The 135,734-nt window shown below is 37.1% G+C and overlaps 2 protein-coding genes and 3 long non-coding RNA genes across 6 annotated transcripts; 2 read left to right on the top strand and 3 right to left on the bottom strand.

Annotated features, from left to right (window-relative positions):
• Positions 1-23,431: 23,431 nt before the first annotated feature.
• On the bottom strand, positions 23,432-32,711 carry LOC140146457 (uncharacterized). Of its 2 annotated transcripts, none has more exons than XR_011858249.1 (4): positions 32,381-32,711; positions 27,644-27,841; positions 25,094-25,188; positions 23,432-24,361 (listed from the first exon to the last, which is right to left on the bottom strand). It is a non-coding gene; the product is annotated as an uncharacterized lncRNA (long non-coding RNA). The 2 variants fall into 2 exon arrangements; XR_011858248.1 differs by having other exon boundaries at positions 32,386-32,710.
• Positions 32,712-33,363: 652 nt separating this feature from the next.
• Positions 33,364-81,109, top strand: LOC140146461 (AP-1 complex subunit gamma-1-like). The gene is given in 20 exon segments (XM_072168321.1): positions 33,364-33,456; positions 39,006-39,066; positions 49,744-49,953; positions 50,427-50,551; positions 51,483-51,624; positions 52,610-52,706; positions 54,493-54,569; positions 61,845-61,940; positions 62,640-62,875; positions 64,858-64,971; positions 66,488-66,628; positions 67,219-67,396; positions 68,036-68,167; positions 68,169-68,216; positions 74,920-75,050; positions 75,687-75,791; positions 76,394-76,517; positions 77,150-77,444; positions 77,647-77,816; positions 78,685-81,109. Coding segments are annotated over 19 exon segments (2,652 nt in total). The 5' UTR covers positions 33,364-33,456; positions 39,006-39,036; the 3' UTR covers positions 78,886-81,109.
• Positions 81,110-92,473: 11,364 nt separating this feature from the next.
• LOC140146456 (epimerase family protein SDR39U1-like) lies at positions 92,474-106,711 on the bottom strand. The gene is made up of 6 exons (XM_072168316.1): positions 106,636-106,711; positions 99,710-99,816; positions 99,458-99,540; positions 98,777-98,898; positions 96,708-96,854; positions 92,474-95,977 (listed from the first exon to the last, which is right to left on the bottom strand). Exons 1-6 carry the CDS (start codon positions 106,649-106,651, stop codon positions 95,562-95,564), a joined length of 891 nt encoding a protein of 296 aa, XP_072024417.1. The 5' UTR covers positions 106,652-106,711; the 3' UTR covers positions 92,474-95,561.
• A 3,165-nt stretch (positions 106,712-109,876) lies between these two features.
• LOC140136353 (uncharacterized) lies at positions 109,877-114,333 on the top strand. Its single transcript, XR_011856652.1, has 3 exons — positions 109,877-110,099; positions 112,301-112,497; positions 113,786-114,333. It is a non-coding gene; the product is annotated as an uncharacterized lncRNA (long non-coding RNA).
• Positions 114,334-126,918: 12,585 nt separating this feature from the next.
• On the bottom strand, positions 126,919-135,521 carry LOC140146455 (uncharacterized). Its single transcript, XR_011858247.1, has 3 exons — positions 135,382-135,521; positions 130,672-130,778; positions 126,919-128,260 (listed from the first exon to the last, which is right to left on the bottom strand). It is a non-coding gene; the product is annotated as an uncharacterized lncRNA (long non-coding RNA).
• Between the last annotated feature and the right edge of the window lie 213 nt (positions 135,522-135,734).

Raw genomic sequence — 135,734 nt, 5'->3', positions numbered from 1 at the left:
ATTTTCCCTGCCTATTTCCTCATTCATAATATATATTAATGTAATAATCAATATTTATTGCTTGAGAGTCATATTATTGACTTGAATAATTTAGGTGGGGTGAAAGAAGTTTGTGTATCAACACCATCAAGGGCGGTAAATTAATTTTGTTTTTGAGATTACTAAGTAGATGGTGTGGCAGAATGGCTATATACTGTAGACAGTATAGGTTAGTTTAGACCTGGTAAAAGTTATTGGAATGGCTCCACAGTATTCCACACTTCAGTGTGCATTCATAGTTAAGAGTCACACAAAGGTATGGAAAAGTGCAGAGAAGATTTAGGAGACAGTTTCTAAGAGCAAAGCGTATCCAATGCATACATGCTATAACTTGCAATGCTTCAAAATTTGATATGGGCAGTTACAGAATGGACCCATCCCAGTTGTTAAGTTCTTTCAAGATAGAGCTTCACCTCACACTGCCAGAGTCGTAAGGCATGGACTTCAGGAACTATCTTTCTAAATGCATGTGTAAAGCAATTTTATGTTATGTATACTGAGGTGAGATATTGAAGAGTATGTATGCAATAAATGGTTCAAGCAGTGAACATATTCATCTTGTGTCAAACCATGATTACGTCGATCTTCGTTTAAATGACAATAGCTCCCAGATGCATCAACCTATCAACTTCAGATTAATAGATCAATAAGTTAACATATGCCCCGTTCTATTTATAGTACAAAAACTATATTAATTAGCAATTTTTTATTTTTTATATATTTTTGAAAATGTCACATAGCCCGGTACCAATCATTTTGATACACCCTGTAGATAGCTATTTCATTAATACTGATATCAGCAGTAGATAGCTACTTCATCAATACTGATATCAGCAGTAGATAGCTACTTCATCAATACTAATAACAGCAGTAGATAGCTACTTCATCAATACCGATGTCAGCAGTAGATAGCTACTTCATCAATACTGATATCAGCAGTAGATAGCTATTTCATTAATACTGATATCAGCTACTTCATCAATACTGATATCAGCAGTAGATAGCTACTTCATCAATACTGATATCAGCAGTAGATAGCCACTTCATCAATACAGATATCAGCAGTAGATAGCTACTGCATTAATACTGATATCAGTAGTAGCTAGCTACTTCATCAATACTGATATCAGCAGTAGATAGCTACTTCATCAATACAGATATCAGCAGTAGATAGCTACTGCATTAATACTGATATCAGTAGTAGATAGCTACTTCATCAATACTGATATCAGCAGTAGATAGCTACTTCATCAATATTGATATCAGCAGTAGATAGCTACTTTATCAATACTGATATCAGCAGTAGATAGCTACTTTTTATCAATACTGATATCAGCAGTATATAGCTATTTCATCAATACAGATATCAGCAGTAGATAGCTACTTTATAAATACTGATATCAGCAGTAGATGGCTACTTCATCCGTACTAATATCAGCAGTAGATAGCTATTTCATTAATACTGATATCAGCTACTTCATCAATACTGATATCAGCAGTAGATAGCTACTTCATCGATACTGATATCAGCAGTAGATAGCTACTTCATCAATACTGATATCAACAGTAGATAGCTACTACATTAGTACTGATATCAGCAGTAAATAGCTACTGCATCAATACTGATATCAACAGTAGATAGCTACTGCGTCAATACTGATATCAGTAGCAGATAGCTGCTTCATCAATACTGATATCAGCAGTGGATATCAACTGCATCAATACTGATATCAGCAGTAGATGGCTACTGCATCAATACACTGATATCAGCAGTAGATAGCTACTTCATCAAAACTGATACCAGCAGTAGATACCTACTTCATTATTACATTAGCAGCAGCAAATTGCTACTTCATCAATCAGCAGTAGATAGCTTCTGCATCTATACCAGTGTTGTAGGTCTCGAGACCAGGTCTCGGTCTCGAGACCATCTCGAGACCTGGCTTTGCAGTATCTCGGTCTCGGATGTCAAGGTCTCGGTCTCAGAACTCAAAAGTCTTGGTCTCGGACCTCAAAAGTCTCGGTCTCCACAACAATAGATGAACAAATAGGTGCCCTGTGCAGTGTGCATCTTCTTTTCAGCACGAAAAACGCTGTGTTTTGGGCCCAAATATGGTAAAATTGCTAAATTTTGCACACTGGCCCTTCACACACTAGCCTAATTTTGCCTCCACTATAGCTAAAGCCAAGAATTTTCCGCGTTGCGGAAATTCCGCGAAAATCGCGGAATTCGGAGGTAAAGCGGAAAACGCATTTCTGAGAAAAAAATAAAAAATATAAGCAAAAATGACCTAGAAAAATGAAAAAAAAATGAAATGGGTCTTCAAAATTCATCAAAATAAAGTAAAATCCGTCACAGATTTACCGTACAACGCCTGTCCTACCTCCCATTGCAGCCATGATACCCAATCACCCATCCCAACTTTGCAAATCGCAATGATCGTCACAAGATTCTTGTGAAAGTTTATTATGTCCGAAATGTGCTAAAATTACAAAGCGGAGAAAAGCGGAATTTAGCATTTGTAAAGCAGAAAATTCTTGGCTTTACACTATAGCCAATATTTTTTTTTTTTTTTTCAAAATTGGAGGACAAATTGTAAAAATTAAGACAAATAGTGTTAAACTGCGGGTCCAAATTTCTTGAAAGGTTGGTACAATAATGGGTACCCTATCAAATTTTCAGCGGCACACCCCTACCCAAACCAAACTTGAATATCTCCCGGGATTAAACCAAAGTCTCGGTCTCGGTCTTGGTCTCGGAACTTAGAGGTCTCGGTCTCGGAAGGGGTGGTCTTGGTCTCGGAAGGTTTGGTCTCGGTCTCGGTCTCGATCTTGGATGGGGAGGTCTTGGTCTCGGTCTGGGTCTCGGACATAGAGGTCTTGACTACGACACTGATCTATACTGATATCAGCAGTAGATATCTACTACATCAATACAGATCAGCAGTAGATGGCTACTTCATCAATACTGATATCAGCAGTAGATAGCTACTTCATCAATACTGATATCAGCAGTAGATAGCTACTTCATCAATACTGATATCAGCAGTAGATAGCTACTTTATCAATACTGATATCAGCAGTAGATAGCTACTTTTTATCAATACTGATATCAGCAGTATATAGCTATTTCATCAATACAGATATCAGCAGTAGATAGCTACTTTATAAATACTGATATCAGCAGTAGATGGCTACTTCATCAATAGGCCGTTTGATATCCGCAGTAGATATATACTTCATCAATACTAATATCAGCAGTAGATAGCTATTTCATTGATACTGATATCAGCAGTAGATAGCTACTTCATCAATACTGATATCAGCAGTAAATAGCTACTTCAGCAATACTGATATCAGCAGTAGATAGCTACTTTATCAATACTGATATCAGCAGTAGATAGCTACTTTATCAATACTGATATCAGCAGTAGATAGCTATTTCATCAATACATATATCAGCAGTAGATAGCTACTTTATCAATACTGATATCAGCAGTAGATGGCTACTTCATCAATAGGCCTTTTGATATCAGCAGTAGATAGCTACTTCATCAATACTAATATCAGCAGTAGATAGCTATTCCATTGATACTGATATCAGCAGTAGATAGCTACTTCATCAATATTGATATCAGCAGTAGATTGCTACGGTACTTCATCAATATTGATATCAGCAGTATAGCTACTATATCAATGATATCAGCAGTAGATAGCCACTCCATCAATACTGATGCCAGCAGTAGATATAGCGTCTCCATCAATACTGATATCAGTAGCAGATAGCTACTTCATCAATACTGATATCAGCAGTAAATAGCTACTTCAGCAATACTGATATCAGCAGTAGATAGCTACTTTATCAAAACTGATATCAGCAGTAGATAGCTACTTTATCAATACTGATATCAGCAGTAGATAGCTATTTCATCAATACATATATCAGCTGTAGATAGCTATTTTATCAATACTGATATCAGCAGTAGATGGCTACTTCGTCAATAGGCCTTTTGGTATCAGCAGTAGATAGCTACTTCATCAATACTAATATCAGCAGTAGATAGCTATTTCATTGATACTGATATTAGCAGTAGATAGCTACTTCATCAGTACTGATATCAGCAGTAGATAGCTACTTCATCAATACTGATATCAGCAGTAGATAGCTACTTCATCAATACTAATATCAGCAGTAGATAGCTATTTCATTGATACTGATATCAGCAGTAGATAGCTATTTCATCAATACTAATATCAGCAGTAGATTGCTACGGTACTTCATCAATACTGATATCAGCAGTATAGCTACTATATCAATGATATCAGCAGTAGATAACTACTTCATCAATACTGATATCAGTAGCAGATAGCTATTTCATTAATACTAATATCAGCAGTAGATATCTACTTCATCAATACTGATACCAGCAGTATAGCTACTTCATAAATACTGATGCCAGCAGTAGATAGCGTCTCCATCAATACTGATATCAGTAGCAGATAACTACTTCATCAATACTAATATCAGCAGTAGATAGCTATTTCATTGATACTGATATTAGCAGTAGATAGCTACTTCATCAGTACTGATATCAGCAGTAGATAGCTACTTCGTCAATACTGATATCAGCAGTAGATAGCTACTTCATCAATACTAATATCAGCAGTAGATAGCTATTTCATTGATACTGATATCAGCAGTAGATAGCTATTTCATCAATACTAATATCAGCAGTAGATTGCTACGGTACTTCATCAATACTGATATCAGCAGTATAGCTACTATATCAATGATATCAGCAGTAGATAACTACTTCATCAATACTGATATCAGTAGCAGATAGCTATTTCATTAATACTAATATCAGCAGTAGATATCTACTTCATCAATACTGATACCAGCAGTATAGCTACTTCATAAATACTGATGCCAGCAGTAGATAGCGTCTCCATCAATACTGATATCAATAGCAGATAACTACTTCATCAATACTGATATCAGTAGCAGATAGCTATTTCATTAATACTGATATCAGCAGTAGATAGCTACTTCATCAATTCTGATATCAGTAGCACCGCAGCGCAAGAGATAGCTATATCTTCGTCAATAGGCCTACCGTTATCAGCAGCGTAGTAGATGGCTTGTTCACCATGCTTGTACTTTTTACAAGTTGTATTAAAATCAGAGTTGTATAACTACTTCATCGATACTGATATCAGCAGTAGATGTACTTCATCAGCAGCTATTTAATCAATATCCTCCTCATCAACAGTAGATAACTATTTCATCAATATACTGATATACGAGGGGCAGTCAGTATGTTTTAAGAGTTGACTCGTGACGTCATATGTGGATTGTTTTCATGGCATTTCTCAATTATTACATAAACACTGTACCTTTGTCTTTCAAACAACACATGTAAAAATTATATCATACACATGATTACGTAACAGCATTAGCATAAAATCAATATACTAGGGACACTGCCAAATCACGCAAAAAGGCGGGCCTTTTAAATTACAGAAAAAACACGTATTTACAATGTCCGAAAACAGCAACAGTACAAGGTGCATATGGCTAGTTTTGGGCAGGAATAAAAACTAGGTCCTCCGTTTGCACTTGGTAAAATATGAGACTTGCCATTAAACTTTGGTGGAAATGGGACGTCTGGAAACTTCAACAACTTTAGGGCTTGAATGGAAGCAAAATTATTCTGCAAAAATGGCGAAAATGAAAACACAATTATTACAAATGACATTAATTATCTCCAAAATGAAACAGACTAAAATATAATGACTGGTCACGTGTGAGAGCTGGTACTCAGTGCGATGATAACTGGTGCAAATGAAACAACAATCTGCGCATGCGCAGGTGGGATGGCCGATACAACATGGTGGAAATGCACGAAAATTGCTAAATTCCATGTAAATAGAGCCTAAAATATTACAAAATGCTATGAAAATTTTAATTTAAATATTCATATGAATTTTTATGGATGATCTCAACCTGAAATGAACAGAAAAGTTTTAAAAATAAATTTCTCATTCAAACGATGGCCTCTCTCTTTGTACCACTACTTTTTGTATAAATGTAACAATGGTACAATAACAGTTATATTTTAATCACGGATTCAAATATTTTCTAGGGAGACTCCCGTTTAAATGTTTGGAGATTGGTCAACAGAACTGGCAAAAGAATTTAAATTTCCACGTTTGCTATTTTTGGCAATATCAAGATTTTTAAAGAAAGAAAAGCCTTGTTTTTGTCAAAAATAAGACATATTTGACCACGCATTTTAAATAAACTAAAACATTTACAGCCCAACAAACATGGTTCAATGAACTGGTAGTTTGTGTTCTATTACTGTTCCAAAAGGCAGCATTCTCCATTCTTTAATTCCCGAGAAAATATAGAAAATACAACAATACCTCATTTCAGCCTCTTATTTCCCTCAACAAAAACGCCTCAATTTCACCAGGTGACTCTAGACCATTGATTTTATGCTAATGTTGTTACGTAATCATGTGTGTGATAGGATTTTTACATGTGTTGTTTGAAAGACAAAGGTACAGTGTTTATGTAATCATTGAGAAATGCCATGAAAACGATCCACACATGACGTCACGAGTCAACTCTTAAAACATACTGACTGCCCCTCGTAAGTAGTAGATAGCTACTTCATCACTACTGATATCAGAAGTAGATAGTACCGGTAGTATAGAGTCCACTCCACCAAATCGCACCACCAAGGTAAATGGCTGGTAGGAAAATCAGTGTTTTTATTGTGAGAACCACACCAGGGTTGATTTAATGGGAAAAAAAGTTAGAAACAAGGTTGCTGTGCCTATTTTTTTGTGATAGTTGTACTTTGTGGATGGTTTTCTCATTATCTAAGCATAAAAACATTTGTCACAGTTCTGAAATTTGAGGCACGTTTTTTGTTCTTCTTCACCAGATGACGTCACTACATAGAATCAGCGTGCTGTAAGATTGACAGGATGTACATATAGTTTTCGACGCGTCACTGCGTAAAATCAAGCTGCTTACCTACTAGACTATGCCATAGTCGATTTTTGATAAATAAAAATATGTTATTAATCATGATGAACACATTCAGTTGAACTCGAAATTATACTGATATTTATTACATCAAAATACTAGTATAAAATGGTTATGAAAAAGTTTATATAATTATATTTGTGACAGTAAAAGTAAAGTATACGTAGGCTTATATTATTGAATGCAACATATCATAATGGCATAACTATAATGGCACTTCAATACTGAACAATTCTAATTTTAGAATCTGCCCGTTTATTATCCTAGTTAAAAATCACTTGGGAAGCTAACAAACAGATGTGAAAATCTATCAATTGTGCACAAATAATTGAATCAGAGTTTTAAGCTTAAATGTAATAGCCAGAGTATGCACAATTGGCAAGTGGACTACGGAGAAGTCTACTCATTACTATACCCAATATTTGTTGCGGGTTATATGGTAGAAGATATCATAAACATTAGGATAAGGTAAAATGGTGTTTTGAATGAACCAGGGAGGTTTAACAATGAGAAAACGATCAATTATACCTTTTAACACATAAATGAATAGGAACTCTACAGTGGCGTGGAACCAGTATACCTATACTTTATCAATACTGATATCAGTAGTAAGTAGATAGCTATTTCACCTTATCCCAAAACAGAAACACGAGGTTCAGTCGGTCAGTCACATTTTTGATTGACTGCATCATTAATAATTCCGATATCAATAGCAGGTAGCTAGGCCTACTTCATCAATACCATATCCCAGCAGTAGTTACTTTAGTATCTACTTCATATCAGTATTACATTGTTTATTGCTACTTCAACCAATACTATACTTATCAGCAATAGATAACTACTTCATCAATACTGCAGCAGTACAGTATAGCTACTTCACCAATACTGGTATCAGCAGTAGATAGCTACTTCATCATGATATCAGCAGTAGATAGCTACTTCACCAATTATACTGCATGGTATCAGCAGTAGATATATAGCTTCATCGTCATGATATCAGAAGCATAGCAGATAGTTATCAGCAGTAGATAACCGTTTCATCAATAGACATACTGATATCAGCAGTAGATATAGGCTATGTCCACCGGCGTGTCCAGGATCTATTCCTGCGGGGGCTTAGAGGGGCTTTCAGAGTTATGCGGGGGGCTTAATAGCTGAAATCGCCAAAATGGCTGATTTTACATGATTTTTAACAAAGTCAACACACAAAGCCCCCACCCCACCCGGACACGCCAATGACCCCGTCAGATAGGCCAATTTCATCAAAACCTTATACCAGCAGTTGATAGGTAGGCCTACTTCATCAATACTGATATCAGCAGTAGATAGCTGTTACCAGTAGCGGCACCAGGATTTTTTTTGGGGGGGCAAAGTGAATTACGGGGACGGAGCAACTTTGACGCAAAAAGTGAAAATGTTCGTAATTTTGGATTTTTACTGGGGAAACAGGGGGTGGGTACGTGGGGGTGCTAAGAGTTCTGACTGGGGAAAAGTTCCTCGTGGCGCCGCTACTGGCTGTTACATCATCATGCACCTCTACGGCGCGGCGCGGCGAATAACCATGTTTAAGTGCCATTAGGCCTATGGATAGCGGGTTCGCACGTAATAGAATAATCGCCGATTGAAACCACCCGCGACTATCGATTTCCCCCTCTCCAATATGGTAGAGGTCATGTCAGTGAGGCCACAATACCAATCACCTGTTAAAGTGATCCTTTTGTAGGCCTACTCCATGTAGGCCTATTTGCATATCTTCTGGAGGACGATTTGAACAATTTTTTTCTTTACGCCGCCTTCGGCAGCGATTTTTTTTCAATTTCAATTTCAATTTCAAATTTAATGTAACGTAGACCTATTAATAGACGAATCCAATTTCACGCATTCCTACACCTCAATGGCAGCCATTAGCCCCGGCCATTAGCTGGATCCCCGTCGGCTCTATGTGAAATGATGCGGCATTGGCCTGTATTCTATCACCCGTGTTACAGTTCACAGCACAAAAGAATCAACCATCGAATTTTACAATGTACGCGGGTTTACAACGAGTAGTTTACAACATAACGTCGATTTTTAAGCGGCTTTAATCCACCCAATTGTTTATTGGGCACTCACAACACCAGTTTGGTGCATGCGGGGACCCAATAATGGCCGACCAAATCAGAATCATTTCAAAATGAAATGGGTAATCTTATCAAATAATGAGTTGGACACCTTGTCAATTTGAAATGTTACTTGTTAAAATAAAACGGAAACTACCGGTATTCATTTTGATAAGATTGTCGGTTCAAAGTGATAATATACCTAGTAATAAAAAATGAATAGTAGGCTTATATCTCATCAAAACGAATAGTTACGGGATCAAAAATAAATAAATATAGGGATTCTATTCAAAACATTGAATAGTGTGAAATTAGAGTATAATTTAGGCCTTTATAGAGTGAAAACTTATATGATAAAAATGCGAGTATAAGACTAGACTACTCCGTAGTCCACTTGTCCATGTGCATACTCTGGTTATTGCATTTAAGCTTAAAACTCTGATTTAATTAATTTGTGCACAATTATTGATATATTTTCACAACTGATCTTTTCAGTCACCGTACCCCCTCTGTTTGTTAGCTTCCTAAGTGGACTACTGATTTTGGTTTGCGGTTTGCATGCTTAACACGGCTGTCTATGGATGAGATTGTCGGATTTCTGGCCTACTAAAATTGGCCATGATGTACCGTAAAATGGGGTAACTTTGGGCACTTTTCAGAGTTTTTAAACCACTGCTTCCAAACAAAACAAATTATATTTCTAACTATCTCTTTTTTTATGACATTAGGGTGCCCTTCTACACCTTGAAGTTGAAAAAGATTTTTGCATTATTTTTGTAAGGGTGCCCTGGGGGTTAAAAAATAGTCTGACCAAAGTTACCCGCATTTGGGGCAACTTTGGTCAGAGTATTACATACATGTACATGCGGGACTCAATAATGGCCGACCAAATCAGAATCATTTCAAAATGAAATGGGTAATCTTATCAAATAATGAGTTGGACACCTTGTCAATTTGAAATGTTACCGGTAGGGGAGAGCGGGGAGTGTTCGCCCTATTTTTTTCTGACCAGCCTAGCGATGTCAATTTTAAGGTTAGGGATGACCTGATAAGCCCATGTGAAAGCCCTATGTCTTGGCTATATACGGCCACAATCCCAGAACTATAGGCCTTACAATAGCAACAGGATAGAGCAAACAAAAAAGTTTTGCAAAGTGGCGAACTTGCCCCATGTTGGGGCAGGTTCGCCCATATGGTGGGGTAAGTTCACCCTAATCACAAAAAAGGTTTAAACATTGCATAACAATAACATTATTCAATGCAAACATTTAGCAAGATTACACAGGGCATTCATTCTCTTCTGGGGAGTCACTAAATTTGTTGCAGGGGTCGGGTCAGGGTAAAATGTAGGGGTCCAAAGTGAGCTTAAACGTATCATGTTTACAACTTTGGGGAGAAATGGATTAGGACATAAACGGTGGTATGAGTAATACCGATATCACATAACTTTAAAAAAATATGTTTTCAGTAGTTTTACCTTGTTTAATGATTTAATTATCAATATTTTGCATAATACGCTGATGGGGCAGGTCCGCCCTCCAGTTTGGGGTAAGTCCGCCCGGAGAAGATATTGGGCGAACATGCCCCATCCTCAAAAGGGCGAACGAGCCCCTTGTGCACATTTTTGTATTTTCTTCGGGGTATGCAAAACACAAATCGAATAAGGAGTTTATAACTGCATTAAATCTTTGACAAATCCCATATGTTCCCAATACAGATTTCCATTAAAACCATCTGTATTTATGTATCAATGATAATACAACATTATGAATGCAAGAAAAATTACGTTTTGGTGTAATTTTTTTGTTTTGGCTGCAGTTCGATGAACACGTCCCTATATGTCGCGTAGCTAATATGAGAAGTTTATAATGACCTATGTCACCTAATTTTGCCATCACCAAATTCCCTGACAGCCGTAGTGCTGAGAAACAAGGGGTGGGCGTACCTGCCCCTAGGGCGAACACTCCCCGCTCTCCCCTACTTGTTAAAATAAAACGGAAACTACGGTACCGGTATTCATTTTGATAAGATTGTCGGTTCAAAGTGATAATATACTCCTACCGGTACCTAGTATATCTCATCAAAACGAATAGTTACGGGATCAAAAATAAATAAATAGGGATTCTATTCAAAACATTGAATAGTGCATGTGAAATTAGAGTGTAATTTAGGCCTATATAGAGTGAAAACTTATATGATAAAAATGCGAGTATAAGACTAGACTAGTCCACTTGTCCATGTGCATACTCTGGTTATTACATTTAAGCTTAAAACTCTGATTTAATTAATTTGTGCACAATTATTGATATATTTTCACAACTGATCTTTTCAGTCACCGTACCCCCTCTGTTTGTTAGCTTCCTAAGTGGACTACTGACTTTGGATTGCGGTTTGCATGCTTAACACGCGTCTCATGGATGAGATTGTCGGATTTCTGGCCTATAAAATTGGCCATGATGCATCTTTAAATGGATCTGGCTTGTGATTGGTCGCCCATATCTCGTTATGGTTTAAATCCTCCGGGCACCTGCCATTACCATTAATAACTACATGGTAGGCCTACACACCTATGCGGCCCTTTGTGTTGGCGGGAACATTAAAATCCCAGGTGCATGAGCGCCGAGCGGTCAAGCGCGTCTTGTACCATGCTTGTACTTCCAAGCTTTGTGCGTGCGGTTAAATTGGATTGATAAACAAAGCTAAACAAGTATGCGGATTGACAGTGTGTGTGTTAGGGACTTTGCCCGATCAAAGTCCCGTTTAAAATGCAATGTCCATAGTCGATTTTTAACCCGGACTTTCGCGATTAATAAACTGCAGTGTGCATTCTAAAATCAGAATTGTTCAGTATTGAAGTGCCAATATAATTATGACATTATGATATGTTGCATTCAATAATTTACTTTTACTGTCACTAATATAATTATATAAATAACTTTTTCATAACAATTTTATACTAGTAGGCCTATTTTGATGTAGACCTAATAAATATCAGTATAATTTCGAGTTCAACTGAATCCTTTCATCATGATTAATGACATGTTTTATTTATCAAAAATCGACTAGGCCTATGGCATAGTCTAGTACGGTACCTGGTATATTAAAAGACCAACCCAAGATGTTGCTGATTAATTTTATATTAATTGATAGATAGGCCTATGTGTGCACTATTATAAGTGCCATCATTTTTCAAACAAAAGCACTAAAAACCAAAACTTGTCCATATTATTACCGTATCAAAAATAAAGAGAGGCTCAATGCGCGTGAAGCGCGGGGAAATTTTGGGTTTTACACCGGGGTTTTGCCCCCTTTTTAAGTTCCAACCACCTAAAACTTTTTGGTCCCCTGCCTCTTGCAAGGTCCAAAACTTTTTTGGCCCTCCCTTTTTACCAGCCCCCACCAAAGTAGCTCAAAGTATTTATGAACACTCCCTTAACTCCCTTAGTCCCCCACTCCAGGTAGCTAACGAGGTAGAATTCCACGATCTGAGAGTAAAAAGGAGAGCACACAAATAGGCCAAATCATTGATTTGAGAGTCTCTCAGATGCGCTAAAACGTCGATCTGAGAGTCTCTCAAATGGGCTAAATCATCGATTTGAGAGTCTCTCAAATGGGCTAAATCATCGATATGAGAGTATCGCAGATTCAATGGGTTATTGATTTTAGAGGAGTTACACGAACGGATCGTTGCTCCCGGATATGGCCCCATCAATGGTCTGTATTAATCGCGACTATATAAAACATTAAATTTCAACTAAATAATTAGGTGCAAAGTTTTCAGAACATTTTTCAGTTCAACTTTAAAATGTGTTCTTTTGTTCAATAAGACTTCTGTTGTAGTCGTTTAAAATTTCGCACGTGTGATTTGACCAAGCTTTCCTTGTGTTTACGATATAGGCTTTATCATAAAAAATGATACCCCCGATGATACCACGTAAAATTTAAAAAAATGAAATACTGATATCATTGACGGCGTGCCGCATTTATTAAAAAATAATGATATTTTTAAAGCTATTATATAGCATATATTTTTTATATTATTGCATCTAATTTCAAACATTGAATCATGTGTTGGAAGCATTGTATAGGCATATAATAGCGTGCAAAAAACAAACAAACAAAAAACAAAACAAAACGATGCACGGCTTCAAGTTCAGATCATTCCGTGTATAAATAAAATTGAAATGAAATGAAATGAAAATCATCAATAATTTTATCACTATTTTTTTCATAGACTTCCGTTGCAGTCGTTTTGGAATTCGTATGTGGTTTTTCGGTCTTTCGTCATTCCACTCTTGATGAAAATAGACCTCGAAATATTTGAATTCTGAATTTGAGAAATTTAAGAAAGGAGTTTATACAAACAAAATAATGCATCAGATCGTGCCTCTGTCCTTAATACCGAGTTGCCTAATTTGTTCATAGACTTCCGTTGCAGTCGTTTTGGAATTCGCATGTAGTTTGCAGACCGAATCAAGTTGGTATACTGGTCACTTTTGAGAAAACAAAATGGACATGATGGACGAGCAAACAATCGTTGTCAAATAAGCTAGATATTTTTCTCTTTGCACTAAATTGAATAGACACAAGGAATATCGGATCTCTTTATTTGTTTCTGTATTCGTTTCTTTCTTTTTCAGAATGTCATATTCATATTCATATTCAATTTATTTCCATCAAAAATCACAAACATAATAATAACACCAACGACTTAAGGATAAAAACAAGATGGAGGAGGTGCAATGACTAAAAGCAAAAGCCTGAGAAAATGTTGCACCACCTGACAATTAAATTAAAACACTCATTGCAATGACAAATTGCAAATATTTTAGTCCATATTGTTATGAATTAAAGTTTAACTTCAACACTACACTATTTTTCGCTCACCTAGCTCATGACACTAGCGTCTTCAGCAGATGGTGATGCTGTGATGATATATCTTGATATCAACTGAGATATCATCACATCACCATCTGCTGAAGACGCTATAGTCGGACTAGTGAAAACGTTCCCGTGGCGAAAATAAGTGTAGTGTTGAAGTTAAAACTTTAACCACTAGGCCTACGTATGATTCAGTACCAAAATAAATATAGGCCTACATCTGGCGCAACGCTTGTAGGCCTAGTTGCCTTTACTGTCATGTTACCGTATGTTTTTCAAAAGACAAAGCAAAAAAAAAGAAGCAAATCGACTTGGACCTTTCCGACAATTACCATGATAATTAAGTCAGTATAATTATGCATGTCCATTAATGGCGTAGTAGATGAGGTTCATGCAGGTAAAGTCAGAGTCTCCCACGTCAGGTTCTATGCTTCATGTCCATGATCCGGGATTGAGCATTATGCGCACCCCTAAAGACCCCCCTGTTTTTTGGTGTGTTTTTTGTGTGTGTTTTTTGTTTTTGGCCCGTTTACCCCACCGTATGAGACCTCATATTACTAGTGCCCTCCCCGACACCATTTTTAGGTAAATGCTCCTAATACATGAGATTCATGCAGTCTAGACCATATTTTCACAACCAGTGTCATTCCTCATGCATATTTTTTGCACCCAATACCCTACTGTTACAACACTCTGCTCCAAAAGACCCAATATTTAGCACCTGACCCTACTGAACCCATTTTAGGATCTTCCGTCGAAAGACGTATAGGCCTACCCTTACATCTGCCCCGAAAGACTCGATTTGTTGCCCCCCCCCCCCGAAAATCGAATAGCCTTATTTTTGGTAATTTGTGTTTGTTCGATATTATCCAATGGATAGTAAAACTTTTGCAAAGCAGGATACACAATAAAAGAGCAAAAAACGCACATGTCACTAAAAAGACCAATATGCAGCATGCAGCATGTCAAGATAGGCATATAATCCCCGGGGGTAACATTTTCTTCGGAAGAGGGGGTCCCAAATTTACAAAAAGTCGGCGTCAATAAAATTGCCCCCCCCCTATTTTTGCAACAAAACTCATATAATGACCCTTCCCCCAACTCTCTGTATAATTGGGACCCCACCCCCTTCCGAAGAAAATGATGATAGCCCTCTTTTGTGTCACAGGTGATCTGCGCATTAGTCAGACATCTTGGTCGTTTGACCATGGTCATATGGGTGAACTGAAACAAATTGACTCTGAACTACTCATTATATTCAGCTGAACATTGGAGTGGGAGAATCTCAGACTATTTTTCGAACATAGCTCCATAGACCTCCAGTCCTTTATATGCATGCGCTATGCATTATGCATATGATGCGCAATAATTAAGTCCCAAAGTTTCTTATTTGCCCACCAAAGACCATTTTGGTGTAAAGTCTTCACTGACTGCATTTTTTCTCTAAATTCCTACTATCGGAAAGGCCTACTATTTGCTGGATTTACCCTCCCCCCCCAAAAAAAATCTTTTACAAATAAGACCAAACATTTCATAGAGGGATTTTCAACTAAGCATTCCCCCACAAGACCCCTATTTTAGCGCCTATAGAGGACTTTCCATCATGGTTCATAGCCACTACCACCACTCTAATGACCATTCTGTAATGAACAGGGAGCAATCCTGCTTCGAGTATCTCCAACAGATTAATGATGCTTCTAATGCTGGTATATCACTGGTTATTTAAGTCTTATGGCCTAAATTTCATGACGGTTTATGGATGGATATGCCTCCTCTCCTATAAATCAAACGATTGAAAACATTTTGTGCAACTCGTTCTTTTCCTGTCCACACGCATAACCTTCCATATCTAGGTATATCAAACACCCAGATTTGGAAGCATAGTATAAAGTGGATCGGTTTTATGTGCATGGTCAGGCTGTATAGACCGGGGGGGGCACTCCAACTTTAGAGGTGACGCGTATGTAGGGCTGTTAAGACCCCCTTTTTCAGCATCGCTGTCACCCAAAAGCTCCCAAAGACCCCATATTTTTTACGAACACATATGCTCTGTCACCCGAAGAGCCCCTATTTTTCCATTTGATCTGTCACCCACAGACCCTTACAAGTTCAATTTGAACAGCAACTTTCATTTTTCACTGATTTTGTTACTTATTTTGAAAAAACAATGAAATTTGAAGCCATTTAGAACTAGAAATTCGATTTTCGAGGTTTTTGTGGCGCTGTTTCGGCTCTCACCCAAAGATTCCATTTAAAAAAAGGTCATGTTCTCACCCAATGACCCCATAGTTTTTACATTTTGCTCTCCCCGAATGCCAAAAATCATGCTCTCACCCAATGACCCCATATTTTTTACATTTTGCTCTCACCGAATGCCCCTTAGTGCGAAAGTGCCAGCCCTACACCTATATCCATTTCATATTGAAGTTCCCCGGGGCTGTAGACAGTAATAGCATCCATTTCTTAGATAAAGTAAGATGACTTATAAAATATATTTCTTTCTCTCTTTCATTTTGTCTTTCAGTGACTTTCTTTTAATTGTATTCCACATTTTTTAACAAAACATTGCTTTGTCTTTTTAGCGTGTTTTTTTCCCTTTTTTTCTAAACACTATCCCTCAATATACTCAAACATGTTCAGCATTCAAACATGTTTAAAAAGTGATTGCAATAATGTGTTTAGCGATTATATAGGCCTATATACATTTCATTTTAAACTTCATATAACTCGTTATTTTTCCTGCTCACGCGCGCACATCTAAGGTCTTCCATATCTGGGTATATCAAATACCCAGATTTGGAAGCATAGAAGTGGATCGGTTTTTTATCTTTGCAATCAAATTTGTGCCCATTTGTTTGCACTACATTATGTAACTCGACTATAATGCTTTCAAAATCAAAAAGAAAAATTGAAATATCTCATTTACTTTTTTAATTATGAATTTTTAAGCATTTCCGAAACTACAACTTTGGTTAATTACAATGATTTTTTTCAAACATAGTGACCCCAAAACAGTTCCTTTTGGTTATAATAGTTAAAGAACATTCAAGGCTACTATTATAGGCCCTACATCAAAAATTATTTTCCTAAAATTTTATATTCATTTTAAGTACAGATTTCCGGAAATCCCCTAAGGATTTCCCAAACGGGAAATATATGATATCACCAGAAGGGAAGGTGGTATGAAGATCAAACAACCACCAAAATGTGTATTTTTGCCCACACTATAATGTCATGCCAATAACTTAATTTCAGCCAACGGTGGATGTAAGGGCTTTTGCAACAGAGCTCTTCGTTTAATGAATTAACTATAGTATTTGGCAATATATGGCCAACCCTGAATTATAATTATTATCATATATTTCCTATCTCTATTGAAATGTTTATTTTGCCAATTTTTATATTAAACTAAATTATATATACATCACTTTCATTATTCATTATCACTTTCAAAATGCAAGTTGATTTAAAGAAATGCACCATGCCATCATGGTACTAGTTTTATGATAATTATTATATGGTGTGGGCAAAATAATTTACTGGGTGGGCACTTTTGGGCAATGGGCAAGTTGAATTTACTGGGTGGGCAAAATAATTTACTGGGTGGGCAAATGCAAAAGCCCACGCAGTTAACATATTATTTACCTCCCTGGTTTAATTTAAACTTCATAATACTAATAACTTATTTTTCCTATTCACGCGTGCTCATAGGTCTTCCATATCTGGGTATATCAAATACTCAGATTTGGAAGCATAGAAGTGAGTCGGTTTTATGCGTGTGCATGGTCAGGCTGTAGACTGTATAAATAGCATCCATTTATTAGATAATTTAAAAAGATCTTTGTAAAGGGGATGACTTTCTTTTCAAATTGAAAATAAAATATATTTCTTTCTTATTTGTTTTCTCTCTTTCAGTGACTTTCTTTTAATATTGTAATATTTTTATTTATAGTGAAATAATGTTTTGACTTTTATTGTGTAAACTCTTGTCACAAACACATCTCACAGATTAAGGAAATATAAATTTAATTAAATCTGTTTTGGATGAGTGGCATTTTTTTAAATGTGTTGAAATTATTTGATATGAAATTATGAAAATCTGTTAAAAACACGAACAAATTAACTATACGGTATTTCTAAAATATAAAGTATTGCCATACTTTTCTTCTTTTGCCCGAATTCCTTCTTTTATAAAGTAAAACCTTCCACACTTTTAGTTTTCTTCAGCCCATTTAGGGACTTTTTAAATCTAAATTTACACATTATTTCAGGCATTTTTTCCACAAACTACCTGGTTTAATTTTAAGCTTCATAATAAATACTCGTTATTTTTCCTATTCACGCGCGCACATACCGGTAGGTATATCAAATACCCAGATTTGGAAGCATAGAAAGTGGGTCGGTTTTTGCCGTGTGCCTAGTATCCATTTCATAGATAATTATTAAAGATCTTTGTAAAGAGGATGACTTTCTGCGTCAAAATTAAAAATAAAATATATTTCTTTCTTATTTGTTTCTCTCTTTCAGTGACTTTTTAATATTGTAATATTTTTATTTGGTATTATAGTGAAATAATGTTTTGACTTTTACTGTGTAAACTCTTGTCACAAACACATCTCACAGATTAAGGGATCTAAAATGAGCGTTTATTGCGTTTCGACAATATTTTTGTGGGACATGAGAGCACCTCAGACCTATCGAATTGCATTCTGAATACGAAGCATGTCTTTCTGATATCAAATAATTTTCATTTTTTGAAAATCACAATATAATACAAATTTTATGACAAATTATAAAAAATTGATATTTTTCAATTTTTTGATATATAGCAGTCCTCGAAGTAAATTATATAAATCTAATGTTATATTCTTAAAGTGTATGTAGCTGGGAGGAAAAGTCGACGGTCAATTGAAAATTTTGACCTTTCATATTGAAGATATGGATTTTTTTTCCCAAAAGACCTAATTTTTTTTTTTGGTGTTTTGGGAAAAAATCCATATCTTCAATACGAAAGGTCAAAATTTTCAATTGATCGTCGGCTTTTCATCCCACCTACATACACTTTAAGTATAAATCATCAGATTTCTAAAGTTTACTTCAAGTACTGTTAAATATCAAAAATATCAATTTTTAATGATTTGCCATAAAATGTGTATTAAATTGCGAATTTCAAAAAATCAAAATTATTTGATATCAGAATGACACTCTTCGTATTCAGAATGCAATTCGATATGTCTGATGTGCTCTGATGTCCCAAAATAAATACTGTCCAAACGTTCATACCCCAGCCCTTAAGGAAATATAAATTTAATTAAATCTGTTTTGGATGAGTGGCATTTTTTTAAATGTGTTGAAATTATTTGATATGAAATTATGAAAATCTGTCAGAAACACGAACAAATTAACTATACGGTATTTCTAAAATATAAAGTATTGCCATACTAGTAATTTCAATGTAAGTATTTCCCAGTAATTTCAAATATCAGAGATGCCACCTTTTCTTCTTTTGCCCGAATTCCTTCTTTTATAAAGTCAAACTTTCCACACTTTTAGGTATCTTCAGCCCATTTGGGGACTTTTTAAATCTAAATTTACACATTATTTCAGACATTTTTTCCACAAACTCCCTGGTTAATTTTAAGCTTCATATAAATAACTCGTTATTTTTCCTATTCACGCGCTTTTACATAGGTCTTCCATATCTAGGTATATCAAATACCCAGATTTGGAAGCATAGAAAGTGGGTCGGTTTTTGCCGTGTGCCTAGTATCCATTTCATAGATAATTATTAAAGATCTTTGTAAAGGGGATGACTTTCTGCATCAAAATTAAAAATAAAATATATTTATTTCTTATTTTGTTTTCTCTCTTTCAGTGACTTTCTTTCAATCTAATTCCACAAACCATTGCTTTGTCTATTTTAGCTTGCATTTTGGATGTTTTTGTATAATAGGCCAATATATCAAACAGCTTTGAACTGATTTTCTTTCCTTCATTTGTTTTTTCTTCCTTTCTTTTCATATAAAATCGGGCTAATTATCTGTTTGAAGGCAGAAAGAATAGGAAAACCATGTTTGTTTCTTTCTTCATTCATTCGAAGGGATATAAAAGTTATCCGTCATACTCAAACATGTTCCACATTTAAACATGTTTACAAAGTGATGACAATAGTGCGATATATAGGGGCATTGATTTCGTTTTAAACTATAGCTTTTAGCCTTTTATACATGCACATCATATTTCTATACTTCTAGCAAACACCACACCTACAATGTAAATCCAAACGTTTAGGTTTTAAACACTTATTTAAACACCCCAGATATGTAGGTGTAACACCTTTTAAACACAAATGTGTTTATTTCCTCCGGGGTGTGTTTACAACCTACACACTCTGCAAGCAATGGATAAACACATTTAGTGTTGCAGGATTAAACATGTTTAATATAATAAACACCATACTCAGACACAAATAGACACTAAACCAAACATTCTGTTTAAGTGGTCAACACTTTGTTTATTGATATAAACACACATTGCATTTATTAATTAAACACATGCAAGTGTTTATCAGGCTGTAACAATTTTTAAACACAGCAAGGTATTTACTTTACCAATACTAAACACAATGTTTAAAATACAGTTGAAATTAAACACATGTACAAAGTACATACATTGGCATATAGGCCTACTCTAAACACTTCAATAACTTCAATTTAGCTATTTCAGTGTCAACAACATTCATTGTAAAAAAAATGTTTAGGACTTAAACACTTATTTGAACACATTATTTCTTTCTATATGACTTATTAAACATTTTAATACATAAATATGTTTATTGATGGATGACATTTAAACACGCATGTTTAGCAATTTACACATTGTTTACCTTCTAAACATGTTACAGAGTGATAAATGATTATTGCTAAACAGTTTTTATAATGTTTTGGCAAGTCTACCTCTCAGAAATACCATAATTGCCAAAACTTCTTAATTATTCATACAAGCTATAGTAAACATCTCAAAAAAGTAACTAACCCCCCTTTAAATAATGGCCTAATGAATAATTTTCTCAAAAATGGGCAACTGTATTACAAATCTGTAAAATGCATTTATTTCTGCGCATTTTGACACCTCATGTAGCAGTTATCTAAATATTGATGTCACAGCGTACATTTAAATCAATGTAACCCAAGATATGATTGAAAGTTGCAGTAAATTCTATTGATTTGTATTCAATTATAATGGAAGGAAATCTGTGTAATGATATCTGAGTGTTTTTGCATTGTTGTAAGTGCAATTTTCAAATCTGGACCTCACTACATTAAATTGACTGGTGTTTTATTGTTTTCTGGGTTATCGTATCAAATGAGGTGTCAAAATGCGCAGAAATAAATTCTGCTTCCAACATATTTTACAGATTTGTAATACAATAGCCCGCTTTTGAATAATGGCCATTATTTAAGGGGGGGGCGGGTTAGTTACTTTCTTTGAGATGTTTACAATTGTTAATGTAAATGGAGAAGTAATCCAAAAAATACTAGGGGGGTAAAAACATTGATTTTGAGACCATAAATAAATCAGGCTTTTTATAGTCTATATACCAGTATAGTATATTATTTTCAGAAACACTGGAAACTCAACATTTGTTTTGGTACACTTTTTGAAATGTAGAAAATATATCTTGCATGAACAGTTAAGTTACAAAAAAAAACACCACCCAGTATTTCTTAAGGTTAACACAGCCTAAATCAGTACATGTATGTGTGCCCAACTTCAAAGATTACAACACACAATGTTTTGACATTTTAAAGTCCAAATAATTATTTAATTATTCCCTTATCCTGGACAGTTGTAATGTTTCTTTTAGCATCTTCCTGGTTCATCTATAGTGTTTTTATCATATGCCCTAAACATATATTTGAACCATGCATGTTATTCCTGGTTTATTCTCAGCGTATTCCAGCTTTAAAGACATTAATATTAAAGCCATGTGTGATTTGCTCTATAGCAACACCCTCAATTTTTTTGGAATTTCTACTTTTTGCACCATTGTAATGGCAAATTGCATGAAAAAGTTCTATGGTTGAAATCATGCACTTATTTTATATAATTTGAAAGTGAACTGTTAGTGGAGTATGACTATTTTTTATTTTGTTTTATTTTACAAATTCAGCTAAAATACATCAAAAAGCAAAGTAATTATACAATTTTACATAAGGAAACAAAATTAAATAGACCCAATGGGCTAGCCTGGAAGAGTCAGAAGCATCAAGACACTGTCACCAAGAGGTGTGACTCCTCCAACCCATTGGGGCAATTACATAAGATATATGTGACCCATCACATCGAAACAGACCACCTTGCGACAGAAATGAAAATGGAGATTTAAACACTAGGATAAACTGCTGCTTTTAGCTTGAAAATGACACCTTCCTTGTTGAAATCAGATACAGTAAAAATGTTTTATGAGGCAAAACAAGCTATGAATTCTTTTTATTTTCTTTATATTTTTCCATCTTCTTTCATTGTTATCTGCCAATGAAGCTAGCCGCGAAGTGGTCTGTTTCGATGTAATGGGTCACATATACTATTGCACTATTTAAACACAATATGTGTACATCCGCATCACAAGGATGCACCCGTCAGCCACCACACGTGCCCCCCATTCCAGTCAGGAACAAACACTAGACCCATGTTGTGCGGAGGCCACTCCAAACCATCCCCAAGCCACATGGCCTAGGAATACAGAGAACATTCCCAAACCAGGTGGCCCGGGGACTAATCAAAGAGAACCGCACCTGGGACGAGGTGGCATCTAACCCCAGCCAACACATGAGAAGAGACACATGCAACAGCTGACAAGCGCACCCTCCCGATATGGATGTACACATGACTGCTCAGTGACCTCTACCAGTCAGACATGTGAAAATTTACAACCCTCCCTCTAGCACACGCGAACACCAACACACCCTGTAACACAAATATTGGTGTATACAGAGTATTGGATATTCACACACCTCATTTAGCAGTTTTGTATCTAATCAGGTATAATTCTAGTTGATATATTCAACCTTTTAAAAATGAAAAATGTCTGGGCAATACAGTGCTAACCCACATTCACACAGAAATGTACTGACATATTTGAGTAGATTCAAAATAACACAACATTCAGGTTGTTCATGTATACATCAGCCAAATAAGATATGCAAGTTGAAACCAGACGATGGTGGCCGACAGTCATTTAATGCAGCAACAGCCAATAGCATAAACAATATGACGGCAACACTGCCTGAACGTTGGACGCCCGAGCCGAGGTGCGTTTTTAGCTCTATTGGCAAAAAAAAAAAAAAAAATGCACAAAATATATTTTCCAGTGCAATGTATACATTTTCACATGAAAATAAATAATTTTGGATTCAAAATGAATGAAAAAATTACCATTGCCACTTCTTACAACTTCAGATTTATTTATGAAGCTGATTTTCATCTGGAAAGGTATATTCAACAAAACAGGACTGTGTTCAAGTATATATATATGTAGCTCTTAATATGAAAAGAATTTGATTTTTTGGTTCATTTTAACTTTTTATAATTTATAATTTACTTAATTTACTTATTTTACCATTTTTTACCGGTAATTTAACGCCATTTTTTAATTTACCGGTAAATTAACAACACTGCTTACAATGAGATTCACTGTCAAACCTCAATAGATAAAATAGTGCTTGATAACATACATACACTTTTGGAATTATTTGAGACATTTTTGTGATTACGTGTTAAACCAATGATGACGTCAAAATTCAGTCAAAAAATGCACACAAGGCTATTCAAGTTCAATGTTGATTTTTTCAGAGGGTTATCACTCCCCTGTCCCCAGCAGTACACAACAGGTTGCAGGTACTTCTCGTACTTAGTAGACCTCTTGCCTACATACAGCTCAGGTGTAAGAAGTGTTTGGACAAGCCCTAATACTTGAGAGTAAATTTGCGATTACTCAAATTGAAACACATAATACAAGATATCAAATTGATAATTTAAATATAGTCAACTGGACTTACTATTTTTTGTCTAGATTTCCAGTTCACTAGATTTAAATTATCAATTTGATATTTACAAGGCAATTTTACATTTACAAGGCAATCAGTTGGAGAGAGGCACCTGCAGAGCTATCCGTACACTGTATGTTCACACCATCTCCTACAATGTAGTTGGTTTCGTTGAATATTACAAGATGAGGCAGCTCGCCACTCTTCAATGCAGCGTTGATATTTGACACATTCTGTCATAAAAACACAAAAGAAATCATTTTAATTCATTTGTAGCCTAAATATTTTGCAAAACCAGGTTATATGAATTAAATAAATCTCTTTTTTATTATCTTGCAACATTATATTTTAAATACATTGACTTTTAAGACTTCAGAGCAAATGATATTAAACTTGTATAGTGGAAGGATAGAGTGGGCAAAGAAAAGGGAAAGCAGAGAAGAGGGAAGAGCAGAGTAGGACACCTGATTCACAGTTTGGTCCATGTCTAAGTGATCACTTTCTGATTTGACACATGCATAGATAGTTTTTGTTTTGTTTGTTTTATTTCTTCTTTTGCCTGGATTACTCATTCAGTGGATGTTTTAAGGTATCCTCTGTCCTTCCATGAGGCCCATGGGTCACATTGAAATAGTAACACTTTATTGGAGAATTTTATAGTAACACTTTTGTGAAGAAATATTGCATAGCAAATAACTAGCTAAAAAAACCCTCAATATGGTGTTCATTTTAGGGATTTTGCCCATTGTATACTATTGTTTATATAAAAAAAATCTTGGACAAGCAGTAGTTAGCATCTTGTGTGATTATCAGAAGTTTGGGGTGCTCTGCGTGGATTCAACTTGTAAGATGCGACGCATACATGCGCATTTATTGTGCATATTTTACAGTGTATTTTGCGTGTATCACACAAAATTGCATTTAACTGTACATGCACTGTTTGAGATGTTCCCAAGTGTACTAACCTCTTTGATGATGATAATAGACTTGGTCTTGTCTCCCTTTCCCCAATCCAATGTAATGCGGAATGCTTCTCCATAGCTTGTATGGCACTGATCATCTGTCAATTAAAAAAAAAGAAATTTAGAATGTTTGCCTTTACCCTAAGTCTGCTTAAATTTATAGATATGAATACAATCATCAACCAATTCAAGACATGGGTGCAAATGCTCAATTTTGTTGCTAAATTGAGTTAGGCATGGTTTTATATAGACTATATGGCATGCATCTCTACGGCCCTACATTAGTTACCGGTACATGAAAACACAACAAATCAACAGTAAATATATGTCTAAATTGATATCCAAAAAGTTCCCACGTTTTACTGGGCACATTTAGGAGTTATTTAGGGTTAAATTGAAAGAATTTGAAAGGGCCATAGATCAAAAACTATAGCTCACAGCCATTCACCATCATTAACTTTTTTGTTCAGAATAACTAGGTTGATATAATGACATATTTTTTAAATCAATAAAATATATATTTATTTTTTAAAATGGAAAAAAATCACAAAAAACACATTTTTAACCCCAAATAACTCCTAAATGTGCCAAGTAAAACGTGGGAACTTTTTGGATATTAATTCAGACATATATTTACTCTTGATTTGTTATGTTTTCAAGTAGTGCCCAAGAGGGGACTACGGAAGTGAAAGATAAATGCTCATGCCTCATAATCTAATAAGGTTGGTGAGCTATAATACACGCATTGTGAATTGGCCCTTATAGAATGAAATAGCAATTTTCTTTGTTTTACCTCATTTGTTTGGCTCGAAACTTAAAGGGGACAATGTGATTAGTGAAAACTAACATTTAAATATGAATCTAATAAGCTTTATGCAAATCAAACATTGTTGCTTTAACTTCACCCACATGCAGACTTTAACAGCCCTTTTTTCAAATCAAGTCTGAATGAATAATTAATTCATCATAAATGTGACTTGTTTTCTGGTATTTTCGATGACAAAGCCAGCTCAAGCAGTACTTGTGTCCTTCAGTTTGTTCGTTCGTTCGTACATTCACACTTGCACTGGAAGGTAACCCTTTAGCGTTTGTGCAGGGTCTCCCTAAAATGTCTTGTGCATTTGGAATTTACACACATTATCGGTACCTAGTGAATTAAATCCAAATATTTGTGGATTAATTGAAAAATTAACATAATATCATGTTTAGTTCTGTATTACTTATTGACTGTGTAAAAGGTTTTTTCCAAAATATTGTACAATTACGAAAATATGGCTTTAAGGGCAGAGTAATGGAAGAGAATATGCCCCTTTTCCAACTTTTTGGAATGGAAACAAGTTGGGGAAGCATTATGGTAAGATCAGACTTAAACACTTTAAATGTTTAGTTTTTGACGTTCACAACATTTATTTTGAAAATGACCACATGCGTTTTGAGTTGGGCCGGTAATGCGTTACATGTTTTCGCGAGATGAAAATTGCATGTTTTTTCGTTTAGATATGAATATCTTTCACATATTATACCCAACATATATAAAAGTAACATTTTCTGGCTGCAAATGAACCAAGGAACCAAGGAATATGCAAAATTGCTTCTCAAAGCAAATTAAATTACCTGGAATATGATTGTATGGTGTTATAGTACCATGCAGTTTAAAGTGAATTGTAAAAATGTGAAAAAAGAAATAGACCTCTTGCATCATATGACCCCTGGGTGTCACTTTTATTAAATGTGCTCCTCCTGATCCTCCTCCTCCTGATCCTCCTCCACCCTGCACATTATGCTAATTAGATGCAAATTATTCAAATGTTAATAACTTGTAACAACTTTTTGAAGGTTTACTGTATTGGTCTCATCACAAGCTTTAATTTGACACCAAATTTAACTACATAGGCTGCATATTTACTGAGAAAATTAAAAGATGAACCCTAAAATGTTTGCTGCATGTAACATCTCCACCTATTTACTGGCCCTACTCAAAACACATGGTACATGCAAAATTACAATTTTAACTTTTCAGCAAATTTAATTCAGAAATAGATCAGCTGAGAAACAATGAAAAGGTCAACTAAAAAGCCTGCATGCTGGAAGCCACTAAAAAACTGAATATGACAAAATGTATTTTAGAAATCATTAACATGTATTAAATGTACACATTTTTAAAAGTGTTTATTACATTATCAGTTCAGAATATTTCAGATTATAAATTTGATGTCTGTTCTGATAATATTATATACATGTAAGTTTGATGCCTACATTATACAGTAGAACTGTAATTTTAGAGGCATACCACATTTGTGATTTGTCTTGATTTTTAATGGGGCAACATAACATTGTTAAAAATCAAAGTGTTTCCTGCTACATAATCGGTTGTCTGTGATTTTCAAACCTTTTTGAATATAATTACACTTGTATTTCCACTTCTTTTATTATCCTGTCGGAATGACTTGTATACAACACATGGGAAGGTGATTTACATCTGACAATGTCATTCAGGCAGGATAATAAATGAAGAAACTGAAAAAAACCACAGAAATACTGGTATGTATTTACCATGGTCACACAAACATGTAAATATAGCTCCTTGGTTGCCTCACGTTGGACTCTTGAAGAGAACCTTCTGTGCTGCTGAGAAGGTGTACATACATGTAAGTAGGCCCTTCATACATGTAGTAGTGTTTTGACTGCTGCTGTAGATCACAGTAGACGCATCATATAAAGGTAAAAGGACTTATCACTGGACCAGCAAGTCTGCAAAAGACAACATAACGAGAATAAATTAGTACTGTATTATGGTATTAGCACTTCTTGCCAAGCAAACTGCTGTGTAACACCACTGAACAATGAATAATATAAATAAACTAATTTAAACAAACACCCACTTGTTGCCGTCACGATCGGCTGCGGTGTGAGTGGTGTCATGCTTCAGTGAATCCGACTCAATTTTGAATGCAATGATCTCTACTCTCTAGCCTCAAATGTGAACCTAATCGGTGAGCAAATTTGTGACTTGACTTCTACATGTAGAGCAAGTTCAGAATGGCAAATTTCAGAAGAAATCATCATTTAATTGAATAATGAATTTTTTTTTGTACACAGAAATATCACATTGATCATGACTATAAAACCGGGAGCCTGTAAAAGGAAGTAAAGCTCACGCATGTTCTTTGTCAGGGTTCTTTGTGTAGTGTGATACTGATACTTCAATGTAAATGACAAATTATAATACTTGTTTTAAGCTGCCTGCAAAAGTATTATAGTAGCTGCATCCATAGACCATAGTAAACAATTACATGTAGCATTCATGATTGGTGAATGAATCTGTGACAGTCAGGCGGTGGTGATCATATATTATTTAAAATAAAGTATAACGAGCTTTGGGTAGTTTTACAAATTACAATACCGGTACTTATTTATTCTCTTGGTCGGTATGACGTCACTCACGATCATACATTATGTTTTTTGTTTTTTTATACAATAAATACCCGTACCTCTTGTCTTGGTGAAACAATTGAAAAAGTTCTGTTTTCTTATCAGAGGAATAAACTTACAAAAGCAAATTGGTGTTTTCTAGAGACAAGGCGGTTTTCGAACCACGAGTCTCGCCTGCTTTCGCGACCGCAAATATTTTTGGTAGAGGTAAATGAATTTGGCGGTTATCGGCTGGGCACGATTATCTGGCTGATGGTGACTGTACCCACCAAGTTTCATGCCCATGCAACAGTTTTTACTAATTTGACCTCAGCTGACCCCTGGTGACCCTGAAATGACCTTCCAAAAATTTGGCTCTAAATGTTGACTGTACCCACCAAGTTTCATGCCCATACGACAGTCTGTACTAATTTGACCTCAAATGACCCCCGGTGACCCCAAAATGACCTTCCAAAAATGTGGCTTCAAATGTTGACTGTACCCACCAAGTTTCATGCCCATCCGACAGTTTTACTATATTGACCTAAGATGACCCCTGGTGACCCCGAAATGACCTTCCGAAAATTTGGCTTTAAATGTTGACTGTACCCACCACGTTTCATGCCCATCCGACAATTTTTATAAATTTGACCTCAGATGACCTCTGGTGACCTCGAAATGACCTTCCAAAAATTTGGCTTTAAATGTTAACTGTACCCACCAAGTTTCATGCCCATACGACAATTTTTACTAATTTGACCTCAGATGACCCCTGGTGACCTCGAAATGACCTTCTGAAAATTTGGCTTTAAATGTTAACTGTACCCACCAAGTTTCATGCCCATTCGACAGTTTTTACTAATCCCCAGATGACCCCTGGTGACCTCAAAATGACCTTCCAAAATTTGGCTTTAAATGTTGACTGTACCCACCAAGTTTCATGTCCATCCAACAGTTTTTACTAATTTGACCTCAGATGACCCCGGTGACCTCGGAATGACCTTCCAAAAATTTGGCTTTAAATGTTGACTGTACCCACCAAGTTTCATGCCCATCCGACAATTTTTACTAATTTGACCTCAGATGACCCCCTGTTACGTTCTCTGCCGGCTTATCTTCTTAATAAAACTATGAAATCACACCATCAGGCGAAGTTTTACCATAATTCTTAGACTTGGGAGTCCTTTTATTCCTCTCTCCATCCTCTCTCTCCTCTTTTCTTCCCATTCCATAGTTTTACGACATCGCGGTCGGACATTACATTCAAAAGTGAATTACAATAATAAAATACATTCGCAATCATGGCGCTACGCAAGTCTGCGGACATAGCGCGCCACGCCGCGTACTAGTTTGAGCGCATATTGCAATTAATCTCGCATTGATAACATTACTACATGACACTCCCCGAACTCCTATATGATTGTGTCAATCATCTCAAAAATGCACATTTAAATCGCGTTAAATTTACATCTTTGTGTGTGCATAAATATAATTTCATGCAATTTGTTTTTAATGCACGTTTTAATTCATTATATAAAATATTCTCCAAACGTACATTTGCCATAAATACAAATAAAATTTATGTGATAAATTTCTTCTCCAATGATAATCTCACACTAGTTTCCATTTCTCCAGAACATAATGAATTAAGTTATACATGTCCATGTTTATATGGAAATGTCGCTTGACTAATTGCGCACTATAGCTGCAATACCAAACGCTTGTCCAGAAATTTAAATTCATCATGAAATCCTGATCAATACGCACATTTTGTGATAAAATCTTATTTTAAACACAACAGTTTTTTGGTGACCTCGGAATGACCTTAAAAAAATTTGGCTTTAAATGTTGACTGTACCAACCAAGTTTCATGCCCATACGACAGTTTTTACTAATTTGAACTCAGATGACCCCTAGGTGACCTCAGTGACCTTGACCCACTAACCAATACAAACCGGTTCTGTCTCGGGTCAAGATGCACCCACCCACCAAGTTTGAGGAACGATGCGACTCCTAGTCTCCGAGAAAATAGGCGGAAGGCAAACTTTAACCAAAACTTTAACCAAATTTGTCACACACACACATACACACATACATACATACGCACGGAAAAGTGATTATATAGTCTCCTGCCTTATCAGGCGAGACAAAAATTGGCTGGAGACTTTCATTTCTGGAAACTGGTAAAGCTCTATTTTAAATCAGATAACAACTTTATGGAGCTCAACTAGGAGCTCAATTTATAATGTCCAGCATTGAAAAAAAAAAAAAACCATGATATTTTCAAGAAACGAGGAGCTTGATAGATAGTTTTCAGGAGGAACTCTCCGAGGAGTTCCACAGCTACATATAGAGCTCCTTACAAGTGGAAGGTCTGCTGGAACTGAAAGGCCCTGCAAACCTATAGCGATTTCGCGAGGGGATCCCTTTTGACAGGTCTATGTGAGTGAGAAATTATGGGTATTGTGTGCACTGGATGGAACGGAGAACAACCCCGACCGAGTGATCAGTTTTCCAGGGAGAATCATCATAGTATCATAAGTATGATACCATACAATGATGATTAGGCCCTTCACACTAAATTGTTAGTTTAGTGTTAACCGCCCGCATCCAAAATTGAAAATTGCAAAATATTTAATTATTTTATTTTTATTTTGGATTTTCTCCTTTAAATAACTTTTAATGACTTTTACTTGCTCCTTTCTAACATGAATCATATCAACAATAAGGCACTTCGCACTTGATTATTAGTTTCCTGTTTAAGATTTTGAAAAAGGGATGAGGTGACTTTTAATTATTAATTATCTTTTATTTTCTTTATTTAGTTTGAACAATTACAAGCAACTATTGACTTGTTTTGACTAGAGCGGGCATTTAATTATTTCACAACAATATTTGATTTTATAAATAAGTGAAGGTGGAGTTGTACTCTTTGTTCATTCATCATTATAGTTGATATTATTAAAGTCAGAAAATGACAAGTAGAAGTAGTTGAAAGTTATTAGGAGAAAATAGAAATAAAAATAAAATAATTATAATTATTTTGAGATTTTCAATTTTGGACGCGGGCGGTAAACAGGAAACTAATAATCAAGTGCGAAGGGCCTAATGATGAATAAACAAAAAGTATAACTGCACCTGAGAGGGTGGAGAAGGAGGCGGAAGCGGAGGTGTAAATAGTAACCATTCATGTACGGTACGTACAATAATTAAATAAAACCAGTTTGACAGTTGGTTGTGGTATAAAGAAAATAATAGATAATTAATAATTAAAAGTCACCTCGTCCTATTTTTAAAATCTTGAACAGTAAACTCGGAATCAATTGTGAAGGGCCTTAATGATTGAAAGGCATCGATCATGATTCATGAAGTGTTAAAATAATTGAATGAAGTTGACCAAATTTGTAAAATTTAAAGAAGTTGATATTTAAAGGAGTATTTCGTGATCCTAGCATCCTCTTTTTATGACATTTTTCAGTACATATCCACGAAAAAAGCATATTCCCAAAATTTCAGTTGATTCCGATTTTGCGTTTGCGAGTTATGCATGATTAGGCCTAGGCTATGTCATGTGTATTACACTGCTCCATAGACAATACGTTGTAATTTTGTTCTGGTGCACCAGAACGAAATTCAAACTTCGCGATATCTTTGCTAAACGAATTAATCTGCAAGAAATATTTTGTACGTAAACATTATGTAGCCAGGCCGGTATTCCAATGATATAAAAATCTCAACTTTTTTTGAGAAAAGTGGGGGGATGAGGCTGGATCACGAAATGCCCTAATTGTTCGATAAGCATGATAAGGGATAACATCTTTACTGTTTGGATTCACTTTGCATAATTATAAATTAGATCATAAAAATATCGGAACTTACGGTACGTTGTACGTCGTCGTCATGGTCGTTGGTTCACAGAGTGACGTGAGTCAGGTACAGTCATTCATCATTTCATGTCATTCAGTAAGCTTACGTACACGTACGACGCCTTTGCTTTGGTTGTTGAAACACGGAACTTGCTATAATACCGCATTCTATTTCTTCCCTTTGACAATAGTACTACACCGTCCGTGATCATGATACAATTTAATTTTACCTGTTGACTTCGACTTGAGGTATAATTATTTATAAATTGATATGATATTTTTTAAATTTGAACTTTAAAAATACGAAAATCGTCTCGTCGTTTCCATGCAGCTCGTAGGAATAAATGAATTGTCACCGGATATGGTGATGAGGGCGCTATCACTCTCATTTGGCAGAATTCTTCGATTTGAGAGTACTCTCAAATGAGCTATTTTATGGATTTGAGAGCTCTCACATTGGACAATTCTTCGATCTGTGAGTACTCTCAAATGAGGGTTTTCCTGGATTTGAGAGACTCTCAAACTGGACATTTCATCGATTTGAGTGCTCTCAAAGCAACTCTCAGATCGAGGAAATCCTTTGCTCACATAACTCCCCTGTCAGCTTAGTCTACGAGCTTCTACGAATGAGCCAAGGAATAACCCCTCGCTCCCCAGGCCTATATAGGCCTACTGAGGGAAATGATAGAAACACAGATTAAAAACTTTTTTCAAGCAACAGAGGTCGCTTTTCCATGACGTCATCCGTGCCACGAGTTCGACAGCTCACGCACTTTTATGACAGGGATCTACTTTTTTGTCTCGTTTCTTTTTTTGGTGACATTCCCAATTTTTCTCCAAATATAGCTCAAAACTAAATTTATAAAACTAATTAGAGGGATAAATTAACTGAAATATTAAATACTTGCTGTTTTTAAAAGTTAGTCATTTAGCGTATTGATAAGCAGTATAATTGCATGTGAAAAGGCCCATTGGTCGCCATTTTGGATAGCATGAGAGATTTTGTATTGAAAAGTGTTTGCTATTGACAATATACAAATGTCTAAATAGCACTGTAATTTACTTGTTTAATAACTAATATTAATTTAGGTAAGTTTAGTTATAGACTAACTGCACATCTATCATAATAGCTGATTAGAAAATAAAATTGTTGATAAATAAATGAATTATAAGCTTCAGTATGATGTTCTACCGGCGATTCCATCTATCCACATGGACCAATACATTGCCGTAGGCCCATTCGCGATCGCGTTGTACAGTGTGTACGACATTGATGATGACGACGATTTGGGGCGGGGATGGTATGTGTAAGATTTAGGAGTTTCCGCAAACATGGTAAATATCATGCCTTGCTAAACGAGCCCCTACATTTGATGCATTTGCACCAAATAATAGCAAACATGATGTAATAAAGTAATATTTCAATGTGACTGAAGAACAATTTTTGACAATCACAATTGATCTTCAAATTCCATCATCATGATCATGTCAATCAATCAATTCAATCATGCAATTTTGTGCATGATCATTATAAAATTTTGGGAGTGAACTAATTTTTTTAGTACTTTGTGGTCCAGGTTATTGGTGATAGTGTAGAATTGGCGAGTTACTCGAGAACTGTAGCTTCGAATCTGCACACAATATAGTTGCGCATTCGAATCTAGTACTAGTCCGAATAATCAGACCCAGAACAAAATATTAATTTCTGACATGATCGTGTACTGGGTCTGAACTGTTTCCGTATGAAATCTTGATGGCAAATTGGACAATAGAAGCACATGGTTCTACGTGACAGCTTTTTAATCCCTATTATTCATGTTACGTGAATACGTGAATCACGCTATTGTGGACCATCCTTCTGATACTTGAGTGTTTGGACAAGCGGAACGGTCTTTTGTCTACCTCTCTGTTTGTAAACAAACCAGGAGGTCGAAATCGTCCTCCTCGCCGAATACGAAAGCCAGCGTAATAGTACGGCACTACTTTATACTGTACTATAATATTTACAGTAATTTCTTGGCCAAACTGGAACATGCGCGTTGCGTCCATGTAGCGTACTAAGCGTGTACGCAATGTAAGGCGCGTGTATGCTTTCTCCTGCCACGCTATATTCGCGTGTGTTTATCGCGGAGCCACTGACTAGCATTTACAGTGTTCCAGTTTGGCCAAGAAATTACTGTAAATATTATAGTAGAGTACTACCGGGGGGTATTTGGTATGGTTTTTCGGTAGGACAGCGGTGCAGTTTTTTGCACCGAAGGAGGTTATTTATTCTAGTAATGTTGAAAGTTGGATGAAAATTATTTTGGTGAGTACTGTCTCTAGGCTAGCCTAGAATGTGAAGCTATCGGTGAGCAAATTCTTGGCTAGACCAGGAGGGTGAAAGTGCATAGGAACAATGCCGGAAACTATGTCACGCTATTGTTCGACTAAGGCTACATCATTTTTAATGCATGCGTGTTCGTCAATACAGCTTTAGTCTCCTCCACCTTCGCAACACGGTACGTGGAGTGACTGGAATCGCACTGACGGCGGAGGAGAATAGGCCTACTAGCTGGTCAGACAATTTAATTCTATCAAGCATATAATACCTGAACAATCACCGTCATTTGATCAATTTACTACAGAATATATTGTATACACAAAATATAATATAAAAATTGTAAACCTGTTAACTTATATACTTGTGTACAAAGTATAAGGACACGTGAATAAAATCATGTAGAAGACAAAATGGCCGCTAATCCGCCTATTGTCTAGACTTAGGCTACATCTTCCGGTTTGTTACGTAATACTAGGATGCCCATCCCTTTGTATCGATCCCTGGCTAGACTTCTCGAGCAAGTGGCGAGATGACGAGTCTTTTCGCTACGCACGGGTGCCCCGTATTTGCGTATTTTGGACAGTCTAAAATTTTGCTGAAGTGAAATTTTAGCAACATTTTTGATGCAATCACTTGTTGTGATCGGCTGTGTTTACTTCTGTCTGAACTTCCATTGCTTTACACTGTGTCATGCTTCAACGAATCTTAATAGATTTTGAATGCAATGGTCTCTAGCCTAGAATGTGAAGCTTTCGGTGAGTAGTTCGCAACACAAACTTAAAAACTGGGCAAAACAGACACATCATTTATCGGTATGACATTTATCGGTATGACATTTATCGGTATGACATTTATCGGTATGACATATTTGTATTGGTGCTGCAGAAATTGCTGCTGCAGAGCTACTACGGTATGGGTTCCTCGTACTAATCGGTGAGCAAATTCTTGGCTAGAGTTCTCGAGTCACATGAGCAAAGGAATAGGGCACTCCTCTGTTTTATGGGTCTAAGTTATTTGGCTTTTACAAACGCTAACCCCGACCCTAACCCACAAACTTAACCCTAATTCCAACCCGAACCCTAAGCTAACTTAGAAACCTTAACCCTTAACTAGTGATGAACCGATCCACCCTAGATCCACGTTAGGGCTATTTTCCAACTCAGAATGAATGACGACCGTGACACATTTGACACTTCGATGTATGCTCAGTAGCTCTCAGTACAGTACATACATGTACATCATGTATATATTTAGTATTTTACCTTGAAAGAATTACTTGATATCCCATGGAATAACTCATTTATGCTGACTTGCGTAGTTGTAAACAAACATGTGTACCAATTAAGCTATGCGCACAGCACGTGTAGCGCACAGCACGTGTAGCACACAATTCTAATCTGGTAAATTCTAGCTTGCTCAAAGTTTGTTAACCTGTGTACCATGAACTCGTGAATCTGCGCAGACACGGTGCGCAGTGGCACGCTTACGATAATAACAAGCTCACAGCGCTGCAGCGTAAAATGCGGAAGTATATACAGTCATGTACGAGGCATTATAGGGTTAATTATGTGATATAACATAAGGTTTATCGTTTCTTGAACTTTGTAACTATTGTGGGAACCCGTCATGTACTTCAGTATTGATTAATTTCATCGTTTTTAACATCGTTCAGGTCGGAATATATCTTTTTTATCAAACAATGTTGGATCGGTAATTGAGTGGATTTTTACCGATCCCGATCCACATCCGACCTGGCAAATACGTTTAGCCTAGAACCCATCACACAGAATACTGCACACTTACAAGTTACAACAAATTAAACTAGCTTGGAGTAAAACTGGTCACATTTCCTACTAGACATAAATACTAAAAACAATGGTACATAATCCCAATACCTTGCTGAGTTATGAAGTTACAGTAAAAAATAAATTTGAGAGGCACTAAAAATCAATATTCCCTATACTTTAACACATGCCTCAACCATAGGCACCTCTACCGTAGGCACCACCACCCCTGACTTTGCATCGTTTGAATTGCAATATCTCAAAAAGTAAATACAGTGTGAAGTTTTTACTTTCCACAGTTTTAGCTAGATAAATCAGCAACAAAATGAGACCATTTCTAGTTCAGTACCCCTCTACATTCTTGAGATCTTGGATGAAACATCCTGAAAAAAAAAAAGTAACACCACCACCTTTTCCTACATGTATGTACCCCAATTCATGAATCATGACCATAAAGCAATGGTGGTTTAGAAGTAAACAACTGAATGACAAAAGTGTTGCTATTAAAAATGGCAATAATTTGACCCATTTGTCTTCGTTCGCATAGTCCTGTAGAAGGGGACACAAGGAGTGGACACCTGGTCCATACATGTACATGAAGGTAGAGTCCAAAGCTATAGACAACTTGACATGTGACGTCATTGCCCGGCAGTATGCGCACGCATTATGGTACTTTCCATTGTTCTTTGCCCTGCAGTGTGCGTGCGCATCGTAGTCTGCTCAGGGCATGTGTATTTTAAATCTCCCACCACATTTCATATAGTACAAGAAAGCCATTGAACAGTGAAGCGGTTCGTTCAGGCATATCGACAGACCAATCCCCCGCCTTTGTTGATAAACAATAATGTAAAGTGGTCTATAGTGTTTCGATCAGCATTGGCATTTTTTGCAATCACATGTTAAATATTATTTTGATGAACAGTCAAAATGTTATTTTGATGAACAGTCTTAAAATGCAGTTGGATAAATTAACTATTTGTGACTATCCAGCACAACTGAGCCCTGAAGTCGCCAATCACATTTTTGAGATATTCAACCAAAATATTCTGCTTGAAATTAGCTTTAAAATGATGTATATCATGTCTATAGTACTTGACATTTAAGTAGTGAAAAATCAATAAAACAGTCAATAAATCCTTTGTTTCCTATTGTTTATTGTTAAGTTCAATGGAGCATATCTCAATAGTGGCACTCACTGGCGACATCCGGGCTCAGTTGTGGAGGATGGTCACATTTTAGCAACATTTTTGATGCTGTTCAGGTTCTGATTTCCGAACTACCATTGCTTTTAAAGATGGTGCCATGCTTCATCAATTTCCACTTGATATAGAATTGAGATGGCTTGGGTGAACATGAACAAATTGCGATGCTACATTGTAGACTTGTTGAGTAATCATACTAGGGACTCACTAATCAACAGAATGTGACTGATATCATCGGCCCGATCTGGTCTGTGCAACCCTCGGATCATACCTGGAACTGATACCATATGACTCTCAGTATAGGCCAGGCCCACACCGGGATGGACATCTGGGCACTGCATAAGATTGCTAAAACATTGTGAGGTTGGACAATAGCCAAGCAACGCACGTACCATGTACGCAATCCTATTGTACCATGTGCAGTCCTCATTTACCGTGTACACCTTAAAATTAATATTACTGGTGTCCAAACACAAGACTGGCATGTGTCACTGGCATTCTGTATTTGTTTGTTTAAACGGTCACTCCGTGTGGAGACACGCTTGGGTCATGATGGGACCAGGCTCAAACAAAATGCTCAAGCCACGCTAAAAAGCCTATATAAGCATGCTGGACTATATGGAAAGAGAAGTGAGAAACAGATTTGAAGACAAAGAACAAGGAAAAGAAGGCCACTCCCAACAATCAAGTGAACAATTTTACTGTTAGCCTTTGGGTCAAGAGAAAGGAAACTTCTTAATCCAATCTCAATTTGTAAAATAATAACTTCCATTAAATGTCAATGCCTTTATGGTTGGTCTGAACCATGGCATGTTTTTAAGATGCCGATTTCCAGTTTTCTTGAATTCTATATTCATTAGTCTGTGTACTTTAAGTTTGAACTGAAAAATTTTAGGTTTTAAATTTTTGTACCAATTTTCTATCATTTAAAAAAAATGGTATTTCACCCTTTTCCATCTGTAGTCGCCTACATGGTCAATGGCGGGAAATCTTGCCAATTTTGTTGCCATTAACGAGCGCATATTTTTACCTCGCGCCCGACGCAAAACGCAACACGCCGAGGTGCGCTTCCCCGCGCGCTTCACCCTGATAGTGACTGTATCTCAACTGCGTTTCTGATTGGTTATAATCACATGATATGTTCATCTGAGTGACCAATTAAAATACAGCTTCTAGATATTTAAGCTCAAACCTCTTCAGCCCTACCACCTTTCTTACCATGTTGCTGATTGGCTCAATAATTCATAACAGTCATAACAGTCATGTTGTAACCAATCAGCAGGGTTAATACCGTAACTAACTTGTATTTTGCTTGTGTTCTCTTTATAGGAGAGGCTTCCATAGCCTGCATTGAGCCATCATGTCTGTACTCCAGGCTTTGGAGGAGAAGGTAAGCAAGGTAAAGATCTGAAATAAGCTCATCTGTGAGGACACAGTTCTTTAACCCCAATATTTTCTACACTCATACAATGACCTTTGAATGTGTTGGGTGTAAAAACTCATACTCCATGATTTGAGGTCAAATTTTGGGTTTGATTGTTAGGAGGATAAAGAACTTTGACATTGGCAATGAGACCATTTTGGCTCATAGTAAGGACCACAGATTACTATGTTGACTATCCATCAACAGTCAAAGTCCCTGTGCTTTGTATGCTGTGAATTCTAGCTTATAAATGAGGGTTGATCATTTGATTGTGCGTGTCTAACAATCACACTAGCGTTGCATGCTTTTGCTATACATGATAGAACGTTGCATGTCTTCGTTTACGGTAAAGACTGTAAAAATGCGCGGTATGTGTGAAACAGTTTTGACTGTTGCACTTCGTGGAATGATCGGCCCTCATTATCGGGTGATGCTGTGACTTTGACTGTTTGTGGTTAGTCTGTAGTAGTCTATGCTACAAGGAAATTCATGTAAGGCTAATGAAAGTCAATGTTATGTTTAGCGTCACCCGCCCGCGTTTGGATTTTCTGGCCGCGTTTGTGATGCCAAAATCCCAAAACAGTTCATTATTTTGTATTTTGTACACAATTAGTTTCCAGTGGGGACACAAGCACAAATGCCAATGATAAATCAACCTATTCCAACATAAAAAGAACTAAAAACAAGATTCTGTTATCAAATTGAACTATAATTGGCCATTACCCCAAGGAGGGCTGGTTTGGGACCAATAATGTGGACAGTCATTTAACAATTTATGGCCTTTTAACTGGTAAGAAAGCTGGTATAAATACCTGGATGGTGAAAAATATTTTTAATACAAATGTGTTGGTTCATATGCCTTCAAAAAAGGCCTACTGTTGATTAGTGCGACAAGTGTTGATGAAGTGGCTGCTATTTTGTAATTAATGAAACATTGCAAAATAATGAATAATGAATAATGAAAAAGTTGCCTCATTGTGGTTTGAAAAAAATGTTACGCTAAACATAACATTGACTTTCATTAGCCTAACGTAGGATAATATTGACCAACACAATAAAAACACAAGCAAGAAAGCAGAGCAGGGTCAGAATTTCATCGAGAATGCGAGAATCAATTCTTGCAAAGATTCTCGTGAACAGATTTGCATGAATCAAAGTTGATTCTCACAAACTTTTGTGGTTTACGCAGAAGATGATTTGCAAGAATCAAATGATTCCCGCAAATGATTCTCGCACTGTGAAACGAAATTCTGCCACCCTGCAGAGCAATATTAAAAGGAATTAAAAGCACACATTTGGGTACAGATGAGTTTTTAGAAAACTTGAAATCAGAGATGGTAGATGTGATGGTCTGGTGGAGATTGGTAGTGTGTTCCAGAGTTTGGATGCACTGTTGATGAAGGCTTCATCTTCTGCAGGTGTATGAGGTCGGTAAGCCTGGTTAAATTGTTATTGATGTGAGAATGAAGATCAAGTTTGAAGGAGGTGCAAATAAGCTGAGAATGTCCGATAGGTATGAAGGGGGCTCCAGTTTATTTAAAGAGATTTGTTTAACTTTGAGAAGAATTTTATACTTAATGCGCTGATCAACTTAGAGCCAGTGAAGTTTGTTTATTAAGGATGTTTGTTCACGACAGCCCACTTGAAATATTAATCTGGTGGTACCGGGTACGGTTTTGGATTTTGAGTTTTGGTGTCCAGAAGAAATACCATAGAGAAGCGAGTTAGAATAGTCCGGTCTTGAAATGATAAGATAGCATGATTGCAAGTGTCCTGGTGACGTTCCCTGTTATTGTAGCATCTTCATGTAGATTTATTTTTATTTATCTTGTTTTAAATCATGCAATATGTTCTGAGTAATAGGTCACCACTCACCAAAGGGATTTGCTGGTTAGTTGATGATACCTTTGGTTCTCAGGTGCAGGGTGCTAAAGTTGTCGGTAGTCATATGCTCAAGTGAACAAATCAAAGCTGGTGTACATGTATGTGTGTGTGGTGTACTGGTCTTTGTGTGGAGGTGTGCATTAGTGGGTGTACAGTGTGTGGGGTGGGGTGGGTGATCTGTGGACAGTGTCCGAAATAAGGAAAATATGGAGGTTATCCCGAGGATAACTAAAGCATAAATTCTGCTTGTCCTCAACACATTTTGGTTGTCCCCAAAATGTGTCATACTTTTAGAGGTAAAATATAGTGGTTGTCCAGGGGATAAGTACATAGCTCAATATGGTTGTCCCCAGTGATTTTTGGACAAGAGGACAAGAGGATAAGTACTTATTTCGAACACTGTCTGTGGATGTGTGGGGGTGTGTGCATATTGATTCACTGCTACAGGATGAAAAGAACACACACACACTTGATTTGGAGTCTATTGATACATTTTGGCTCTTGAAGATATTCAATATTTTGTATAATTTACCGATTCATTAGGGAACAAACCAAAAGTTCAATGACATCATTAGTAAATTTCCTTTCATTGCAGGGTGGGAAAAACTGTCTCCTAACGTTTATTGTGTTTTCGTTTAAATAATTGTGACATCAAACTTTTGGGTTGTTCCCTCAAATTAGTGTGGCTTAGATGTAAAAAATCATTGCAAGTTCATATTCGGTTTAGTGTATAGATCATGAGGCTTTGAGGCAGTAAAACAAAATGCTTGATTTATTATTTTGGAGAAAAAAAAGAGTATTTATTGAGCATTATGCCTTCAATTCATATTATGTCATGAGCAAGTACACAAAATAAGATAGTGCTACATGTACATGCATTTGAAGTCCATGATTTCCAACTTTCAAACGTCCAAAAACCTTTTTGTGTAACCAAGAAAATGTGGCAATAAATAGCAGCAAAATATGTGCGAGTTTCCCAACTTGGCAACCAAATGGCCTACATTATCATGGCTTCCTTTATGAAATGGGAGAGTCATGTAGGAAATGAACTTTATTCAAGTGAACTTAATATATTAAAGGCCTTTTAAGGGGTACTACACCCCTGTGGTAAATTTGTGACTATTTTTGCATTTTTCTCAAAAAATAATAATACACTGGTAACAAAAGTTATGTATATTATTGGGGCAAGGAATCCAATTACTACACTGAAATTTCAGTGACTCAAGACAAGTGGTTCAGTATATATGATAGGAAATGAGGTACATTGTAGCGGTACCTCTTTTCTTATCATAAATAACGAGCCACATATCTTGGGTCACAGAAATTCCAGTGTAGTAATTGGATTCCTTGCCCCTATAATATACGTAACTTTTGTTACCACTGTGTTGTTAGTTTTTGAGAAAAATGAAAAAAATGACACCAAATTATCGAGGGGTGTAGTACCCCCTTAAGCAATTTGCTGAACTAAACACCCTTAGAAATATTCATCAAAATTCAGATTTGTGCATTTTTGTAACAAGCATAGATACGAACTGCTGAAGTAGACAAAAATTATACACACAAAACTTACCATTTTTGACTGCCTGGCACTTGCAAGAAAAGAAGTACATGTAATGTATGAACTTATTTACTAATAATCCAACTCAGTGAAAAGTGTTGGATTTTGTTTGCATACATTACATTGTAAAGTAAGATTGCACAAATTTACTATTTGTGTACCGTAACCTTTTAATTAAATTACCATCTAACATTACCAAAAATCAGAATTTTGACGACTAATATAATATACACAAATCAGAATTTTGGTGACTGTATAATACACATGAATCTGATAGCCTATATCAGTGTCAAAATATGTGAAAGTTATAGTACTGTGTACGCATCCATCTGGATCCTCCTTGTTCTACATGAGTTTGAAAACGTGGTCATCTCTTTTCATTCATTCATTAGGCCATTCCATTTGAAATACACACACCCTATGGAAGCTAATGAGTGTAGATTTCAAATGGAGTCACCAATTCAGGTAACCTCATGTGAAATTCACACTCTCCTGTGTGGGAGATTAAGGTCCTGTGTTCTATGTGTAAGAATGTCAACTGAAATAGCACATTAGAAAATGCAAACAGTCTTTGCATACAATGTGTGACATGATGGAAGCGACATACATGGCAAGTGTACTGGCAAATTGAATTACAATGTCTTGAGAGAGCGAGCCAACAAGCATTGGGGACTTAATTATTATGCAGATGTGAAACAGGCATCAATTCATGTGTACTTTTAAAACAGTTAACACTTTTGCGAGGTTTTTTTTTACCAAGTTGTAAATTTCATGGAAATTGAAACACAGATTTAAAAAATAATTTAAAACATGTATACATATTTTGTATCTTACAACTAGAGTTCACCAATATGGACATAGATTCAGGAAAACAAACTACATGTACTCAGTGCACTTTTTCGCAAAATTGAAAATTAAAAAAAAAAATACGTGCTAATAACCTGAAAAAAAATTACAGTATTCAACTTAGTTCATTGTACTGATTTGTACATCACATATTCATTGGAGTAGTTTTATACACTAGGATCCAGAACATGCTCATCTATCAGGGCACGGTTCTTTAACCCAAATACATCTGTACATTCATTGAATTACCTCTAAAAATTTGGGTACAAAAACTCATACCCTGCAACTTGAGGTCAAATTTTGCACTATGATTGTTTTATTGAGGTTATTGAACTATGCAATCGGAATGAGGCTATTGTGGTCCATAGTGATACTAGCTACTAGAAAAAAAACGGACCTCTTAATCTGATCGCGCGCTCCCTGTTAATGAGAGACATTGACAGGATTTGAATTCCTTTAGTGACACATTTATATGAGCGCAGAACAAAGTTATTGGTGTATCAGGTTGTGGGGCAACTGTCTGGCAGAGAAGAATGGGCCACGGCACAGTCTGTCTTGTTTACATTTTGAGAATGCCGATTATGCATCAAAACTTTGGTCAGCGCAGCTAGGGAACACAGAGCTCTGCGCTTATATGGCTCATTAACAAGACGCTTGCGTCAGTCAGAGCAAAAGACTGCCACACTTCTCTGGAAGCTATATTAAATGTGTGTTTACTCATTGTACGTACACCACAGACGAGAGGGAGGGGTCAGAGGGTGGTTCTTCTCTGAAAGCTAACTGTAATAGAGGTCAACTGAACAACACATGGGTTCATTGGGTTGGATGATATTGTCAGGGCTCGAAAAAATGTTAATTTCCCGGGAAGCAAGCTAAATTTCCCACTGTTTATAGCATGTTTTATACACAAAAAAAAGACACAATTTCCTCCAAATACCAGAATTTCCTCCAAACACCAACATTTCCTGGGAATGAGCTTCCCAAATTCCCCACTTTTTCGAGCCATGGATATTGTGTTTTGTCACATTGTAAAACTAGAAACTTGTCACTGTTTTCAGTAAATTCAAACTGCTACATGTATTTTGGCCTATTAATTATTAGTTCGGGTTTTTGTGTTCGGTATTCATTACTTCAAATGTGCCATGCTATTCTATAATTATTAGAAAGTGGTGTAATTTGATAAACACAGTATGTACTCATGAACCTTCAGAAGTAGTGGTACATGTACATGTATGCATGACTGCAATATACATACATGTATATTGTATAAGTATACATGTATCTCTAGTAGTCTAGGTATCAATATCATCACCACATCTGTGCCTGATATACGGTGTACATGTATGTTATCAATTACAAAATACACCACCCATGAAATGTAATGTAGACTTGTAATGCTATATAGTTTTCAGCAAGGTTCTTCAGCAGTCTGAGATTTGGCGCTCTTTCTATAGCATAAACACGAAGTGCAGATCTGATTGGCTAATTGAATCAGGTCATCATCACATCAGCACCTCATTCGCCAATCAAGCTTTGTAACAACATGTGACAGGGACTGTCTTTTGGAATTTGCAGGAGAGCATTAAATAGCTCTTCTGGAGCCTTCAAGGAGAGCTGTAAAGGAGAGAATGGTCAACTAAGGAGAGCTAAAAATCACTCTCCTATGAGATTTAAGGAGAGCTGTAGGGAGTGATTGCTCTCGCTCTCCTCAAAAGACAGTCCCTGATGTGACTTAGTTTGTTTGACGCGATAATCAGGAAGAGCAGTCGGACATCGCTGTAGGACCTTGCCAAATACACAGTATAGTTTTTCAACTTCAAATGTTGGTGATACTGCTGATGTTGAAGAAGAACCTCCATTAATGATGATGCAGCATGAGGTGAAAAAAACACCAGTTCAACATTTCTTGCAAGTGTTAGTCCTATTGCTATATCATGTAAATATGTAAAATACTAGTCATTGATCAGAAAGAAAAAGAGCAAGGTATACCATTGTGACCAACTTGACTTGGGGAAACAAATAAAATACAGACTGGACAATATGCAGGGGGGTGGCAAACATGGCAAATGTAGGCATTAGAAGTAGGTAAAGTTCCATCGCCAAAAATTACCAGTTCCAAGGCTCACAGAAGTGCTGGACCTGCAAAAACAACTTTGATCAATAGGAATACAAAAGCTCACAAGAAAAAGTGATGAAAATCACTGTGCACTTACATTGTAAACAAACACTATAAGCCAAAGTGCCGAACAACCAATGTAGGCACAAAAACAGGCAAAGTTCTATGGCCAAAAATGGCCAAATCCAGAGCCCACAGAAGTATAATACAGTACAAGAGTACACTGGAAGTAATGAAAATCACTTTGCACATAGCAGACAAACAAACTAAACATACAAAAAAACAACAACAACAGACGTTTCGAGCAGATAAACGGCTCTTCTTCAGGGACAGACAAAATATAAAAGCTTAAAAAAAGTTATTGATCTATGGTGAACGCAATCAGTGATTTTGTGAAAGGAACAGAGTGGCTTACCCCTTGGTAACTGTATACATGTATGTGGAATACTGTATAGCATTTAAACATGTGTACATGTCATGGCATTTGCATGAATCATTTGTATGTACATGTCAATATGTGTAGAATGAGGTACATTTCAATAGGATATCAAACATTCTCATCTGTCTGGCCACAGTCCTTTAACCCCAATATGTGTGTATACTCACATGATGACCTTTCCATGTCTTGGGTACAAAACTCATACTCCTAAACTTGAGGTCAAATTTTGAGCTATTATTACTGAATGGAGGTTACTTAACTGTACCTTGGAATTGAGAATATTTTGGCTTTTGTATGTAGTCCTTTTCCTGCAGGTAATTTAAGCAGTTTGTATTCATAAAGAGTGCCATGACCTTGGGATAATACATGTAGTTGTCTTCAATGGGCTATTCCAGTTGAAATCCTTACACCCCTATGGAGGACATGAATTTAATCCTACATACAGGGGATGTAGATTTCAAATGGAGTCAACCATTTAGGTAACTCCATTTGAAATTCACATTCCCTGTGTAGAAGATTAAGATCATGTCTTTCATAAGGTGTGTATGGGTTTCAACTGGAATAGCCCAATACATCACATGATCTTGGAATAGCAAACAGACTCTTAAAGCCAGACAAGTTGTTTCCCATACACAACTACGGATAGAATCTGGTTATAGTTTGGGTCAGAAATGTGATACGCTGAGGTGATACATATTGTAATTTATTATGTGTCTTGTGTGATTTTATCAACTTTGTGTGTTTTGTTTGCATGCTTAAATTTTATGGATGGGGGTGTACATTATATGTACATGTACATGTATGGCAAAGAGATTATGTACATGTAAGTGAAAGATTTTGTGTGTATGTAAGTTATTGTAAACTTAGACTACATATAGTCCTACATGCTGGCGATGCTTGACAAAATTGAGTGTGTGTGGGATGTGGGTGGGGTGGTGGTGGGGGAGGGGGGATGGGATGGGATGCGTAAAACAAGTGTGGGTGCATGCGTTTCCAGTGGCGTAGCTAGGAGTTGTGGCGCCCAGGGCTACGGATACATGGCGCTCCCCAATTCTTGAAACAACTGCGTTTGGAGTGCAAAATTTTGCACAAATAGGGTCTACCACTAATTAATTTGGTTATAATGAAGTTGAATATCGATTATCGGTCTTAAATTGATCTTTCAACCACATTTTAACTTTCATCGCTTAGTGGCCTACTTATGCAGCAAGTGTAATAGCTGCATTCTACATTGTACTATGAAGAATTGAAGATGACAAACTATTTCGATAAATTTAATTTAGTGTACCCGGGCAGGAATTCCATGCCCGGATACCCGAAATTCCAAAAAAAAAAATAAATAAAAAAATAAATTTTTTTTAAGTTTTTTTTTTTTGGTTTTGTAGTGTCCCTGGACCTAGACCTAAATGCTAGGATCATTCATGGTTGACCTAAAAAAATAAAAAAAAAAATTTCAAGATATTTTGTATTTTTAATATGAAAATTGATACTTTGTATTCATGTCATACTCTATTAATGATATCAAAATGCATTGAAATTCAATGCATTTTTTTTTTTTAATCATGAATGATCCTAGCATTTAGGTCTAGGTGCAGGGACACTACAAAACCGAAAAAAAAACTTTAAAAAAAAAATTAAAAAAATTTTTTTTAAATTTCGGGTACCCGGGTACCCGCCCGAAAAATAAACGGGTACCCGGGCACAAAATTACCCGAAAATCCCAACCCTAAACAATAATAGTTTAAAACAGAAATAGGTGAATTGGTAGCTTATAATTGTTGGTTTCCATTGTTTTATAGTCATGAAACAGGTGCAATCAATGTAGGTCTGTAGTTGTTAACTGTCCAAAGCAAAGTTGGCTAGCTACAGAAGTTACCACCAGTTGGCAGTAAGTAGTGCTCTACTAGTTATAATGTCACTCTGTGTTCTGATGGGATTATTGGCTTTCTATGTTCTTGGATTATGTGTGGTGTGTTTTGTGGGTTCGGTTGTGGTAACTTTTCTCATTGATATATCAACTTGATGGTTAGACATACCTGTAATAAGAGTAAAACAAAGCCAGTGGAATAGTTACATTAAGGTCGAGCCGTTAAGAATTCGCAATTGCATCATTTGTGGCACAAATCATGTATTTTTGCTCCAGATTATGTGTTTTTAGGCATTTGGGAAAAGATCTGAAAATGTCAGATTTCTGTATTTTTGGCAGGAAAAAGCATATTTTTGCAAATTGAGCTGCATATTTTGGCCTCCAAATTGGCGTCTTGTTAGCACAAGCAGGCCTACATTGAGAGCAGCATGCATGTCCTGACCATTCCTTCTTGATCTTTCCTGGATGTACAGTATAGTTTTTGTGGTCTATTTATTTCCTGTCAGATGGGATGGTGAAGGATGTTTTTTTTTGTAGGCCTACCCATGGTGTATAAGTAGTGTAAGACGCTTAACAAAAGATGGTGGAATAAAGCTTATAATCTCGGAATCTGTAATCTTTCACCAAATTCTGTGCTCACTTACACTTGAAAAAAGGATAAACCCAACAGTGTATACCCAAAATTAGATATAATTTTCAATGTGTACCAATGTATGTACTAACTTGACCACATTGGGTTTTATTTATTACTTGCGAAGCATCTCGGGTAGATGTTTAATTGTCTTTACCAGAAACTGTATAGATTTTTGTTATGTACACTACATGTATGGGATTCTTTGGAACTATTGTGTGCATATTTGAACAGTTTTGTGTACCTGGTGCACATTCTACTCATTCGGGCACCCTTCAGGTGACTTTGTGGTTGATATTTTTTTTCAAACGCGGTTCGTACGAAGGTATATGACGTGTACTGTGTTTATGAATCTTTCACTTGGTTTTAAGGTTATAATCACAGACAATTTAAATATATCAATTGCATATGTGATGCAATCAAGCAGCTTTGTAAATGCTTTTTGCTATCCTATAAGAAACTGAAAATTTAATAATTCTGAGTTCCGACTGATTTTGCTTGATCGCATCTCAGATGAGAAATGAAACACAGTATCAAGGTTAAGTTTTCTGTGTACAGTGGAAGTGGATGCAGTTAATAAGCATCTCAGTGGTCTTTAGTGCAAATCTAACTTTTAGACCAACATGCAGTCAGTGAATGATAAGACTATGTTTCTATTTTGCCTGGCATATAGTACTTGCCACTAAGTTAATGCGTATGTATTAATGACGGAGACGGCCAGACGGTCAAACTCGAATCCAAGATCCATTTCCACTGCGCACAGAAAACTTAACCATGGTACTGTAAAAATAGTGTGTGATATGTTGTACTTTTGTAGATACAATTTTACTTTGCAGAACTTTTTCTCTTACTTCATGCACTTACAAATATTTACCCTATTATTCTGTTGCAAACCCCTGAAATTGTCCCCATATCCTAACATTAACCCTACTGCAAATATCCATGGTTATCCAGTGTCCACAATATCCAGACCATAATCCTCCCTGTTACCTTCAACCCTGCTATTTTCCATTTATTTCTCCAATCCAGTTCCTGACATTAACCAGTGGCGTGCACAGCACATTGAAAGGGGGCAGGTTGTTCAGTTACCCCGAATGGAGTCTGATTAGGAGTGTAAGGTGTAAGAAATGACTGATTTCCCCGAAAATGACAAATTTCCCCCGAATGACCAAAAAAAGTGGGGGCGGGCGTTTCCCCCCTGCCCCCCTTTGCGCACGCCACTGACATTAACCTTGCTGCTATGTGTATACATCCCTTTATATGCCGTCTTAATAGCAAAATATTTATTGTGATTTACCCACAGTTGTCCAAAATGCCGGCTCCAATCCGGCTGAAGGACCTGATCCGGAATATTCGAGCAGCACGCACTGCTGCTGATGAGAGGTCGGTCGTACAGAAAGAGCTGGCACAGATCCGAGACTTGTTCCGAGATGAAGACAGCGTGTACAGATGTCGTAATGTTGCTAAAGTCCTCTACATACACATGCTAGGCTATGCAGCACATTTTGGGCAGGTAAGGAAGCGTACCTACACTCTTGCTGGCACCTACATACACCCCCAAATACACACCTTAACAAACACACCCCAAACTTTGTGGTTGATCAAAGAGCTGTCATCCACTTGAATTGAAAATGGGAATGACCTAGATAAAAAATAGTATTCCAGTTGCGTATCAAATATATTTTTGGCTGTATATTCTGCTGTGAGTACTTATTAACTACAGTATTTTGCAAAGACCATTCACACCATCCGATTTGGTGCTGTTTTCAGCGTAAACTGAAAGTGGGTTCTGATTGGCTGAGTGAATCATGTCATCATCACATCTGCACCTCATTGGTCTGACAAGCTGCGTAGCATCGTGTGAGGCGTAATGATCAGGACAAACGTTTGGGTAGTGTGTACAAGGTCTTTGCAAAATATACATAGTATCACTAAAATGCTATTTTTAATGTTTTATTTATCAATGTTGTTACCTTTACTTTTCAGTTGGAGTGCCTGAAACTGATTGCATCACCAAGGTTTACAGACAAACGCATTGGCTACCTAGGCGCAACCCTTTTACTTGATGAGAGGCATGATGTACACTTGCTGATGACAAACTCCATGAAAAAGTAAGTCAACTTTTAAAGTGTTCTTAATTTGACAGTCAGTTGAGTCTTGCATAGGACTGTAAAGCAAAATATTTTCTCAATTTGAAAATAATCATTTTTTTGCAGCATGTAATTTTTGTGCAATTGATAAAGTGCTGTGGGAAAAAGTAGTAAACACATCCTAAAAAGTAATTACCCCCTTAATAACTCCAAATCTATGCATCCAATTTTAAAACTGAAATAGCATAAAGAAATCCAGTTTAGATATGCAAATTTTGATACCTAATGTGTATGGATAACTCAAAATTTGTAGCCATGGTGACATCTTGAATGAAAATAGATGCAGAATCAAAAGTTGCACTAAAAAGTTACTCAAGTCAGTGTACCATTACATTCTCTACATGACTGGTCAAGGATGACCCGTGGTGATAAACATGCGCTCAAGCAACAAAAGTAATATTTTCAATGGGATTTGGTGCAACTTTTAAGTATGGATCTTTTTTATTCAAAGGGTCACCATGGCAACAAATTTTGTTCAATTAGACAAATGAGGCATTAAAATTTGCAAACAAAACTGGGTTTCTTTTTGGTATTTCAGTTTTGAAATTGGATGCATAGATTGTTCTTGCCTCGTACGCTGCCTTACTGCTATTTTACTGCCTATTCATATCACAAACAAAGTTTAAGCTCATGGTGGACCCAGAAGATGGCTTTAGAATGCATTTTGATTTGGTGTAGGTTATTTTGTTGACCAGTGGCATATTTTAAGACTAGGTACAAAAACATTGGTGCACTTGATGCACCCTAATGGATGTGTGTCTGTATAATCGTATTTTGACCTCTACGTGTCTCAGTCTGAATGTTTAAATATATTATGTTAGTATGTGGAAGTGAATGGAAATCTGCTGAAAAATAAGTCCAAACTTTTAATATCTTGTTTTCCCATATCTAGTGACATGAACCACAACACACAGTACGTAGTCGGCTTATCACTGAGCTGCTTAGGCAGTATCTGTTCACCAGAAATGAGTCGAGATTTAGCCGGAGAGGTGGAGAAGTTACTCAAAACATCCAATGCCTACATCAAAAAGAAGGTAAGATCACCTATGAATACTGTATATTGTTCAGCTGTGAAGTGTTTGTCTGAAAAAGTTCTATGAACTCAAAACAAAACAAAACTAATAAATGAAGGCTATAGCAATTAGCTACTTGCACTTCCAGAGGTCTGATATATGTGTCCAGGGCAAAAATTGTTTGAAGGGAGTGGAATACAAACAACATATGTGACATAATCTGGTCCATGGGGGCTAAAGGCGCAAATTTAAAATTGAGATAAAGGCAAAAATATGGAGTAAAAAACAATAAAATACATAAGAAAATACACATGCTAGACCTTTGGTGTTTTCAGTATATGATAGCCTAATGTTACTACAAGATAATAATTATAGTAACTCAATTTTCAAAAGTGCCTCCTTTGGCCCCCGTGGAGCAGATCGTGTCACATATGCATAAACATTTTTTGCTTTTTTGATCATATGGCAGTGTTTTTGGACTGGTGGGAATTGTGAAATTGAATCCTCCAAAATTTGAGTTTGGAGCAGGGTTCCAACTAAAACCGTAAGGCTGTATTGCAAGGCCTCCAAAGAAAGAATAGGTTTCCCATACCAGATGCATGAATCTGGTCAGGAATTTCACTCGCAGCTATAAATGGGGTTATAGCTAGCAGTTTTTAAGTGCTGGGTGGCATTTCCAAAATTACCTTAGAGTTCAGTGACCATTCAGTGGTTTAACTATTGAAATTTGATCAGAACTGTGCATATGATTTGACCATATTTTGAATAATTTATTGCTAAAACCCTGTTTCTGGCATTGGACCTTAATACTTTTGTGATGTTTAGGCTTTTGGCGTCAAATGCCGGGGGGGGGGGGGGGGGTGGGTACATTATTTTTACTCTCCAGCCATGACAAACCAATTTGGGGGGATGTCCAATAGCGTTATGGGTCGGTTCTCTTTGATTTTGATAGCAGTTGCCAACTTTATATTATTTGCTTATTTTGTGTTCATGTTAATTTCTTCAGGCGGCCTTATGTGCTGTTCGCATCACACGCAAAGTGCCCGAACTCATGGAGATGTTCATTCCTTCGGTGAGGTCGTTACTCAATGACAAAAACCATGGTAAGTATGAAGCACCTGTTCTGCTGGAAACCGAATCCAACCACGACTAATGGTGATAACAAGCTTTGCAGTGATTAGCTGACCCAATATGTGACCATCTATCCACCCGAGTGTAAAGTCACAATTTTAAAATTGTTAAACAGTTGAAATCTACGTAAAACAAATTTTAAGATGATATATTACTTGTCATAACTGCTTGGGAAATAGGTGTTCAAAATCAGCGTTGCTCTCGAAATTCTTTTCTTTTCTTTTGATGCTTACTGGTCCATATCTCTAGATGAGCACTGGCAACTTTACACTGGGTACATGGTGGATAGTCTTTTGTGAAATTTTGTGAGAATAAGTGAAATACTGAATCGCACAAAGTCAAGCCTGGCAACTATATCCTTCATACTGGACTTTAAGGGGGTACTACACCCCTAGCCAATTTTTTGCTTATTTTTGCGTTTTTTCTCAAAAATTATAGCGCATTGGTGACAAGTAAGATATGTATATTATAGGGGCAAGGACTACAACTACTGCACTGAAAATACAGCAATTCAAGGCAAGTAGTTATTGATTTATTGATCAAATATTGGTTTCCCCTCATTTTTGACTGTAACTCCACAACTGTTGTCTCTGCTGAAATAAAATTTCCAGTGTAGCAGTTGTAGTCCTTGCCCCTATAATATACATATCTTACTTGTCACCAATGCTCTATAATTTTAGAGAAAAATGCAAAAATAGGCACAAAATTAGGCAGGGGTGTAGTACCCCCTTAAAACTATCTACAAAATGTAAACGCTTACACAGTTTTCAGGCTTTCATCCCTGGCTTACAAATTCAAAATAATTCAAAATAGCAGGTTTCAAGGGGTTTAGTGCAAAAATATGTCATCTGTAATAGCTGCCAGGTGTCATATTTTCATATAATGTACAAAAATAGATCACAGAAATTGTTAAAGGTCTAATACGGCAGCTATTGCAGGTAGGGCATTCTTGCACTAACACCTGGATTTGTTAACCCCATGAGAACTACCTGCTGATTGGCCAAAAAAAGTTTTCATTATCAATTGGACCACTCAGCAACATTGTTGGGGTGAATTATTGGCAATTAAAGTGAAGATATCATGTAATTGACCAATCAGAGGCAATGTTAGATCCGCAGGTAGTGCCCAGTGGGTTAATGAAACACAATCTCAATAAAATTACCAGATGCAATCCTTTTAATTAAATACCACATTGCATATTGCCAGCACAAGCAGCAATCATAAATTATTCATGGTAGTCATTTTTACAGTTCAGTAATTTCTGCTTCAATTATCGCTAAGGGTGCTTACTATGTAGAGGTAATGATTTTGCAAATCCAATTACGGCTGAAAAGAAAAGGTTTGTATCTGGTCTCACAGGAGATTGGAAATGCAATGTGGTATGCTTTTTCTTTAACCTTTTTCTGAATGATTTTGCAATTATTTTCAGACTTTTTGATGATTTTTTGCCGAATAATTTCATAAAAATCTTGAGAAAAAAAAGAAGAAAATAAAAGGAGGAAAAAATGTTTTTCTGCACGATTTTATGAACAAAACAAGAGATTTTTAAAAATAAAATAACCCTATGAAAATACCCACTAATCCCAAACTGTTCTACAAAATCTAATTCTGAAGTAAATTTTGTTATTCTTGTCCTAACCCTAACACTGACCTTATACAGAGCCTATTTTAACTCTAAAATAGAGAGTGCAGATCATATTCCAGTAGACTGCTTTTTGAATTGCCCATCTCTGACATAATTGTTGCATTGTATTTCAGGTGTACAGCTCACAGCAGTCTGCCTGGTCCATGAAATGTGTGAAAGGAGTCCAGATACATTACTGCACTTCAGAAAGGTAAGACTATAGAGTGGACCTTAAGAAGGGAAGGGACAGTTTCATACTCGGAGTCTGTTTGTCAGGATTTTAGTGATGTGGTCGACATGCCTTATGTCGACATAATGTCGACGTCGGCACGTATGCCGACATGTCGACATCAAAAAATCATGTCGACAAAAATTTTTTTTTTTTTTTTTTTTTTAGTTTTCAAAAAAATATTTTTGGCCAGAAAAAGCAAAGTTATAGGCCCAAACTGACTTGTTATTCAAGGTTGAAACCAGAAATACTGCTACTAAAAAAAAAAAAAATGCCAATTTTTTTTTTACAAAGTTTGGATGAACTTGTACATTTTGATTACCTTTGCTTCTATTGAACAGTCAGGGACACATTGAATTAGTATGTATTGCTAGCTGTTCAATAGAAACAAAAGTAATTAAAAATGTACAAGTTTTCCAACTTTGTAAAAAAAAATTGGCATTTTTTTTTTTTTTTTGAGTAGCAGTATTTTCTGGTTTCAACCTTGAATAACAAGTCAGTTTGGGCCTATAACTTGATTTTCTGGCCAAAAATATTTTTTGAAAATTAAAAAAAAAAAACATTTTTTTTTTTTTTTTTTAGAATTTTTTTTTTTATGTCGACACACTGTCGACGTCGTTATACGAATTATATCGACATGTCGACAATAAAAAACGGTGCCGACCACATCACTACAGGATGGGATTTTGGCACACAAAATATAAGATTTTGTAAATTGTATATTGTCGTTTTGGGGAAAGATACTTTGTTTTTGCACCGGGGTCTTAGCTATGATATGACAAGTGCCCGTCATTTTTACCAAAAATGCCAGTCCACAGTTTTACCATGCAAACATAAACCAGACCGGTGTCCCTTATGGGGGTTCAGTCAGTGCAAGCTGCTATTGCTATAGCCTTCTGTCTTTGTTTTTAGTTCACAGAACATATTCAAGCATTATTTGTAGAATTTAGCATATTTCACAGCCATTAATTTTGCTTGTCCCAGGAGCAAACTGCCTGTCCAAAATTATGGGTGGCTAGCTAACACCTGCTATGCACTTCCAACTATAGGGACAGTGAACACTGATTTAAGGCCTTGCATGCAACATAGGCAGCTTGAAGCATACCAAAACCAAAGAAATTAAGACTGGGAGAATATGGACTCTGTATAGCCCAAAGAGTTTGAACTAAGAGGATACAGACTCCACCATGGTTGCATGTCATCACTTACAGAGAGAGTCAAATTGTGCACTTTTGGATTATTTCACTATGTGACTGACAAACTTAGATTTTATGCGCACATGTGTGCGATGTGCACACAATCATTTGTTGTGCCCATTATGGGAGCTAAGTGCTGCATGTGCAAACCTTTGTAACACTTTTACTTAAAAGAGGCAGATTGTTGTTTGAGTTTGCAGAGGTGCTCTATTTTAGTCCCAATGCATAATCCAATTGGGCTATTCCAGTTGAAATCCATACACCCCATATGGAAGACATGGCCTTCATCTTCCTCACAGGGAGTGAGGTGAATTTCAAATAGGTTGCCTGAATGGATGACTCCATTTTGAAATCTACACCTCCTGTAAGGAAAATTAAGTTCTTGTGTACCGTAGGGGGTGTATGGATTTCAATTGGAATAGCCCAATAAAGGCAGGTTTGGTTCATCAGAAGCAAATATTGTGACTAAACATCATAACTGAACAGAATGCATTGTGGTATGGAACACCAGTTAACATCATTTGTTTGAAGCATGCAGGGCCTTAAATGCTGCTTTCATAGTGTCATGCCACTGAGCGGTGTACCGCTGGGTGAATGCCCCTAGCAGAGCAGTTCTCTGGAAGTGACACTCATCATGTCATGCTGCTCAGCTGGGGCATGGCTCTGAAAACAAGTCCGGTCGATCTTTGGTCAAAAATTGTATCTGTGCCGTACGTCCCGAGCAGCAACGCTCCTGAGTAAACTCTTAGTGATTTGCTGCTTTGGGCAAAGTGTTAGGGTGATCATCGCTGACCAGATAGCGCAATGACATAACAAATGGTCAACATAGCTGCAAGCGACTTGACACAATGAAACAAGCATGAACCTCACAACCAGTGTCTTAGTTATCCACCTGTCATTTGTGATGGGCAAATTTAATGCCATTGATGAATGCTAAAATATATCTTGGGGGGGGAAAAGTTGTATTTAACTTGAAATGTCTCAATAAACATATTTTAACTCATTGGACCCCGGTAGGCTACAAAAAGCCAGGGTACTATCAGAAGCTTGCAAGTTAAGACAGGGTTAGTCACCATATTGGGTTGCTTCACATAAGGACTAAAAATGGAATCTTATGCTTCTCCTTAACTTGCTCAAGGAAAGAAAAATCATCCTTGACCAGAATTTGTACCCAGGACCTCTAAGATTCGGGACCGGTGCTCTTACCACTGAGCTGGCAATTCATTTTGTATTGCAAATTATAATTACACCAGCAGGTCTGTGAAGAATACATACGGTACTTTCTTTATCCAGTTTTTGCCAACAATAATTTTTGCACATGTTTTATTTCACCTCCTTTCCATCACTTGGCATTCTGGTTTTATTCAGAGCGGAAAGGTAGGATTTTTATCCTCAAGATTATTTTCTTTATTTTTATCCTCAAGATTATTTTCTTTTCTTTAAAAATTCATCATCAAATTTTGCCCTGGTTTGGTCATAATTTCTTCTTCTGTCATATCACACACAGTCACACACATAAAAAGGACTTTGCACTGTCATCAATCCCAAATGCATAGTTCACTGGCATGTATACACTTGTATGACACTTTGAACTATCATGGTGATGGGACTAAAATTATACTCATGCTGAAAACACACGAGGGTTAAGTTCATATTTGCATGTATGTAAGTGAGTGTGATGTAGTGAACTATGGCTGGAGATGAGTTTGATTTGGTGGTGGGAACTGAGGTGTCATGCTTGCTAACTATTAATGTCATGCTCTCTTTGTACATGGAGGAAACATCACATTGCATCATTAACCCCATGAGAACTACCTGCCGATTGGCCAAGAAGAAGTTTTCATTATCAATTAGCCCAATCAGCAATATTGTAAGAATAATTTCACCACACAAAAAAAATTGGGTGAGTTCTTTGCAAAGCGGCATTCTGATTGGTGATTAAAGTGAAGATATCATGTAATTGACCAATCAGAGGCAATGTTAGATCAGCAGGTAGTGCTCAGGGGGTTAACAAATTTGAGCATGGGCCTATGGTATTAGTTGCATTCAGATGAGCTAGCAGCTGCCTGAACTATTTAGACAGCTGTGTGCAACTTGAACAGACAACTGTGTACTAAAATTTCCGCAGTAGTTGTATTTTCGCACATTTTGTGTTTTGACATGTACGCCTGTGAATTCAACACCACGCAAATTTGCTCAATTATGAAGCTTAATTACCATATAAATATGCAAATTTGCTCTAATAGAAAGGGTGTGACATTTTCAAGAGGGGGCACGTTTATTATAACTGAATTTTGGACGAAAAAATTGTGTTATGTAACTTTAAATAATGTAAGCCTAAAAATCAGTGACATACTGGCAAACAGGTCACTTCTGGATTCCTTACTGTTTAAGTTCCATTTTTATCGCAAATTACTAACGGGTCCACCACTTCAGCGATCATAATGCCAAACAAATGCCAGTTTTATGCTTATAAATCTACATGCTATGGAATGCCAATTGCTGCATTTCGGTCTCTTTGACTTTTTTAAAAACTATATAAAATTAAATAAGGCAGTTTTTTGGCTCATACTTTTGATGATTTTTTAGGGTCATTAGCCTTTTCCAGAGATAAAAAATTCGGACCGACTAACCCTTTGACAGGAACATTTTTTTTTCTCATTGCATAATGCATTGTGTCTTCTGGGGCTTGTGGTGGCATGGTTCTTCTAACTATATAATTAAAACATTGCATGCTTTGTTCAGTAGGCACAAACTGGTATTAAAGTCAGGGATGTGTGTATACAATGTACATGTTTGTTGGATATGGGAAGGAGAAAGTATGTAGAAATTTTATTTCTTTCAGTGACTTGCTCATAGAAAATCATTTCAAATCACCAGGTTGCATACCATATTTCCTCAAATTGTCCCTCCCCTTTAAATAATGCCCCCAGTAGTTTTTGTGATAAAATAACCCTCAAACTAATGCCCCCTCAGAACAAAGGGCCCAATTTTTTTTACATGTTTTTGACGGCAATACTACAAATTTCACCTGAAAAGTTCATGAAAACAGTGCGTAAAATTTCATGACACTCACATTATTTCAATGGCTGTGACTGAGTAGCCATCAGAGTTTGATTGTAAACCCGAAAGTGAACCGGAAGTCATTGATTCAAAGTTCATAGTTCGTCATTTCAGCGTGAGTTTTAAGCTTACCTAATGATTTTAACAGTCCATGATCATTCTAAAAATGGTCTCCGGGGGCATTTAATTGAGGAAATACGGTATTTATCTTTTATGAAGCCACTTTGGCAGTTTTTACTTGGAATGTTTGAGATTGCATGTTATGGTAACACTCAAAAGTTGGTGGTGGCATTAGTGTTAATTCTGCACTCCTTTGTGATCCGAGTGTATAATGTATCAGTTTAGGTACTGTGTTTTTGAATAAGTCTGGTCTTGGGGTTTGATTTTTTGCCCGCAAAACCTGTTTTTGCCTGGTTTAAAACGGCAAAACTGGCAAAAACTGGCAAAAAGTCATAATATAGTCAGTGAAATATTAAAACGTAACACAGAAAGCTCATTAAACAGTAACACATAACTTGTAATGAATCATTCAACATATTTTTTGTCTCATCAAGTTGTTAAAATGAAAAAGTTTTGAATTTGATATGACGCATTTCAGTTAAATGCGCTAGTGAGCAATGTAATCCCATGTTTTCAATTTCTTATTATAATTACAATATCAGGCCTTGTTACACTCAGGAAATTATTGTTGTTACTTTAAGGGCTGGGGTATGAACGTTTGGACAGTATTTATTTTGGGACATTAGAGCACATCAGACATATCGAATTGCATTCTGAATACGAAGAATGTCATTCTGATATCAAATAATTTTGATTTTTGAAAATCGCAATTAAATACACATTTTATGGCAAATCATTAAAATTGATATTTTTGATATTTAACAGTACTTGAAGTAAACTTTATAAATCTGATGATTTATACTTAAAGTGTATGTAAATTGGGGTGAAAAGCCGACGATCAATTGAAAATTTGGACCTTTCAGTATTGAAGATATGGATTTTTTTTCCCAAAACACCCCAAAAAATTAGGTCTTTTTGGGAAAAAATCCATATCTTCAATATGAAAGGTCAAAATTTTCAATTGACCGTCGGCTTTTCCTTCCTGCTACATACACTTTAAGAATATATCATTAGATTTATATAATTTACTTCGAGGACTGTTATATATCAAAATTTGAAAAATATCAAATTTTTATAATTTGTCATAAAATTTGTATTATATTGTAATTTTCAAAAATGGAAATTATTTGATATCAGAAAGACATGCTTCAGTATTCAGAATGCAATTCGATAGGTCTGAGGTGCTCTCATGTCCCACAAAAAATACTGTCGAAACATAATAAACGCTCATTTTAGATCCCTTAAAACAATTTGTTTTCAGATGAAAAAAGTGAACCATTTATCATTTTTATAGTGTTTGCCATTTTTTAAAGTGGCAACAAAATTTGTTTTTTTTTTTTTTTTTTGCTAAACAGTAAAAACTGAGTGAAAACCATGTTTTTTTTCACCTGCAGCGAAAACCTGGTCTGGTCATAATAGAGTAAAAACACCTGAAAATGATAAAAGTATGAGTGTGCTTAGAGCTTTAGAACTCCAGCAGCTTGCACTTTGTATCACTAACATCTATTGTTATATGTTTATATCAAATTAAGGAATACTTACTTTGAAGTCCACATAACATTAGCAATCATAATGTATTTATGATGGGGCTTTATATCCCACACAATTTTATCTCTTTTATCTTTAGAGTTATTAACTGTAATAAAATGCACAGCTGTGGCCAACATTTCACATGCAGCTGTGTGCTGAGTTTAATGTATTGGGCTATTCCAGTTGAAATCCACACTACCCCTGTGAAAGATTTTGGAAATATCTTTCACAGGGGGAGTATGTTTTTCAAATGTAATTGGTCAAGGTCAATCATTTTGAAACCCATACTCCCCCTACTTATATCTTCCACAACTGGAGTGAGTATTTCAAATGGAAGTTACCCAACTGTCTATTCTATTCAAAACACATACTCCCTCTGTGGAAGACTTCAGCTAAATCTTCCACAAGGGTAGTGTGGATTTCAATGGAATAGTCCATTGTGCTCATGCAAGTCTCAGTACAGGGTGTTAGCCATCAGAGGTCTGGTTTATGTTTTATGGGTCAAATTTCGGACGGGCAGTTTTAATGACTATGACGGGCACTTGTCAAATCTTAGTTAAGACCCCGAGTCGCGGGTTCAGGGTTTTGAAAGGCCAAGTTTTTTTTTTTTTTTTCATCCTGTGGATACCAAAAGTCTAGGTAGTCACAAACCCCAATTCCCCCCCCTTTTGTCTCCCTCCCCTGCTTTTCGGCCTTGGTGCGATGACTGCGAGAGGTGCTTTGCACCTGTTCATTGTAGCCAGTCACTGGTTCTATTGTTATCATTCATGTATTTTATATTTTAACTGTTTAATATGTATTTCAATTGTGCAATGTGATTCACTTGTTTCATCTATGGATGGATAAAATAAATAATGAACCACAAACAATACAGAAATGTATACAAGTTAAAATTAAGAAATTAGCTGGTTACTCGATAGACTCACAGTTATGATTTAGGGGTTCATTCATATATTTTTCATGACTAAACAGTTGCTTATGCCCCAAGCAGTCCGAGGGCATTAACAACTCTTTGGTCATATAAATAATATGAATGAACCCTGTTCACACATTTTGTGACTCTTTATTTCATCAAAATAATAACAAAAAATTACAAGTAACATTATTCAAAACATGATTTTCCTTCATTTTCTGTACCCTGTGATCATACATCCAGGCCACAGGGCATTAATGTTGTTTATGCCTGGCTCTCGACTAATCATCCTTGTGATGTTATCCAAGGGAACTGGGGGAGTTATACTAATCAGTTGTATGTACGCTTTTCAGGTTCCGGAAGATGTTTCATTTCAAAGAAGGTGATAATCTGATGGTATCATAATTATTTTTTCGCTCTGTTTTGTCATTGCAGTTGGTTCCTAATCTTGTCAGAATTCTTAAGAATCTAATCATGTCAGGCTACTCACCGGAACACGACGTGTCAGGGGTTAGCGACCCCTTCCTTCAGGTAAGTTATCACTAAGCTTTATAGCTTTGTATGCATTGGCTTGCTTCAAGTTTGATAGTGACGTCAACGCTTTTCGCTGTTACGCCACAAGCATGGCAATAAATCGCCCTTATATGCGTGTGAGTATGCTCTGCATAATTAACTTCATGCGAGATTCGATACTATGACCAGTGAAATATGCACATACGGCACTACCAAACTTGAGGTGAATCAAAGAATAGTTTACTACAGTGTATATTATTTGTTTTGCCCTACCTTAAAATGGTAGGATAGTGGCTAGTATGATCAATACCGCGGGGTGTATGGATTACAACCTGGAATAGTTCAATGCTGTGGATATTAAGGATGAAATCTCGGGATAGTAAGCTTACTGCCCAACAATATTGTTTTGGACTTGTGCATTGTAAGTTCTACTTATGGGCTTTACCCTGTGTTTAATGAGGAGTGCAGATACTATTTGATCATCATACTGAGTTTGGATTTATAAGTTGGCAGCACTGTTAACATACAGATAATTTCATTAAATTAAGTTATTTGTATTGTTTCATTAAATAAGTATGTGTTTTAATGATGGAATTGACATAAAAATGAAAAAGAACGCCTGCATAATTTTTTCTGAATAGTTTTAGAAGACATACTGGCATTATCTTTGTCAATGATTTGTTTTCTTTATTCTTTTCTATCTGTTTTTTTCTCCAGGTCAAAGTCTTACAGTTACTCAGAGTTCTAGGTAGAAAAGACCCCGATGCCAGCGAAGCCATGAATGACATCCTAGCCCAGGTAGCTACCAACACAGAGACTAGTAAAAATGTTGGCAATGCTATCCTCTATGAAACGGTACTCACCATCATGGATATCAACTCTGAGAGCGGTCTGCGAGTGCTGGCTGTAAATATCCTGGGAAGGTTCCTGTTAAACAATGATAAAAATATTAGGTGAGTTGGAGTGAAGACATATATGAGAACTACCTGCCGATTGGCCAAAATGAATATTGTGTCCAATTTTGAACCAATCAAGGAGGTTATCAATAAAGTAATCCGCAAATGCAAGTTTGACCATAAATAGTTTAAAGCCTAGTCATAATTGGCAATTGAAATGAGCATTTCAAGTTATCAACCAATCAGAAATGATGTTAGATGACCAGAGGTATCCAGGAGGTTAAGAGACAAAAGGCACTGTTTTTGCACCTCAGACTACTACAGACCATCCAACAACCGTCAAAGTCCCTGTGCTTTGTATATACTGTGTACTCTTGCATATTCATGAGAGCCGGTCATTTGATCGTTCGTTTCTAACAATCTTGCTTTATCATTCAGGGATGTAAGTATGTAGGATAATCCTGAATGTAGGATTTTTTGTGTCCAAATTTCCTCACCTTTAGTTATTATCAGCCCGTTTGGGGGCTTTTTAGCCCAAATTCACGTCCTTTTCCAGATTTTCATTTTTCTTAAGGGCTGGGGTATGAACGTTTGGACAGTATTTATTTTGGGACATTAGAGCACATCAGAAATATCGAATTGCATTCTGAATCTGACGAATGTCATTCTGATATCAAATAATTTTGATTTTTGAAATTAGCAATTTAATACACATTTTATGGCAAATCATTAAAATTGATATTTTGATATTTAACAGTACTTGAAGTAAACTTTATAAATCTGATGATTTATTCTTAAAGTGTATGTAGGTGGGATAAAAAGCCGACGATCAATTGAAAATTTTGACCTTTCGTATTGAAGATATGGATTTTTTTTCCCAAAACACCAAAAAAATAAAGTCTTTTGGGAAAAAAATCCATATCTTCAATATGAAAGGTCAAAATTTTCAATTGACCTTCGGCTTTTCCTCCTGCTACATACACTTTAAGAATATATCATTAGATTTATATAATTTACTTCGAGGACTGTTATATATCAAAATTTGAAAAATATCAAATTTCTATAATTTGTCATAAAATTTGTGTTATATTGTGATTTTAAAAAAATGAAAATTATTTGATATCAGAAAGACATGCTTCGTATTCAGAATGCAATTCGATAGGTCTGAGGTGCTTTCATGTCCACAAAAAATATTGTCGAAGCATAATAAATGCTCATTTTAGATCCCTTAAGGGATCCAAAATGAGCGTTTATTGCTTTTCGACATTTTTTTTTTGTGGGACATGAGAGCACCTAAGACCTATCGAATTGTATTCTGAATACGAAAAATGTCTTGTTGATATTTAATAATTTTCTTTTTTTTATTCTTATAATATAATATAAATTTTATGACAAATTATAAATTATATAAATCTAATGATATATTCTTAAAGTGTATGTAGCAGGGAGGAAAAGCCGACGGTCAATTGAAAATTTTGACCTTTCATATTGAAGATATGGAAAAAAAAAAAAAAAGACCTAATTTTTTTTGGTGTTTTGGGGAAAAAATCCATATCTTCTATAATAAAGGTCAAAATTTTCAATTGATCGTCGGCTTTTCATCCCACCTACATACACTTTAAGTATAAATCATCAGATTTATAAAGTTTACTTCAAGTACTGTTAAATATCAAAAATATCAATTTTTAATGATTTGCCATAAAATGTGTATTAAATTGCATGTAATTTCAAAAAATCAAAATTATTTGATATCAGAATGACATTCTTCGTATTCAGAATGCAATTCGATATGTCTGATGTGCTGTAATGTCCCAAAATAAATACTGTCCAAACGTTCATACCCCAGCCCTTAAGGCCTACTTAATCCCTGATCATTGTAGACTGAGTCAAGACTGTGAAGCTGACAGATTAGAGCTGTGATCACCAACGGGCAAGGTGTGATAGGGCTTGTAAAAGTCTATGTCTTGCTTTAACATTAGACTGAGCCAAGACCAAAGTATTTACTCATTAATATCATAACTTTTTTGTTTGTTTTTCAGATATGTTGCATTAAATACTTTGTTAAAGACAGTACAAGCAGATATGAATGCAGTGCAGAGGCATAGAAGTACCATATTAGACTGTCTCAAGGACTCCGATATCTCAATAAAGAAGTAAGAGCCCCCTCCACAGGTGTACTCAAAAGGAAGGCCAAGGAGACGAAAAAATCCTAGTTTTATGGTCCTACTGACCCAGATTCTGCATTTTGAGAGATTTTTTTTTTAATTTGCTAAAATCATTTAAAATCAGTCGTTTTATGGCCATTTTGTTTTTGAACTGGAAATTTAAAAGAATTCAGAACATTTTCAAAATGTGTTTATACAAAAATCATCAAATTTTTGCCAGATTTTTCAGTGATATTTTAGGGCAATTTTAGCCTGACATGAAAAGTCTGTCCACTCATAAAACAGCTTTATTTGTCACCTAATAGACACTCAAATTTTTCTTATGTTTTCTTATTGGAGGTTTATAACTGCGCATCGGTTATTTGGAGGGCATTTAAACATAAAGGCAAAATGTTTAGATTTTTCACAATGCCCGACATATTACCGATGCAAAGTTATTAACCTCATTCATAACCATCACTTTCATCTCTTCACTTTACAAAATATCACACAATTTTGCTCAAAAATAAACAATTTTTATGTTGTGCCTTTTCAAAAATCGATCAGGCTAAAACAGAACAACCAATAACAGAAGTGCGTATCACAATCTGTGCAAATATTGTAGCGTGCAATTCAAATATGGCGGCCAGCGATCTCGCAATTTGTTCGACGCACAACACGGCGCACGCGGAGGTTACTAATATTTATGCTAACAGCGCGGAGGTCCACTGTTGTTTATTAGTGACCGCGTTCAGCGTTTGCGTTTTGCCAAATAAATTTAAATGATTGGATCGCATGTATCGCGTATATTAATGAGGTTATGAATTGATTTTGGCTCCTTTGTTTTGCCTATTATCTGAATTTCATTTATGCTGACATTGGTCTGATTAGAATGTATCACAGGTGAAATGTAAATGGAATATTATCAGTTGAAAACTCCTCATTGATTTAAGGGTCATGTTCAAAACAACTTGTATAGCGCTTTATATCCAAAGATAAAATCATTGTTCAGTGGCACTTTATAAGAGTTGCAAGAATATATGCTCTGATATTCACCCATTGCACAGTTCCGTCATATGGGAGGAGAGCCTCGATCTGGCAGCATGCATGAATGGGAATTGAACCAGTCATATAACATTGTGTAAAGTTACCTAATACTTCCTTTCATGTCTATTGCCAGTTCGAGGCTCTCCCCGCCTATGGCGGAACTGTGCAATAGGCGAATACAAATGAAGTCTTTTCTTAAAAGTGCTGATATTTGAAGCCGTTTTGGTATCCATGGGAAGTGAGTTCCAAAGCACAGGAGCTGCAGCAGAAAATGATCAGCGACCATATGAAGCAAGCTTTGATTTTGGTTTCGTGAAAAACGATTGTTGGGGGATGAACGAAGGGAACAGGAAGAATGTGGCTCAAATTTAGTTGCTCAGATATTGTGGAGTACTTGATAATAAGTTATGAGTAGAAGTTTAAATTCAACATGATGTGAGACTGGTAACCAGTCTTTGGTCTTTGTGTTTTATTTCAGGCGATCTGTAGAGTTGTGTTTTGCACTAATCAATGCATCCAATGTAAGAACTATGGTGAAGGAGTTAATATTCTTCCTAGACAAAGCAGATCCAGAGTTCAAATCTTACACATCGTCTAACATCTTCACAGCCTGTGATAGGTGAGTGAGTAAGCTGTATGGAAGTGTGGGGTGGGAGGTGTAGCATTGAGTTTGATCTAATCAATGCATCCAATGTAAGGACTATGGTGAAGGAGTTAATATTCTTTCTAGACAAAGCAGATCCAGAGTTTAAATCTTACACATCGTCTAACATCTTCACAGCCTGTGATAGGTGAGTGAGTAAGCTGTATGGAAGTGTAGAGTGGGAGGTGTTAGCATTGAGTTTGATCTAATCAATGCATCCAATGTAATGACTATGGTGAAGGAGTTAATATTCTTCCTAGACAAAGCAGATCCAGAGTTCAAATCTTACACATCGTCTAACATCTTCACAGCCTGTGATAGGTGAGTGAGTAAGCTGTATGGGAGTGTGGGGTGGGATACGGAGGTGTTAGCATTGAGTTTGATCTAAAAAATTCATTCAATGTTAGTTCAAATCTTCACATCATTTAACATCTTCACAGCCTGTGATAGGTGAGTGAATGAGTTGTTTGGGAGTGTGTAGGGGTGGGGTTGCTGGAGGACTTCCTATGGTGTTCCTCAGGGTACAATTCAAGGCCCTAACTGCTTCAATATTTCTCATCTTTCAGATATTCCCCTAACAAGAGATGGCATATAGACACTATGATGAGAGTACTCACAGCAGCTGGTAACTATGTACCCGACGACTCTGTGTCCAGTCTTATACAGATGATCTCGGAGACTGGTTCGTTGCAAGCCTACATAGTACAACAACTCTACAAGGCACTCAAAGATGATATTAGTCAGGTAAGTACTCTATGCCCAACAAGGTGTTAGCTAGAGACTAATCTTTTGGACAGGCAATCTCAACAGCAGACTGGTGGAAAATCCTTCACCGTCTTCATGGATGGGCACTTTTGGACAAGTAATTTAAAAAAATGCATAACCCATCCAATAAAATTCCCTGATGAGATAAATAGTCCTGGTACAATTTCTTTTAAATGTCTTGATTTTGGGAAAATCAGCAATTAAAAGGTTCTAAATGTCTATAAGAATGCAATTTCTGATGAGTTACTGCAGTCATTTTGATATAATTGCATGATGGGGTACTCACTTGCAGCCTGAATCCCAGATTTGAATGGCCATCTGGTCTGCAGACTTTCCAGGTACAGGTAGACAGGTAGTGTTTGGATCATGGCTTCAAAGAATTTTTTGAATGAAATTTTAACAACAATGCGCATCAACGTGGAGGCATTGTGGTTGATGCTTTTCTGAGAACCGTGCTAGCCAAGAACAGCAAAATTCTAGTTTCTTGAGCCGCTTGCATCCCTGTATACTCTTTGAAATATTCACCCTAAAGTTGTAATGAAACAAGTTTAGTTTTAATTATGAAAAAATGTGCATATATAAACAATTCATCATTGTTGGTTTGTTTTCATCCCACAGCAACCATTAGCCCAAGTATCATTATGGTGCATCGGTGAGTTTGGTGACATGCTGGTTGCTGGTGTCGTTGACGAGGAGGAACCCATCCAGGTACGTACCTACTACCTCCCTGCGCTTCACGTCGACTCGCTTAAGACTAAAACGCCTAACTCACGACCCTGGCATGACAGAACCGCTGCAGGTTCGACGTAATGTGTGAGATGATTAAAAAAACGAAAAGTGCCCAAAATTCTAGTTCCCCTCCATGTTTGTATTTTGTTTATTTATTTATAAAATTATTAAATCATTCTATAACAACGTTGCCACGAACATCCCGACTTGCCAAATTTGTGCCCAAGATATTAATTTTCAGGCATTTTCGGATACTTGTGTCCCATGTGAAACAATATTCATGGTGAATTTTCAATTTTGTAAATTCTGACTAGTTTGCTTTTTTTGATAATAAACTGGCAACGTTGTTCACAATTTAGTAGTAGTCTAACATCAATCCTGTGCTTGAAAGCTAAAACCATATATCTGAATATATTAATCATAATAGTGGCATCTATCTGCAGAGCATGGTTAACTATGTAATGAGATTGCGTCACAAGTAGCGGTACATTGTCATGCTAACCGTTCTCATCAACTCTTTGTAATCCATCTCATTCTAGCGATCATTATAAAACGTACAGAAAACATGTACACTTGAATCAAAAATATCTACATGAGTTAGTTTTCCTGTCCTACCCTCGTGCACTGTGCTGTGCAAAGACAAGTATGCACATGTTATCTCACACTAGCGTAACACGAACCCACTAATCGGAATGTATGTTGTCGTTATCGGAATGTCTGTGGTGATCTGTATCGGTGATATTGTGATTTATTTGTACATATTTATTTGCTGCCTGTGTATGTTACCGTTGAACCGTTAGTTGATGTTTTTAATCTGTTTGTGACTAATAGCTTGCTTGCGACTAATAGCTTGCTTGCATAATGCTTAAAAAACATATCGCATAATTATGGATACCTTACCTTCATTATTTTACATGGCAGAATTTACACCTATTTGCAAAGTTAAAAACCTAATGTAGAATGCGTTAAAAAAAAGTTTTTAAAACTGGAACAAATTTTTGACAAGAATAGACCACCTTTTCATCAGTTAAGGAGGCTTCACTGTGGTCAAGATGGAGAATTTTATTGAAATTTATGATTTACAGGCCTGATTATTCCCCGATTTAAATCGGTTTTCCGATTTTTTTCTACTAAAAAAAAATAAATAAAAAAAAAAAAATAAAAAAAAAAATATTTTTTTATTTTTTTGAATTTTTTATTTATATTTTTTACATTTCGAAGTGGAGGATGATATTTCATCATAAAAAGAGCAAGAAAATTTTTGTTAGTGGGGAAATTAAGAAAGTGTTAATTATAAACTTTTTAGGGGTTGCATGCATTAAAAATGAAAAACAATTTTAGAAAAAACCCGTACAATTATATGCCTCAGAAACCCAATTTTTACCCTATAATATGGCTAAAACCCAGGAGCTTTGGGGACCTTCACCCCTCGACCCCACGGGCATTGCCCCTGGACCCCACCGGGCCCATAAGCGGGCCCCTGGACCCCCGTGGGCGATACTACGGTCGCTCTGCTCCCTCCGTTCGCCAACTTTTAGGACCACAATCAGGCCTGGATTTAGGCTATTTTGACATCTGATAATGTCAGACGTAAGCTAAAAAACCTAAATAAAGCACAAAAAGCGGGTGATTTTACTAATGCTCGGGGCTTTGAGGCAAACTATTAAATTAAGATGACCTTACATTTCTGCTCTCCCCATGGTGCATTTAGAGTTGGGTATATGAATCATGATAGAATTCCATCTACGGAGGGGTCGTTAAGCTGTTGGGCCCGTGTACAAAAGAGTCCTACATGTGTAATATGTAGCTAAGGATTCTCGAGTACTATAATATACTATAGGATAAGCCACACGTTTGCACAAATGAAGTCAGTCACACACTTCATTGCGCGTTTATGCATGTGATGGCTTGCACTTTGTAGGAGTGTATCACCTGTGGAAGAAATTATGCATGTTTACGTCATCGTTTAAAAAAAAAATAAATTGCGAAAACCGACGAACAATTGGCTGTTTTTTTCCATTACTATCATATTGTGAAAAACCAAGTAGCTGAGAAGTTAGCTCAATATGCTAGGAAAATATTATCTGCGATGACCCCATGACGAGACTGACTAAATAAGCTGTATTTTTGCTTGAAAGGGTCCGAATAATCGATGTGCGCCATCTTGGAAAAAATTTGGGTACCAAACTACCAAAACTGTCAATCAATTACTACGGTACCAAACTCCCTAGCAACCGTCACACAAACTGCCGATGTGTCAATCAAACTGCCGTAAAGTGACTTCACTTTTTATACAGGGATTGAATACGAGTGTCACAGCCCTGATGTAGCTCTCAGTTTTGAGAAGAGTAAGGTGTTAACACCTGACTGTTCCTAGCCTGTCACAGTGTTCAAATAGCTTCATAAGAGGCTTTCTTGGGTTCTCAAATCAAATCAACACACAAAGTACATTGAGTACACTCAGTACAGTATGTGTGAAAAGCTCCTTTAAGTACCGGGTGTCCCAAAAAAAGGTTACATGTAGATTATTGAAAATAATATAAGTTAATGTTAACAAATATTAATATACTTTACATAACATAATCTATGTACCTTCTACTAGTACCCCTGTGAATGACAAGTTCACAACCTATGTGGTTAGCCCGCATTCCACGCATTCCTGAGCAAGCTCTTTACGTGACATAATGCAGCACGAAGCTCATTATACACAGCCACCATGCATTTGGCGGGGCACTTGAGCAAGCCCAGCCATAGCATGGCAGATGCAGTATTTTATTATGATAAACAAAGAATAAAACTTATTCAGTTTTATTTCAAAAGTTCAATCAGCAATGTAAAAACAAACAGCAGCGATTACAAGTCAACAAAATCAAAACAAGGCCTAAAGGCAAGAGATTGATATTCATTTCACTATGTTGATGACGGGAGATACAGCGTGCAGAACTGTGTTCTTCTCTAATGACCATCTTCCTTTATTTTTACCACCAAGAGTCAAGAAGCTCTAAAACTGATTACAATATTTAATTTTTCCATATGTTTCTTTTGTGCAAAAAGTTCAAAATGAAAAATAAAAAAAACATAAAAGGTAATAAAGAAATAATCTGAAAACAAATGTGTGTTTGTGTTCAACTTTCGTTGTGCGATATTTTGATGGTTAGCCACTCTTGACACACATGTCATCTTGCGCTCATAAGTTAAGTTTCCTCTCAGATACGGAATTGAAACTTAGCAAACAGTTACAAGAAGGATTAATAAATAATATCTGAAAAAAATAACATTGTTTTATTATACCATCACAAAATGCGGTCCATTTTCTACATGTAACCTTTTTATGGGACACCTTGTATTTGTTGAAGGTAGTTCCTTGATTCATGGTGAAATGATCAAGTTATATGCCTCCTATTTGCTATTGATCTGAATGGTTGCAACTTGACATATTGGGGTGCGTTAACTTAGCCAGGCAAACGAGGACACACACAAGGATACTCACATGACAAATGAGGACACCCGGTGACGTCCTCGGTCTTTTAAATATATCCAGGACATCGCAAATAACGTAAAAATGCATTTAAAACGGGTCCACCTATGGATGGTATAGGACGGGCCACGGTTGGATAGTAAGTGGTCTGGTGTGTGTGAGTGAGGTCCACGGTATGGCGATTAAGAACGGATGTGTGGTTAGTATGTTTTAAATTAAGTGAAAAATGAGGTCCTCGTTTTCCTGCCTATGCGAGTGGGGGTGAGTGTGTGTGTAGGCGAGTACTAAATAGTTAACACAATGAGGACACATCTCTGCTATCCTATTAATCAATGTGATGGCAGGGATGGTTATGTGATTACAGATTATGTGTCCCCACTTAATTTGATATAGCTATGCCTATGGTCCCTATTCCCCTCAATGGTGAGGTATTTTAGCAACATTCTATTGTTGACTGAAGTTTACGAATAATTTTATGCACACAATTTGTCCCCACTTGGTGCTGGTGGTGAATTTATATAGACATTGTATTGGTGTGTCTTTGTGTTTTCATATATGTGATGCGATCAAGCAAAATCAGTTTGAAGTCGGAAATACCGATTTCGAGATATAGCCAAACAAAGGAAGTATTTCCTTTATTTATTGTTTATTTCCTACTGTTATGGAAACTCTTAAACTGCTCATTGAACTGGTTGTCCAAATTCAGTGGGGTTTGCTGTAAAATTTAGCTTTGCAAATTACAGTCGTGTAAAAAACTGAAAATTTGATATGTCCGAATTCAGACTGATTTTGCTTGATCACACCATATATGTTTTCATTTTGGTAGATTTTTTTATTTGGAAGTTTGTGTTTATTTATATGTAGTTGTGCATGTGTATGTCTGCACCTGTTATTCAGGCCTAAAAAAAATTTGGGTGGCGTAACATAAAAAAAAACTAGGGTAGGTAGGTAGGTATTTTTTTTTGTAACTTTTAAAGAACTTTGTGATAAAGGCCTTGGAAACTTTTCTTCTTTTTTTTTAAATTTAATTTTTAATTTACTTTTTAAAAATTTATTTATATTTATTTTTTTGTGTTTCTTTTGTGCAAAACGTTGTACATAAAAAAAATTGTAGAAAACATCTTTGGTGTCAATTGACCTGTTCGGTAAATTCCGTAATTCTTTGCTGTTAGACCCGAGATGTCGTCATGCTAATGTGCACATTGTTACTGCGCACATCGTGGCTTTGAAATGTGTAGTAACGATATTCGCTTAACGGTGTGCAAATCGGCGTGATGTTAAATGATGATATCTCAGGTCTAACTGCAAAGAATTATGGGAGTTACCGAAAAGGTCAATGTACTATTGATGCATACCCTGTGCATGAGTATAGTCATGGACATCATTAGCAATTTGAATGCACTTACATGTATACTTAAGGAAGCAATGTGGCTACTGTGCCATAGGTGCCAGAGGCCGCGGGTTCAAAATCTCCGGAAGAAAAATTAGATCAAATCCACATTCCCTGTGGCTCATTAGGAAAAGGCTGGATAAATGACCCATGGTAAAGACCGTATTACAGTTGTTTCCAATCAGGGTAATGCCCCGATTGTCGGCTACAATTGCCAGACCTGTGAAAATGTACCACTATCCAAGGAGGTCCCCTACCAAGTCACTTGATAGATATAGATTGACGTAAAACAATAATAATAAAAAATTCGCAAGTTCGCAAGTATGGTGCTTATTTTCAAAGTGTATTGTGGTTTGAGTGTCTGCCCAGTGCCCATCACACAGAAAGCCAGGTTTTGATACCCATGTTTGTGCTTTTTCCTATATGGATCTGCTGTTTATGTATATTGTATATTGTGGCATTATGTTCATTGAGCCTGTGCATTCTGTAATATTGTTCTGCATCGTGAACGTAGCATGCATCATTAAGTGCTTATAGAAAAATTATTTAATTTGTGTACATCGTGGAACATAGTCTTTGTGTGGTTATGCATAGTAAGCTGTTGTACGCAGATAACCTCGCATATGGATGGTAGAGTAACACTGTACGCTCGTGTATTAGCATGATTCGTCGCGGAGTAACAAGCGTAGTTGAATGTTCCACGATGTACACAAATTAAATAATTTTTCTATAATAAACTCAGTTATTGTCATTTGTTGCTTGAATTAACAAAATATCTGTAAACAACCTTATTATTATTGTTGTTATTTTGATTAAACCACACTTATGTATAAAATTGAATATTCATACGTAGTGGTATAAATTAAATTAGAAGAATTTTTTGACTTCAACACTACTTAAAATTTGATCGCTTACGGGAGCGCTTTCACAGTACCAACTGCGTCCTCAGCCGGATGTTATGGCTCTGATGATTTATGGCTTGTTGACAACCTTCGATGACGTCACACTAGAAGCAGATGACATCAAAGGTGTTGTCCTCGTCCCCCTGGTGGTCTTGGGTATGAGAAGGTTGTCCCAGACTGGACATCTGCTTCTAGTGTGATGTCATCGAAGGTTGTCAACAAGCCATAAATCATCAGAGCCATAACATCCGGCTGAGGACGCAGTTGGTACTGCGAAAGCGTTCCCGGTAGGCGATCAAATTTTAAGTAGTGTTGAAGTCAAAAAATTCGTCTAATTTCACACTTATGTAGTTAAAGAAAATGTAAAATACTTCTCAATGCATATTGTATTTTAGAGTATGCAAATAAAAAATCAATATTTGAACTTACAGCAATCATTTGAACATTTAGTCTTTTGCAATTTAGTATTGTTTATATAATTATAATGAATTTGGACAATAAGTAAAATTGTTTTTCTCTTTATGGATATGCAAAAAAAAGATTTGCCTGGTCTTGAGCTGTTCTTGAGTAATGGTAAAAACAATCATAATCTGACCACAAAAAGTATAAACTATAGCCAATTTTGTAATTCTTTCTCTCTCGAGAAGGCCAAGGAAGAAAAATGTCATCCTTGACCAGAAATTGAACCTGGGACTCCTGAGTATCAAGACCGGTGCTCTTACCAGCAGAGCTATCAAGCAAGTCAATGACATTGAATTGTTATAGTATACTATATAGGCCCAAGGTTCCAAATCATATTTCTCCCACTTTAGCCACAAGTATAATATTTGAGTGTACTATAACGACACAAATCATTTGCGAATATTTAGGGTTAAGGGAGCAAAAATTAGCATTGTATTTTTCTGGAATCGGGGAGTAAGTAACTCATGGCATGATAGTCACTGTGATTTATATTACTAAACAGAATCTTCTGGATTTGTTTTGTGTTTTTTCTGTACTGCAGGTATCAGAGGACGATATTCTGGACCTAGGCGAGTCACTAATGAATGCAACGTCATCATCACAAGTCACCAAAGAATACGCCCTACTGGCTATGGTTAAACTCAGTGCCAGGTTCTCACCGCAGTCATTAGAGTAAGTACTGTAGATGTAAAACATGCTATTCACACTATAGTGGAAATTTCAATTGAATGAACGCAGCCTGACATAGCGTGACGATTTTTAGCATACATTGCGAGAAGTACGGCAGCGTGTGCTCCTGTGCATGAGTAACATGGAAGCGAATCCAAACATGCCAGGTATGCTTGCAATTGTGTTCCTTGCAGAATGTTACTGCTCTTTGTAATACAGTTCTTTAAAAATCTACGATTGAACTCAATTCAGTATATGAACTGAATAATTCAGTGTATATGAAAAGACAGTGATTTGCTAACCACACCTAACCACTTGTCTATTTTACTCGTCTAACCACTTGTCTATTTTACTCGTCTAACCACTTGTCTATTTTACTCGTCTAACCACTTGTCTATTTTACTCGTCTAACCACTTGTCTATTTTACTCGTCTAACCACTTGTCTATTTTACTCGTCTAACCACTTGTCTATTTTACTCGTCTAACCACTTGTCTATTTTACTCGTCTAACCACTTGTCTATTTTACTCGTCTAACCACTTGTCTATTTTACTCGTCTAACCACTTGTCTATTTTACTCGTCTAACCACTTGTCTATTTTACTCGTCTAACCACTTGTCTATTTCAAATTATGTACAGGAGAATAAAGAAGATAGTGATCCCCTATAGCCAAAGTATGGACATGGAATTACAACAGAGATCGGTAGAGTTTGGTGCTCTTATCAACACATATAACCATATGAGGTAAGCCCAAAGACATTAAACCCAAAGATTACCCACTCAGAATAAAGAAGATAGTGATCCCCTATAGCCAAAGTATGGACATGGAATTACAACAGAGATCGGTAGAGTTTGGTGCTCTTATCAACACATATAACCATATGAGGTAAGCCCAAAGACATTATACCCAAAGATTACCCACTCAGAATAAAGAAGATAGTGATCCCCTATAGCCAAAGTATGGACATGGAATTACAACAGAGATCGGTAGAGTTTGGTGCTCTTATCAACACATATAACCATATGAGGTAAGCCCAAAGACATTATACCCAAAGATTACTCACTCAGAATAAAGAAGATAGTGATCCCCTATAGCCAAAGTATGGACATGGAATTACAACAGAGATCGGTAGAGTTTGGTGCTCTTATCAACACATATAACCATATGAGGTAAGCCCAAAGACATTATACCCAAAGATTACCCACTCAGAATTGCACCATATACGGAACGCTATGGTAAATCCGCTATCTATCTGCATGGAGAGCAGATAGTGTAACATGTAATGCTGCATTAATTAGTAAGATGTGTTCTATTTTTCATTATTTATAATTTCTTTTATCAACAGAGCCGGCTTATTAGAAAGAATGCCCCCCATGGAGAAGAAGGACACTGACAAAGTGAATAACGGAGAACTCACCGACGAGCAGTTAGAATCAAGAGAAATTAGCATTCCATCAACACAAAATGAGGTATGCAACATGTCAGGATATTTCGACCCAGTTGTGTAAAATTCAGCAACTAATCTGTAAGACGGGCTGCTCCTGAACGCAACATGTCATGCCTGAAAGTAACCTGTCCATCTTTTTTATGCCTCAAGTGCGAGGCATGCTGTTTTTGGCCCTGTCTGTACGTACGTGCTTCCGTACCTCTGTATGTTTGTGGAGTTTTAAATGCTGAAGGGTATTGTTTGGGATTCCACAGAAGCCCAACCCTGATAAATACTAATTTTCATCAAAATACTTTTTCTCAAATTGACCAGTGGAAACAGAACAGTTTGCCTTATCCACAATGTTTTGTTACATCTATAGGTAACACAGCAAATAAGTTCAGATCATTTTGTGGGCAATTTATCATTTTCAGGTTTTGGGTTCCAAATCTGACCTTCAACCTCACCTTTGACCTACCAAAACTAAAGTGTGCATTTGAAGATATCGAAGTTCTGTCAGCATGAACAAGCAAATTCAACTAGGGGGGTGCACCTTCCTGAAATGAGTCTGAAATTGTTTATGGAATACCTTGAGCCACCAAGACCATGACGTGTATACAGGCCCTTATAGGAAGTTGATGTTAATCATCATTTTTGACCCCATTTTATTTGCAGAGTAAAGGCCTATTAGATATTCTAGGAGACGGTGATTTCACAGCGCCAGTCAACAACCAACCTAATAAATCAGAACCAATGTCATCGGGTGGCGAGTTATTAGATCTACTAGGTGGTCTGGATCTATCAGCGCCTCCTACTGTGGCGCCTACTATACAACCTATGGGGGCGCCACTCAATTCTGTGCCTAATCTGATGGACGGTTTAGATGCCTTGCAGCCGATGACGACAACGGCGACAATGAACCTGATGAACCAAAACACAGATTTACTAGGCGGATTAACCAATAATATAGGTAAGGACGAAGCAAAATTAGAATCTCAACTGGATGGGTTGGGAATTTGACATATGAACCATGAGAGCTCCTTGTCCTCAGGTGGAGTTGTTTAAATATGTGCCTCATCAATAAGATCTAAACCACATTGTCAAAAAAATCATCAATTTTATTGTCAATTGGATCCATCAAATTCAAAACTGTGTATTTCCCTACTTCACAGGTGCACCATCAATACCTCCAATCATGGCAGTGGACAAAGATGGTTTGAAAGTAGAGTTTAATTTTGAAAAAGAAGGCAGTGCACCGCATGTAGTCAACATTACACTGAAAGCCACCAACTCAACAACCAATCCATTCTCTAGTTTCATATTCCAAGCTGCAGTTCCAAAGGTAAGTGTGTGCTTGACAAGGAAGTCGTTGGTTAAGGACGATGAAAAGGAGGTCCCTAACCCCAACCCTAACCCTAACCCTAACCATTACCTCCTTCTCATCGCCCTTATCCAGTGTTTACCTGACAATGAGTTTAGAATCAAAGAGTACAAACTCCGCCATTTTTGACTGTCGCTCATGGAGGCCACTTAATGTATCTCCAGATTATGTGGCTCAGCTTGAGTTCTTTGTGTAACGCGTTGTACCAAAAACACATGCTGAGCATGGCAGAGGGATGTAAATCTTTGGGAAATTACCGGAATCCCAGAAATTTGGCAAGGAAAAAAACAAAAATATGGAAATGTGAAATTGTTTTTTTTTTTTTTTTGGTTTCATTTCCAGAATTAGATGATTATAATTTGTCATAAAAAGAGCCAAAACTACATTTTAGGATGGGGGCGATACTCTGCAGCCTATTCAGATGGATTGTCAGGAAATGGATATGTTGCTTGTTTACATGCCTAACGGCAGGTGTAAACTTTGAAATGCCGACAAATGTCGGAGGTACATTATTTGCCGTCCATGAGCTAGGCGAATTTGCCGTAGCTTTACATACGGTGCAATTTTGTCTTGAACTGTAAAACATCACAGTCAGTGACTTGGGTGTAATGAGTGTAGGATAAATTGATAGCCCTTCAGCTTGCCCCTCAACTAAAATTGGAAACTGAAACATTGATCATAACATTAGCATGTTCCTTTTTAATGTTTTCTGGCATTGTTAATTTCATGTAGTTAAGAAGGTCATGAGCCTTTAACTTTTCATTAAGTTCGTTGGTGATTCAGATGGAATACATTTTGGTATTTAACATAATATTTTTTTCACTTGCAGACTTTCCAACTTCAGCTCATGTCCCCGTCCGGCGACCTCGTCCCTCCCAACAACAGCGGAGCCATCACGCAGCTTATCAAAGTGGCCAACCCGCAGAACGCCAACTTGAGGATGCGTTACAAGTTCTCGTACAGCACCGGCGGCTCCACGGTGAGCGATCAGGGTGAGGTGAACACTTTCCCGGCAAATATGTTCACGTAGTAGCGACTGTACCCAACACGTTACGCCCTATGAGCTCAAAAATGCCCATCTGCAAGGACACAGTCAAGTAACTTCATCGTGCTTGCATTCTCGTAGAATGGCCCTTGAATATGTTGGGTACAAAAACTCATACCCAACAACTTGAGGTTAACTTTTGAGCTGTGAAGGTTACTGAACTGTGTCTTTGAAGATGAGGCTATTTTGGCTGGTAGTGACGGTTGTTGGCTAACACTCTTATTATATAGGTTTATATTATGAGATGATCAGTGAGGGTGTACGGATGTAGCGAATAAGTCATGTGGAAATGGTGGATTGGCCCATCATGCACTAGGGTTTACACTGGATATGTCTGCTCCAATTGTCAAAGGCAGGAATGGTGGAAATTTGAATTTGTTCCAATCGCGCTGCTGTCATAACTTTGACAACATCAGTACTTTGGTTTCTTTTACATAAGCAGCAATGTCAATTAGGGATCCCTACTTTTTAAAAATTTATTAAAAGTTGGACTATCCTGTGAGAAAAAAAATGTCTTGCATGCCACCTTATTTGAGTAGGCTTGCTTGCGACCCCATGTTTTGAGTATCGTTTTGGACTTTCTGCTATAAACCATCATATCCTTCAAACATTCCTCAAAATGTTATAAAATGTTTGAATAACTTGAAATGTTGAGTTACTTAAAGATTAAAAAAAAAACATTCTGAAAGTTTTTGAAATGTCAAAATATTGTTGTATATTTATTTTCCAAACATATTTTTTTTCAACACTTAAATAACATTGACAATTTTTTAAGGAAGTTTTTGGAAAATGTTACGAAAATGTTTTATAACTTTCATGTAGCCTGACATTAAAACATTTTTTAGGCAACCTTTGTGTACCCTTTTGATAATGTTAGGAAAATGTTTTTTGCTGGCTGGGATCTTGGAAAAAATTCAAAGCAATGGGCAGTTACACCAAAATGTAGTCTCTATAATTATTAGCATTGCATGGAAGTCCGCATTGGGTACACTGGGAATCAGCCGATTCATTTTGCTAGATCTCAAAAACCCCCATGAGCCTCTAAGAATGGTTTTCATTGGTTACAAAGTGAGCTATATCGTATAGATAGCCAACCAGCGATATGGTAAGAATACCAAGTAGGGCTGAAGGGATGAAGTACTAAGAGATCTAACAGCTGTATTTTGATTGGTTACTCAGATGATCGACTATATAATGAACCAGTGAGAGGCACTGTATGAAAGGCAGTAGTTCCCATGGGTTAATCTGTCAATTGTGTTATCGTCAACAACATAGTGCTCCTGTAGCACTAACCCCCCTAACCGTAATCCCTACTCTAACTCTAACCAGCAGCAAAGTTACAGTGCTCCTGGAGCAATCTGTGTTGACGCTAACTCAATTAATTGGGTTAAGTTCGGTGAGGCATTGCGAATCGGGGCCTTCTCAGGTGAAGGTTGTTAGCAATTGTGAAAGCTATTGAGGACCAGGCTGTTGGTCAAACAGCACAAGTTCACCCATTGAACATTTGATCCTCTTTACCCCCTCACTGATCAGCTCAATCCTTATTTGTATTTGATAGTTGTAAAATAGTGTTTATGTATAAACTTTAATATAATAAATATTGGGGGGCCTAGGAATCTAGGCTATAAATGATGAAAACACTGGCAGCCCCTACCGGTTGTGTCTCTGCACCATACAATAGCCAATCACATTCAAGTCTTGATTGAGTAACCCAAAGTGACTCATTTATTGACTCACTCTAATGAGTAATTACTCTCTAATTGGGAATAACAGTAGATCACGCACTGGCTGTGTTTTAACATTGGGCAACAAATCATCAGTTTATGTAGTAAAATCAGACACACACACATTATTTTGTTTTAGTTTTTGGGTAACGTTTTGAGTTATAAGTCGCTCACCCACTCATCTGAATTCAGTGGCATGCAATATTGAACATTTTTAATGAGTACATTGTATAAATCAGCAGTAATCGTCAACCAGCTTTATAGTATAATCTGTCAAGCAGTGGTTCTGAAGTCGCGAAAGTTGAGCTTATTTCTTTACCAAGTTTTTGTTTTCTTTATGGAAGCAACTAAATGTCTACAAAGCAAATTGTAATACAATTTTTTTGACAAAGTACTGTCCAGAAACCATGAACAGGATTGATGAGGAAAAGGACCCTAGAAAGATCTATTATTTAGTACCGTACTAGTACTGGTATTAAGAAAAACACCTTAAAATAAAGCTTGACTTCTTCCAAACCCTGTGCTTGCAAATGTAAAAGTTGGGGTCTTTAGAAGGCGATTGAATCATCATAAATATCATAACGTCGTCTGCATCACATACTGTCGGATCTCAAAAGGCTGCCTTGGGTGATTTTTTATTATTGGTCATGTAATTGTGGTGAGATTGACTGTTACATTAACTTTATGTATTAATAAATTTTGAGGTATTATCACAATATTACAATATCATGTCTATTCATAAAAGAAAGAAGCATGATGAAATGTAAAATAATTATGAAATACAACAGTGATAATAAAAAATCACACGAGGCAGCTTTTTGAGACACGACAGTATGTGATGCAGACGACAATAATGCCATTGCTACACAAGCAAAGGTGCATTGTGCGGTCTGGGCTATTCCAGTTGAAATCCATACACCCCCTGTGGAAGACACAACCGTAATCATCCATACATGGGGGCGTAGGTTGTCTTCTGTAGGGGTGTATGGATTTCCACTGGTTTAGCCCAATCAAAGTGTAAAGCAGGTTAAGAGTATGCGGCTCAGTTTTTGCAAAGATTTTCATAAAAAAAAACCTTTGTATGAATCGGATGATTCTTGTAAGGTTTCTTAGTCTATACACTGTAAAGTAGATATTTTGCAAGAATCAAATGGTTCCTACTGATGTACTTTGTAAGAACTAAGAGTGATTCTCGTTTTGTTTGATGAAACGCTCTATACCCTGGGTTGTTGCGAGACTTATGTCCCAAAACTCAGTAATTTTTTGATAAATATATGTGTGTGTGTGCGCGCATATGAATGGTTGTATAGTTAACTCCCTTTTTTTCATTCTGTATTTTGTATCAGTACTGTACTCCTTTTGTTCAGGGTTAGTGTGGGATCTCGTTAAGAGGAGGATTAATTAAAGCATCCGCATTATGCAATAACACTTTCCATGCTGTGATTTTTGCTTTTCACAAACAGGTGGCATCAGGCATGAGAAATTTTATGCTTTCGCCTAAATTCAAGCAGTTATGTTGTCCAAATGTACATTTTTTATTTATTTTTTTTCCAGCCCGTTTTGGGTCTTTTAAAGCGAATTCATACGCTTTTTCAGGCAGTTTTCAAAAAAGCCATTCTCATGCCTGTGGTATGGCCAGAGGTTGATTCATTGCGCTGTTCCAGTTGAAATTCATACAACCCTTATGGAAGACATGCCCTTAATCGTTCACACAGGGAGTAAGAATTTTAAATGGAATTACCTGAATGGGTGACTCCATTTGAAATCTACAACCCCTGTGTCACTTCATCAGTATTGTGCAATATAACAAAGGGGGCAATTTCAACAATTGTTTTATATTTGGGATTAAAATGATCGTTTGGAGGTAATATTCATCACAACTTTCCTGATTTGTATTGATAAATGGATCATTGTAATGTGTTTGAACAATTTTAGTGATACCAAAATATTTCAGTCATGCCAGTTTTGAAATGTTGGAAAAAGAAGTTTGTAGCATGCATAAGCTTTTTTGTGCTGTGTAACATCCTTGATCTATAACACAACATGAGCATAGCATGATATCTCCTCGAAAAGTCATCCTGCCTTTTCATACTTGTGGTTGATGGCTGCAGTAACTTGTAGTGTATTCTGGGATTGCATTGAAACAACCTCGTTGTCATGGCCCTGTTTCTGAATCAGAATGCATTATGGGAAGCTCTTAATTCATCCTTTGGAGTTTTCTTGTGGTTATTGGGATTAACTGTACTTCAAACAATTTCAATTATTAGCAGCATGGACACTACAAGAACTCTTTTGATTGGTTATAAAGGGATCTATATCATGTATTAACCCAATCAGAGATATGGTAAGAAGAGTCTAATGGGGATTAAGCATAAATTGCTTTATGAGCTCTACTTCGATTGGTTACTCAGATGATTATAGCATGTGATGAACCAATCAGAGGTAGCGAATGAAAGGCAGTAGTGCCCATGAGGTCAATTAATATAACTATGTAGTATGTACTCCAGGTAAAACAAGGGTGCATTATTTCACTAATGACACATAACGATGCATCATAAGTCCTTTAACGCATCCAGACTCTTCCATATGTTTTTGTGTTGATTGATGAGACACAGATACAAGGCAAAGCAAATGTTAGTGAAATGTAATCATGATCAAAAACTAGAAAAATCAAACAATTGCATGTGTATAGTCTGAAAACTATGTTGTGATTTTATGTAAAAGTTAGTATTTGAAATGGCTGTTCCATTTTACATTTTCTATATCCCTGTAAAAGATATAAGAAAAGTGCCCCACAGAGGGAGTATGTTTTTCAAATGGAATTGGCTAGGGTAAATTACATTGAAACCCATACTCCCACTGTATATGGCTTTACCTATATCTTCCTGAACTTGGGTGAGTATTTCAAATGGAAGTTACCCAATTGTCTATTCTAATTGAAACTCATACTCCCTCTGTAGAAGACTTTCGCTAAATCTTACACAGGGGGGATATGGATTTCAAATGGAATAGCCCTGTTCATAAAATAGCTTACAGGTTTCATGATCGGCTTGAGAAGCTTATTGTACCATGGACTTGTGTGATTGAGAAATGGGATATGTTTGCATGTGATGTGATCAAACCAAAGAGAACCAACTCTGCCATATTTGTGTGTTGCTCATGGAGGGCAAAAATACTGTACCTCTTGATTATTATTTCACCATGCTCCTGGTAGACTTTGATATATGTGTGGGACAGTTTGTATTGCATTCTTAAAAAACAAGCAAAAACAACAGAAAGGAAAAAAGTATCAGAATAATCCTCCAAACGTTTCAGCTTACACATTCAAATTAGCCCGCCCTACAGTTACTGAAGGACTGATGTGGATACTGTTTAGAAAACATTACTATGTTACATGGTAAAAACTATTACTGGTTGCAAGTTTATCATTATGCACTGCTGACAACAATATCAACACTTTTGGTTTTTTATTTTATTCATTATATATCCACTGCCATCAAGGTATGTTGCAAACATTATTCTCAAGCATTTCCAAGGTAAATAAAAATACATTTATTCCAGTGAAAATTGCTAGACAATGACTTTTTTGATTGGTTACAAAGAGGGCTGTATCATGCATTGAGCCAATCAAAAATGTGGTAAGAACAGTCAGTAGGGATGAAGGGGATTTGGCATAAAATTGGACAAAAATCTATTTTGTTTGATTACCCAGATGATTATATCATGTAATTAACCAGTCGGGGGGGGGGGGTATTAGTACCCAGAAATTTGTATGCACCCCAGGAAAACAGTATGTTAGTTTTCCTGCTATTTTCAAAACTCGTCAAGGCATAGGTTAATTTATGAAATGCACCCTACTCGGAAGCTATTTGTAGTGTCATAAAACTTGTTTGTCAGGTGCAACTGTAGAATCTGGTATGCCATTCATGTCACATACACCCTCTGATTATTTTGACAATGGTGCATACATGCGGAATAAAGCACAGCTTGTGGGTGGCATACCTTGTTATTAAACCTAGCCATATGTTATCCAAATGAGCTATTCCAGTTGAAATCCATACACCCCCTATGGAAGATATGACCTTAATCTCCTAGACAGGGAGTGTGAATTACAAATGGAGCCACCCATTCAGGGTTGTCTGCTCAAAAATGGGTTATCAAATATCATAGACCCCTTATGGAAGACACACAGGGGTTGTAGGTTTTAAATGGAGTCACCAATTCACACTCCTTGTGTGGAAGATTAAGGTAATGTCTTCCACAGGAGGTGTGTGGATTTTAATTTGAATAGCCAGATATTATCATAGATATTGATTATAATTGCTATTATATATATTTTTGGACTATTAATTTGTGATGATCAGAAGACTGTAATCTGAAAAATATAAAAAAAACACGATTTAATGTGATGCTTTTTCCATGAAAATGAAAACAAAAAATTATAGATGTAAATTGAAATTACTATTATGAGTACAGTGTACAGAATAAAATGCTATTATAAGTTGCCTTGTCAAATTTATGTTGTGTATGTTAAGTTTGAACAAAGTTCAGTTTTGTTGCGCACATGAGAGCTCCCGGCAGCATGGATATAATCAGGTTTTCCCATAATGCATTATTTCAGTCGTAATAACCAGCATGTTATTTTGCAAAATTTAGACGATTATTTTGACTGTTGTTTGATTTACTACGTCCAAGATGCTCTGTGATCAATGACAACTTTCTAAAGCAAAGAATATAGCAAGGTCAATGTTTGATCTAGCTCTATTTCTTGCAGTGCATCATGGGAAAGCCTGATTTGATGCTGTGAGTTTCCTTTGCAAAAGATGATTGTGTTTACCTATTTAGTGACCTTCCCATATCTATGCTCTCCCTAATTTGTGCACTGTGAACTAACTGAAACCTGTTAAAATGTTTCAATTGCAATTTGCTCCTTGTGTGGTTAATATCAGTGTATGCCTTGTATAGCCTCTGAGGGCATGGGGTGGGTGGGGAGATGCCTGGCCTATATGCTGGGAGTAAAAATTTCGAAACTCCCATTGAAATATGGCCAGTGTCCAGTAAAAAATCAATTCATTTATTTACCAGGCGCACACATGGGCAAGTAAGCTGTGGTGTCTGATATCGCAAACTCTCAATAAGGAAATACTAGAGTCATGAAATGAAGCCTACACAACATAATCCATGCAAGGAGTATAACACTGTTGACCTTGATAGTCATAGATACTTTGAGGGTTAAGAGCTAGAAAGCCCAAATATTGAAGCAACTTTATACTGATTTTGTGAGAGCTGGTCATAGTGAATTACAGCTTTCTAAGTTCTGAACCCTCGACTTGTAGTAAGTGTAGCTAGTGTCCTGCATTGCAGTATTGTCTACAGATATCCAGTATGATTTGTATTAACTCTCATTTGTGCTCTTCTGGGACACTTATCAAGTTGAATATAGTACCTTATTAGATGTGTAGTTTTAAATACATGTACAGGGTGCCCCAAAAATATGTATCGTATGTTTGGATATGGGCTATTTCAACTATTTGACTTAAAAATGCTGACATAAGCCTTTGATTATTTTGTCAGCATTAAACCATTATAGACTGGTATATTTACCCCATCCAATGATCCTGATGCATTTAATATTGATTGTATGTATCAATTGGTTACTGATATGATCTAATCCGACCTGGCCTGACCTGGCCTGAGGGAGCAACAGTCAAATGGGCTATTCCAATTGAAATCCATACACCCCCTATGGAAGACATGACCTTAATCTCCCATACAGGGAGGGTAGATTTCAAAAGGGGTATATCTGAATGGGTGACTGCATTTGAATCAATTCACAAAGGATGTAAGAACTCCAGCAATGGGCTATTCCAGTTAAAATCCATGCATCCTAATGGAAGACATGACCTGAATCAGGGGGTGTAGATTTTAAATGTAGTCGCCCATTCAGGTATCCCCATACTCCCTGTGTGGAAGATAAAAGTCATGTCTTCCATAGGGGGTGTGTGGATTTCAAATGGGAGAGTCACATAGCATGTTTTGTTATGTGCAGGTTGATGATGGAATTTTGATTTTCTGAATTGCTGTCTCTGATGTGATCGGATTTTGTAATAGCACGGTCATTTCTGTTATTGAAATATCATGTAGCATGAAATGTTGGGCTCGTATACAAGATTATGTGTACTGAATGTGGACCGCTTCATCTCGGAAACTTGTAGGAAAATTTTATGGAGGGAAAAATAGTGTACAGGCTCGGGATTATGTTTTCACGCCACTGGCAAACTTTGATTTCAAGTGCATGCTTGTAATAATACGCGGCAAGGACTACATGCGCAAATCTTTGTAACACCAAAGCTCAAAGATGCAAATTATCATTCCATTTTGCTGATATATGCTAGAGGTTCACTATTTTGATCTCCATGTATTACGCATGGTGCATTATTCTGAGTCTGTACTCTTTGGGTATGGACCACTTGACATGTGATGTCATTGCCCGGCAGTATGCACACGAATGAGGGCAATTTCCATTGGTCTTTGCCCTGCAGCGTGCGTACGAATCGTAGTTTGCTCAGGGCACATGCATTTTAAATCGCCCACCACATTTCAGATAGTACAAGAAAGCCACTGAACAGTGTAGCGGTTCGTTCAAGCGTATCGATAGACCAGTCCCTCACCTTTGTTGAAAAACAATGATGGTCTATATTAATCTCTTCTTGTTTTTTGTTATAAGTTGTAATGACAAGTGCAGTCATGCTTTTACTTATGTTTTGCATAGGGCATTTTGATGCAGCTTACTGTATGTTATAAATGGGCTGTTCCAAGTGAAATCCATACCCTTATGGAAGTCATGACCTTAATCTCCCACACAGGGGGTGTACATTTTGAATGGAGTCTCTGTATGGGAGATTAAGCAGGGATGTAAGTTTTCAGGATTAATCTGGAATTCTGCGCTTTTGTTTATTTTCAGCCGGATTTGGGGCTTTTACATGCTTCTTTTTCCAGATTTTCCCTGATTAAGGTTATGTCTTCCATAGGGGTTGTATGGATTTTAACTGGGATAGCCAAATACTGCACCAATTCACAAGTTGGTTTTTTTTGAGCAGGTATGACTCAGTAGTGGCAGCCACAGAATGCGGTATTTTGATCATGTCATTTATTTTAGGGATGTATGTGTAAACCAGCCCAACAAAAACGTGTCCTTTACCCCACCATGTTACTCAAAAACATTTATTTGACTGCTTATTGTGCTTGATGGATAGGTGGTCCATTTTTGCATATTTTGAAATAAGTTGAAAAAGGCAAATATATGAATTTCTGCATAATTCAGGTTTTAGAAGAATAGCCACTGAATTCTTCTGTTTTGCCGCCTCTCCGCAACTGCAGAACACTTGGTGAAATATCACTTACAATAATACTTACTTTATCTATAGTGTCATGCCAGTGGCATAGGTACTGGGGCTAGGAGGGGTGCTTCCTGACTAAAATTTACCATTTGGGGCTTTGGGGCCCTGCCCCTCTCTACTTGCAGATATAGAGCTGTTGTATGCTTTGTAACTTTGCATCTTTACAAAGAAGTAGCTAAAAACTCATGCAATATTGTATTATAAAACAGGTGACTTTTTTGTTGCTGCTGTTGTCAGTTTTGAGGGTTAATATGGGGGGGGGATGGCTTGCACCCCTGACAAAATATCCCGAAAATGCAAGATTTAGGAAAATTATGAACTGTTGCATAACTTTTCACACATTTACTCCGAATGGCTTAATTTGGAGCTGTTTGGTTCCTAGGTGAAATTTTCCAGTAAAAGTGTTTTGACTGGAGTGGAAGGACTACGGTTATGTAAACTGGTCTTCTCGCAATTGTTACGCACAAATGTTCATATGGCTTCTTAATTGGTAAAAAGATGCAACGCAATCCTTAATCCTAATACTGATCTGAAGATCACTAATCCTTGTACTAATCTGGACTCTAAAGCTAATCCTGATCTGTCAGAATAGTGTCGCCTATATTTTGCTTATAATTTGTATTGTTGTCAATACTCACAGTATGGTACTATATTACAAAGTCTAGTGTACAAGAGAAATGGTTAAGCATGACATAGGTAGCAACATTGGGCTATTCTAGTTGAAATCCATCCACCCCCATGGAAGACATACACACTATTTTATGTCCCACACTGGGGTGTAGTGTAGATTTCAAATTGGAGTTACCCATTCAGGTAACCCCTTGAAATTCACACACTGTGGAAGAATAAGGTTATTTTATGTTTTCCATGGGGTGTATGGATTTCAATTGGAATAGCCCACACTCCCTGGTATGATCTGATTCATACCAATCAATGGTATTAGCAATGTCAAAAACAACACTATTGAGGAAATAGTGTCATTGTAGTAAAAGATATATTTGATGCTTGCAATTATGATTTGAACATGCTGATTACCATATGTATTCAATGTACTAAAATCATTATTATATTTGTTATTAGTGCTTCGATGACAATAGACAAAGAAATCATTTAATTTGAATAAAAGGGATGATATTGTGAATATATGTAATTTGTTGTATCCAAGTGTTTCTTATTTAGTTGTAAAATACAGTTACAGGTTGATAGTCTTGACTTGTCATTTGTCGAAAACCGAATTCGCCGTCATAGTGTGATGCCAAAATCTATCCTTGCCAGGTCAACTGGTTCATGCTATCGGTGGTTGGAACCACAATCAAAATGATCACAACACAAACTCAATGGGTTGCGAACAGATGTGCAACTAAGCATGAACTAGTAACCAAGGCCTGGTGGATTCACTATGACGGCGAATAAGAGTCATTATAAACCCTAATCCTTACCCTAACTTTACCATAACTATAAACATAAGCCTAATCAAAATCGAGAAACACCCTGACTCTTCTCCTAACCATATCCCCAACACCAACCCTTAATGCTAAAAACTTTTCCTACTTTGCAACAACTCAGAGGGGGTAATGTAATATAACTGGAACAGCCAGTCCAGAGGGGTATGTAATATAACTGGAACAGCCAACCCAGAGGGTATGTAAATGAACTGGAACGGCCATTCCAGAGGGGGTTGTAAATCAACTGGAACAGCCAGCTCAGAGGGTATGTAAATTAACTGGAACAGCCAGCCCAGAGGGGTATGTTATATAACTGGGACAACCAGCCCAGAGGGCTATGTAAATTAACTGGAACAGCCAGGCCAGAGAGGTATGTAATTCAATTGGATCATTCAACCCAGATGGAATATGTACAGGGACAGACTTAGGTTTCTGTTTTCTACTGGCCCTCCAGGCCAGTGAAACGGCAAATCTAGTGGCCCTGCTATAAATTTACTGGCCCAGCTTTTTCAATATGTTCTACTGCAAAAAAAGACCTATTTTGGTGGGTTTTTTTTGGGGGGGGGGGGGATCTATATGAATTCTTAATCATTTGTCATAAAATGTGTATGTCGCGAATTTTAAAAATAGTCAAAATTATATGATATCAGAAGGACACTCCTCGTTTTCAAAATGCAATTTGATATTTAATTAAAATTAAACATTTCTGCTATGCAAGTCCAATTGAAACACTTACTGTATGGGACGTTTCAAGAGCTATGGTCTGCTCCCGGTGGGGGGGCACTCCAACTTTGGAGGTGACGCGTATGTAGGGCTGTTAAGACCCCTTTTTCAGCATCGCTGTCACCCAAAGACCCCATATTTTTTACTTAACACATGCTCTGTCACCAGAAGACCCTTATTTTTCCATTTGATCTGTCACCCAAAGACCCTTACAAGTTCAATTTGAACAGCAACTTTTATTTATCACTGATTTTGTTACTTATTTTGAAAAAACAAAGAAATTTGAAGCCATTTAGAACTAGAAATTTGATTCAAGTTTTGAGGTTTCTGTCATGTTCTCACCCAATGACCCCATATTTTTTACATTTTGCTCTCACCGAATGCCCCTGGGTGCGAAAGTACCAGCTCTACAATGTACACCTATATCCATTTCAAATTGAAGTGCCCCCCTTCGAAGTCTGCTCTTTCATCAGCCAGATGATGCACTGATCTGTTCTGCTCGAGCAGATCATTGCATCATCTGGCTGATGAAAAGAGCAGACCATAGCTCTTGAAACGTCCCATACAGTATAGTGTTTCAATTGGACTTGCATAGAAGAAATGTTTAATTAATGGAATACTACAGTCCTGATGAACTTAATCAAGAATGCAATTTGATATGTTTGATGTGCTCTCAGGTCCCACAAAAATATGTGAAAACATTGCTATCCGATCCCTTAAAGTAAAGCAAACCTTAACATTTGTTTTGTACTGAATGTACTCACTGTAGAGAGTGTAGTAGTCACTAAGACGAGTTCAGTCAGTAGTCCTGCCCAATGGCGTAACTAGGGTCGGTAGCGCCCGGGGCAAGAAACAAAATTGGCGCCCTACCCCTACCCAAGAATATCTTAGACACGGGCAGTGGCGTAGCTCAGGGGCTAAGGATACATATTTAATAATTAAATAATTAATTTTGGTTACTAGATTTTGAATATCGGTCTTAAAATGTTCTTTCAATTGATTTTGTGAGCTTTTGTTTTGTAGGCCTACTGAATGTACTCAATGTAGAGAGTGTAGTCCCGGGGTTCAGTCAGTAGTCCTGCCTTTTTTTAGTTCCAAAAGTTCACAAAGGTTAAAATATGCGTTTTTTGTGGTATCGCTATTAGATAGACCACGAAAGAGATTTGAAGTAGTACGTAAAAAGCTGCCGTATATTTCCAACTTGCCAGCAACGCAAGAATAAGAATATATACGAAAAAACATTAAATAAAGATACAAATGTCCATCACTTCTACTTGGTTACTCATCAAAGCCTGCTCAGCATGAAGACTGATTATATCTGGTCTCAAATGTGTTATATCAGGCTCAAAAATCTAGTGGCCCGCCGGGCCAGCGTTGTTGAAAGCTTACTGGCCCGATGCAAAATCCACTGGCCCCAGGCCACCGCTTAAATCTGTCCCCGAATATGTATTTTAACTGGAACAGCCAGTCCAGGGGTATGTAAATTAACTGGAATGGCCAGTCCGGAGGGAGTGTTATTAAACTGGACAGTCATATTATTCCAGTAAAATTACCTACCACCTTGGGGTTGGCTGTTCCAGTTAAATTACATCCCTCTCTAGGCTGAATGTTCCAGTTAATTTACATAACCCTTCTAGGGTGGCAGTTTGAGCTCGCTACCGAGGGTGGTTTGAACATCAAGGTGTTCAATATCACGACCCAGCTGAAGGTTGTTAGGTGCGAACAGCACCTTGTGCATTAATCCTGTCCTTCAGTTCGTAACAAACATTGCTTTATACTTTCATGCCGAGTGGTCGCTGGGCGGTGTGGCCCATGCGCATTGTATACAAACAGATACAATCAAGGCTTGTCGTTGGCTGATACGCTCATCTTTCGACAGCCATGATGTCTATGATGTATTAAACATTTTCATACAAAAAAGTAAGATGGCTGATTTTATGATTTTTTTTAAACCAAAAGGACCCACAGGGGTGTGAGTGACCTCTATTGAAAAAAGAGGAACTTTGTTCAAAAAAAGTGGAAAACCACTGAAATATGCTAAAAATGGGCTGAAAATGAAAGAAAAATAGCTAAATTTTGCCTCAAAGATATTTCCAAAAAAGAGGAATTCAGCTTAAAAGAGGAGATTTCACACCCCTGGACCCAGCTGAAGGGTAGTGATGACCGCAATGTTGGTTGCTCCAGGTGTGTGGAATAATTGGGTTAGACAAGAATTAATTCATTCTTTCATATTACACAACACAATTTACAATAAAACAGTAACAGTGATTACAAAAGAAGATCATATACTTTATTTATTTAATTTCATCTCTCAAATCAGCTCAGCTGCTACAACTGAAAAACTCCAGCCCATAATCTTACATGGTTATTTTTGTTTTCTTCATGATACACACAATCACACATTAAGCTAATAACTATTGATATAAAAGGCATGATTTTAACATTATTTTGTCATTTATGAGGTTTATGAAAGTTTGATTGCTCTCCTAACCTTACGACCCTTAAAAATCCCCACTCAAATGTTTGAAACTTACAGAGGGGAAGCGGAAGAACAATATGTCTGTATTTTCCTTGAACAAGTAATTCTCAATTATATATGTTTTGTGTATGCCTTTTTCTTCACAAAACTGCCCAATAGAACAAACTGTTTCGTAATTCCAGGAACAAGGTGGTACGGAAAAATAAAAGCAAGTTCCTGGTCATGAGATTATCTAGTGAACCAGGAGCCATTTAAAGCTAAGAGTCATTTAAATTTTAATTGCACACATTAATAAAAAAAACTGCTTTAACTACCAGGCTCTATTAAAAAAAAATGTAGAGCCTGGTTCATATGATTTTGGTGTGGACTACAATTTTGTCAAAATCCGAGATTTTGAATAAAACGCAGGAACCGTCATTTTATTATTACGATGAAAATATTAGTCAAACGCAAACACGATGTTTATAACACAGTATGTACATGGCGTGCGAGATGGTGATCTACATGACAAAGGATCGTACCATAACACAACCGAAGGAGTGATACGTATTGGCGACATCGGCGCTGGTAGTAAACTCCAATTTTCTTTGCTTTGCCTGAGTTGTTCGGCTCAAAACTAAAAGGGGATATATCTGACAGTAAAAGCTAACATTTTATGGCAAAGAAATACTAATCTATTTTGTATGAAAATGTTATAATATGGCTTTAATTAGCAGAATAATAGATCCAGTCGATAGAAAATAGCTGGTTGATGCATTCATGTGTCATTGAAACGACATCGTTTCCGACTCTGCGATTTGTATCAATTGATCAGTTTGACGCTCTGAAAACGGAAGTACACACTGGGCATATGTGAGAATCGGTTTCCTGCAAAAGCGATCGAATATAAATTCAGCTTAACAGGATAAGACTAATTCTCACTTATTACATTATATAGTATAGAGGCTTTGCATAATTCACTTTTAAGTACACTAAAGATGTTAATTACCATATTATTAATGCAAATAACATTCCGTGACTAACAAACTGCATAGATATTGGAAGGGGAATGTTTTAACATGGGATATACAAATAAATACCAAAATGGTTTATGCCAAATGGGATACAATCAAGCAAAACGAGTCAGATGTCGAGAATTTTGATTTTAAGATAGAGACGAAAATAGTATTCAACTTCCTTTGTATGTTTGTGTTCTGAGCAACAGTAAAATGGCCATATCTCTGAACTGTAGGTCTAATTATGAGGTTTTCAGTAAAATGGAGCTCACATACTGAAATCAAAAACTAAATTTTGATTTTGATCGACATCAGACTCATTAGCCCTAACACAACTTAAACTCACTTAATCTTACTATGAAAACCACAGCTCTTGCATGCCATCTCACATGATGCCATCAGCCCAAATCATATATACCCACAGAATCACTGGCTACCCATCTGAAATCATCTGTTTTGCATGTGAGGTGTCCTAGGTTCGAATCCTGGGGGTACCAAGTGATTTCTTTGTTCATTTTTTCTCCTTTTTCATTTCTTCTTTCCTTTCCGACAACCAAAAACCCATGGGTTGGGTAAGGGTTAAGTTTGACTGCAGCACAAATGAAATCTTTAAGCTATGGTTTAATATGTTTGTCACATGCAAATGAAATCATATATTGTGATGATTATATTAATAACAAACAATGAGCCCATGAAGCAATAGCTGATCTTTAGCCAATGGTGTAGGCAGAGGGTGCCAGGAGATAAAAATGTTGTCAATAAACTGATTTAACTTTACTTCTGGGCAACTTTTTTCCCGAAAAAGAGTGTCACCCAGTTTAACCCTCTGTATAAATGGCCTACTTTCTCCAAAAGCACCACCCCCACAAAATGTAGAAAAAAAAATCTGGCTGCAACCCTGATTTTAAGCACCCAACTTATAGAAAGTTTTCACCCAAAATTGCTACACCAGGTATGGTTTATCTTGCTCATACAAAATTTCTTAACAAGTTGATTCATACCATTCACAATCTTAACCAACAGCCATTCTGCTAAACAAGAAGTCCTATCATTGTTAGTTGTGATTTCATACGACCAGTCCAATAAAATATCCACTTACTTGCAGACGTTTCGGAAACTGTCAGTTTCCTTTTTCGATGCTATTGTTGTAACAGTGGCTTAGCGTCATAGGGCATCGACCTGAAATTAAAAAATCCCATAGGAAAATTGCAGAAAAACGGCTGGTGCCCCCAATCAGACCCGGTGCCCCCCAATCATGGTCAGTGCACCCCCCCATTTGATGACCCACGCTACGCCACTGTGTTGTAATGACAATCTGTGTACAGCTGATGTTGACTGCTGCTTAATTAGCAACCAAGTTGCCAGTTGATTTTCTGTCAGTTATCAGATCATCAAAAATGTGACTCAAGTTGTATTGCCTACTGACAGTTTCCGAAACGTCTGCAAGTAAGTGGATATTGTATTGGACTAATCGTATGATATCACAACAAAAATATTTTGTACACATTGGCTGGGATCACTGAATGGGCCTTTAAGATATTATTTTTACAATTGGTAACAGGCTGTAGAATAAGCCCAATTGGCTTTGTAACTTCTGGTTTTGAGAGCAGTTTTGGGACACTTTGACCTCTGACATATCGGGGAATTTAGTGTAATTATTATTCATTCATTTATTATTGTAATAATTTTATCATTAACAATATTTTAAATAATTAATTTCTGAAATAATCATGTTTTTAAAACAATTTTTATTAAACATTTTAAATAATATTTTGTACGCACACACAAAAAAATCAGGTCAGAGGACAAAGTGTCCCAAAACTGCAAAAACTGTCCCACAATGCATTGCACATTTCATTTCAATGCAGATTTGGCTTATGACTTAACACAACATGTTACTTGCTGCTAACAATCTCCTTCAATGCCTCATCAATATCATCATATCTGTACTTATATCCACTCTCTAGAGTTCTCTTTGGTTTAACATTCTGTCCTTCTAATAGCATTACACCTCGATCTGGCCCAAACATAGCGTTCACTACAAACCCTGGCAACGGAAATATTGTGGGTCTACACAATGCTCTACCGAATGCTTTGGTAAAACCATGGTTGGTTACAATCTTTGGTGAAACCCCGTTCAGCACCCCAGTGACGTCGTCGTTTTCTATCGCGTGGGTGAAGATTCCGGATAAGTCGTCTACGTGGATCCATGGGAAGTATTGCGTGCCCGATCCGATGACCCCGCCTACGCCGAACCAAAAAGGCCATATCATTTGTTGTATTGCACCACCATCTTTGCCAAGGACAAGACCTGTAAATCATTGAAACAAAACATAATCAACATTAATTATGAAAATTTTTAACATAATTTTGGCTAAAATAGTGTAAAATTAAACATTTTTGGACTCTTTGTAAACAAATGTTGAGGTAACACAGGGCTAAAATGATGCCCACAGGGAAACTATTAATCTTTGCCCCTTATGCAGACAACTGATCATGACCTGATACACCAACATGTAAAAAACTTGGACCCCAAAAAGGATTTTCACAAAAACCACACTGGATGACACCTTTGTCACATCTGAAGAGGTAATAGAGTGGTTTGATGAGACAGGTGTCCTGTTCAATTCTTAGCAAACCGATGCTGTATTGCTTACATGTTTTGTTAGACATGGGGAGTTTGAACGATCGACCCTCATGAATATGCAATAATTTGAATATGCACAGAGACTCGTTTGTCTGTTGGTGGATCGTTTGTATATTTGCAGGGCTCTCAACTGTAATGCATTGAGCATTCGGGCACTTTCTCATGTTACGGTAGTAAAATCTAAAGAAGACAAAGTGGAAAGATAAAAAAAAAATCTAAAGACAAGGTAGTAAAAGTCAAGTTGCCCACCCCAAGTTTTTTTTTTCCCTCCAATAATCGTGGGTCAAAATGAAGCTTTATAGAGAGTAAACAATAATTCTGTCCCGGTTTGAGTGTCTCACGCTCAGTAATTCCAAAAGTTGACAGCCTGGTATTAGTCTATATGATAACTAACCTGTTCTAACAATGACTTGTCTCGTTTTATGGTTGCTTGGTAACCTAGCTGCCTCCTCCCAATCTATGCATAGCTTTGTCATATAATCAATGTCTTTGGCAGGGAAATCTTCTGTATACACTTCTGTAGCTGACGAGGGATAAATACCTGCAAGAGAAACAATGGGCAATTCCAGTTGAAATCCATACACCCCCTATGGAAGACACAACCTTAATTTCCCACACAGGAGGTGTGAACTTCAAATGAATACCTGAGTGGAAGAAGGGCCCAACTCCATCAAAACTGTTTTTGAGATATTAAGAAAAAAACTTAATATTTGGAAAAGTTTTATAGACAGAATGTTTTTATCTTCAAGGGATCTTTAATACATGAACGTACAGTATCACATACATTCAACATCATATATGATATTTCCATGGCAATGGTACAGGTCTTAATACGAGCTGGAGTTGGGCCCTTCTTCCACTAATATACTGCAAGTGTCCATCCCATAAGCAGATGTGCTATAAATAGCTACAGAAATTTGGAAATTATCCATTAAGTAGAAGCATGTAATATGTAAGCAAGAAAGTTTAATGTAGTGAAAAGCAGATTTCATGGATGAACAAAATTCCTCTTTATTTATATATATGTGGAAGTTGGGCATTTCTTCCATGAAAACCATGATGAAATGTACATGGAAGACTATTTAGAGAGTGGATTTTGGCTTATCTTTCACACACAAGGAAGAACAGTCTGCTGGCAATAAAATGCTGGGTCTAACTCAATTGTGTAAAAAAATGGAGTTGGCCGTTCTTCCACTTAAGTATAAATGGAGTCACCCATTACGCTAACCCCATTTGAAAATCACACTCCCTGTGTGGAAGATTACGGTCATGTCTTCCCTAGGGGGTGTATGGATTTCAAATAGAATAACTCAACATTTGATGAATGGAAAAGCGTTGTCCTCATGCAGTTAACTCCACAGCAAATTGGGCGCATCAAGATATTTTTGGCTCACCCCCTAAAGAAGACATGGGAAAATCTTAATCTTTTTAAGATCTGACCTCGTAAACAATGAGGCCAGATCATAGCCAGCAGTAGCACATAGAGTATCATGCCTACGGATTTCATCACAGTCTTACCTTAGCACGCTGGTAAGCAGCGTTTGAGATGGTGTTAATCGATAGTCGATAACCGATAATCAATGATCAATCAGCTATGAATATTTAATTGGATTCTAAAAATAATGATCACGGACTCTCATGTTCAAATGTGTGTGTGTGGGGGGGTGTATACCCCCCTCGCATCTTGGTGCTCGCAATTGCTGAGGACGGATTTTTACCCCTAAAGAAGACATGGGAAAACTCAAACTTATTGGGAATCCCATGTCTTCTTTAGGGTAGGTGCCGTTAATTTCTGGAATAGCCCATTTGCTACAACCTTATTCTCACTAAACTTGATCATTGTGATCATAAACCACTCTGCCTTAGCGGCATACACACATTTCAAAAGTGTGGGGCATGGGTCTTAATTCCATTGATTGCTCAAAATATTTTGGATCGCTTTGCTCAGAGTAAATGGTAGCCACACAATTCCCATCCCACTGGGTGCATTTTCCCTAACTGACTGATAAGCGTGCGTCAGTCGTGCATTATGAAAAGCGCAACTAGCGTAGGTGCTGCGCTCAACTGCATGCACTCCATATTCTAATGATTCTAGATCGATGGTAAAGTCTTTGCCAATTATATACGCTGAACAAAGTATAATGATGAGTGAATGTTCTTAGACATCCAGTAGTTTTAAATAGAGTTTGGAAATATTTTCTAATACTGGAACTTGCTTTTTGTAACTTTGCGCCTGGAACTGCCAGACTTCATCAGGCATCTGACCCGCTGGACTGGTCACTACATGGTCTCCTCTTTAACTTACTTGCATGGGACCGGGTCATCAAGACGATACCTAGCCGTCTATCACATGACCAGTCCAGCGGGTCAGTTGCCTGATGAAGTCTAGTGGTTCCAGATGCAATGTAGCAAAGTTGCAAAAAGTAAGTTCCAAGTATTAAAGTATATAGTGATATTTTTTACCAATTGCTGATGTGTTGACAAATACTTTGGGTGGGTTGGTTGACTGTGTGATAGCTTTGACCAGAGAAGCTGTGGTCTTTAGTCTACTGTCTCGTACTTCATTTTGGAACTGCTCATTCCACCTGAAATAACATATTGATGAAAATGATCAACCAGACTCAAACATATCAATAATTTGCCTTACTACATGTAGTAAGCTTGAGGTCAATTGAACATTTGATGAAAGAAAGAAAGAACGCAAGAAGAAAGTAAAAGAAAGAAAGAAAGAAAGAAAGAAAGAACAAAAAAAAAAAAAAAAAGACAAAGGGAAAGAAAAAAGAAAAAAGAATCAGAAAGGAAGAATCAGAAAGGAAAGGAAAGAGAAAAAGAAAGAAAAAAGAAGAGAAATATAAAGAGATAGAAAGAGAGAGAGAAATAAAAATAGGAAGAAAAAAAGGAAGAAAGAAAGAAAGAAAAAAAGAAAGAAAAAAAAGAAAGGAAAGGGGATGGAAAAACAAAAGAGAACAGGGAAATAAAAAGAGATACAGAAAAAGTTGAAAACAAAGAAAGGAGGAAAAAGGAAACGAAAACAAATAATGGGAAGAAGGAAGTAATATGAAACCGCATCAAAGAAAGAAGAGGGAGAAGAAAGAAAGGAAGGAAAGAATGAAAAGGATGATTAAGCAGCAAAGAATACCTCACCTTTTCAGCGGATTAAGAATATTCTCCCCAGAAAGTCCAACCACAGCATCACATTCAGGAAGCCCTGTTTTCTCCAATTGGTTCTGAAATTATAATAAGAAGTGATAGATCAATAACAGTTTTAACTAAAGCACACACTTTGCATATCCTTCAAAGTCAAGACTCACTAATGCTGGTTTCATACTTTCTGTCGGGTTGGTATTATTCGGGAATGCCAGGATTGGGGTGGAAACAATCTTGCCCTATACGTACCCAAGTAATTCTATCTGCTCCACTTGTCCTTGATATGATTGTCACTTTATGACCATTTTGTTGAAGAGTTCTTCTGATGGCCGTCCCTAGAAAGCCACTTCCTCCCCCTGTAATGAAATAACACCAGAATCAAATTGAATTATGATTAAACTATTGGTCGCATGTCATAAGTTGGGTACAATTTCAATTACATGGTCAAAAATGACAAAAAATGTATTTTTTGATATGTTGTATATATTGACAACCTCTAATAATTAACACCATTTTTAACCATAACACATGCTTAATTTATGAGATAATGCTTAATTACTAATTAATTAATACACAGTCGTCTATGTAAATCTCAATTTTCAAATGCATTTTTCTCAAATCGGACCTCAATTACAAAAATGACTGTAAATTTTTTATTTTATGCAAGAATGGCATCAGATTTGGAGGATATGTTCTCAATACATTAATGCTTCAAATGAACTATGTAAAATAATTGTACGTATGTTAATTACATTGTGAAGGTCAATGACCTTTTTACAAGTAATTAGCGAGACGGTTATTCTATTATTGAGGAAATGAATATCAAGAAGAGAAATGTACATTAGCATGTTGCTAAAAATACTAAAATTCAACTAGGATTTAATCAAAAATGAAAAAAAAATGGAACATATAACCTGTTAAGGTGGCGCTACACCTGTTGATAAATTTGTGACTATTTTTGCATTTTTCTCAAAAAATAATAACACACTGGTAACAAAAGTTATGTATATTATAGTGGTAAGGAATCCAGTTACTACACTTGAATTCCAGTGACTCAAGACAAGCGGTATGTTATATTTATGATAAGAAAAGAGGTACCGCTAGAATTTTCCTCATTTCTTAACATATATAATGAACCCCTTGTCTTGAATCACTGAAATTTCAGTGAAGTAATTGGAGTCCTTATCCCTATAATATACATAACTTTTGTTACTAGTGTTTTAGTTACTTTTTGAGAAAAATGCAAAATTAGTCAAAAAGTAGTCAGTAATTGTTTTAGTTGTACAAATACAACATTAAAAGCTGTCAGTACATCATAGCCTCACTAGATTTGAAAAAGTAACCAGTAGTTTTGACATGCTGACATGTGAATTTTCACATAGGCCCCATTGCACACTCCTGCATCCGCCTGCTCCACATCCGCCTGCTCCTCCACCCCTGGCATTTTTCGTTTCAACTGATGTGATTTTTTTATTGAATAATGTATAATTATATGCTTCAGTAGACTGAAAGAGTATAATATTAGGCTTAAAATGAGGTATCAACCACTGCTGTAGGATATGGGGTTACGGAAAGCCAATCAAATTTGTAACGCAATTTTCCGAAAAATGTAATCCCTCCACCCTTTTTGCATACCCAACTTATGACATGCGACAATATTACAAACTCAAATTTGCATAAAAAAGCAGATTTGACACTAAACTGGATACCCGAATTACCAGTGAATTGCTGAAATACTATGATGATTGACTATTCGTCTATTGTCGCAAGTTTCGATTGAAACTTTAAAACGGCATTAAAGCCAGGGTGTTAGCTAGGATCTAAAAACTGCCCATCCAAAATGTTTTGATCCAATATGTGGCACCATGGTCGATCAATTTGATTCAAAGTATACTTAACATATTGATTGGACTGGAGTGGCAAATCCCGGTGGATCCGAGATGTCATCTCTGATTTGCCAATGATATCATTATCCTAAGCCACATCACAAGGGAGCTTCAGGAAATGATTCAAGATCTTGCAGAGGAAAGTAGCAAACTAAAGAAAACTAAAGTCATGATGAGCAACAACAGCCAAAATTCCAGAGTACAATCGTAGACTCTGTATCTAGGGTCTTCCATATTACCCAATAAAATTGAATGTGTATGGGCCACTTAAGATTTGCCCACTGTGAGGATGATGTGATTTTTGGTACCGTACTACAAACAACCTTAGATATCTTGCAGCTACGATGTTACCATGTAAAAAATTCATCAAAACTCAAGAGGTCTATCATGGACCAGACGGGAAGTCCTTTTTTTGGTCTATACACTAGCGCCCTCGCCTTTTAATCCCAGGGTCATGGGTTCGAGTCCCGGCGGGACCGGAAATGGCTCGAGAAGGCGCAGGATACTTCTGTAAGCGGTCTGTGACAGAAATGGTGGCAGCGGTGGTCCCTGGTGTTTCTTAACACCAGGCGGATTCATCCATCGGAAAGGGTTAGGCGTTCAAATAATGGTTGGCACAGTGAGTCCAGGAAGTAAGGCGCAAGGACACACCTTACGAGGATGGTTTTAAAGAGTTTTGGAATTAAATCAAATATTGGAACTTACTTTTAGCAACTTTGCAATGTTGCATCTGGGACTGGAACCACCACCATACTTCATCATGCAACTGACCCGCTGGACTGGTCATGTGATAGACAGCCATGGAATCGTCTTAATGGCATAGGAGAGGCACAAAAGAAGCCATTAGGAGCACATTGAACAACCACCACTGAGCAGATGGACTCCATTTCAACTTTTCTCATGCATGGGACCGGGCCATGAAGACGATACTTTGTATCTATCATGTGACCAATCCAGCAGGTCAGCTGCCTGATGAAGTCTAGTGGTTCCAGGCGTAACGTCTCAAAGTTGCTAAAAGTAATTTCCACTATATTTTATTTCATTCCAAAATTATCATATTAGGACATGACATTTGTCACCTGAAAAATAAATTTTGATAAGGTACAATTAGAAAATGTGGGTAATCCATTGATTTCCGCTATTGTTTAAATTCAACGGCCTGCACTAGATCTACATTTTGGCGTAATGCCCTCCCTAAGCTGAGAATGGACCATCTCAATTGATCTGTGTCGAGGTCGCAAAGGCGCAAACTCATTTAGGTGGACCTACATGTAGATTACCTTCGATATGCGGGAAAAATGAGGCAAAATTGAATAGAAATGGGGTTAAAAATTGAACTCTGGAATTTCATAAGCATAAATCATGTTGGGTCTAAGAGTGTTAGATATTATTTTCTTTGATGACTTGGGCTAAAATTTTATATTTTTTCAACTATCTTAAAAAACCCAAAAATCTAAGCTACTTGAACAGACAGTAATTATGATAATGTTGTTACATTAGGCTTAACTTTTCTAGTTAACAGACTTTAGAACTTCCAACAAGCAAAACTTCAACAATTTTACTGTTTACCCTATATGGGGACATGGGGGGATGAGACATGAAGATTGAAATGAGAGTTCCTTGCCACTATTCACTAAACTACTCATTGAGCACCCCATGTCAAATTTTTTTTTGATCCTAGCCTGGGACTATGTCTGGTTCCATACAGCAATACGCTTGCGTATTGCTGTCTGGTAAGCAGGTACAAATAATCCAGCGTGAATTGAGACGTCAGAGCAGGTCATTAGCCTACGTCCCGTATCCTACTATCACTCAAACAAGGAAATCTCTTCACTTAATTCACTCACCTTATGATCCTACATCATCAGTTGAAACGAACATCTAAGTTTCCAAAAACAACTTTGTCATTCCTCAAATCAAAACTACAAGTAACTTCATTAATAAAAAATTGAAATTCTACTATTACCCGTTATTGAAAATTTTGTTCGATTTATGTCAACCAAAAGAATGCACGAGTCGAGTTCAGTTGACCAAATTGGTAGCTGCTGCCTCCTGGTCACTTCAGATATGACATCAGTATCAACATGGAGCTATTAAAGATGGAGAGGCAATAGATTATGTAATGCATTGTTCACTTGTGCCGATTTGAAATCTGACAAGCTATTCATCAAAAGGTACCTTTTGTTTGGGACAAAGACATTAGACTGCATTCTTTCAGATGCAAAAGACTAGAAATTCATATCTGGTGTACACCCAAAGTTATTAGGGGTCAAAATTTGCTGATTTTAAGCGCCATTTGTGGCTGAACCACTTTAGGGGGCCTAAAATTATGTAGGGGGTCTAGAAATTTATCTTCTTTTGTATTGCTCATAGACATTGGCACATGGTTTATCCATTCTGAATATAATTAGCGATCAAAAATAGAAAAAAGGGCATATTAAAATTGGCATTTTGTACCCCTTTACCTGTGTGTTAGTCAAAAATTGGCATTTTTGAAAGCGTCAACTTAGTATCAAAACACAAAAAATACAAAACAAATCTTATGTTCCTAGTAACGTTAGACTGCATTCTTTCAGATGCAAAAGACTATAAACTCATATCTGGTGTAGGCCTACACCTAAAGTTATTAGGGGTCAAACTTTGCCGATTTTAAACACCATTTGTGGCTGAACCAGGGGGCCCTACAATTCTGTAGGGGGTCTAGAAATTTCTCTTTTTTTGAATTTCTCATAGACATTGGTACATGGTTAATCCATTCTGAACATAATTAGGACCTATAAGTGCACTGTGACATTATCATGGGTCCTTCAAAATCAAATATAATTTGATTGAACAGCACGAAGTGCTGATTTTGACCCACCCTGAATTCCCAACGAAATTCAAAAATCAATATTTTTTGGCATTAGGCATTTCAGACACAGCCAGTGAGTGACCACATTCAACAAGAGGGTCACAACTGATTCAATTAAGAAAAAAATGCCCATCAAAGAGAGCACTTTGTCATTTAGCCCACTTAAATTCCCAAATTTGGTCAAGATCACCAAACTTGACGGCCTGCCATTCGCAAACGAAATGGAATTTGAAATTTTTTCTTGTGACCTCACCTAGGGATCAATGAAAGGTACCCCTGAGCCAAAGGAGAGCAAAATCCAAGAGGGTGGGTGTACACTCAGTCTGCTTTGGCATGGACTGACCCATTATCCTCCGGCAGAAATGTCAAACTGTCAATTACAACGTCTACTAGTGGACTGGTTTTTAAATCCACTCTCATCAAACTAATCAAAACTGTAAACTACAATTTTATCGAAAAAATCAAAAGAAGAAATACTAAATATTGCTTTGTTTCAATGATGCTTACCGATCGAGTCGCCTTGATGGTGTATTTCCGATCATTTTGCAACATGGTTGAAAAATATTTCCAGGCCGCGAGTATCGCCATTAGGCATGGCCCGGTAACCTGGATAAAATTTAACGCAATCGATCGTCCAATCCTAGTTCACCTGAGGGATCACATGGTTTGTCGAATGAACGGTATCGTGTCGGAACAAGATTGTTACTTGTAAACAAATCGTTTCGCCGGAACGTTTCAAGAAATTAAATTTACGATCTTTTGATAATTAGTTAGGGATCGTTTTATTTTAACCTCTGGCATGAGAGATTGAGAATGTGGGTTAAAGATAAGCCACTCTGTGCATGGAGGTAGTAGAGAAGGAGAAAGCTCGCACGCATTCTATTGTACAATCATAATTGCCGCGCTTTGAGGTTTCCAGATCAACGCTTTTGATGATGTAACCCGATTATCACTTATAATCTTTTGTGTTGTATACATGCATGGTCGCACACTTATGTGCGCTATAAATATGCTGAAACAGCATAAGTCATTCTAACTTGTTGAAAATGATGCACATTATGCTTTACATCACTTTCATTGCCTAGTTTAAAAGAGGGCTCAGGACGCGGTTTATTTTGAAACCTCGGGGGAGGAACAATTGTTAGAGTTTTGGGTAAACAAATAAAATCGGACCAACCAGGGCAGTACCGGGCAACACTGAGATACATCTCGTTTGATGGGAGAATTCCTCAACTCAACAATGTGCAATTTGTTTTAATAAGATCTTCGTATTTTTAAAACAGTGGTAAAAACAATTTTACCCGTCCTAAAAATGTGTGTGAACTGCACCATTCCATAATAAACTGTTTAGAAACATTCTGGAACAACATGTTTCAACATATTAATCGTAAAAACATCATATATAAAATGAAATATGAATATTCAAGTTCAAGAGCTAAGTAAATGTATGCGCATCCATAATACATGTTTTATGCATCGTGATTTACTTGTTACTAAATATGAACCCCCATTAGACGGAGTCATTCCAGAAATTATCGGCAATGATCATTAGATCAAAGGTATATCTGTCTCTATTGTGTTTACAATAGGATTTACGTAATGAGCTTAACGCGAGCACACTCCTTCTCTACTACCTTCATGCTCTGTGTTCACATTTTGCAACTAAAATGGGCTTCTCATAAAGCTTAAATTTGCGGGCTATTATGCTGGCCATCTATTCTACATGTATGTATTTGAAACATGGCGGATTTCCATTTCTTGCTGTCATGTAAAGCCTGAAAGCATCAATACTTAAAAGATAGGCTATCAGTCACTTGTGCAGATATATGTTAACATTGGGTTCCATTTCTTGTTTATTGTTCACTGTATGGAAAAGCCTGTTCTGTTGTATCTTGTATTGGTTGTATTTCCCACGCATAATACCAAGGCACCCTCACTAAGTTCGGGTCTGTGAGGGTGCTCGAACAAGGCATATTGAGGTTGGCTAAAAAGTAGTCATTTCGGGGACTGTAATTGGTGTAGATGTCACATTTTGAACAGTCAGTGAGCGGTAAGTGACCAATTTGGTGCTCAGCACAAGTGTCATACTGTTAAGTTAGGCTTACTTCGAATAGCCCGGGCCCCCTGGCCCTGTACTGTAGCTGTTCATACGTCATGTACATACCCAAAACTTTTAAACCCCCTATTCAGAACTCCAGAAAAAATGACCCCTACATATTTTCCAGCATCCCCAGGTCCCATGGTACTAATATATTAACTCATAGTTTTTAAACAGTTCATGTGTGTAGCATATCATTTCATGTGCAGATCATAAGCTTACCGGGAAGCTTACCACCGGCCGGAAGTTCCGCAAGACACTCGTACGTAGCATCGGAAAAGTTGAGTGTTCAAAACATTTTCTTCCATAACAAATAAACATCATGATCTTTTTTGCTTACCAATTATAACTTGCATTTTGTTGTCTCCCTATCACAAAATTATTATTAGTTTTCGGCACCACCATCACGTAGAGCAGGAGCAGGTTATTAATATTAATGAAGTGACGTCATGTACCGTGTTTCGTTAATACTGCATGTAGCCCAGGCCCCAGTTCTCAGGCAGTTATAGTAGGGGAGACCGGGGCAAAGTGGACCAATTTTTTTTTGTCTAGCCCAAACAGGATTACGAAGCAAGGCAAGGCAAAACTTTAGGTTCATAATCTTATCTTAAGACTGCAACTAACAAATGACAATAATGAAGTTGATAAAAATGCAGCCATCAAATGGTGTGAACTTGAAAAGGTCGTTCCGCTTTGCCCCAGGTTCATTGGGCCGGGGTATAGTGAAACGTGAAAGGGGGCATTACAGAAATGCACCCCCTTCAGGTGTGTCTTCATTGTCAACACCACTTAGGGCCTACCTCTTGGTATATCAGTATACTATGGCCGGATAATTGCATACCGGTCAGTTCTGCGTGGGGTCTGTTTCCGGTGTTCTTTGCCCCATCCACGTTGGACTATTGTCCACTTTGCCCAGGTCCACTTTGGCCCAACCATGTGAGATTTTTCTCGACATGCATCACTACCGGTATTAGCTGTTGTAGATGACAAATTAACTAACGCGTTTCTTCATTAATTTATTATAATTAACCCCGGATAATTAAACCTTTTACACAGACCCTAATTAATTAATTATTATCTAAATTGTTTTTAGTTACTTTGGGGTTGTGAAAACGTCCTCCTATTAAAATTAGCATTGGGTCCGACCCCCCTAAAATCATATAGAAGAAAAACTAAAGTAATAGGCCGTAATTGCTATGTGCATCGTCCTTTTTTAGCACGAAAACAAAGTTTTTGCTCGAAATAAATGAAGTCCAAGAAAAACCGGAACAAAATATGCTTGTCCCCCGACCCCAGGCTAAATTTTGAATGCTTCTACCGCCACTTCCAATTAAAGCTATAATGTACGATCTTATAATATGAAATTGGTTAATTTTTTTCAAACCTGATTTTTTTTGCATATTTGTAATGTTTACACATGTCCCAAGTTGCACCTAAATGGAATCGGTTAAATTTGTTGTCTTTGTAGGTCAACAGAGCAAAGTTCGACATAGTATCACTAATTTAAAAAAATTATGATATATTATCATAATTTTTTCCCATAGAACTGTAGTTTACCACGTAAACTTGTATGGCTCAAAATTCGGGCCGCTCGCGCTCGGATGGACAGATAGTATCAGTTTGTGAATGAAGGACATCGTAAGATCCTTATACTAATAGAACTGCATGTTAAATGGCCAAAATAACCAGTGGGGTTTCCTCCTACCTTGTTATTTCAACTTAAAATGGACAATTATTATACTATTATTATTTCAACATTTTGAATAAAGAATAACAAAATTAAAATTTGACGGAAATCGTACATTAAGGCTTTAAACCAATCAACCAACAAACCAGTCAAGCAATCTTTCAATTATTCATAACTAGCGGGATACCCGCGCTTCGCGCGGGTCCCCGCTAGATGAGTAAATGGGAGCGATCACTAAAACAGGAGATTACTGAAAAGGTAGAATCATTGAAAGGTAAATTTTATTTTTCTAAACCTGTCCCTTCTTGCATTTCCATTTTCTTTTCAGTTTCTTCTGCACGGGCCTAGTTTGTTTCCATTAAAACAAAATGCTATTTAGCTTGTGATTTTCCGTATTATTTTCTAAATCTATCCTTTCTTATACGTTTCCCTTTATAGCTTCATTTTTATTAGCTGCTTAGCTTGTGATTTCCCGTTTCCTTCAGTTGTTATTTATTTTTCTTATTTTTCCTGATTAGTTTCTAATTTTAACTTCTTTTTCCTTTAATTTTCCTGATTAGTTTTTTTCTTTCCCTCTTTAGTTTGCTCCTGTTTCATTTAGTTACTGTAACCATAACCCGTATAATAGGCCTACCCCGTACCATTTTTGTCTTTTTTTTCCTTTTTTAAATTCATTTAGCTCCTTTCTTTCTCTTCAGTTTTGCATAGGTCTATTTTGTTCCCATGCTGCTTAGCTTGTGAAACTAATTGTTGGTTGGTTGGTTGGTTGGTTGGTTAGTTAGATTTTAGCTTCCTTCTTTCCTCTCGTATCCTCACGATTTTTTATCATCTTGGTTGGTTGGTTGGTTGGTTAGTTAGATTTTAGCTTCCTTCTTTCCTCTCGTATCCTCACGATTTTTTATCATCTTGGCGGGTAATCTCTTAACCGAATCCAGTACCATGCATATAATCCACAACCCGACCCATCCATAGGCCTACCTTTTCAGTTTTGTTATCTATGCCCGTGTAACGGGGCATAGATATTGTATTTGTTGTGTTTAGTCTTCGACTTCTCCTTATCTATGCCCGTGTAACGGGGCATAGATATTGTATTTGTTGTGTTTAGTCTTCTCCTTCTCCTTCTCCTTCTCCTTCTTCTCAAGATCAGTCCTTTGCACCCCTCTAGCTCAGGAACTAAAGTAGCCCCTGGGCCCATACTTGGTACAATGATGGCCCATGACTCCTAGATACATCCTAGGGTACCCCGACCCCAAAGGTCAAAGGTCATGGGCTACAGGGGGCAGTATGTGTAAAATTTCAAACAGCTCTAGCCAGGGGGGGAAGGAGGATTATGGCCTGTTGACTAACTGAATACTACTATCGCGGATTCAGGGAAACATGATTGCTCAAATACGCAAATTAACGTGGTGTAGGGATTTTTTGAGCATATTCGTTAGAAATATAAAAACAAAGAGAAACATAGACATTCATTTGATCTGTGCCATTTTATTACAGACTGGAATCACTCCAAATGAATACCATATGAAGAAAAACATAAAATCTAAATTTTAGCCATATATATTCCAGTATCCATGGGCCGTTTTCGAGAAAATTTAGCTTTTGTAATAACCTCATAGAGTCAAAGTTCAGTTACAGGTCCGTTTATGTTGGCATGTAAGCGATCGGTTAGGTCCGGGGTTGAGTCTGTTGAGACTGTGAATTTGCCGATACTTCGATTATTCAGGTGAAAATCCTGTGAAAATACGCAACGAACGGAGCCGCAGAGAGATCGAGACCGGCGGTCAGGACAGCTGCAGCAGACGACGTTTTGCACTCATACTCATGCAGTGATTAAGCTTAAAACGTTCCATCAGTCGGAGTTGATATTTATCCATTCTAGGCATCCATTATATAAAACCCAGAGACCAAGGCACTCATATGATTCTGAAGTAAGATCAACTTTCATTGAATTGCATTGCATTGGCATTGCCATTGCTGTACACACAGCATGCACAGCATCGTGATGGGCCATTGGCTTGCAATGCTACTGCTTTTTAGTGCTAGCCTTTATATGTCATGGATTTGAATCTTCTAACGTCCAGCTTTCAAGAAAAGACCTAAATACTGCACTGACTGTGGTAAGTTTATTTAGGGTCATATGCTTATTATCATAGTAATTACTATAATCAAATTAAGTATTTCTTGGCCAAACTGGAACACTCAGTCTCAGACTCAGTGAACGCTAGCCTAGTGCAAGTGGTTCCGAGATATAACACACACGAATATAGCATGGTACGGTACAGAAGAAAGTATCACACCGCATTTGCGATGCGTTGCTTTGCGATGTCGATATATTGATTACTTTTTGCCGCAACTCAACGCAACTCGTCGCATTTCCAAGTTAAAATGTATTGAACTTTAACTTTATTGCGATATCGCAATGCTGTACCGTACCAGTACTATAGTTAGTAGTTTGCAGTACCATGGCATGGCAGCAGTGCGGCAACGCACTGCATGGCGGCAACGCACCGCATCGCAAAGCAACGCATCGCAAATGCAGTGGTAGTATGAACGGACCTTTACACTGCTGACTGTGTACACGCTTCACTACATGGACGCAACGCGCATGTTCCAGTTTGGCCAAGAAATACTTAATTTTATTATTTTTTTATAATTGAATTGATACTACTACCAGCTGACTACAACTATTTAGAAGACCGAATTAAAACGACTAGTTTGCGTCTGACGCCAGGGCAGCGGCGCGGTGTGATTGGTTGCTGATCTGCGCTAGTACGGCATTTTGGTCTGGTTAACAGGACGTCAGACATAAACTAGACTTTTTAATTCGGTCTTCAATAATACAGCCAGGTAAGTAAAATTCCAATTAAATGAACGCAGCGGTCGCACATGCGCAGCCTGACAGTGACATAGCGTGACGTTTTTTGCGTTCACTGTGAGATGTACGTCAGCGTGAGCTGTCATGTCATGATGTTAAGCTATGTTAGTAACGAGGAAGTGAATCAAACCATGGCAACGCACTTGGTGTGATTGGTTTGTATCAAAGGTTGTGTGTTTGCGTTGTAGTTTGAAATATGCGATATATATACGATCATGCGTGGTGTGCGTCCATTAAATGTATGATGTAGCACATGTAATGACTATGTAAGGCGCGTGTGTATGCCCGGGCATGCTTTCTTCTGGCCATGCATGCTATCTGCGCATGCGTTCATAATGTTCGAGTTTATTTATTTATTTATTATTTAACCTGGGGTGACCAATCAATGCACTGGCACCAAGGGCTAGACAGCCAGCCGTGTAGGGAGTGTTTTACACACCCAAATTTGTAATGACATACCCAGTTTTTGCCCGCATGGCCTGATACTTTGTTACACAAATCTTAAATTTACACATCCAGTTTTTTGAATTTACATACCCAAACCTTCAATCCTGCCTAAGACCCTGACTGGCACACTGTTCTCCCTTGGTTCCCTTGGCCAAGAATTAGCTAATTTACCTGATGTATACAATTATTCAATCAGGGTTCCTTTTAGTTTGATCATGTTTATGTGTTAACCATCGCGTACTATGCGCGCAACGTCTAGAGTGCAAAGGACCTTGTGGAAGTTGTGGAAAATAATATGCACTGGATGGCTGGCAGTGTGATTAATTTGTTGAAGAAAATCTGGAAAAAATAATACCAGCAGTGATGTACGAACTCGGTCCTTTAGAAAACGTGCCCCGGGCGCTAACCTTAGGGGCCGCCAAATTGACCAATTCAGCATCGATTCTGTGCCCCTCCAAGCGATGAAAGTCAAAATTTTGTTTGCTCACACACATTACAGCACAAAGTCAGTTAAAAAGAACACTTTAAGACCGATATTCAACTTCTAGTGACCAAAATTAATAAGTGGTAGGCCTTATTTGTCCAACATTTTGTGCGCTCCATGCGCAATTGTTTCAAGATATTCTCGGGAGGGGGCAATTTCGTTTCTTGTCCCAGGCGCTACCAACCCTAGTTACGCCACCTATTGGGGTAACCCGAAAGACCCTAACTTTGGCCTGACCCTGACTTTTTTTTTCAACAACAAACAAACAATACAAAACAACAACAAAAATACATAAAAAAAGGAAATGATTGAAGGAATCCAATTAGCATTTAATCACATACCTATAAATTGAGTTTTTGAGAAAATCTCAAAATTTACTTTACTGACTCGAGGTCCATGAGATCGCAGCATTTTACATTTATACCCCGTTAGTCCGGTTACGGTATGTCAACAATGCAAAGTGTACTTCCATCATGTATTTATTCAATCTACTGTTAATTTCATGAATACAGGTAATAGTATCATCAACGCCTGGTGAAGAATCCACAATGTAGTCATGATAGTGGCACAATCTTGGTCAAGCAGCATGACGACAGTAAAGCTGCAAGGACAGCTCAGAAATTCTGGCTATACTTGAAAACCATACATTGATGATGACCTCTGTTCGAGACATGAGCTTAGCACAGAAGCGGAGGAAGACATGCAATAGGTAATTTATTTATGATTTTTATGAAAGGGGAAGTAGGCATGACAGTGGCAGATCCAGAACCCTCCCAAATCCGCACGCCGCCTCCAGTGGCGTGTCCAGGGGGAGCTTTGGGTGCTGAAGCCCCCCGCCGTTTTTTGGCGATTTTAGCCATCAAGCCCCCCACATAAATCTGAAAGAGGGGCTGAGCCCCCCCGCAGGAAAAGATCCTGGACACGCCGGTGGTCTCCCTGTATCATCGATAAAACACAAACAATATTTCTAATATAGGGCCAACCCCTTTTTGTCGGAAACGTGTAGGACATATTGCACGACACTGGACTACGGTTGTATGCGACATATAATAAATTGATGTGATGTAATGTGCACCGCACAGAATAATGAAACGTGCATAGGATTGTGATTCGTTAATGAAGAGGGTCTTTTTAATTTTGCAAATAAGTGGTATGAAAATGACCCCTATTTGTTGTGTTTCACAAATCTCTTTTCTTTATCTGAAAATACCCCCAAATTTCGTGAAATTTAAAACGAGCATTAGTACCCATGGATACACTGAGTGCCAGAACCGGGGAGCCCCTATTGCCAGGAAGATTGGTTTTTAATTCAAGCTTTAATGTAGTGTTGTATAAGGTTCTCCCCTTGGAATTAAGAAGATTTAACCTTTAACATGTCCAAATCGCCCATAAGACGATAAAAAAAACCCTGTCCTATGATCGGACGGGCCTCAGGTTCAAGTATGGTCGGTCAGTCTGGCTTTTTTTTGTTTTGGAAATGACCCAAAAATCACCAAAATCTGTAAATATTTTTTTATTGTTTGTGGAAAAAAATTGTTCTTGAAATTTTTGAAATTTGGGTTGGCATTCAGTTGTACAGGAAATTTTTTTTCCCCAATTTGTTCAAAATCTAGGTCGGTCAGGCCTGTAGAACAGGGTTTTCTTTATTCATTGTCTAATATAACAGTATCTGGACTGCTCAGGTTTGTTTGTAGCACTGCATGACCCATCATGGAAGCTCATGGAGGTGCCTAATTGAGGTTCCCTATAAATCGTCCATTTGTGCATGGGGAGCTAGTTGTGATTCAGAAAATGCACTACTTGGTCAACTTGTTTGTGCATGATGTGTGCCAATGTTATATACTGAAATTTTGAATACAGTTCAATACATTCTGTATAGGAAAATTTGTTTCCCAATTTGTTCAAAATCTAGGTCGGTCAGGCCTGTAGAACAGGGTTTTCTTTATTCATTGTCTAATATAACAGTATCTCTCTCTCTCTCTCTCACTTATTTTCAGAGCTCAGATCCCCCAGGATATAAGTTCTGATTGAACACCTGAATGGTCACCTCAAGAAGAAGTTCCCCTGCTTTGATGCCCGCTTTGATGGTGCTGGATAGTGTGCCTGTGATAATATATTGTTGTTTGCAGCATTCTGGTCAACATCAGCCAGGATTGATCATTCATGTAGGCCACCAATCATGTGGAAGCTGCTGTTGCTGATGAAGTAGACCTGGGACCTGGCCCAGTGTTGATGTGATGGACCCTCCCTAAAAATAACCAATTGCACTACCCCGCCCCCACAAACTGATGAGTCATTGTTATACCAAGAACAGTGGAAACTCATTACAATAAAATCTGCCAACATAAAAATTCCTGATAACACAAAACTTTTCCAGAGTATATACATTATATGTAACAATTTTCCTGATAAGTGATAACACAAATTCCTGAAATGTGAACTAAAATTCTAGGCCCTGGCACTTTTGGGTTTTAAGATTCCACTGTTCTTGGAATTGCTATGAATGCTGTTGCTGTCAGGGGTGGTGCAATAATTATGTGTACCCCCGGGGCAGGGTTTGCAGGTTTTTGCCGCAGGTGGAAAAAACCGCGGTTTTAACTGCGGTTAAAACCACTTGGCAAAAACAGTTTTTGCCAGTTTTTGCCAGCAAAAATGGCAAAAATTAAAAAAGTGATCTATAGTTCATTTTTTTTCATCTCAAAACAAATTATTAAGTTACAAAAATTATTTCCTGAGTGTAACAAGGTCAGATTTTGTAATTATAAATAACATATTAAGAAATTAAAGGTATACATGGGTTTTCATTGCTCAAGTGCATTTAACCGATATGTGGCAAAAATCAAATTTAAAACTTGTTCCTTTTAAGGACTTGATAAGAAAAAAACTATTTAATGATTCACTAAAAGTTTTGTGATACTGTTTATGAGCTTAATATTTGAGTGACTATATGTGAGTTTTTGCCAGTTTTTGCCATTTTTGCCGGTTTAAACGAGGCAAAAACTGGCAAAAACAGGTTTTTGCCAGTTTTTGCCACTTTGCCGGCAAAAACAGGTTTTTGCCGGCAAAAACCGAACCCTGCCCCGGGGTGGTGAATTCTCAAAATGGTCTGCCAAAAATTGCTTGCCCGCCCTCTGGCTGTGCCAAAAAATCTTTGGCCCCCCCCCTTTTGATGTGCCAAAAAACCTTTGCCCCCCCCCCTTTTCATGTGCCAAAAAATCTTTGCCCACCCCTCCTTACACAGCAAAATCTTTGGGAACCTGAATTTAAAACCTTAAATTGTCTTATCATATAATGCGAGCAGGAAATTTTGCATATTTTAATGTGTTCCTAACGTTTTCCTACACCTTTTTAGTTCGTAATATAGAAACGGTGCACAAAATATCTGTGCCAAAAACTGCTTGCCCCCCCCCCTTTTGACCTGCCAAAAATTGCTTGACCCCCCCCTTTCAACCTGCCAAAAATCTTTGCCTCCCCCACCCCTTTGGGCCTGCCAAACCCCCCCCCATAATTCACCACCGGGGTACACATAATTATTGCACCACCCCTCACAGTCAGGAATAAACTACAATTGTTTTATTTAACTTTTAGATATGTTTACCTTTTATAACTTTATTTCCCATGCTGTATGCATGCATTTTACAAAAGCTCACACAAAAGCTTTTTCAAGTCTTGTGTAGTAGTGGAATAGCCGGTGCCTAATTTGCATAATTCTAAAATGACAAATTAGCAGGGTGTAATTTCAATGTTGGTCAAACTTAGTTAAAAAAAATACCAATGTATTCCTCTCATCATGACAAAGTATTTCCTATTCAGTTACAGCAGAAAAGGGGCAAATTTTCCCAATGACCTATAGTTAGTATAGGGCGCTATGGGGTGATATTTGAGTTAGCATTTCGTCTTGCTACATTAGTGGAACCAATAATTTTTGACATCCTTACACCTCAAATTATAAAACTTGACTTGGTTCCATTTTTTGCTATGCCCCCTATGCTGCCCAATAGGGGTCAAAGGTCATAATGGGGCCAAACTTCTATTGGACTTTGGCTGCATTAAATCTGATGGGGGGCAGGACAATACAAATTGCACCAAAATTATGAATTAAGTATATGTTTGAGATTTCTTATGTTAAGGGGAGTAATTTAACGCCAGTTTCGAATAAATCGGACCATTTTTAAATTTTAATCTCTGTGAATGAAAATTTTGACATTTGACCTATTCGGCCTTATAACTCCTGAACTAAGCACTGTAGAAAAATATGACAATTGACTTTTTTATTTCCTGTAATGAGAAGAACAATTTGAGATACATAACAACATGATGGGACTGTTTTTTAAAACTTTAAAACTTAAAAGTTTTGGGCCCACTGTGACCTTCGGCCCCTTGTGGGAACCACGGGGAAAAAAAAAAAAAAATGGAACCAATCAAATTTTCATCCTTTCAGGTTAAGGATGTCAAAAAACATTGGTTCCACTAATGTAGCAAAAGAAAATCCCAAACCCATAGTGCCCTATACAAAATGTGGCATTATCTTAATTATATCCATACAGTATCTATGCGCAAACTATTTTTACTTCAATTTACTCGGGGCCGGGGAGCTAGGACCACTTTCTGTGCACCCCCACAGGACCAAACCAAACCAACTTATTTAGGTTCCTGAGATGACCCCAAAACATAATCAGGATGTTCCCAAAAATATAAACTGGCCCCAAGGGGGGTAAAAGGTCATCGAACTTTGCATAGGGTCAAAATTTTTAACTTGCTCAAATTGTGTTAAAAACCATTCCATTGTATTCCCCTAGTCACAAGGATTCAGGAAATGTATAGTTTGACCTATCTAGGATGTACCGTTCTTGAGTTATAACCAACAAGGTCAAAGGTCACGTTTTTGCCTCTATGGGGTCGAAAACATCAAAGTGTCTCGATTTTGCCAAAAGAGGTATCAAAATGTTCGCTTTTGATGAAACAAATCAAATAAGGATAGGATTGTAATATCTTGATGTTGTTACCTAGGTAACACAGCAAAATATGTCAAGTAGGCCCTACCATTGAGGCCTATTGACCTTGACCTATTTTGCTGTGTTACCTAGGTAACGAAACATCCAAGAGTAATTGATATATTTAAAAAATAAAATTTACCAGAGGAACAATTTCAGACATATTTTCTGTATGTATGTAAGTAGGGGTGTCTATGTTGGTGTATGTGATAAAATAGATACTATTCCAAAAATATCCCTACTACTGGTACTGAACTCAAACTTATAAACAGCAATGCCAATGATCATTGGTTAGGAATAGGGACCTTTAATATGGAGACCAAAAGGGTGCTGAGTTCAAGGGTCATCTTGGGTTCAAATGAGGTCTCCAGGAAGTAATAAATAATTAGGCCATAAAAAATTGCTTGATTAACGTAACGTAAAAAATTAGGGTAGGTCGGTCGGCAATTCTTAAAAAAAAAATTTACACACATTTTAAGCGGTAAATTGCGTATGATAAAGGCCTTGGAACTTTTATGTTTTAAAAATTTTGTTGCAAAACATAAGAAAAAAGTCTAGGGTTGGGCCTATTTTAGGGTCGGTCAGGTTACGCCAATCAAATGATTTTTTAGGCCTTAGGGGCTATCATTTTCTGCGGAAGGGGGGGTCCAAATATATGGGGATCATATTTTTTGGAAAGAAAAATTTGGGGGGTCATCAAAATTTTGATGACCAAAATGTAGGAGTCACTAGATGACCACAGATAGTGTGTTTATTTTATTCAAAAAGACTGATTTCAATACAATTTTGGCCTGTTAGGGGATAAGGTGTATTGGTGGTTGGTGGGGGGTCATAAATGCAAATGTGACCGTACACCACGAATGAGCCGTAAATGTCCTCAATTGTATTCTGAGTTACAGTGTAAAATGGGCATGAAGGTCATATTCATAGGTATTTCAATTTGGTGCTACGTGTATCTCATTAAATGAGGTACACGTAGCACCAAATTGAGGTACCTATGAATACGACCTTCATGCCCATTTTACACTGTACAATTGAGGACATTTACGGCTCATTCGTGGTGTACGGTCACAAATGTAAATTTGGGACCCCCTTTCTGAAGAAAATGATAGCCCCTTACCCAAGGTTGATTAAAATTCTTCTTGTATCATGTTTATGGGAAGGGTGAAGAAGGACAATGGAATCAAAAGTCATCCAGGGGCCGTATACATTTTGTTATTTCAGGAAATGGTTCTGATTGGGCAAAAACCAGGCATGAGAATTTTCAGTTTTTAAACTTAATTCAGTTTTTTTCTTAGCCAAAATTTCCACAACTTTATTTAACTTCAGCCTCTTTTTGGTACTTTTTGCCCAACTTCACACACATTTTTGGTTTTAAGGAAAGTGTACATGTATGTAGCATGCCTGAAATATTTGCTGGAATATATTTCTGCTATGAAATGCTTCAGTTCATGGAAAATCAGTGGCATCCATATGTGACACATCACGGGGTTTGCAATTGCTTGCTCAGAGCAAATAGCTTAATGCATTTCTGGTAATGCTCAAATCAGTCACAAATTTCAAAGACTTGGCACATTCTTAGTATTCAAAATCTTGAATACAGGCTAGTTAGCTCAATATTTAAATATTTTATGTTAATTTTGATTATCGCCGGTTATGATAAAGATTAGAAAATGTGAAAAAATAGAATGCAATTAGTCTTTGTACAAGTATTTGGGTTTGATGTCACAGCCCGGGGGGGGGGGCACTTCAATATGAAATGCATATAGGTGTAGGGCTGGCCTTTTTCGCACTAAGGGGCATTTGGTGAGATCAAAATGTAAAAAATATGGGGTCATTGGGTGAGAGCATGATTTTTGCCATTCGGTGAGAGCAAAATGTAAAAAATATGGGGTCATTGGGTGAGAACATGACCTTTTTTTAAATGGAATCTTTGGGTGAGAGCGAAACAGCGCCACAAAACCTCAAACATTTTCTAGTCCTAAATGGCTTCAAATTTCATTGTTTTTTCAAAATAAGTAACAAAATCAGTGATAAATGAAAGTAAGGGTCTTTGGGTGACAGATCAAATGGAAAATGGGGGTCTTCGGGTGACAGAGCATGTGTTAAGTAAAAAAATATGGGGTCTTTGGGTGACAGCGATGCTGAAAAAGGGGTCTTAACAGCCCTACATACGCGTCACCTCCAAAGTTGGAGTGCCCCCGGTCACAGCCTACAAAAAATGCCCTAAATATGCAAGTATTTTGCCCTTATTTTAAAAAATTGACCAAATATTAAAATATGATGACTTTCATTACCATTAGGGACTGTTCACAAACACTTGTTGGGGGCTGATGCAAAAAAATTTCACAGCAAAATTTTTTTCGGGGCCCCCCTTGTCAGATCTCAAAAATTTCAGGGCCCCCCCATGAAAATTATGGGTTAACCCCATAGAAAAGCATATAAACTCAATTTTCCCAGGAAAATTTCAGGGCCCCCCTTAAGAGGGTCAAAACATCTAAGGCACCCCTCATTTTGCATCAGGCCCCCTAACAATGGTCCCTGATTTAACTGTTTCATTTGGCAAAACAGGATATTTTTTAGTTTAAAAAATGGTACAAGGGTGCAACTTGCTAGACTTGAGTCCGGTCCTCGTTTACGGAGGTTAGGGTTGGGGTAGGGCAGAGCTGCCAACTCTCCCTCTTTTCGCAGGAGACTCCCTACTTTTAACCCTTCAGAACCCTTAATTGTTGGTCATCTCCTGAAAAGGAAATGGTTTCAGCCCATTAAGGAGGCTGTGTACTCTCAGACATGCATGTAGTACAAGTGCAATAACTTTGTAATTATTTAGCAAGACATATAAAAGTATACATTTTTATGAAGGCAAGACATCAATAAATCTTAATATAAATACAGATTTGGGGTAAAACAACAATTATGAAGAAAATCACAAAAAGTGAGTTACATCATAACAAAAAACACTCTTTCCAAAATATATTTTATTTTGTTTTGAGCTCAATCTTGAGGCTCCATTCCAAAAACGTTTTTTTTATTTTTTTGATATTGGTCTTATTTTTTGAGATATTGACCATATAAGGCGTGTTCACACTATGCCTGTTTTGCCCTGGGTCCCGGTATAACCCGGGTTGATTATAAGTGTGAACAGGAAAAACCTCAAAAATCGACCGGTCAATATTTTTCAACCTAGGAATGAGCAGGTTAAAACCGGGTATGACCCGGTCAATTGTAGTGTGAACAGAAATTCACTGTTTGACCTGCATTACTAGAAGTATAAACACAACCATTATCATTCCCTTTCTATTGTTTCTGTCTGCACTGGGAAAAGAATGATTCAGTTCTTTGGCAATAAAATCAATAAACATCTATTCCTGAGATAAGAAAGTTATTCATGCAAACAAATTACTAGTATTATCGAATCAAGAAGTAACAATTATTTTGTGAGTTTTAACCCAAAACAGCTACAAGAAGTAACTAGATAAGATTACATAAGGTGGAATTAGAAAAAAAAAAAAATGAGCATAATTAGGCCGGGAGCCTGTTATTATACCAGTAATAGTCAATGACAGAATATGTACACGCCTGCATTTTTCCAGTAGGCTTTAGCCAAAATAATCAACCCGGGTCAATTTTCTTCATGAGAGTGGTTATAGTGTGAACAGAATTTTTTTCAACCCGGGACCCAGGTACAACCCGGATTAACTCGGGTCCCGGGTAAATAATTTATATGTGAACACGACCTAAGGCATCAAATTGAACTTTTTAAAATTCACAAACGCCTATTTACACAAAATGATGCCTAAAATCGAAAATAGACCAAAATATAAAAAAATGAGAAAACTGTTTCTGAGTCGATCATGCTTTTTACGATGATCATATTTGCTTACCTATAGATGCTGTATTTATTGAGTTGTCGTGTACCTAAATCGTCATTTTACCGAGAAGATGAACATTGAAATAATGGCTGTTGAAGTTTAAAGTGGTCACATTTTGCGCTTTCATCGAATCTCGCAGGAGAATGCGGCAGTTTTTATTTTTCTACCTTACATTATATAAACATCGGGTAAATCCACGGCCCCTTGAGAAGTTTGAGCGAAATCCATTTATAACTTGATATTTAAATCGGGAAAGAAATTGAAAAACCCACATTTTATCAGCTAAAACGGAGCCATTTGACCACTAGGTTTTTGTGCTTCCGTGGTGTCTCCATAAGATGCGCCACAAGATGCAGATAAGCGTCAGCGTATCGTAAGCGATATTTGTGCGTTAACATGCGATGCGTTGTTGCTGCAGCGTGTACCCTGTTGGTACAACAAAGATTTTCTTTCCTTTTCAATTTCAAACACGAAAGTGGAATAGTGAAATAAAATCCTTAGAATATTGCAGTTGGAGTTTACAAATCTGGATTTTCATTCCTTGTATTTATAAAAAACATAACAAAGTACAAACATATCAAGAAAACTCAATTTTGCTTGAAAGAAACAATGTCTAGAGTACACAGCTGCCTTAAGATGTACACATTTTGACAAATCTCCCTGATTGCAACAGGAAATCTCCCTTTTTTTAAGATTCAAATATCGTCAGCTCTGGTAGGGCAGTCTTGTAATAAGACTAGTAGAGTTGCACCCTATTCGCAATCGCTCCAAAAAAAATAGTGCTGTATATAGTAGGATTGAGTGGCCTAACTAGGGGGACAAGGGGGGGCAATGTGCCCCGGCACTACCACTAGGGGGGCGACAAATCGGCCTCACTTAAAAAAATATTGAACCTGTGACCATTTGGCATGCATGAGCATGATTGCAATTTCATGTCTTTTATCACCCCAGCGTCCAAGATATTCTCGGGTGGGGGTAGGGGCGCCAATTTTGTTTCTTGCCACGGGCGCTACCAAACCTAGGTTCGCCACTGATAGGATTTTGATCAGATTGAATGATTTACAGGAAAGATGTATCTTGTTCAATTGATCATATCATGGAAGTATGTACTTCCATGAAAAGATACTGATAAATCTAAATTTTTATTGGTCAAACGTACCTTTTAGAAATAGTACTGCTGATTATTTAAAATTTATTGGGTAAGTGTATCCTGATCAATTATTTTTTCTACAACAAACTTTATTAAATAAATATAAGAATTAATTTGCTGAACAATATTACCTGTTTTTTGGTGTGAATTTATTTTGTCTCATATGTAGATAAGGTTATCAATTAACTTATACCCTTTTCCCCTTTCCTTTTGCCAGCCATCACTACCCATGGCCAGAGAATTACTTATCTAAGTTTGTTTCACAGCAGATATTTATTATTTACCAAATTTCACAAGTCCTGGTCTGTGACATAAAGTTTGACATAAAATGTGGGAATTTTCACACATGTAATTTTGTGTGCTTTGCCAATTTTGAACTACAGGATACCAGTTTTTTGCAGTCCTATACATGAATGAACACAATTATTATTTGAGCAGTTATTATTTTCGTGGTATCTGCATTAAGCGTGAAAAGCACAAATGTTCTGTGAAAATGTCCACGTTTACATTATTCATGTGCCGTACTTGTACTTGTACTCGAGTACCAATTTCCATGCCCATGGCTCTGTTCCCGTACCCGTACTCATACCCTATTTTGGTTTGACTTTCAGACCTGTACCCGTACCGTACCCATACTCATGGACTGGGAGTAGCTTTTGTACCCATATGTTATTAAAAAAAACCACTAAATACAAACAAAATAATCAAAGTTTCAAAGCATAAGCAAATTTTGGGAGTCATTTTATTTATTGCATACACAACATTTTGACTTTTTGATACACAATTGACATCTTCAAAATACATTTAATATCCCTGGCATGGACCTAGACTACTTTCTATTGGTGATTTGGTTCTGTGGAAGGTAGATGCCCAATTTTCCTAATTTCAGTGGTCTTGGTGTTCGGAAAATTAATATAAGGTGTGCGAAAACCTGTTCTATGGACGGACTTGCAAAAAACAAGTTTTGCAATAGACTAAATGACCCTAAAATATCACCGAAAGCATAATTGAAAAATAATACCCAGCTGTATTCCATCAAATTTTGGTTAAAACATGCTTTTTTCATGATTTTTATAATTTTTTACCTAAAATGCTTTTACACTATTTTGGGGAGTGAAAATTTATTTATTTGACAAGAAATGTATATCAATGTATTGAGCTGGATCTTTGAATTAAAAAAGTTCACACCAACTTATTTCTGTGACCCATAGTTTTTGATGAACCGTAAAACCCCGTCTACAAGCATATATAGTGTTTTTTATGAAAGCTAAATTAATTCGAAGCAAGCGTAAATATACCAATACAATAGATTGGTCTTAAGATAACACTTGTTTGTATATGCTTGGATCCGTAATTTATTTGCTCAAACTCCATAATGGCGCCTGGATTAATGTAGCTTTCCATCAGAAGCATTCTATATGCTTGTAGACGGGGTTTTTACGATATGCCTTCCAGAAAACCATATATAGACTATTATAAGCCATGCGTCTCACGGCCCTTGGTTTTCCACTTTCGTTGTCCACTCTTGGGCAGAACATGAAAACACAACAAATCAAGAGTTAAGATATGTCTGAATTAATATTCAAAAAGTTCCCACGCTTTTACTTTACTCATTTAGGAGTTATTTGGGGTTAAAATGTGTTTTTCGTGATTTTTTTCCATTTTTGCCCAAAAAAATTAACAAAAACAAGCTATAATTTGAAAGGGCCATAGATCAAAAGGTCACAGACATTCACCATCATTAACTTTTTTGTTCAGAATAACTAGGTTGATATAATCATGATAATGACATATTTTTTAAATCAATAAAATATATATTTATTTTTTTCCCCATGCAAAAATTACATTTTTAGGTCAAAAATGGCCAAAATAGCACAAAAATATGGTTTTTGCCATTTTTTTATATTTTAGAGTTGTGCTGTGACATTTTTATTCACTAGTGTTAGACATCCATGTGACATGTAACATCTACTATAGAAATGAAATTTCTACTCAATTTATTTTGAAAGTTACAGCTATTTTAATATTTGACATTTTTGGGCAAAAATGGAAAAAAATCACGAAAACCCCATTTTTAACCCCAAATAACTCCTAAATGAGTAAAGTAAAACGTGGGAACTTTTTGAATATTAATTCAGACATACATTTACTCTTGATTTGTTATGTTTTCATGTTCTGCCCAAGAGTGGACTACGGAAGTGAAAGATAAATGCCCATGTCTCATAGTCTAATAGGCTATTTCAGCATGAAATACATATTACACTAAGCCAAAAAAGAAACTTATAATTTTTCACAAGGTCATATCTTAAAATCCTGTCTATCAAAATTAACCAAAATTACACACAGGATTGCCTCAATACTCTACTCTAAACACATGTCACTAACTATGCAGTTGTCCAACTGACACAACAGCAAAATGCACTGACAAGCAACACCTTCCTGGACCACATTCACAGCGCAACAGATTTCTTTGGCTACGTTCCAATTATTCGCCTGTGAATGTGATCCCGGAAGCTGTTCTGTGTCAGTGCATTTTACTGTTGTGTCAGTTGGACAACTGCTTGGTTACTGACATGTGTTTAGAGTAGAGTATTGAAGTAATCCTGTGTGTAATTTTTGTTCATGTACAGGCGAATAATTGGAACCCAGCCAAAGAAATCTGTTGCGCTGTGAATGTGGTCCAGGAAGGTGTTGCATGTCAGTGCATTTTGCTGTTGTGTCAGTTGGACAACTGTTTGGTTACTGACCAGTGTTTAGACTACCCCGTAGTCCACTTGCCCATTGTGCATACTCTGGATATTGTATTTAAGCTTAAGACTCTGACTTATTTAATGTGTGCACAATTGATAGATTTTCACATCTGATCAGTCACCCTACTCCCTCTGTTTGTTAGCTTCCCAAGTGGACTACTGACATTGCCTTGCGGTTAAGATTTTTAACACGGGACTCTATGGAGAGTTAGGCCAATTTCTGGCCTAACTAAAATTGACTATGATGTAATGCATCTTTAAATTGATCTGATAAACAAGTATGCTTGACAGTGTGTTTTTAGAGAGCAAAGTCCAGGGGTTAAAGTTCTGCTTACAATTCAAAGTTCATAGTCGAAATTTCGGGGTTCGCTATCAATAAACTGGTAGATTCCAAAATCAGAATTGTTCAGTATTAAAGTGAGCCGTTATAATTATGCAAGATAATGTTGCATTCAATTACTTTTATTGTCACTAATCGTCTGATATTTTTAACTCTTTATGACCATTTTACTATTGAATACTTTAATTTTAATAAACATCAGTATAATTTTGAGTTCAACGAAATGGGTTCATCATGACTAATAATAACATATTTTTAATAAATTTCGACTATGGCATAGTCTAACCAGTGTTTAGAGTAAAGTATTGAAGTAATCCTGTGTGCAATTTTTGTTCATTTTTATGGAGAGGATTTTAAGATATGACCTTGTGAAAAATTATAAGTTTCTTTTTTGGCTTAGTGTATTTGGATTTTTCCACTTTTATACATGTAAATACATAGACCAAATAATACATTTTACCCAAAAGGTCTCTATAAATTTTTTTTATTTTATTTATTTATTTTTTTCGCTTTTGGAGTGGCCCTGGACCAAGAGCTAAATGCTTAACAGTGATGTCACATTTCCGGAATTTTCAGTTTCCAGATATGAGAAAATCTCCAATTTTAAAATGAAAATTCCTTAGAACCCTGACTGGATGATTTATAGACACACTGTACTGTGCAAAAATGGTGATGCAATTTTTCATGTGTATGTGAATGATATGATACTGGAAGTATGTATTCACAGATAATAAATGTTTTTATACTATAAAGTGAAGTATTTTTGCATTTTGCCCCATGAAATTGCATCTCCAGTGGTGCTCAAGTGTGTTAAACCCCTCTGGCTTCGCCCCCTCGACCCCCACCGGGGCGTTGCCCCTGGACCCCACCAGGGGCCCTTAAGCGGGCCCCTGGACCCCCGGTCGCAACAGGCGAGAGCTCCGCTCGCTCTGCTTCGCAATTTCATTGCCTTGGGTTTTTTTTCTTAAAGCACCAATCACACCCCTGCCTTTGTTTCCTATTGTTTATTGTTAAGTTCAATGGAGCATATCTCAATAGTGGCACTGGCGACATCCGGGCTCAGTTGTGGTGGATGGTCACATATTTACTTTCAAAGTTATGTCTGTTTTAATAATTGGCATTTTTGGTTTAAAAAAAAGGAAAATAATCACAAAAACTGCATTTTTCAAACCAAATATCTCAGCTCATGTCGCTTTTCAGAAATGCCTGCCAGAGTAATCAGAAAGATGGGACTGTTATTTTTTGGATAATTTCAACCTGGCTGACACTTTTGCCTAAAAATGATGCACAAAAACTAGAGCAGATAGACCGCTGTGATCTTTCTACTATGATCATGCAGTGTAAATGTAGTCAACTTAATATAACAGATATACCACTGATTACACAGTGTATAGTGCTATCTACTGAAGATAGCAGACACACTGCTGATCATGCAGTGTAAAGTGCTATCAACTGAAGATAGCAGACATACCACTGATTACAGTGTATAGGCCTACACATTGATTACACAAAGTACCAGTCCTCTTACCCCTTCTCTCTCTCTCTCTATCTCCCTTTCTCTTTCTTTCTCTCTTTTACCTTTTTTAGGGATCTACTTTTTTAGTATATACGCCGTAGAAGTGACATAGTTAATCGGATTAACTACCATAGCAATAGATGAATACAATTTTGGCTATATCGCCCCGCACTACAGCGTTCATGCGGTAACCGATGCATTGAACCATAAATGTCAAAGAAATCCTGATCACTTGCACCTGTAAGATTAGTCTCTTTGAAAAGAGTGGTATTCTATTATATGATTGAAGACAGGTGATGAGTGCAACGTGCTGCAGTGCAGCGGTATATTCAAAACTTGTATTCATCTATTGCTATGGTAGTTAATCCGATTATGACGCTCACTTCTACGGCGATAGTGTTACATACCTCATATATAGATTCCTGTCATCTGATTGGTTAAGGGGTACTACACCCTGTGGTAAATTTGTGACTATTTTGCATTTTCTCAAAAATAATAACACACTGGTAACAAAAGTTATGTATATTATTGGGGCAAGGGATCCAATTACTACACTGAAATTTCAGTAACTCAAGACAAGCGGTTCAGCATATATGATAGGAAATGAGGTACATCCTAGCAGTACCTTATTTCTTATCATAAATAACGATTCCTTGCCCCTATAATACACATAACCTTTGTTACCAGTGTGTTATTAGTTTTTGAGAAAAATGCAAAAATAGACACAAATTTATCGAGGGGTTTAGTACCCCCTTAAAAGTGCAGTCATTGAATTAGCTATGCCCTCCTTTTTAAGAATTACGTAAAAACTGAACTATTCCCCGGGCATAGTCATTTTCACATCATCGGTGTGCGTCCCGATCAAACTCTACGTGCGCGATGACGTGTTAGCATTACATATCGGCGCCAACCCGCTGCCTGCCAGTTGCGGTGACGCGATCAGTTCATAACAAAAAACTTTCTTTGTAAATTTTACCATGGCCTATGAACAATAAAATAGGCCTTTTAACCAATCAGATGACAAAAAGTATATAAAACAAATATTGACTGCTTTATTCGGGTCATAGTTAACATTATAGGCCCACGGTGATCTCAAAACCATGCTATGACCCTCCGCTGTGCCTTGGGAGTCAGCAGTCAATATTTGTATACTATCTACTGAAGATAGCAGACACATTGCTGATTATGCAGTGTAATCAACTGAAGATATCAGATATACCACTGATTACACCCCGGGATTAGTGCTATCTACTGAAGATAGCAGACACACTGCTAATCATGCAGTGTAAAGTGCTATCAACTGAAGGGTTTAGTTTGAAGGTGATTATGTTCTTATTATGCTTTTTTTTTTTTTATGGATGATAAATAGAATTAGCCCAATTTGCAATTAGCGAGCCATTCCCAAACCAGCGAGCATCTTAGTTCATCATACAGGTATAAGAGTCCAGCACAGAGCCTGCACAATTCTGTTGCAATTAGTGGTGGGTTAAGCCCATTATTTATCTTAATTCGGCTACTTCTTCCACAGCAGTTTTTAACATGACACATACAGCATTTGTCATTCACGTGAGGCCACAAATTAGTCCCCCAGATCATTAAAGATAGTCTGATAAAATGTCACTTAATATTGCCAAAGATAATTCAATTCATCTCTTGACTTTTGCTGAAGGCTGGTACTTTACATAAATACTAATTTATAGCATTGTTTGACAAATTGTGTAGGTTGAATAAACGGTACCAACAAGAAAATGTACGCTCCATTCAAAAAGCATGCTTTTTTTCTGTAACCATGGCAGCTCTATAAGAGGTAGATTGATGTCCTGAGGTCCCCTTTTCAAATCATCATGCCCCTGTGAAAGAAGACAATAATAACAAGAACATAATTATTTAAAAAGCTTTAATTATAAAACCATTTGATGTATAATCAATGTTATTGCATGCAATGCATGGACGAAATCTACCAACATGAATTTCAACCAATGAATTTTTTGGATCTTGGATTCTATACCTCCCTGTAAACTTAAAGTGGAGGTGTGATTGAAAGGTCTATTTTTGTTCACGGAGTGAACATTTCCCCCACTTGGACCCATATCTCATGCACAGTTTATCCCTTACATGCACTGTGTCTTGAATAGCTATTGTAGCCCATCAACCCTGTGGTTAAGAGGCTAGGAAATAATTTCTAATGTCTCATACCCGGGTTTATATCCCTTTATCTAATCCTGCCCCACATGACAAGGATCAGTGCATAGTCCTAGTTAGATATGAAATGGAAAGTTAGAACAAATTACTATACACCTGATCCATGAACTGTGTCTTTTTGAAAGACTCTTCTTGTTTGTTTGAATCAGGGTCCTGCGTCACAACATTTAGCTAGAACAGATAATTTTGAAAGCTGAAGTTGTCTGATGAGTAACAGGGGCAATGTGGCGCAGTGGTACAGGCTCTACCTCACAATTGGAGGGTTGCAAGTTCAAGCCCTGGTGGTACCATCGTGTTGTGCACTTGGGCAAGGCGCTGTAAGCTTAAGGGGGTACTACACCCCTTTGGTAAATTTGAGACTTTTTTTTGCATTTTTCTCAAAACATAATAACACACTGGTAACAAAGGTTATGTATATTATTGGGGCAAGGAATCAAATTACTTCACTGAAATTTCTGTGACTCAAGACAAGCGGTTCAGTATAATATGATTGGAAATGAGGTACATCCTAGCTGTACCTCTTTTCTTATCATAAATAACAAACTGCTTGTCTTGGGTCACTGAAATTCCATTTTAGTATTTCGATTCCTTGCCCCTATAATACGGATACATTTTGTTACCATTGTGTTATTAGTTTTTGAGAAAAATGCAAAAATAGACACAAATTTATTGAGGGTGTAGTATCCCTTAAAGATTTAAGGAGTGCTTTAAATCACACTCATTATGATCATTTAAGGAGTGCAGAAGAGTGTGATAGCACTCACAGAACTCTCACACTCCTCAAAACTCTAAGCCTGTTTTACTGCATGAAAGAACTGAATATTGCATAATGCTTGCCATTATGAACATTTCCTCCAAAAAATAATACTTGACTTGGTACTTGACTTGACCCCGCCAAAAAAACTCCTGGCGCCACCACTGGCTGTGGCTCAAATAATCATGGCTCAAAATGAACATCATAGTCGACAAACAATAATTTCATCCCGGTACACCACTGTTCGACAGTGTCTCACGCCAAGCAATTCCAAAATGTTGAAAGCCCTGCCACCTACCTTTGATCTGAATTTGTTTACTGTATAGTAGTCTGGTGGCAGACCAAGGTAGGTTGGTTTTGCCAGTTAAAGTGTTTTTGTTTCTGGATTATTGTTCTATGGATGGTACAAAATGAGATTCCGAGGGATGTAAAATTGTCACCCCTGAGCAATTCGAGATATCCAAGGTCAAAGTTTATACAGGGGTCAAAATTAACAACTTGTCCAATTTTGTCCAAACATATGTCAAATTATTCCTCTTGTCATACGAATTCAGAAAATATATAGTTTTACATATCTACGCCTTATCGTTGTGGAGTTATAAGCAAAAAGGTCAAAGGTTAAATAGAGAACTCCACAGGGGTTGAGATTGAAAAATGCTCCAATTTTGATGAAAATGGTCTCAAATTGGTCTTTCTGTACCACAACTCGGACAATGAATAGTTTGAACTACCTAGAATGACTTGTTGCCTTGGTAACACATCAAAATAGGTCATTGTCAATTGAGTCCTACTGATGTTGACCTACTGGTACTTCTCTGAATGCTTACCTAGGTAACGAGTCATTACAGTTGGTTATAACTATTCTTTAGTCAATTGAGATAACAGTGCCAACAATTTGAGACCATTTTCATCAAAATTGGAGCATTGTATCTCTATCAGCCCCTGTGCTTCTACAAAGTTAACCTTTGACCTTTTGGCTTATAACTCCGAAACGATAAGTCGGAGGTAGGTCAAACTATACTTTTTCTGAATCCTTATGATCAGAGGAACATTTTGGTATGGTATTTAAAAAAAATTGTGCAATTTTGAATTTTGACCCCTGCATAAACTTTGACCTTGGAAATCTTGAATTGCCCAGGGTGACAATTCTACATCCCCATAATCTCATTTTGTACCACCTATAGATTAATAATCAGCAAAGAAAAACACTTTAACTGGCAAAACCATCTAATCAAATAAAACAATAGTTTGCAGCCGGACTATAGGCCTAACAGTAAGTTTTACTGTTGTCATGACTCTACTTACCAAGTTACAGTTAAGTATGTCAATTGTGTCCTTACACACCCTTCATAGAAATTAATCAATCCATTTACAGATTTTAAACATCTCCACACATTGATAAGCTGGGCCAACTGCAAACCAAACACAAAGACATAATAGCATAATCAGTAATATCAACTTGACTAATATTGAATGTTACTGTAAAAATACCCACACATGTAATATAGTTTGGCAGTGATGTATGTGTGTATTTTGTCGGTCACATTTTCGAATCACACATATAAAGTTAATCGCACATATATACGCACAAATTAGAAATTCAAATTTTAACGATTAATTTAGAGAATCATTGTTTTTAGATTCAGGATGTGTACCAAAATTGCTATTAAAAAAAAGATTATTTTTGGAATCTAATTCTAATTAGGAGTTTTGCACACTAGTAAACCCTAATTTAATGATTTTGGCTGCCATTTTGGTATGTAAATTTTGACCCAAAAATCAAAAAATGCAACGGCCACTGTCTAGTGCAGGGCAATGCATTCCGAAAATAGTGTATCCATTGCTATGGTAATTAATCCTGTTACATTGCTACTTCTATAGCAAATACCCTTTATACTTTGTTTTTGCATGTGTTTACCATCGGGACACTTTCAGGGGGTTGGCAGTTTTGCAGCATACATGTTTCTACTACGGCTAAATGGGCCACTCTCTGTGACAAAAAGTTGAAAATAGCCGGTACCACTTTAATTTATTGGCATGATACATACATGTACATATGTCAGCATAATTATTTATGAACATAATTATTTATGATTAGTGTCTAACAATCACGCCAGGGTTGCGTGCCTTCGCAGTGTCATAATAGAGCTTTGCGTGCCTTCGCGATTACGGGATAGACCTTAAAATAGGCGGTACTGCATAGCAGTTTTGCCCGTCTCATTTCATAGAATTCGGGTGAAGCTTTGACTGCTCGCACTCGCACACAATGGCGGCGGGTCCAGAGCCAAAATTCCCGTTTGTGGTGGGACGAAATTTTGATACACCTTTTACATTGTAGCTCTGTGCCTGTTATTTTATGGATTCTTCATGTTCTTATTAAAAACAAGTCTGTTACAGACTATATATATTCAAACACAAGAAAAATAGTCCAAAGAATCAACATGTTGCCATGGTAACACAAATTTATTGATGTGGCGGGGACGGAATGATAAACTTCATGTATTTGTGAACACAGTACGTTTGTTGAATTTGTATCAAAAGTACTACTGGGCTAAAACATTTGTTTCTAACATGGGTATTAACTTCAACTATCCTTTTGTTATGGAAGGAATTATAAAATTCACCCCCCTCTCTTTATAGTACGCTCATTAAAGCCATATTATAACATTTTCAAACAAAATAGATTAGCATTTCTTTGTCATAAAATGTTAGCTTTTACTGTCAGATATATCCCTTTTATTTTTGAGCCGAACAACTACGGCAAAGCAAAGAAAATTGAATTTACTACCAGCACACATATGTCGCCAAATACGTATTCACTCCTTTGGTCATGTTGTGGTACGACCCTTTGTGTGTATCACCGCCGTGTACGTACTGTGTGTTATTCGACTAACAATTCCATCGTAATAATAAAGCGCCGGTTCCGGCGTTTTATTCAAAATCTCGGATTTTGACAAAACTACAGCACCTAGAGTCTTGATTTTTGCAGGGTATATTGGTTTAATAAAGTACAATTTAATCGTGTAAAAAAGGAATTTTAAAATTTCAGTGAGGGCGTCTTCCTCAGCAAATGTTATAATATGGCTTTAATTTGTAAAAATCAGGACGGAATGTGGCGGGGACGGAATTTTGTCCACCATGTCAAAATCAACAAAAAAACAAACAATTGATTCACTTTAAAACTTTCACTTCCAATGAAAAATTATTGCAAAATATTGACTGAGAAAGAAATTTTTTATGCCTTCCTGAACTTAAAAAAAAAATCATCTCAGAATGTAGCGGACTGGCGGGCCATGTTTTACACCATAGACCCTGAAAATAGAATTATTGCTGACATCCTACTACAAAAGGCCTGAAAAAAAAAAAAGTTAAAATGACTCTGAGTCTAGCAATGTTGATGAATTCAAATTTTGTGTACTCAGGAATATTTAGTTGATATTTTGAAAGTATTGACTGAATTTTTTTCGTCCCTTCCGAACGTAAAAAATCACCTCAAAATGTGGCGGACGAATTTTACACCTATTTTAATTTAGTTCTTTATTTTTGCAAAGTCCACTGAGATTTTTTAGTGCTAAAATTGTCTATATAGAAGACCTTTATAATACCATGAACAAAAAAACCCTATCTTTTTTAATTTATGTAGTACCGGTAACATCAAATTTAACAATTCCGTCCCGTCACACCGAGAGGGTGCTACGTGTGTATTTTATTGCTTGCATTCCGAAATTGACGGGCAAATTTTACTTTTTTTTTGCCGATTCATAATCTTTGGTTAGTAGTCTAACCAGCTCTCGGAGAAATTCACTCCTGTGACAATTTCTAAATTTTAGGTTGAGTGATGACCATTTTTGGCTCTGGCCCGGCGGACTTACATTGCATACACGCTTGGCACGCTGGCGGGCAGTGGCGGCTACATGATGGACGTAACGCGTACATTGTTGTATGTTCCAGCTTGGCCAAGAATTATCTAATTGATGTATGCATTTATTATAAACCTATATAAAGACCAATGGGGCATTATGATTGTTGAAGAAAATATATGCTTGGTGTTCACGACATTTATTTAAAAGTGGCCAAAACAATGTTGACAATATCCGTTCACTGAATGATTCATGCATTCAATTTCAAACTTGACGTTGAATGCCGGGCAGGTCCCCCACTGTCAAAATCGGACCAGCCAAATTTACACGCTACAGTAGTACAGAGCCTGAAAAATAAGATCCCGCAAATCACAAATTGACACACGTATGGGAGCTGCCATGGGGTGGGCGGGGGGGCGCCGGGGTGTAAACGAACGCGTCACCAGCAAGCGTCCCCACGCGATCAATAACGTATAGGGCGATAATCGCAAGATTCAAGCGCGCTGCGCGATCGGTAGTTCCTGATATATGCGATGACAGGGTCAATGGCCGCTTCTGCCCCCATCAGACTTTCCTGCCGGCCGCTGTGGCAAGTGGCAGGCGTTTCAACCAATGACAAGCCTTGATTGTGTCCTTTTGTCTGCAATGCGTGTGTGCCACACCGCCCAGCGGCAAGCGGTCCAGCACCCTCAGTTGTCAACCGTCTGGATAGACGACTGAGAAAACTATGTGGAAAAAAAGTGACGGATTTTGCAACAGGATTCCTGTGCCGTGGTATAGAGCATGCGCAGTTATGTCCAAATTGACATTTTGACCGAGTTTGTTGTTTTTATAACTTCAGAGCGCAATCTTGTCACAGTGGCGCGGTACAGCGATGCGGTACACAGGCGCCACTAGCATGCTAGTCAGTCGTGCTACAGCGCACAACCAAGTCGCATTGAATAGTTTTCAATAGTACAGGGAACCCATACCATAGTGGCTCTGCACAAAAAAAAAATGATAGGGCAGCGCCAATACCGATCATACCGTAGGTATGCCAAATTTGCCATCAAACAGCATCATTTTATATATCAAATTAAAGCCCTTGAGTGAAGAAAGCCAATGAAAACCTTTTTGTCATAGCACTTTCCATAGCAAAGTTACATCTAGTCAAAGATTGACTTTCATCAAAAAAGATTCAGCTAGCAAAATAACAAAAAAAGCATTTCGGGGGTGTTTCTAGATCTTAGTCTCATGACGATAGCAGCTTTTTTTAATGGAACTGCTATCAAAATCCCTCTGAAATTCCATGTGTGAGTCTCTCATCACCAAAAAAAATCATATTTGGGACAAGTGAAGTAGACAACATATTTATGTAGGTTTCCTTGACCTGGCGGTTCTTTTAAATTTCAATGTAAATATTGCCGGTTTAGGCCATTTTGGCCGACTCTAGCAAATGTGTTAACTGACGTTTCCCTCTCATACCTATAGTAGGAATTCCAATTGAATGAACGCAGCTTTCAATAGCTGTACTCGATCCAACCGCGACCGTATATCGCGTATCAAACTACAACGCGAACGCACGACCTTGGATACAATGCTAACCAATCAAGAGTGCATTTGACATGGTTAGATGCACTTCTGAGTTCTGTGTTAATCACGCACAGTCGCACACGCTGGCGTACATCGCACAGTGTACGCAAAAAAACCTCACGCTATTGAAAGCTGCGCTCATTCAATTGGAATTCCTACTATCATGACTATACCGATCAAATGATGTGTCTGTTTTGCCCAGTTTTTTAAGTTTGCATTGCGAACTAGATTGGAATTATGCTGGTTTCATACTACCCTGACGCTTGCCGCTTAGCGGCGTGGCGCACACGCATTGCAGACAAACGGACACAATAAAGGCTTGTGATTGGTTGAAACGTCCTGACGCTTGCCGCAGCGGCAAGCGGCAGGAAAGTATGCTGGAGGCTTTAATTTAATAGTCTAAGCAAGCGGCAGGGTAGTATGAAACCAGCAATCAGGGTCCTGGCCCGCGGGTTGAAGGGTGACTGACACTGTTGACATTGCCGATTGCATGGTTTGTAACCTAGTCGTACTCGTTAGTCTATTTTATTTACTTTAAAATGTATAAAATTATCTGTATCCACACAAGTGACACAATACTTACAAATCTTCACACAATCACGCAACCACACAGCTAGCCATCGTTGAAATAAAAGCAGAATCCATTGCCGTGCTGGTACAACGCACTACCGCCGACATGGCTCAGCAACACAGCGAGATGAGCGAGTCAGCGAAATACCGATACATCGATTAGGCCGTCATGGCCATGCAAGGTTGCCAGTCATCAAGAAATCCTCCGTCCCCCCCTGGCTCTAGCTCAACTACTATAGCGCCCTCAGGGTTCATACTTGGTACAATGATGGCCTATGACCCTAGAAGTATGCTATGCCTAGCCGCAACCCCAGAGGTCAAAGTTCATATGCTTTAAAAAGCAAAATAGGTACGACCGGTTAACAC

Source organism: Amphiura filiformis, chromosome 2 (genome assembly GCF_039555335.1).
Source record: "Amphiura filiformis chromosome 2, Afil_fr2py, whole genome shotgun sequence".
Classification (NCBI taxonomy): domain Eukaryota; kingdom Metazoa; phylum Echinodermata; class Ophiuroidea; order Amphilepidida; family Amphiuridae; genus Amphiura; species Amphiura filiformis.
The sequence above is the reverse complement of the archived record's forward strand: the minus strand, read 5'-3'. Positions and strand labels throughout refer to the sequence as shown.

Bases quoted from the DNA above. Each gene is read 5' to 3' on its own strand.
- LOC140146456 (XM_072168316.1), bottom strand. The intron at 99,541-99,709 runs GTACGTATAGGG...TTATAATTTCAG, and splicing joins GAGCAGATAGAATTACTTGG to AACCAATTGGAGAAAACAGG. The intron at 95,978-96,707 runs GTTAGTTATCAT...AATGATTTACAG, and splicing joins ACAAGTCATTGTTAGAACAG to GTCTTGTCCTTGGCAAAGAT.